Source organism: Centropristis striata, chromosome 13 (assembly GCF_030273125.1).
Source record: "Centropristis striata isolate RG_2023a ecotype Rhode Island chromosome 13, C.striata_1.0, whole genome shotgun sequence".
Classification (NCBI taxonomy): Eukaryota; Metazoa; Chordata; class Actinopteri; order Perciformes; family Serranidae; genus Centropristis; species Centropristis striata.
The window spans coordinates 29,508,630-29,652,808 of NC_081529.1; the positions used below are offsets into that span (position 1 = coordinate 29,508,630).

The 144,179-nt window shown below is 38.7% G+C and overlaps 4 protein-coding genes across 7 annotated transcripts; all 4 read right to left on the minus strand.

Annotated features, from left to right (window-relative positions):
- Positions 1-35,796: 35,796 nt before the first annotated feature.
- On the minus strand, positions 35,797-38,421 carry socs3a (suppressor of cytokine signaling 3a). The gene is made up of 2 exons (XM_059348207.1): positions 38,237-38,421; positions 35,797-37,667 (listed from the first exon to the last, which is right to left on the minus strand). The coding sequence occupies exon 2, from the start codon at positions 37,528-37,530 to the stop codon at positions 36,913-36,915; it is 618 nt and encodes a 205-aa protein (XP_059204190.1). The 5' UTR covers positions 37,531-37,667; positions 38,237-38,421; the 3' UTR covers positions 35,797-36,912.
- Positions 38,422-54,035: 15,614 nt separating this feature from the next.
- On the minus strand, positions 54,036-100,400 carry cyth1a (cytohesin 1a). Of its 4 annotated transcripts, XM_059347798.1 has the most exons (14): positions 100,223-100,399; positions 71,032-71,114; positions 68,187-68,251; positions 66,466-66,532; positions 66,250-66,368; positions 64,293-64,373; positions 63,971-64,083; positions 62,371-62,519; positions 62,144-62,255; positions 60,705-60,707; positions 57,759-57,835; positions 57,602-57,670; positions 57,048-57,202; positions 54,036-56,269 (listed from the first exon to the last, which is right to left on the minus strand). In XM_059347798.1, exons 1-14 carry the CDS (start codon positions 100,302-100,304, stop codon positions 56,191-56,193), a joined length of 1,254 nt encoding a protein of 417 aa, XP_059203781.1. In that variant the 5' UTR covers positions 100,305-100,399; the 3' UTR covers positions 54,036-56,190. The 4 variants fall into 4 exon arrangements, with proteins under 4 accessions (XP_059203781.1, XP_059203784.1, XP_059203782.1 ...); XM_059347801.1 differs by lacking the exons at positions 60,705-60,707; positions 100,223-100,399 and adding an exon at positions 85,710-85,950 and having other exon boundaries at positions 57,759-57,837; positions 62,143-62,255; XM_059347799.1 differs by lacking the exon at positions 60,705-60,707 and having other exon boundaries at positions 54,037-56,269; positions 100,223-100,398.
- Positions 100,401-108,428: 8,028 nt separating this feature from the next.
- Positions 108,429-129,561, minus strand: usp36 (ubiquitin specific peptidase 36). Its single transcript, XM_059348021.1, has 20 exons — positions 129,454-129,561; positions 125,006-125,271; positions 124,637-124,858; positions 123,559-123,669; positions 121,143-121,245; positions 120,215-120,282; positions 119,424-119,494; positions 119,247-119,329; positions 119,040-119,151; positions 118,792-118,932; positions 117,401-117,501; positions 117,172-117,310; positions 116,167-116,529; positions 114,854-115,078; positions 114,298-114,422; positions 113,521-114,183; positions 112,632-112,855; positions 112,180-112,368; positions 111,957-112,072; positions 108,429-110,640 (listed from the first exon to the last, which is right to left on the minus strand). The coding sequence occupies exons 2-20, from the start codon at positions 125,256-125,258 to the stop codon at positions 110,509-110,511; spliced, it is 3,441 nt and encodes a 1,146-aa protein (XP_059204004.1). The 5' UTR covers positions 125,259-125,271; positions 129,454-129,561; the 3' UTR covers positions 108,429-110,508.
- Positions 129,562-131,323: 1,762 nt separating this feature from the next.
- Positions 131,324-141,520, minus strand: timp2b (TIMP metallopeptidase inhibitor 2b). The gene is made up of 5 exons (XM_059348717.1): positions 141,156-141,520; positions 134,417-134,517; positions 134,228-134,330; positions 133,555-133,679; positions 131,324-132,766 (listed from the first exon to the last, which is right to left on the minus strand). Exons 1-5 carry the CDS (start codon positions 141,283-141,285, stop codon positions 132,569-132,571), a joined length of 657 nt encoding a protein of 218 aa, XP_059204700.1. The 5' UTR covers positions 141,286-141,520; the 3' UTR covers positions 131,324-132,568.
- Positions 141,521-144,179: the final 2,659 nt, after the last annotated feature.

Sequence of the window (144,179 nt, forward strand, 5' to 3'; positions counted from 1 at the left end):
GGAGTTACATGAACACAGTTTGCAATTGCAGCAAGTTTTTCTAACATATTTTTTCTAAAAAATAAAATAGAATACTCTCTAATAGCATACTTACTGTAAGCAGTCACATAAAAGATATGATTGTGTTTTCAAGAAACCTTAATTAAACTATTATGGGTTCATGCTAGGTTAAGTATTTCCCTGCCCTATGCAAGCACACTCTGTACCTTGTGTTTTTAAGACATTTATTACAAGCTATTGTCTCTTTTTGCCTGCCAGCCAATTACTTCTGGCTGGCATGTGGTGACACACATGTGTCAAGTAAGGAAATCCAGAAGGCAGCGCGCTTCCAGTAAGGCCCAACAGGGTGTGTGTGTGTCTTGGCACCGTTTCCTCCTATTCTCTCCTATTACTGTAAGGTCCTGTGCCCTGTCCTGTAGTTGGTGCAATTCAGTGTGAGTTTCCTGCAGCAAAAACTATGCAAACACTTCTTATCTTTGAATAAGTATTCTTTGCATTTCCTTTAGATTTTGCATGAAGAAAGTCACGGCAGCCAACCAGGCCTGCAACTGAGGATTTTGAATAGTATCTACAACCCGATCTCAACTCTTAATGAAGTTTTCACTTACAAATGTCCACACATTTGCTATTGTGTGTTTGTTGGCTTACACTCAAATGGCCCTGCAGACATTTCTACTTAAGAATTACCGTTGAATCTGTCACGTTGGAACATGGATATTTTGTTTTAAATATTTGGGTTCTGCAGAGGCAGAAAACTGACTGAGGGCCTTTATGTGGAAGCTGCCGACGCCCATGATATGTAGGAGGAAAACTCTTTTGTTTGGTGTTTGGAATGCCTTTTTGACCCATTTTTGATCTCTTCATGTGGGTGCAGAACAAAGGCCCACATTATGGTCTTTTTGCTGTGTATGGCGGTGAACAGCATCCCTCTCTGAAAGCTGCTCTGAGTCATTTACTTATATGGTAAACAAACAAACAACCATGCAGTGTTTCCAAGGATAGCACTCGTTTCCATTTACAAATATAACATCTGCTGACTGCTACGTCTGCCGAGTACTCATTCTGGATCAGGGGCTTTCAGTTTGGCTCAGCTGAGTTGTGTGTGTTAATAATTCCCATCGACATATGTCTGCTTCCAAAACAAACAGCGCTGTGGGATGATCGCTATGTGCCCTTTTGCCATCTTGATCCACTCTGACTGTGCTGTCCACTAGCAATTCAAAGTCCCTCCCACTGCAATTCAACAAAGGGGCCCTAAACACTTCACTGTACAGCACGTATTCCTGCGTGCCCCTAGGGGATGATGCAAAAGTCAGGCCAAGATGGGAACAGCCAATATGAGCTCATTGTTGCTGTTCCTGCCAACCCTCCTGCCCTCCTCCACACACACACACACACATCAACCTTTTTGCACCCCTCCTTCCCTCTGTTTCTGTTATCTTCCAATGAAAACAGACAAGGGCTTGGATTTAACTTAAAGAAGGTGGTTTCAGGTCTTATTCAAATGCACTGCATGCTGCAGCCAGGTGTCAGAGTAGAGAAATATTAAGGCCAAAACATTTATAGTTTGTGTTTCCACAGAACTCTCCAATTTTTTTTCTCTCTGCTCATATTTCTTCCCCTCTGAAACAGAGTAAGCCTGAACTGAATTTCTTTGTCTATGGAGCAACATTTCTTGGCACTGAAATGTAACAACAAGCGGGTAACAAGGAATTCAGAACATTAGAGACTGTGTTTTTGAATGGTAGCAGGCCGACACAACTGTTGAGAGTCCGGTTTGTTAGGTCAAAGTAACCTCAGGCTACACTTCCAATACTTCACTGACTCACACTTCTATCCAGTCAATGAACTGCTCTCAAAGATCGCAGTATTCATTTCCAAGTTAATGATTAACACTGACTTTCTGTGAAATTCATCCTGATAGGGTGGGAACTTCACATCTGCTGTTACATCTGCAGGTCAAACAGCAGACCTGTCTTCTTGCCAGGTTACTCGGAAAGAGGAAACTGTTAAGACAATCATTTTTATATTGTGTCACTTCAATTTCTCATGAACAATGGCTAAGAAACTCTTCCGTGGAATTTTTGGTCGAATAGGTTTTGTAAACTAACCACAAATGTACAGTTTTTCTGAAGAAATCAGTATGTAATAGTAGAGAGCCCTTAAATGACCCTGAATGTTGTTGAATTCTTGAGGAAAACTTTGTATTACTCACATGCCTCAACGGTGAACAGAGGATCTGAAAACGAAATACATTTTTGATAAGTTGAAGTACTTGGGGGCAACATTAAACAACAGCAAAACTATATAAAAACAATCATGAACCAACTTGCACACATCTTGATTGATTGATTGATTGATTGATTGATGGATTGATTGATTTTATTTGACCATTCTTGCTATAAAAAAAATATGAAACAGCAACCTGTGTTATACGTAATATAAATGGATAAAAAATAATCAGGGATGACACAATAAAGCCCTAAGGCTTATTTCCATTGTGGTCCCTATAAGGCAGGAGACAGGGGCAAGTAGCAGCATATCTTACATAAATCAAACAAGTATCATTCTTACATACATACATACATGCATCAATCATTCATAAGTCACATAAAAACATAAATTACAGTTTCAAATACATGCAACAGATACAGATTGCCAACATTCTAAGTGTTCTAGGTGTTTAAACCATTTTTTCAAGTTTTGTTTAAAACTGCATATGCTTCTGATTGATTTAAGTGGGCCAGGTAACCTGTTCCAAAGAATTGTTCCAGCATAAAGAAAGGACTTTTTACCCATGTTTGTCTTAACTCTAGGTGGTACAAAATCTGTTAAGCTTCCCCTAGTGGAATAGCGGTGAACTTCTTTTACTGTATTTCAATAATTTTTAAATCTTCTGTAGTATAATCCAGGTTTCATTTATTCATTGTTGTATGCTCAGTTCTCCAAATACATGCATTTTTTTTAAAACACTTCTGGCCTCTACCATCTCACACTTGTGGGGGTTACTTTCAGAATAACACCTTTCACAAAAAAACACATGATCTGTTATTTGATCCAAAATTGGCTTTGTTTCAGGGTTTTCCCCAAGGTGTTATTGATATGTTTGGTTAACTAAATGGTCAAATACCTTTCTTGTCCTGCTTTGAAACACATAATCCCTATTTTTTGATCTATTTGAAGTCCCCCAAATGTTTGTGAAAGAGACTAGTCATGCTCAAACTCATATGGCAACTCAATCACTTTGTCTTTGGTGAGGTTTGAACGAAAAAAAGCCATAATCCTGCCGAAACTGCTGCTTCATTGTGGACAGCCCAAAGTCATCTCCTCTGAATACAGATACAACCTGACCACACACACACACACACACACACACACACACACACACACACACAAAATAAATTTCCCTCTTAAGTTCTTCCCGCATAATGTGGAAAATGTTTGCCCTTTGATCTCCATTCACAGCGATGCAGTCAGACTTTGATTACTCTATACCTTAACAGTCATATTTCAAACAGCATGCCCGAATAGTATTTGTGTGTATCATGTGAAGTACTCAGGTGAGTGTGTGCTGAAAGAATCCCATCACCTAATCTGTTACGTGTCATCTGTCTGTGCCTTGAGGGGGCTTTATGTAACAGATTTCCTGACATCCAGAAGAACCTGTACAACCAATATTTACATTGTGCTGTAGTTTGACATTATACAGGCATGTGGTGGAAAAGTAAACCAGCTGTATGTTAACTGGTTTTGACACATGAAGTGTGAAGTTAACCCTCTGAAATCTTTGGCTATTATGTAAGTTAAAAATCTTCACCATGCCATGTTGGTATTAGTTTTTTCAGCGTTAACTCACCTATATGTCCTGATAATTAATTTTTAACTTTGACTTACTTGATCAAAATGTTGAACCCAAAAGAAACAAAGGAAAACATAAAATCTGATCTTGAAAATGGTAGGTAAAATGAGGATAATCTCTAGTTCTATATTTTATATTAAATATATTTGACAATATTGCCAGTTTTACTTGGCCGAATATCATCAAAAAAAATCTGGCATGTAGTTTCAAGCCAGAATTTTAGAGGGAAGCAGATGGCAAGACTCAATGTTGCTTCATTTTTATGTCTTCACGTTATGAAGAAGTAATGTGCAGGTGTTTCCATGGACTCCAGAGGGTTAAAGGATGGCTCAAATTTACTAACGTGTTGCTTTTATGTATCTATGCAGTTCTTTACAGTCGGTATAGCACCTATCATCAATGTAACTTTAATACAGTATGTGTTGAACTTCCATCCTGCACTTGATTTACTAATTCAGTAAATATTTTCCTGATGAGTTTATGGTCTCAGTCGATAGTTTTAAGTCTTCTTCAATACAGCATGTACAAGTACATCTCAATACATTAGAATATCATGAACAGGCCATTTCCAGTAGTTCAAGTCAAACAGCCCCAACCAAGTATTGAGTGCATAAAGATGGACATACTTTTCAGAGGCCAACATTCCATATTAAACATACTTTTTAAAATTGGTCTTTTTTTTGAGACACTGAATTTTAGTGCTTCATTAAATGTCAGCCATAATCATTATAATTAGAATAGATTAAACAAATTAAGACATAAAATGTTTCATTCTGTGTGTAATGGACCTATATAATGTTATTTCCACCTTTCGAATTGAATTACTGACATAAATAAACTTTTCTATGATATTCTAATTTATTGAGATGCACCTGTACATTTAGAGTAAGATAGTTGAATGCTAGTTAAATAACCGTCTTGTCTTCCTCCAAAAAACAAAGATGGCGACAGCTGAAAACCAAGATCAAAGACAAAATGCCAAACTCGAGGCTTCATTATAGTAAATCTGCAAATCAGCGAGTTCCATCACCGTGGCGATGTCCACTCCTCACATACAGTCTATGCTCATTCTTCAGTCTGTCAATTAAAAACTTTGGTCTGTGCAACAGCATAAAACTCTTCATGGAACTTTTGATGGCTGACACAAGTGAAACATATTTTTAAACTCCATTTTTCTTCAGGATTGAGCTGTCATCCTGACAAAGTAAAGAAGTTTGATCCACAGACCAGAACATCAGTTGACTGGACTTTATTGCTATTTTCAGCTCTTGGAAAGATAAAAAAAAAAACCAGTGTGTCAACATGAAAGACAGACAGAGAGAGAGAGAGTGAGGATGTGTGTGTCAGTGAGGTGATTGAAAATGGAAGCGCCTCTCCCTGGTCTCCCTGCCGTCATCTGATCCACTCCTGCAGCCGTCTGCACACAATATAGCATTACCTCAGACCAGAGGAGCTTAGGTTTCGCTCAGTGGACAGCAGGCAGGACAAATGGAGTCTGGCCCATTCATTTTGTAACAGCAGCTCTTTCTTCACAATCCACAGCTTCCCCAGATAGTGATTCAAACTGTTCTCAAAGAGTATCCTATCCAGCTTAACACATTCTTTATTTTATCTGGCTCTGAATAATTCCCTTTTTAGAAAAGCGTTATTTTAACCTTATCTACTGTTTAAATGTCATACTGCGCAACCTAAAAGTCAGCTTGCAGACTTCAACGTCAGCATTGAAGTTACGCACTTTAACTTCCATGTTTGTCACACGTCACATACCTGCGTAACTTCCCCTTACTTCCTTTTTTTCACTATCTTTTGTAATGGCTAAGCCCATTTTTTCCCTGAACTTAGGGAAGTTTTGTTGCCTAAACCTAACCAAACTGCGATAGTATTACATGTTTACAGTGTGTTCATAATGGCAACTGTTACATTTAGGTATGAGGGCGAGGGCTAATTTTGGAAACAATCCTGCGGTTCGAATTTGACGATCGGAAACAAACAAAACATGTGGTCCTATGGTTTGGAGGAACTGTTGGCTAATTAAAGCACAAAGAATATTCACTATGACAGAATAGCTGAAGTTAACACTTTTAAAGTGTAAAAAAAAGCACATCAAATATAACACCATACAGGTGTGCTTTGGGAAATAGCAATATATGTTATTTCCAGTCAATCCATTCACAGTCAGTTAATTGTCACAGCTGTGCTAGAACTGCACTTTTGAGACCATAAAAAAGAAACCTGACTGATTTGCTCATTGATTTACTGTCTATCAACCAACGCGCCTGACTGCATGGTTCCACGCTGCAGTCTAACTACTGCACAGACCTTCACCCTCATTGAAAAAGAGCACTGAGTCTGAATCACTTGAGCTGAGGGATTTCACTCCACTGTGCCAAACGTCTTCTCCTCCCTGCCAGCTCTGTGTGTGTGTATGTGTGTGTGTGTGTGTGTGCGTGTGTGTGTGTGTGTGTGTGTGTGTGTGTGTGTGTGTGTGTGTGTGTGTGTGTGTGTGTGAGAGGGCTTGTGTGCACTTATTTGTTAGTTTTTCTAATAGACATGTGTGTGCACGATTGTATCTGGAAATGCTGTAATGACTCAATAGAGGTGGATGGTTGGGCCCGGGCTGGCTCTGGCTGGCGTCACTGCCAATCTGCTTTGGTCAGGGTCAGCCACTGTGGTCTCCATACCATGTCAGCCTGCCTGACCGCTCTCCCTATTTGCTCAGCGAGTAAGGGCGCCGCATGCCATGTCACCTGGTTGCCATAGTAACAATGTGGTCAGGCTTTCCTGTAAAGAGTGGAATAACAGATCCATACCCTGCACTGCAAAGAGCCCTGGAGGGTTTGGCTGAGAGGAACTGCTTTCTTTTTATGTGCTTGTGTTTAGCCAGTTTTTCTTCCTCATCTGTTGTGTCTACCTCTCACTTTTCTTTTTGGCTTCTTACACTGTAAAACCCAATGCTGCTTGTTTGTTATCATAACTCATTTTTCCTTTTCTTGTGCAAAAGGTCATTTTAACTTAAAATACTGAGTCAAATAGCAAGATTAATTTGAGTTAACTCCATTGTCTTCGTTGTCTTGACATACAATTCTTTCGCAGCATGGTTAATATTTTAGTTGAAATAACAAGTTGGTTTTACAAGTGTATTCCCTTTTGTATTTATTTCTTTTCAGCAAGTTTTTATCCATTTACATCAATATGCTTCCTCTTGCTGTCCTGACGCACTGTGGTGACTCTAAATGCCACACCGTTTGACGGTTATTGACCCGCTAGGCATCCATGTGTGCCATCTGTTTCCTGATTAAGGGCTTTCAAAAACATTCCACACCATAACACACTGACTTTTGTGTTTAAAAAAAAGCCCACAATTACAAGTTTCCTCATATGGAAGTGTGTGCTGGGCGAAATCATTTAAAACTTTGACATGACGTCCAATAAAAGAAACACATTTCCAAAGCAGACCTGAGGAAGCCTGCACTTACTAGGAAATTCATAGTCACCGCATTATGTTATCATTCTCTGGTATAATGAAGCAATGCTTTGTTAGGTCAAGCAAATTAACTTGAACTGATAACAACGGTGACTTCTAAGTAAAAACAAACTTCTCGATTAGGAAGAAAGCAGTTTGACCACTTCACTGTTGGTTCACCAGAAGAATAAGCCGCATGCCGTGTTTGCATGTGTAGACTTTTCTCTGAGTTGCCAGCTGTCTTTTATTTATCCAATAATTTTAATCCAAAGCCAAATATGTTGTTACAGAATGACAAATGATTTCTTGTTTGCGTCAAATTAGCAACAAATTAGCAGCACTCCACTCATTACAACAGAAATTCCTCTTGATAGCCTCGTAATGTGCTGCAGCTGCTGTTGTATATTCTGTCCTGCGTCTGTCTGACCTCATGCTTCATAGCTAATGGAAAATCTTATGACTTAGGTAAGACCCTTTCCTGCATGTATCTTAAACAAATGTTTAGTTTTCTGTGTGAGCCTGATGTGGAAACAGAAGCCAGAGTTACTTTTAATTGTGAGTACAGTTTAGCTGTCGGATGTGTCATCCTGTATTCCCTAGTTTCCCTAATTTCGCAATGTATTTTGCAAGTCTCATCACTTTTGGGAATGTTTCTGTCATATGGGAATACAGTCAATGTGTTGGGTTATTTTAAAAAACTGGATGAGAGCAGAAACCACCAGACTAATGGTCCTGTGGGAAGAGGGCTTTGTGGAAAAAAGGGCTTATCTGCGATCTAAGATAAATATTAACTTTATTGTTCCCACATAGGGAAATAAAAAATCAGTCATAGTCATTACATGTCAAGAATTCAATATTTGGATAGCATTGCAGTATTTCTCAGCAACCAGTAAGAAACTAACTACAAATCTATACTTGCACTACAAGCCAAAACGGCGAGCAGGCACACAGATGGCCTGTTGTTCTGCTTCTGCACATGTGCAGACAATATTGCAGATGTAAAACTGTAATGTGCTTGTGCAGAGACAAAATTAGAGCTTTCTGACCCTTGCTTCCCAGTTGTTAAACATTTACATGTTGTTCTCCCCTTTTACACACTCCATTTACCAGTAGCTGCTCTATCTGTCCTCGAACCACTGGACAGTAAAACTGCCCAATAGGTGACTTTATGAACGTGATGAGGAGTCAATATAAAATGTGACAAATGTTTTCTCTTAATCTATAATTATTCTGTCCATACATGTATATATGTATGCATCTATATATATATATATATATATATATATATATATATACAGTACAGGCCAAAAGTTTGGACACACCTTCTCATTCAATGCGTTTCCTTTATTTTCATGACTATTGACATTGTAAATTCATCAAAACTATTAATGAACACATGTGGAATTATGTACTTAACAAAAAAGTGTGAAATAACTGAAAACATGTCTTATATTCTAATAAGCAAAGGGTGGTTACTTTGAGGAATCTAAAATACAAGACATGTTTTCAGTTATTTCACACTTTTTTTGTTAAGTACATAATTCCATATGTGTTCATTCATAGTTTTGATGCCTTCAGTGAGAATCTACAATGTAAATAGTCATGAAAATAAAGAAAAACGCATTGAATGAGAAGGTGTGTCCAAACTTTTGGCTTGTACTGTATATATATATATATATATATATATATATATTCTAGCTTTTTTTGTCTATAATAATGTGTTAATGATAATAAATAATGATGATAATGATAATGAATAATGTGTATTCTTGTGCATAAAGCTGATAAAAAAAGGGGAAGAGAGGTAAGTCATACCTACAGGGGGAAATTCAATCATCACAACAAGTAAATGACAGGAAAATCTGTACACAGGAACCTGAGTGTGATGCGCAGTGGAGTGAAGTGAGGCGTTCCCCTGTGTCTTATCTGAATTACTGGAAAAAATGGACATTTGAATGGTGCCTGTGTCATTTGGCTTCCAAATAAGGCTATTCATTTGATTTCCAGGAAGGCCAGATCAGATGAAGTAATTTTAAATTATTCAAATCTGAAAGTCTCATTAGACTAACTTGCCATAGTAATACATGTCACAACGTTTTTTTCGTTTTTTTTTTTTTTTATCCCTGCCTTGTTTCTCTTCGTGAGAGCCAAGTGGTTTTGTGATGTTGCAAGCCCATAGTTTATGGGAAGCTCTCTGGTTGTCTGATGTGTTAAGAAAAAGTCTTAGTTTTGCAACAGACCTTTTCCAGGAAGCAGGGAGAGAAAGAGAGAGCTGTACTTTGACGCAGCTCACCTGAGTCAGATTACCATAAAGATATGAGGTTGACTTTGATGTCCGAAGTGTTTCACTCTCACTTCGCACAATTTGCCGTGTGAATTTATCTTGCTGTATCTGCCTCTCAACTCTTGCCTTCTCCTTTTTGTCTTTCTCTGTGATCTCTGCCTCCCCCACCAAACACACACACACACACACACACACACACACCGGATGAAGAAGTAGCATACTTGAGAAAAACTATGCCAGACGTGGTGAGGTGAGTGCATCTGTTGTCCCCCTTAAAAAAAAATAAAAAAAATAAATAAAAATCTAACTTAGATTGCATGCAATTAGACTTAACTTGTTTGATTATGTATATAATAATAATAATAATAATAATAATAATAAAAGATGACATTTAATACATTTAAAAAAATAAAATAATATTTTAAATAATAAAAATAAAATAAAAATATAATTTGAAAAAGGTGGCATATTAAAACAAAAATCAGAAATGAACAGTAAAAAAACATCAAAGGTGTTAATACTGTAACAGTTTAAAGATGTTTCCATACTATCATTATAAGTCACTGTGTCTTTATTTAGTAATTTAGTCAGTCGTGGAAAGAATCTCGGTTTAGGTAAAAAAAAATTGTCAAACTCTTGAACAGCCATACCTGACTGTGAGTTCCTGTGTACGTCAACTCTAAACACCACCTCAGTGAAATTTTAGCAAACCTTACAGGAACTGTGGGGGTTTCATATGCCCACCCAACAACAAAGACATGGAATCATTCAATCTGACTGGATGCTGTTTTTTTTTTCTTATCTTTATCTGACTAAACATGACACTGGTACATTTGTGGTAAAGACGTAAGAGTTTAGAGGAAACCAATCATCTAGTAGTAGTGAGCCACCAGGTGTTATCATCACTGCTGTTGAAACTCAGGGGTCCCAAGAGTGTCACTTCCTATCAGTGCTGCGGGTAAAAGGAGGAGGGGAGGGGTTTCTGCTCCCCCGCACAACATGAAAAAGAGAGAGCGAAATCTGAGGGAGGTTTCTCTGTCTTTCAACACAGATGTTTTATTAGAAGAAGCCACATGTTTTAAGTTGCTCCATTTTCAATAAAGGGCATACAAGTCCAGAAACTTGGGAAAAGGCTTCAGATTACACTGTTCCTAAACACACATAGAAATTCCAGAAGGATGATTCAGATGTTGGCTGGAAATGCATGTCCTTATTCCTGATTCATTTATTCTTCGCAAACGCATTTTTTCGGTTGAGCAATCTTTTAAATTGCCTATGAGTCTAATGATTTACTTATCGGTTGTAACAAATATGCAAACTGTGGTATTTTTGTCTCTGTTTTGGGAAGTGAGGGTGAAGTTTTAGAACAAATGTAACTTGTCTGACGTGAGAAGCTTGTGCTGTGAGGCTTTGTTTCAGTGTCGCCACTTCCAATCACACATGTGTCAATATCCTGCTTTGGTTTTAGAGTAAAGCAAAACTGCAGTGGGGAGATCGCACGGGGACAGAAAGTGTTGCCTGCCATGCCCACACATAGATGGTGTAAGTTTTGAAAATGAATTTTTAAAAAAGAGAGCAAGAGAGAAGGAGTGAGGCTGGGAGGATAGTTTTGCATAAAATGTGGCCACATTTGCTTAAGGCACACAGGTTGTAACCAACATCTGAAGGGTTTCCTGACACGCACAGGATGAGTCACACTTCTCAGAGGCCACAATCAATTCCTTGAATTGTTACTAAGAGAGCAACTCCCCTCCCCTCCCCTTGCTCCCTCCCATTCTTCTATCTATGGTAGTCATTTTCTCATTCACACAAAGTGTGTCAGACCAGCTGTGCTGATAGCAGTTGAGCCTTTATGTTACCAAGAAAGGTTTCAGTGCATGTCTGTGACATTTCTAATACCTGTAACTATATGTATGTGTGTACTTTTTGTGGCTGGTATCATGTTTTTTTTCCAATTGATTTACCATAAAAAATAGTGAGTAAAAAAGAGAATAAATATTTACTTTCCCCTGCATTTCTCCAACAAAACTGATTAAAAAAAAGATTATGGGGTCTGACTCACAGACCAGCATTGGTGGTAGGTAAGGACATTTACTAAAATGCTGTATTTAAAGGTATAGTATGCAGGATAAAGCAATGCAATGTATAGAATAATGCAAAATGAATACAGAAATAAGCCTTCTAAATCATCAGTGATGACCAGAATGTGTCTGTGGCCTGTTCCATGATCGTCAAATATCTCAGCTTCACACCACTCTACATCTGAAACCTACACACTGTACACGAGGCACCCTTTAGTGTCCTATACGAAAGACGAACACTTTGCTACATTGCTTTGTGTTTTTTTTGTTTTTTTTTACGTGTCTGAGTTTTTCCGCTGCTCCTCATTTCTCACCTCCGCTGTGTGCAGTCAGTGTGCTGCTGTGTTGGTCGGTGTGTCATTCACACTAAATCCGGCAATGCAGAATCTTCCCACGGGGTTGTGTGGAGGTTCAAGTGTGTTTATTTGTGTTTAATAATGTTTCATTCCTCTGATCTTCTGCTATGTGCTCACTAAAGCCACTCCCTCTCTTCGTTCTCAGTCAAGCTCGCTCAGCCACAGCTAATCTTTACAAACCCACCCATAAATTTTACACTTTACACCTTTAAATAAAGTTTTTAGGTACTTTCAGTAATTACATTGTATGCTACTTTATACTTTCATACATGAGAATACACTCCACTTCATTTCAGAAGAAGATGTACTTTTTACCTGATTAAGTGCCCTCTAGGGTGGCCTTAAAATTGATAAAACATGATGCAGTGCTATATAGGCCACCCTAAATGTTCAAAAACTTTTCACTTATGCCCTACTTGCATGCAGCTGGTGCCCTTTTTATATTTTTGCCCACATAGTCTGAGTCCTCCACTGTCAAGTGGAAGACTTAGCGAAAATGCATTTACATTTACGTACATATATGTACATTAATGCATCACTAATTATGATCAAGTAATATAAATGTATTTTTCTTAAATGGGCCATTCTGCATAATGTGTAATTTTACATTTTCTTTATATTTTAATGTGAAAACTTTGACATTTAACATTTTTTATGTTTTTTTTTAACACTGTGTTATTGCTGCTTTTTTAAACAAAAGATCTGAGTACTTCTGTTACTATTGGAAACCAGTTTCTAAAGCATCATGCACGTATGAATCATGCTTGGATGAAATCAGATTACAGTGAGACAGACAGAAAAACACTATCTCATCAGGACACCCAGTTCCACAGAAAAGTATTAGGACACACGAGTTAGATACTATCTAATCAAAAACATTAAAAGCATCACACCATCTATTTTGCTCAAATTACCCAATTTCATCAGAAAGTGATGCACTGCAGGTTCAACGCAAGTGTAAATTTCCAGTTAAAAACAGCCACACCAACACTGAGTGATCATTACAGAATATTTTTGTACTGTACTGGTTTTCATCACATCAACAGTAAAAATGAACAACTTCCCTCTAACCTCATGGTGTCAAAAAGTAGCAAAAATGCACCATTAACCACACAACACACATATATTCAACATGTGTGTGTGCTTCACTGATAACGAACGTTTTTCACATGTCCACACACACATACACATACATACTTAATGCACAGAGCTATTTCAGTACTTCTGCTATGTAAATTGTGTAAGTGTATTTCTAGTTGGAGGCATTTTGCAAGAGTGTACTGTACATTTTAGCATCTCAGTGCCGGGATATACTGCAAAATGCTACATGTTGCAATATTTTTTTCTGTTTTGAGAAATTATTGCATTTATTTCATCAGTTCCACTCTTTCTGTAGTTGCACTTCCCGCATGGATATTCATAATGACCAAGGGTTATCATAGGAGACCGTGACCAGCTCAGAACATTTTTGTTAAGGCACTTATTTGGGTTTAAAGACAAGTTAACATGAAGTATCCAAGCAGGATGTATGTCTTTGTGTGTCAGAGGGAGTGAGCGCAGATGATGGGAATAGTGATCCATCCCTGTTTACAGTCACTGTGTGTACTCTGACTCAACATGCAGGGTTCTAATAATCCTCTTTATTCATTCAATGATTTTATGAGATACTCGCCACATTGCTTAAAACATTTCCTCAGACTGCGATAAATAATTGCCAATTATAGTCAGATACCCATTAGAATTCTTCATAATAATGTCCTTAGGGAGCAATTTATGAGCATACCTCACACTCAATTCACGGTGGTGTTTAGTGTGAGTTGATTCCAAAGCTAATGGCTGTTATTATGGTACAAGATGCAACGAAACATGGTTTTGTTTGTCTAAGAAACAGGAAGACTGTGTACTTTATTCTTGTGACATACTGGTAAACCAGCTGGAACAACCACCGATACCACAACACAAACCAGTGGTAAGAAGAGAAACACTATTGTGCAATTATGATAATAATAGTACAACAATAATGGCATGTAACGAATACAGGAAATGATCCAGTTACACTTTCCATGAAGACAAAATGTATAGAGCATTATGATCGTATTCATAGTATTTATAGTAAATTATAATGCTTCATGACTACACCTATATGCACACATTTATGATTAACTATAGTCATATAACATTGAAGATGTGACTTACAACCCTGATTCCAATAAAAAGGGAAGCGAAAATAAAAACAGAATGTATCAAATTCAGAACTGTATATTACAAAAACAAACATTTATCAGCTTGAACATGAAATATATTGTTTTGTACAGTACTCAATTGAATATATGTCACAAAGGATTAGCAAATTTCAGACAACATCCCAAACTTTTTCAGAATTGGGAATGTCCCGTTGCAAGAAGGTCTGCAGTTAGTTTAATATGAGGCCCGTTTTCCCCTCCAGAACAGTCCAAATTCCAAGAAGCTTACACTCAGCAAGGCCTTAAAATTGTTTTCACAGAAATCTCAGTCCACTTCATGCACAGTCATGCTGAAAATATCTCATTCCACCTCAGCCGCAATGCCTCTGCTGGACTGGTGAATTCACGGTCCCTTGGAGAAAAACAAAGCCAGTGACCATTTAGAAGAAAAGAAATGACAGTCTCTGTTAATGTTGATCAAATGATGAGACCTGCACCTGATGGCCAGCTGTAATGTTTAATTGAGCGAACACATTCTGGGGCCCCAGAAAGGGCCTAATACAGCCAGTGGCATAAAGACACTCCCTGCATCATTACCCCTCCACATTGAACCTGCACTGACACCTGGCACCACCTGAACTCTAGGTACAGAGAATGAATGCCCATAAGTTAGACTTATTTACATTGCAGCACACATAGAGTCCAGCGTTTGTGCGCTAGGGCTAATGGTGCGTTCAAGGTCTACACGAATGTCAGGATTTTCAACATTCGTGTAGTTGTTCCGAGCTACAAGTTCCGACTTACAAGTTCTGACTTTCAGTGTGATTTAAACACACCATAAGGCGTTACATTAGGAACGGGTTAGACCAGCCTTCGCAATAAAAATAAACACATGTAGCTTTCAAAATAAGAGCACATGGATGTGTTAGCAGAGTCCACCACAGAATTTACAAGAAAACTGTCAAAATATGATGCCTTAAATATGATGCCTTAAAAAATGCAATGATTAAGATGGAATAGTGGCATTAAAATGTGCAAGAGGTACCAAATTTAGGCTTTTAGGGCAAAACATTCTGACAAAAAACAATCCTGTGGGAAACACTGGTTCTAAAGGCTTGACAGACTGGACCGATAAGAAATTGCCCAGCAGTATGTTCAGGGTCAGCTTCAAGTCAGTAAATTTATCTGGCTGCACTGGGAATTTCATTTCCAAACTTCTTTTTATTCATGTTAGTATGTTGGTTGTTGTTTACACTACAGTTCATATAAAAATGTTTAAATAAAACATATTTTGGTTAAGGCATGGAGTGGAAAAATAACTCATTGAGTTTAAAAAAAATAATTTGCTGACAGCTTCGTCCCCCCCAGTTCAAAAATTCCATCTGCGCCCCTGCTTTAAAGAGTGTTTTCTTTTGCCCTTCAGTCATTCAGGTTTGGTATTATCATGTTTTACAGAAGTGCCGCAAAAAGTTCCACAGACCAGGTGTTTGTAGAGGACAGTACCATTCTTAATAAACCCTCGCCACAGCAGTGTACAAAAAAAATCCCACTTTACTTGACCTAGCACATCAGGCATCAATGTTCAAAGCAGCTTAAATCAAGCATCTACTTGTAAAGCTTAATTGGTAACTGAACCTCTAAGCCCCTGTCAGCATGCTTCACGCTGAATTAAAGTCACTAGCGTGCAGTGTATGCACTGTACACCAGGCTCTCTAAATTCATACAAGCATCAAAAATGCCCTTAAGGGCTAATGAACAATGATAGCATGGATCTTTACTCAAGCTGCACTTTTTATAAAGATCAAAGCAATGATGTGTCTCCTTCTCACCTCTCAAACAAAGACAAGTTGAAACTCACTCATTGTCCCTGCTGGCTGCATTAGTTCTTATCTCCCAACCATGTCCCACTAAAGTCCCGCCCTCATCTACTGTGATTGGCTAGTACTTATCACAGGTCTCAGCTGTGTCAAGATGGTGGTGAGGATTTAAAATAACAACAATTATTTCTTATTGTGCCTTACTTTAGTGAATCACAATATATCACGTCAAGATTAGAACTTTATTTTGAATGATGTCAGTGTTTGAAAGACAAAGTGAGGCATGCAACAGGTTATGTAAGCCTTGTTTTTATTTTGGCACGTGATATAGGGGCAACTTCCAGGTTTTAAATAACGTAGCCATTGTGGAAGCGCCTGTATAGAAGTCTATGAGAAAATTACCCCCCTTTGTAGTTGATTTATTAACTGCTAATTTATTTTTCTGATGAGTTTATGGTTGTTATTGCTAGTTTCAAGTCTTCTTCAGTACAGCACGATGTTCATTTTGTAAATTATGGTTAAATTAAGAGTAAATACGACACTAAAGCAGGCTACATGTGTGTTTTTTCATCTTCATCTCAAGTTAATTGTCTAATCAAAAAATATGTTGATTAGTGTTCCTTTGTATCTGAAGACACTCCAAGGAGTCAGCTGTTCATTTGAATCAGGGATGAACCCTTTTAACCAAGCTAGCTAGCTAGTGCTAGCGTTAGCTGATAACTTAGTGGCCTCCTCTGCAGCTCCACCCTCTCGTCTGAATATGGTCACTTCTGGCTCCAGAAAACCAAACAGGCCTCATGGCCAAAATACCAAACTTGAGCCTTCAAAACCCTGGACCACAAACCAATGTCCACAAACAATGGCCACGCCCCCCTCTTTTATACAGACTACGTATGTGATTTGTTTTTGATTGTTATGATTTGTTTTTGATCACCAAATTGCACAAAAAATATTAGGCTGATAGATCTTGTAGTATGAGAGGTTAGTCGTGGACAGACAGACACGCATACACGCGCCACCTCACACATGATCCACTCCAGGCTTAGGTCTGGCAGAGATAAAAACCACAACGTCCTGACTGTAAACTTTTCACAGCAAGTGTTTGAAGCGTAAGTGGAAACATTTGTGACCTTTTTTGAGTTATTGATGTTAAAATGTCTATTGCTGAACACACTTTTCATAGCAACGGAAAGCACCAGGACTGAAGCCCAGTTATAGTAGGGTTTTCCCATCAAGAAAACAGCAGAAAGACTAAAACGTTCTGTTTCCTCTTAATGCCAGTGGGCGCATAATGGTAGCTTTTATTGTCATGGCAGTGACATTTGAGGTTGAGGTTTGTTGTGTTGTGAGAGTCAGCGTGCGGCGAGACATGCTTTGGAGTTGGTGTGTGGCCTATGAGAGGCCTGCTGGGACACAGGGGACATTGTACAGTATCAGATTGTTTCCTGCTCGCTGCGTTTCCATGGATGTGTGCAGGAGCTGTTTCTGGATCACTCCCCAAGCCTTGTGGTTTCCTGTGACGCGAGAGATCTGAGTGTCTTCAGCAGACATCTCTATGGCAGCCGCTTGTTTTTTCCTGGGACACCTTTCATGTCCTCACAGGAATGTTCTACTAAAAACAGACTACAGGGGTCTGCCTGCGCTTTTTCCCCCTTCGTCTCGTGTTGGATTTTCCAAAAAGGATTAGAATCTTTAGAATCTTTCTTGTCTCTTTTGGATATGAAACCAGGGGGATTTATCTGCAGATCTCTCTAGTGAGACTAATTGTGTGGATCACAGTTTTTTCAAGGGAAAAGTATTAGTTTCTGTATTCATTCTCAGATATTTTCTGCAGAAAAACCCACAAGTCTCAGTTTGTGCATTCCCATTGGTCAGTGGGTAAAACTGAATCCTGAGCTGCATAGAATTTTAGAAAGAGTACAAGTGAGGACCTGCCATAACAAAGATAGGTCAGGGCAAGTGATAAACACAGAAAGAACAAATCACATACCAAATCCCAAATCCCACGCACTGCACGTCTCCAGTTGCTTGGCTCTAAATCACAATACACTAATGTTGAGCCACATGTTCAGGTTTCTTTAACAATATAATCATTTTTGAACGGACTACAGCACAACAGTGCTCATAACTACACGCAGGCAAGAGCTGGGAATAATTTAAACTAGATTTTTATGACCAACAGAATCTATTGTTCCTTTTAATGGCATATGACTTCCTCTGTGTTTCCATGTTTTGATTTGTGCAGTTGTTTTGCAGGCAAGCGGATCACTTAAAAAAAAAAAGCTGAGCTAGTAGGAAAAATAATTTGCTGTCCCAGCAGTGATATATTATCACTGTTTGGATATTTATTGTTCACTGGATTTTGGATGACACTGTATTCACAATGTCAATATAGGCAATAGGGTGTCCCCTTTCTCTTCTGCTGTAATTATAATTACATAAGTTATAATATAACATACTCTGCTTTTCTTATATTGTACCATTACCACTGAAAAATCTCAACAACTACACTGCAAACTATTTGTTTCTTACCAAGATAAAAAAAAACCCCTCAGATTTAGAACTGCTAGATAATTTATTTTGTTTTTTGTTTTAATTTCTTATTTTAAGCGTTCAACACACGTATTCCTAGATTTAAGATTCTTAATTTCAGAAATCTTGTCAAGTGAAATTATCTGTCCATGCAGCAAGATCATTTCCCTCAGATTTAGTGTTTTTATCTTCTTTTTAGACACTCCTTTAATTGCAGTTTACAGTATGACAGAGTGGTGTTTATTTGTAGTTCTGAATTAAATTGGCATTATTTAACTGGATATAAAGAAAATGCCTTCTCATCCTAACTCGACAAATACCAACACTTTTTCAAAGCCTCTGGCACGTGATAACGTCACACGAGGCTCCCCTTTGTTACTGTTTTGGAGCCATGAGGTAAGGTGCGTCATTTTCTGCCCTTTGTACGCATAGTGGATTTCATAATAAACTTTCAAAAGAACAGCGTCATGCTTGGAAACAACTTTATCTACCAGATGCTTTTACACAGGTTGACACCAAATAAAAACATCTAGTCCTGGTTTCACATGGCACACAAACACTCTTCTCCTGGGTCAAAGTCTGAGGTTTGTTTGATCCATCCAACTCCTTACATCTCTTACCTTAAGGGTCTAATTGTCATGGATTAATTTGCATTACAGTCATGGGAAAGCCTGGTGGGCCTCCATATATACAGTAGTGCTCAATATAATAGCAGTCCAATGTGACTAACCAGATTAATCCAGGTTTTTAGTATATTTTTATTGCTACATGGCTAACAAAGTACCAGTAGGTGCAGTAGATTCTCAGAAAACCAACAAGACCCAGCATTCGTGATATGCAGCTCTTAAGGCTGTTCAATTGGGCAATTAGTTGAAAGGGGTGTGTTCAAAAATATAGCAGTGTCTGCCGTTGACTTTACAAACACAAAACTATTGTGTACAAACTTTTTTGTTTCTAAGATTTAGCAATCCTGTGAATCGCTAAACTAATATTTAGTTGTATGACCACAGTTTTTTATAACTGCTTCACATCTGTGTGGCATGGAGTCAACCAACTTGTGGCTCCTTTCAGCTGTTATTCCACTCCAAGATTCTCTAACAACATTCATCAATTCATTTACATTTCTTGGTTTTGCTTCAGAAGTAGCATTTTTGATGTCACCCCACAAGTTCTCAATTGGATTAAGGTCCGGGGATTGGGCTGGCCACTCCATAACATCAATGTTGTTGGTTTGGAACCAAGATTTTGCTGGTTTACTAGTGTGTTTGGGGTCATTGTCTTGTTGAAACACCCATTTCAAGGGCATGTCCTCTTCAGCATGAGGTAACATGACCTCTTCAAGTATTTTGACATATGCAAACTGATCCATGATCCCTGGTATGTGATAAATAGGCCCAACACCATAGAAGAAGAAACATGCCCATATCATGATGCTTCACTGTCTTCACTGTGTACTGTGGCTTGAATTCAGAGTTTGGGGCTCGTCTCACAAACTGTCTGCGGCCCTTGGACCTTATATACAGTCTATGCCTTGGACCCAAAAAGAACAATTTTACTCTCATCAGTCCACAAAATGTTCCTCCATTTCTCTTTAGGCCGTTGATGTGTTCTTTGGCAAATTGTAACCTCTTCTGCACATGCCTTTTTTAACAGAGGGACTTTGTGGGGGATTCTTGTAAATAGATTAGCTTCACACAGACGTCTTCTAACTGTCACAGCTCTTATAGGTAACTCCAGACTGTCTGTTATCATCCTGGAGCTGATCATTGGCTGAGCCTTTGACATTCTGCTTATTCTTCCATCCATTTTGATGGTTGTCTTCCGTTTTCTGCCACGTGTCTCTGGTTTTGCTCTCCATTTGAAAGCATTGGAGATCATTTTAGCTGAACAGCCTATAATTGTTTGCACCTCCTTATAAGTGTTCCCCTCTCCAATCAACTTTTTAATCAAATTACGCTGTTCTTCTGAACAATGTCTTGAACGACCCATTTTCCTCAGGCTTTCAAAGAGAAATGCATGTTCAACAAGTGCTGGCTTCATCCTTAAATAGGGGCCACCTGATTCAACTAATTGCCCAATTGCACAGCCTTAAGAGCGTGCATATCACCAATGCTGGGTCTTGTTGGTTTTCTGAGAATCTACTGCATCTACTGGTACCTTGTTTGCCATGTAGCAATAAAAAATATACTAAAAACCTGGATTCATCTGGTTAGTCACATTGGACTGCTATTATATTGAACACTACTGTTTAATATAGTAATAATAATATTTTTTATTTATAGAGCACTTTTCAAAACGTATGTTACAAAGTGCTTTACAAAGACAAGTTAAAAATAGACATGAAACAACAGATAAAAATAATGTAAGAAAATGACATAGTTCTGTGCAATTAAAAGACAGTTCAAGGGATGGTAAAGTTCAGGTAAAATCAAGAAAGGCTATCCAATAAAAGTATGTTTTAAGAAAGATAGAAAGATTAATAAAGATATATTAGATAGCTTTAGAGCAACTTGGCAGATTCAGAATATTAACACAAACTATAATCAAAAAGTAGATTATGATGTTTTAGTATAGATTAAATTATCCAGGAGTTTATATTGTGATGCTTTTACACTGATGCATCCATAATTATAATCAATCAGTTAAATAAATCTGATATCAGGTATAACTAACAATATTCTACAATAGTTCATTCTGCATAACGAGTAATTTTCCTTTTGGTACTTTAACTATATTTTGATGTAAATATTTTTTTAATGCAGGACTTTTCCTCTTGTCACTAATAAAAGATTTTCTCTCATCACTGCTGTACATGTCTGTCATATTAAAATCGTGCAGCATAAATAGTTACATGCTGTATTAAATTGTATTGTATTTATATTACCACCATATATATCTTTATATACAGGTACATCTAAATAAATTAGAATATAATTTATTTATGTCAGTAATTACATTCAAAAAATGGAAATAACACATTATATAGATCCATTACACACAGAATGAAACATGTCTCATTCATGTCTTAATTTCTTCTTATTATAATGATTATGGCTTACATTTAATAAAGACCTAAAATACAGTATATTTATACCAGTACATCTATATCAGTGTGTGTGTGTGTGTGTGTGTGTGTGTGTGTGTGTGTGTGTGTATATATATATATATATATATATATATATTATACTAAATGTGCAAGACAATAGTGAATTATTTTGCATTGTATATTCTTTTACAAAATTTTGATGACGCCAGACTCAGGCGCTTTTTTTTGCCAGAGATCCAGTAATCTACTCTGCTCTTTGCTGACACACCATCCCGGCACTCACTGAGGTCATTCAGGGTCATTCCTAGTCACCCGACGACCTCTGTTACAGGAAAGACCTGTTTACACCTGACTGAGCTCTGGGTGCTGGTTTTGTTGTCTTATCATAAAGCCCTTGTCTAGTGCACACATGCATAGATGTAGAAGTCACACACGCACACACACACACACACACACACACACACACACACACACACACACACACACACACACACACACCAACAAGTCCTCTCTTTATCTCTCCCTCCCTTTCACACACACACACACACACACACACACACACAGCTGTCATTGTATACTAAGTAAGTGGCTTGATGTATTGAATGGCTCAACTGTGTGTCAGATGATTAGATGACTTCCAGTAAAGCTCCTGCTGCCGGCTTATGATCCACACATGATCCAAGAATGTGGCTTTGGAACATTATATTATATTTGATTTTTTTATTTTTGTGTTTCGTCACATCATGCATCTTTACATCAATTTCCACATTGGACAATCAGCAACTTTATCTGCTGAGAGTTGAGCTGATTCGTGGAAAAGAAGGGGAAAAAATGATTTCTGTGAGAAAATAAATGTATTTTGATATGATAACAGTTTTATGTAAATTTGAAGACATAAATCGTGACTGTCCCTGATCGCTCACTGTTATCATGAAGCTTGAGATCAAGATAGTGTTAACAGGAACACTCACTCACAAATACTGGGCAATCATTCACATAAAGTTCTGATGCTTCCTGAGAAGAATTATATAATGTGTCATTCACCAGATAAGAACATAGTCATGCAATAGGTGTAATTTTCAATTCAATGGCCTTTTCAATGTAGAAATGCAGCTTTATGACCTGTCATATAAAGAGATAGTGCCATGGAGTACCAGGAGCATGCAATGTTTAATCCAACAACCAGATATATTGTTAGGTCAGCATGAAAGCTGCTGGTTTCTAAGCATTGTCGTAGGAGGAAATATCGCTCAGCCTTTGTTCCCTGGGAAGCATATTTATTGACTGATGAAGGCCAGGACAGATGCAGCTTGCAAAAAAAAAAACTGTAGAAGCAAAGAAGAAACAAAAGACATATGCTCAGATCAATATTTCATGTTAAAGGAAAATGCTGGCTTTCTTTAATTCAGTTGTCATTGTTGAAATTCTGTGACTGAATTTTTAAATTTGCATTGTTTTTCCTTTTGTATGAAGCCTACCTTTGGAGGAATGGAAGCTTTATATTACCACCATATATATCTTTATATACAGGTGCATCTAAATACATTAGAATATAATTTATTTATGTCATTAATTAAATTCAAAGAGTGGAAATAACACATTATATAGATCCATTACACACAGAATGAAACATGTCTCATTCATGTCTTCGTGTCTTAATCTATTTAATTTCTTCTAATTATAATCATTATGGCTTACATTTAATAAAGACCTAAAATGCAGTATATTTATATCAGTACATCTATATCAGTGTGTGTGTGTGTGTGTGTATATATATATATATATATATATAGTCACCCGTAAAGTTGGACCACAATCCTCAGTTAATTGTGATTTCATTGTCACTGTGATATGTTTGGAAGTGATTGATTAAGTTTTAAGAAGATATCTCCAAAATGTATCCCAATATCGCAGATACATGCAACAGTTGTCACATGACACCAGCAAACATGACACACATGTTTGGTCCCCGTCTACAAGTTTACTGGACAGCTATTTTTAAACATCTTGCAGAAGCACTAAATAGGAAGTTGACACCTTGTGCAGAAACTGCCATATTTGGAGTACTATCAGACCCTCAAACAATTAGGAAGAAGTTTAAGGATAGTATCGCTTTTGCATCTTTGTTACCACGTAGAAGAATTTTGTTGGATTGGAAGTCGCCATTTGCCCCCAAAGTTTCCCTTTGGCTCAAGGACCGCATGCTGTGTTTAGACCTAGAGAAAATTAAATATAACCTGGGGGGAACACCTGAAAAATGTGTTTCTGTTTGGGGCTGTATGATCAGTTACATAGCTAAATTGAAGACACTACAGGATAAATTAAATGCTCACCTCTGGTAATTAACCTATCACCATATTTCATTTCCCTCTCTGCCTCATTTCAACCTATGGACAATGCTACTTCTCTGTATGTTGTTGTCTTCTGTGTACTCATTTGTTTATCTGCTTACGGTAAAAAGGAAGGATGTGAATTATTTCTCACTTTCTCTGATTTGTAACAAGACTATGTACTGGGAGGGGGAGGAGGGGATAAGGGGTTGTTGTTGTTGTTTTTGGAAAAAGAAAAAGTCCTTATTTCTCTATCTTACCTAAGAGGTAAAAAAAAGAAAAAAGTAATCCAACTTCATGAGCAACCGTGTATATATAGTTGTTATCTCAAATTACAATCGATTCATTTTTTTTGATGATTCGAACAATATTGATGCAAATATTTATTTATAACGTATTTTATTTATTTATATTCACTATGGTAATGCTGCTTTTACTATGTGAATACCATGTGTACATTTTTCTTGCCACTCCTTCAAAACTCAGTGCCTCATTTGGGCAGACAAAAAGGCTTGGACACACCACTGCTGTCAGGCGGGTGTGGGCGGGTGTGGATGGGTGGGTGTGTGTGGGTGGTGTAGGCCAAAGACCAAAGAGTGTGTGTCTGGTGATAAAAACTAAATGATACCCAAATAAAAGTCAGAGGAAATCCCAGAAACACCAACTGACGCACTATCAGGTTTTACAAGAACAAGGAAGTTCTAGTATAATTTTTTCCTCTATTTAATATGCAAAAGGGCTGAGCTCTCACTTCTCTCTTTTAACATTAGAGAAGAACTATATTATCTTATTCTTTATTATTATTATTATATTCTTACTTCTTCTGTACAGTGCCACTACTCCTGCATACTTACATCTACAGAAACTGTTGATATATCAACATGTTCATCTCATTCACAACAAGTAGGACATGCATTTTGGTATTCATAACTTTTATAATTTTTAATATATTAAGCTTTTTATGACATTTTTTTTACATTGTAAATGAATGGGAGTATATGCCAATCATACTAACACACACACACACACACACACACACACACACACACACACACACACACACACAGGTACATCTCAAAATATTAGAATATCATGAAAAAAGTTCACCATTTTTTGTAAATTATTTCAGAAAGTGAAACTAATACATTATATAGATTCATTACACATAGAGTGAAATATTTCAAGCCTGTATTTCTTGTCATTTTGATGATTCTGGCTGATAGATCGTAAAAAACCCAAAACTCAGTGTCTCAGAAAATTTGAATATTACCAAAGATCAATTTTAAAAAAGGATATTTTAAACACAAATGTCATGCTTCTGAAAAGTATCTTCATTTCTATACACTCAATACTTGGTTGGGCTCCTTTTGCATGAATTACTGCATTAATACTTGGTGGCATGGAGGAGATCAGCCTACAGCACCATGTTGTTTTATAGCAGCCTTCAGCTCATCTGGTGTCTCTCACCTTCCTCTTGACATGGATTCTCTACGGGGTTCAGGTCAGCCAAGTAGGTTTACCAGTCCAGCCCAGTAACACCATGGTCATTGAAGCAGCTTTTGGTATCTTTGCCAGTGTGGGCAGGTGCCAAGTCCTGCTGGAAAATGAAACCAGCATCTCCGAAGAGCTTGTGGAAGCATGAAGAGCTCTAAAAAGTCCTGCTAGAAAACACAGTGGACCAACACCAGCAGAGGACATGGCCCCAAACCACCACTGACCCAGGACTCACATATTGAACTTTTTCACAATACTATAATTTCCTGAGACACTGAGTTTTGGGTTTTCATTATCTCTAAGCCAGAATCATAAAAATTATAAGAAAAACAGGCTTGAAATATTTCGCTCTATGCGCAATGAATCTATATAATGTATGAGTTTTTACTGAGATGACAATATTGAACTATTTCATAATTTTCTAATTTTTTTTATATGTACCTGTACATACTGTACACATACTATACAAATTGTACATCCATACTACAAATACGATACTGTACATACAGTATACATACTGTACATTCATTCTGTATATACTATACAGACATTCTACACATACTGTATACACAACACAAATTATTGGTATCAATCAACCTCTTACCAATTAGACCCCTTCCTACCTTTCAACTAATCCTTTTACTTCTTCTTCACATCCATTTTCTGCAGAAAATGCATTTTCTCTTAAATTAAAATCAAATTCCTTCTCTGGTCAATGTGGGTGGTACATGTGTAGCCCTGACACAACGACTGCACGGATGGACACATCTCTACACTTCACACACAGCATTATTTGGTTCCCATGGCAACAACAACCTGTGCTGTAAGGAACAGTACTGACGCGACAGAGACACACCCTGATCTAATGAAAGACTCTCTTACACACAGAGTGGTGTCATATTACTATCCATATCCATTACAAAACCGTCATAATATTGCGCACATTATTTTTAGAACAAACTGTTCTACTTCTTTTGTCAACACACACAGAACGTGTATGCAAATAAACATGTTCATGACTCAGAGGAAAGTTATGGTTATATAATGCAACCAACTATCCCAGCATCCAGTGAAACAAAGAGAGAGAGGTGTCCCTGTAGTTATTGCTGCTCAGTGCTTTTAATGTATGAACCAAAGATATTCAACAAATGTTAATTGTGTGTTTGATGTTAATTAAGTGTTTTCCACTCAGTTGAGCAGAAGGTGAGTCGGGTTATCACCACTGCTGTGCACCTCGGCACATGATTTTTTATATAAACTTACACCTCTATTTAATGATATTCAACATCTAATTACATCTTACAAGCTGCACAACAAAAGCAATTATCTAAGGCTGTGTTTGCAGTGTTTTGAAGTATCTCATGCAGTAACCATCCACCAGAAATACGTCATTTCGCTATGTTCCAGCCTGCACCAGGCTGCTTTTTGCAGCAGTGACTCAGAGGGTGTTTCCCGGCAGTGCTGTTAGGGATTTCTCCACAGCTGACATTGTTTACATTTAGCCTGTTTGACAATTACAATAACTCCAACTGTAATTTTTACTTTCTGGAAATACAAAATAGAAAGGAAAACTATCAGTGAATAACCTGATAACTGATAACATGTAACTTCATGACCTTAATTAAATGAAAGCAAAACAAACAGTGTGATCCAGTCACACACCACTCTTTGGCACCTTATTTGCACAAGCTTAATGAATGTTTTGTAGCCAGCGTAAATCTGTAGTGTGACGACTATTGTTAGCTCACTGTGTAGGTGTGTGGAACCAAGTTGTGATGCGGCCTAATTGTGGCCGCTGTGTGACTCAAAGAAAGATATTTACGTCAAGCCCATCCTCAAAAAGAACAAATTGTGTACCATGGATCTAATCACCAAGGAAATCTAAATATTTAAAAGTGGCCTGTTTGTACTGTGTGGCTGGTTTCCAGTAAAACCGTGGGCAGGTTTCCACGCTACATTAGGAGCTATATAGTAGGAGTAACACTTTTATGACTCAAAATATTTCTGCACTATTGCACACTCAACTGACAACTTGTGAAAAAGCACTAAATTACCACTTGGTTAACACTGTCAGAGAGGTATTGACTTATGTATATTACTGAAGTTTGCAGTGGTGTTAAACTGGACTGCATTATAATGAGAAGTGTTTTACTTTAACGTTAAGGCTGGGCGATATATTGCATATATCGATATAGTTAATTTTTTTTCTTCCTTTATATATAAATGCTGCCCTTACTAAGGTTTTTCATATTTAGTTCTTTTGTAATGTTCGTTATTCTTTTCTCATATAAATATATTTATTTCAGAAAAAGACTGGCCTATTTTACTGCATAGGCTATTCTTATTGAAGATATTTTTTTATTTAAATGTGCACTTTATGGAGGTTTGATTTTTTTTAAAATACTCCTGTTGTTAAACAATATTTATATTGAATTTAAAAAAAATGGTTTAAAAACAACTACTTGTGACATGTCATATTTGGTTTTGACTTTGACTGAACATTTGCTCTCACTTTGCAATAAAAGATATCTTGATATATAGTAGCCTGAATATATCGGGATATGACTTTTGGTCCATATCGACCAGCCCTAATTAATGTAAGTGCAGAAAAATACCAAAACACATTTAAATATAATGCAGTCCAGTACAGCACAATCAGAAAGCACGACCACAGTAATACATATACATAAAGTTGATATAGCACCATTTCTTTGACCATGCTTTTTAAAGGAAGGCTAACAAAGAGACCAGGGAGGTTGTCACAATCCTTGTGAATATGACATATTGTAATGAATACCACTGGTGCAGCTGCAACTTCAAATAACTTCCAGAGAAGAAGAGATCTCCCAATGGGACCTTCCTGGATAAATAAAGGCTACATAAATGAATAAAAAAGGGCATCTTGCATAATCCTAACATTTTTGTGTATTGCTTCTGGGATCTGTGACCTAGGCCACAAAACTAAAATAACCAAGGTAATTTTGCCAGAAGAGCTCATGCACAATACCGTCAGTGGGTTCTAATTCTGTAGCATTAGGTCATATATATTCATGCTTCATATGTGTTTTTCTCTGCTTCTGCAGCGAGCAGTGATATAACAGTCCACACATGGAGCTGCTGAGGTGGCAGAGGACTCAGGCTAAAAGAATACCGTGAAGATGGAAGTGCAGATTTATAGTATTACAGTCAGGCGGAGTGGAGTGCAGCACAGGGAAGTGGATCGCTAACAGTAAATCTGAAAGGCCTAGAGGAGGATCAGGAGGAGCGTGCCCGGAGAAGAGTCTCAGAGGGTGGGACTTGCGGGCCATGGTGACTCACCGCTACTCCATGGCAACCAGCAGTTGTGGAATTGTAAACAGACTGAGAGACTGGAAAGACGAGCGGGAAGCAGGCTTTCGTTGTTTCTCCACCATACGCTCAAGAGCTCAAACAGTGCTGTCAGCTTACTGTGTGCGCGCGTGCTGAGGTCAAAGGGAGTAAATGAGGTGAAATGACCAGATAAAGGCCTTTCGCCCCCGTGCGACATTCTGCAGCATTGAGGATTCATGCTTACAGTATTTTTCATTTGTCACACATTGCACTCTTGGTTCCAGTTCCTGTGAGAATAAAGTTTTGAAATAATAACTGAGAAGTGAAAAACCAAAAAGATAACAGTTCTTTAAAGCCCCTTTTTACAATGCATTATAATGTGCTTATAGCACTGCATGATTATAGGTATAAACATATAACAGTAATCATAGCACATTATACATTATTGTAAAATTACTTATAGGGTCAAGTATCATGATACTTTATAATGCTGGTCACTTACAGACTGTTTTCGCAAACCTTTGTCTAAAATGTGTCACAAACATACTTGTGGTGCATTATAGGGTCAACCCATACCCTAACCCTATAACAACACTATAATGCATTATAACAGTGTTTATTTTGCATTATAAATCCTTGCAAAAAAAGCAGTCTGAGTGACAAGTAATTATGAAGTAACATGATACTGAATTAATCATAACATTCTTTATAATGTAATAACAATTATGTTCATACAGCAAAATAAACATTTATGAGTGCTTTAAACTAATTATACAGTGTTATGAGCGGATTATAATGCAGCATAAGTATGTTTATAATGAATTATAGGCTTCATAGAAAAGGTTACCATAAAGTATAGTATTCTCTGCTTTATTCTCTTGAGTTTAATCAAACTTTGCTGTGTGTGTTGCAATAAGTGGTTCAGCTTCTGTAACCTTGCTCATTGTTTTACATAATCCAAAAGTAATACTAAAAGTTGGAAGATTCACTTGACATTGATCGGTATTTCCTTAGGGAACTACCATTCAAACTTTTCCAGGAGTTCCCCTCCTCCCAGAAATACCAGTGAGTTCATATAAAACTACATCTGTTGGATTCTCAGACTAAACAACAGAACAAAACAAAAAAACACGGGTAGTATGACCTGAGAAATCCCAGGCATTTAGTAAGAGAGTGACATCACATCCGTTGATATTTCACTGGAAGTTCTATGGTACTCAGTCATTTCTGTAGAAAGGCCTAATATGTGAGCAAGAGGGTCAAAGTTAAAGGTGCAATGTCATGACAGGAATAATATGGAGCGTAACATTAGTCTTCCTGTTATAAACTGGGACATGGGAGCTGATGCAAAAGACTAGCTCAGCTCTGCAAGACGTAACGTCTATGGAAATTTTCCAATCTTATGTTCGGAATGAAAATGAAGCTGGAATTGTTTTGAATATAAATGGTTGATCGGACTATGCAAAACTTACTTCCAGTTGACGTCATGTCTGTCTGCATTTGTGTTATTTTTAACCATGCCTTCTGATGAATACATGGTCAATGTTCAGGCCAACCGTCCAACTGACCTTTGTACTTTATTGACCATTTGTGCCACATTGGGGAAAAAGTAGGTACATTTATTGCAAATACATCTAGGTAAGAGGGACTAGCAAAAATAAATCGGTAATGCTTTATAATAAGGTCCTCAATAACCATTAATTAACAAGTAATAAGGCATTGTTCTCGCTTTAGATCCAGTAGTTGCAAAAAGCATAGTTAACTTATAGTTAACTTATAATAGATGAGCAATAAAGTATATTTTAATATCAATAAGCAAACAAAATAAGATTAATAAAGGCATGGCAAAGACATAATGGGTGGGTCATGGGTGTTTGTAATGCCATTATTAACACTTATATAAGCTTATAAACACACAATAATGTTAATAAGCATCTTGTAAGGACTTGCAAGGGCCTTATTACTTGTTTATTAATGGTTATTACAAGGACCTTAATATAAAGCGTTACCCCAAAATCTAATCTTCTTCATGACTTTTCTATCTTATTACAACAACCACAAATTCCGCAGTCCGTGGCCTAGAGGTTAGGAATCGGGCTTGTAACTGGAGAGTTGCCGGTTTGAATCCCGGTACTGACAGGTCAAGGACTGAAGTGCCCTTGAGCAAGGCACCTAACCCCCGTGCACAGCTCCCCGGGCACAGTAACGTGCCCACTGCTCCTTGCATGGTGTGTTCACTTGTGTGTAATAAAGGATGGGTTAAATGCAGAGGTTGAATTTCCCCATTTTGGGATTAATAAAAGTAATTAATCGTTTAAATCTTAATCTATTCTTTTTTTCTATGTATTTTTATTTATATAAAAGTTTTAAAAAGCAATATAGCAGACATGACACTATTCACTGTTTACAAAGTGTTGATTACATTCGTGCAAGTATGTTTATGTATTACTCATCTTTCTGTTTGCCATCTGTTAAAGTGTACACTTCGGCAATTTGTGACGTCAACCTGGAGATATTGGTCCACAAATCCCACGTCCAGCTTGTGATGCATCCCAGAGGCTGACGTTAATGGATTTCCCAGTCTCCAGTTGTTTTTATCTTGAATACAGCATGGCATGAGGCATCTCATTGTACTATAGTACTTAATTATAAGTTCAGGAAAAAAACTTTCCTTAAAATGTTTTAAATACGCAAATAAGGTATTCTCTTAATTAATATAATTTGTACATATTTCCAGAACAGAAGCCTGAACATTGTACAAAGCCAGGTTCAAAATGCTTGTTTCATTTTGTTGACGTATTAGAGTCAAAGGTTTCTACCAGGGGGAATTTCTGATATCTATTTTTGTCACTCCATAAATCAGAAAACACTGTCAACAAGAAAAAAAAATTCAAGAATAAAAAGTTATATAAATCAGGCTATGAATGATATATGAACAAAACCTTCTGTAAAAAAAAAAACCTTCATAATATATAGATAGGAATGAAACTGGAAAGTTTGATGTAAGTAAGTGCTACTGAAGTGGCTCAGTATGAGAAAAAAAATCATCAACAGGTGAATTAGGATAAAATCAAATTAAAAGCTGTCACCATGAAACTTCCCTAGCTGATTACTTACATTAAGACAATTCTTTTTTGTATTACAAGTTTTCTAAAATAGTATGTTTAAATATGCAAATGAGACATTATCTAATGCAAACTTTTAGCAAACTTAGAAGAAAATATTCATAAGCAAATAGACAAAGTGTACACATTAATGTGTATTCTTGCGTGAAAGAAGACATGTTAAAATTTAACATTTTGTGCATTTATATAAAGCAATGTTTTTGCATGTAGTGTCTCTCACCTTCACTGTTCATGTACTTTATGAAAAAGTTCCCAGTCTTTACCTAAGAATTCTTAGAAAATGGAAACAAGAACAGCAACAGAAAAAAGTTTGACCTATGCTCATGTTATCTCTCCAACAATAAGTTCTGTGTTCTGTGTCAACTGTGTGGCAGGTTTGAGTGCAGCTGTGGATGAACTGCTGGTACTTCCTCAGAAAAACCTGATGTGGGAGCTGTGATTGTTTCAGAGGCAGCTGGGGGTGTAGCTATTATGACAAACACATTGCTTGTGTGAGCAGCGCTTTGACTGTTGAGCACTAGTTCTCTAGAATCACATGACTCGGGACTACCAGAGAATTTCTTCTGAGCGTCGCGCAGCTTTTAATAGGCCTCCACTGAAGGGGAGGCTGCTAGCAGCTGACTTTGTGGTGGAGGTGTTGTAGTCTGTCATGCATTTCTTCCTTTGAAAGCAGTAGTGGTATGTGACTAAGAACATTTACACAAGTCCTGTACACTACTTTTGTAATAGTTATTACAGTATTTCCATTTTATTTTAAGCCTGTACCTTTATTCCACTACATCTCAAATGTAAATATTCCATTTTACTCCACTATATGTTTAGAACAGCTTAAGTTATTACTTATTATATTATATATTATTATATTACAAGTTACCCAGCATTAAAAAAGTAAAAAATACTACTACCAAAAGTATAATGCACACAGAGGTGACCCACCTACTGTAACTGTAACTGCCCGTTTTTATGACTATTTATGACTATTTATTATCATCCATTCATCTACCTGCACTGCTGCTATACTGTACATTCTTTACTGTATATATTTCTATAACATATCATTCACTGTATATATCCTAATGCATATTCAGTTCATACCTGCACTATATTTATTTTATATACTCTGTTCATATGTACATACCCTTGCACTTTACTACTCTGCACTTCTGGTTAGATGCTAAACTGCATTTTGTTGTCCTAGTACTTGTACTCTGTTCAATGACAATAAAGTTGAATCTAATCTAAATCTAATAGTATATTATACTTTTTACAAAGGCATATTGCTACTTTAATTTAATTAAGATTTTGGGAAGTTATGTTTTGTTATACACTTTGCTTATAAACTTGATAGGAACATTAACCCTAATGACCATGCTAACCAAACAGGTAACATAGGGTCTGCAGGTTAATGAGTTCCTGTAATGTGGCTCCTGAAGACCCTCTTGATACCTTACAACTTTAACTAATTTGATGATATTTGCTTAGAAACATAATTTTACACTTATGATGTGTTTCAGATGGCCGTTACAGAAACTTATGCGTAAAACATTAATCTTCTCAAATCCCAAACAAGTCTGTTAAAAACAGTTTGTAACAGCCTAACAGGGAGTTCAACCTCCTTTTGAAAAAATATATTTAGTCACCTTCATCAAATGTGTAAACTCAATCTGTGGTAAAGGGAAGGACTACCACTTATATCTGGGCTTAATAAACTCAGAAGAAAGGGAAATTATTTATATTTGACTGAAAAATATACCTGTGGTCTGAGGAACCACAAACGATGATGAAGTTGAGGAATTGTCAAACAACAATCAATCTAATGATTAGGAATTCTTCGATGACTTATTAATAAACTACCACCTCAGAGTCAGCTTCTTTACCGCAACCCCTGTGAAAGCACAGATCCCTCGCGTCTCCTCTGTACATAACATTAAGAGCCGAGAACACACGCACATTTACGGCAAACCGCTAAAATGATGGATGAACGGGAAATCCGCAATAACCTCCATATCCAAGATAATTACGGGAATCAGCTCCTGCTCTACCTGCTTCAACAGCACTTTATTGTTTCCTCTCAGCCGAAGGGCTCAGTGGAGAGGTTTCAGGGAGATAAGGGGTCTCTGAGGTGATTTGTGCCATGTGAGTGGTCCAGAAAAAGTCTTGTTTTCTCAGTAATGTTGATATAAAACCAACAGGGTTCTGCTGAAATACAGAATAACAGGCCTCTATATAACGGCCTTCATGTCTCAGAGAACGCTGCAAGGCCATTTTTGGAAATTCTTTGCTTTCCTTGTAATACAATAAAATTCCTCATAATTACTCAGAAATAAATAATCCGGGGATTCTGGAAACAAATTACTGTTCTGCTTTACCTTGTTTTAAGAAGATGAGCTGGAAAGACTGTTTACTTCCCTGTCTGCGTAATAATTCCAAATAAGTGCAAAACTGCTGAGCATGAAAAAAACATAATTCTCAATTCCTAGTAAGCCTGAACTCCATCATAGGTGATTCTACACTTTATTATGCAAACATTTTCTTTGGAGCATCTGTCATTTAACTGTAGTTGTGTTGTTGGATCAAGTATTTAATGAGAATTATCGATTTTTTTAACTGTGGTGGAAGAAGTACTCAATGCCTTTACTTAAATTAAATCTCCTAACTTTCACAGCTGCTATTTGATTGCTTTTCCACAAGCTATCGAGCTGGCTCCCTTTTCATATCACTTATTGTGTACAGATACGGCTGGAGACTGTGTCTGCTATCTTAGCTTCCTCTCATTCTTTTATCTTCCGAGTTAGTTGTTCATTCCCATAAAAATAACATACTTCGATTTCTCTACAGATGTTTCCAACACCTCTAACTCACCTGTCTTGAGTTTAATTACCTGTTGTTATTTTTTGTAATATTCAAATTAATGATTTAGCAAGAAAAACCACAGTTAATAACCTGTTTTTTAGCCTGGGGAGATGAGAAAACAGCATTGATATTTCTGTGCTTTATTTTGATAAACAGTAATTAAAGGGGAGAGGGGGGAAAACCCAGGCTACAGCAAAAGGGACTGGAAAAACTGCCAAATTAAATCATGTCTTGTTTTATCAAATTAAACAAAGAAAAGTTTGGGGGATTTATAATGTGAAAGCACTGACAAACCATACCAGGCACTTTTCACAAAAGGAAGGAGGCCATGGAGTACAGGATGTGTCATTCTAAAAATAATCCTAACAATAAATCACCCTGGTTAGAGGGGGACTTGACATATTTCCTGATTAGCACTGTGGTAAAGTTGTCTGGGTTCAGGTGAACAGACAGTATGTCAGACTCAATGAGAACAAGTTGTTCCAGTAAGCTGGAAACGTTTAGCTTAATTACTGAATACGGTGAAACAATAAGCTCTCTTTAAATTCCTGGGTACTGAAGCACTCGTGTTGACATACTATAACCTGAGTGTGTATTTGTATACAGGGCAGGGCTTTTCTGAGAAGTTGTATACTTGTTCATGTTATGGGCTGGCATCATTATATAAGTGCATGTGAGAGCATGTTGGGTCACGCTGACACCTACAGAGAATTCAATGAGTCACGGCACAATAAAGGAATCAGCTCGTAATTCTCTAGAAGGCTGGATTCAAACTTTAGAGTTCCTTTGTATTTTGTCTGAAGCCGCTCTTGAGATGTGACTAACTGATATCATGTTGAGATATGTTTGTATCTCTTGTTTATCAAAATGCAATGTCACTGAGAGCTGTGGTATCCCACAGGCAGGTGAATGTGTGGCCTGTAACTATGTAACTACCAAATGTGCTCTTACCAAAAACTTAATCTTGAAAACCCATCTTTATGTGTGGTGTGTTTCACAATTAGTCAGTTTACTCTGCCAGTGGAAATAAATCATCATGAAACAAATCAAACAGTGAGATCTCATTTCATAGAAAAATAGTGCTCTTTTATTATAAATTAATGAAATGTTCATACAAATATAAATAAGTGCAAAGTCGTATCAGTCTGCTTGCTTCGTCAACAAATGTCTTCAAGCATCCAAAGCCAGTGGTTTTGGCTGGCAAAAGTACATCTTTATAAAAGACAGCACAAAAACATCTTCACTCATGTAAACTCATGACAATAAGATAAATTTTGACTCTTCTCCTTACTGGGGAAAAGACAATGTTTTATACATTCATTTGCAAGCGATGGCATCACTGTCTGTGCCACAAATACTACCACATTTTCCTCACCACTGACGCCATATTAAACAGTGGTCTATCAAGTAAGATCCTATATAATTCAGTCATGTTGGTGCTCCAACAAACTGTTGTCTAGTACAGGCAAGTTTGGCTTAAACCCCTTCTTCAAAACTAAATATCAGAAACTTGTCTTCTTTGCACATTTTCTGGTGCTTCAAAAATCTTTAAGTTCAATTTCCCCAACGTGGCTGCACCCAGAGGGCCATCAGTACTTATTTGTACTCTGATTTTCCATTGTCTGTGAATTTCCAGCATGGTCAGACATCCCAGGATGCTGCATGGACGTCTAATACATCCAAGATTATCATCCGAGGTCAGCAAAAAGCCAGCCTGACTGTAAAAGCCGGTTCAGCTTTAATGGATGGATGATTTTTTCTTTTTTTTTTTTTTTTTTCTGAGGCCAGTCGACGGCCTCAGAGCACAGTTGGTTAGCAGCAGCAGCAGCAGAGGGAACCTGTGCGTCATCAGACTGCAGACAGCTGACTGTGAGTTCAGTTTTCAGTAAGTTGCATGTCATCAGTGAGGTGGAGGAGGACAACCAGTTCTCTTTCGTTCAATCCACCAGATTACAGCAGTGCTCTCTTTCTCTTGGTGAACCCTAAAAACACAGAAGTCCACTTTAATGCGAGACCTGCTAACATCTTGTCAGTACAACAAACTGCTCCTTTTCTCAAGCGTGATCTCGGGCTTGACTCTGCTTCACCGTTACTCCTCAGACGCAGCACATGTCTTTGTGCTGAAGCTGTCCCATTTCCTTTCCAGTCTTTGCCCCTTCAAGAGCATCAGTCCAACGCCTCTAGATAGGAGCGTCATACTCCTGCATGAACTCCTTCAGAGGATGAGGAAGTTGGTCTCTTCTGGAAGAAATGTCCAAATGTCCATTGACTGTTTTCCTGCACAAGTGCTGCAAAGTCGACAAGCTACAGGAGAGAGGTTTAATGAGCTCCAGAGGGATCTTCTCCCCTCCAGAGTAAATGTAGTAGATATTCCCACTGCGAGTGTTCCCTTTGCTCTGCGGCATGTAGAAATGGACCAGCTTGAGGACACAGTCAAAGTGGGGTGCAGACTGAATGTTCTTAGGGTCTGTTTGCAGGTAAAAAGAGGAATTGTCACATTGAATACGCAGGTTCTTGGTGCCTGACGCCGTCTTGACACTGAGGGCGAACAGATGTCGGTTGTCGGAGCTGTCCCTGATGAGGAACGTGCCGGTGGTCTCGGCCGCCAGCATGGCGTTGGCCTCCTTCCCCGTGATGGAGCCCCAGTAGAAGCCACTCTCCTGGAGCTTGTGGAGCGTGGCGAGGACCATCTGGTACTGCGTCTTGGAGGCGAAGGTCTTGTAACGTTGAGGCAGCCGCATACTGGAGTCCAAGAGGCTGCTGCTCATTGCGGAGTCAAACTTGCTGTGAGTTACCATGGCGCTGTGCCCGATCTCTAGGCAGCCTGGGGAGCACTGGGCGCCACAGACAAGAGAAGAAGAGGTGAGGTCAAAGAGAGGTTCAGAGGGTTGTCGTGGAGGGCAGGAAGAGGTCACTCTGTCTGGAAGTGAAGCACCTGAGGAGACAAAGAGAGCGAGATGTCAGGAAAAGATGAACCAAGTTGACATACAGTAAAAAACCAGATGTGTTTTATCCACATTGAAGTCTAATTTAACACTCATCGAGTCCAGCAGCTCTACTGGAAACTATTTTTCCAGATGTGGAACCTCTGTGCATCGTGCGTTTAAACATCCCTGGTGATGATGGGGAAACTGCCCCAGAGCGCAATGACTTCTTTTTTTTTTAATCACTTAGAAATAAATTTAAAAAAATACCCCCAAACTGCATGACTCCTCTCCTCTATTTGAGAGCAGTTGTGGCTTTAACAGCGCATTTCACTACAATGCTTCCACTTAACTTCCAACCATTTCGGGGAAACTTTTTTTTCAGTGTGTGTAATCTGCCCTCGGGACGCGGTCAGTTCCAGTAAAGACATCGTGATCCAGATTGCGCAATTTACATGCCATGACCGGCTTTACTAAACCTCACTTAGACAAACAAGCTAAACATTAATTATCCTTTAAAGTCCAGGCTATAAAGAAAGATGAGAAGTATTACACGGAGAAAAAAAAAACAGATCCTCACCTTCAATGTCTCTCCAAACTCGCTCTTTCAAAAAAAATAAATCCAAATGTGCAGGACAGATGTCTGTTCACAGCTGTCAAGCGTCTGTCAGGATGATACGAATGTTTTAAAGTTCACTGGCACCAAACTTCGGACTTGTGAAGTAGTTTTCTCGGTGTGTTTGAGGCCGTGTGCTGCCCTGCTGAGCTGTGAGTTACTAGTGAAGCTTCAGATGCAGAGGAGTCATTATAAGAGCGAGCAGGAGACTCCGCCTCCCCTTTACAGGAAGCCTCTCTCTCTCTTGGCACATTGTCAGGAAGCAGAGTTATTTATTTTTTTAAAGGATCCTGCTATGAGAAGCGCCCTCCCCCTGCTGTTCCTCCAAAATGAAGTTAAGGAGGATTTCCAAGCAATACTTATTTACCTTTGGTAACCGAGTATCTCTCCCTTTAGTTTAGTCTTTTCCAAACACTTTAAATAAAACAATCTTGTTTGATCGTTTAGCTATAGAATAAGACATTTGATTATATGTCCCTTTTCTTTCTTTATTTAGAAGTTCCGCTTTAGCCTCAACTATGAGGTAATAGTTTTGTGTCGTGGGTTTCTGAGAAATACACAGTAACAGACGCTCACATGCAGTGCATCATTTCTCCAGAGGGGGCGTCAGATTTTGAGGGAACTTCATGCTTTATTTCCCAATAGCAACAGCTGGTTTCTACTGGCAGCGGGTTATTATTTATGTCTGTTTTTCCCTGCAGTCATTCTGATGATTTTTATGATCCATTTTAAGGGCACTGTTTACAACAATTTTTTTTTTTTTCCCCTACATGTACTCATGTACTGCTATTTATTAACTTTGATTGTTTTGGCTTTCAGGCCAAATAAGACATCAAACATGTTAGCACTGAAACATTTCTCGAACCAGAACACAACTTACATATAAAATGACATTGTTAAAATATATACATTTTCTTTCTTGTCCTAAGTTCTATGAATGACATACTTGTTAACAATATAGTTGTAATGATATGAAGTAGGTAATTACAGGAGAAATTACAATTGTTGACAAATACTGTGCATAATAAACACCTAAATATCATACATACATACATACATACATATGCATATATACATATATACATATATATATATACACACACATACATACATACATACATACATACATACATATACATATGTATATATACATATATATACTCACATATATATGCATACATATACATATATACATATACACATATATAAACACACATATATACACACACACACACACACACACACAATTATTTATAATTATTTTATTTACATGGTAAAATGGACCTCATACATAGTATTATACAGTGTACAAATTTATTTGGTTATTAAAAAACATATTTTTTTATGATAATATGACTAGAACTCCTTAAAAATTGTGGACATTTTAGTATAAAATAAACATTTGTTTGAAAAAAGGTATTAATTAACAGCTTTTTGGCAAAAATCCTATCTTATCTAAGATCCGTACATTTTAAATTTGAATTCTGATTCACTAACTATGTGGTGACATAATTTCCATCGTACTGCGCTGACCTTAACTGTTCCACTGACCTCACCCTTATAACGTATGATTTTCTTTGTAATCACTTTATATTTTTTAATATCCGCATTAGGCTTTTTTACAAGGAAGCAGACTCTAGAACTTCACTTCTTTTGCAACATGAGTGTGACTGATAGAGTGCTCATAGCATCCACATCACATCCCCCCCTCCCCGCTGACTCAGCCCCGACAGCCTCAGGTGGTTTTTGAGCTGGCGATTAACTCCAGGCCATGGCGTCATGTCAGTCTAAAACAACTCACTCTATGTACTCATCATGTAGAGGAGAAATCAGACACAAAACCGCTTTAACACTTCTCAGCAGAGACTACTCCTCAGGATAGAGATACATCTGTTTTGGCGTAAATTTTACCAAACGTCAGCTGGGAGCAGGACAGAGGGGAGGGGGGGTTGTAGGACTGACGCCACAGAGCCTGATGGGTTTTTGGTAAAAGCCAGCTGTGTCCACACAAAGGTGAGTCAGGTGTTGTCTGATTCAGACCACCAGCAGGATAAGGGGGAAGGGAAATCACTAGGATAGCCTCGTAACACTTCACTTGTTTCCAGAAAATCTATTGTGTCATCATGTGAGGCATGTATTTAGCATCCACAGGCTCCTCTGGGACCATAATGCGAGTCAATGAAAGGAAGAAGAAGAAAAAAACCCTCCCACCATGTTTTAGCTCACCCTCTCCATGGAAACCACTATGCACATTATTACAGTATGCTGACTTGGCTTTTACGTGTGTATACTGTAATTCCCCAAGTCAGTTTAACTTTTGACAGCGTAGAAAAGAAGGACCTCTTAGTAGAGTTTGGAGGACGACGTTAAAAAAAGATTTGTAAGAGCCCCCAGACGTCAAGACTTGTAAAAACACTAGAAATATAATAAACAAACCAAAGACGGTGTGTATTCAACCAGAGGTCAACCCTCAAATGGTTGGTCAGCCGAGGCGACTGACGAACCAAGTGACCTGGAGCTGAGAAAACAGTTCCTGCAGACTCTGGCCGAACATCTGAGGCTCAGGGTGTGAGGCTTGACTGCGGCAGGTTTGGCTCAGTAGGCGATGCGTGTGTCTTTTATTTCTAGAATGGGTTACAGAGTCTAAAAAGGACACCAAAAAAAGCTATTTCGACCATGTTTTCTCTGGTTTCTTATTGTGTATCCTCCTAATATCCTCGGCATGATTCCAAAAGTTTTAATGAAATGGGAGTCAGTGGTGGAAAAAGTGTTCAGATGTCATATTTAAGTAAAAGCACTGTGAAATTACTCCAGAATTCAAAACTTACTTTAGTTAAAGTACAAAAGTATCAGCATCAAATCAAGTCTCAAAAATAAAAGTACTCGTTATACAGAATGGACCCACTTAGATTGTTTTATATATTCTATATTATTGGATTATTATTTGTATTGATGCATTTATGTAAGCACCATTTTACTGCTGTCCAGGTAGGGCTAATTTTAATTACATAATATACTATTATTTAAAAAATAAAAGTAACTAAAGCTGGGAGCTAAAAATGTAGTCGAGTAAAAAGTACAATATTTGCCTCAAAATGTAGTAAAGTAGAAGTATAAAGTTACATAAAATGAAAATACTCCAGTAAAGTACACATACCTCAAAACTGCACATAAGTACAGTACTTGAGTAAATGTACTTAGTTACATTTCACCACTGAATCCAAGTTTAGTTCAGTGGATGAGACGAGGCCTCGCATGATAGCTTGTTGGTCTAAACCACTGTTTAGTGGAAAAGGCAGCTGTTTAGGTTTTCCCACACTGACTCAGAAATTTACTCTAGCTCATGGTTCCCGTAAACCCGCTGGGTTCGAGGGGGAAAAAAGCGGAGCTCTCGACTGGAAAGAGGGGTGAGAGGCAGAAAAATGTTATTCAACAAAATATTTTGGAGCTGCTTGGTCTAGCAGAATTTCACTGAACAGGGAGAGCTTTTAAAAGCTCTGTGTGTTTTGCCAGTTCTATGAAATTGTTTGTGGTGCTGGCAATTACAAAAGGCGCCTCTTATTGTTTGCACAGCTGAACGCAGCGAGCCCTGAATTCAACTTGAGTCAACAACATCATTTTTTAATATAATCTGCCATTATAAAGGGTTCAATTAAGAATAAAAATCTGTGTTTTACTGAAACCTTTAAAAGGATATTGGATGAATCAAAGGGCTGGAAGAGGAAACGCTGCTGCTATGAGATATAAACAATACTGTATGAATGAAATCAGATAACTGCCACTGATGATCTGAGAGATACAGGAAGGTTCCTGGCATATCAGCCAATCTAATTCCTGTTAGCACTATATCATTATGTTCAGTAGTTTCACTTCCTGTCTCTACCTGCATGCCTCCCTTAATGTCACTATTTGTCAGGGCTGGGTCACATTACTTTGATGTCAGTGTCAGTTACTGAAAACACATTACATGGGATTTTCTCTGTAATTAGCAAAACAATATATTCAATTATATTAAAAAAACATTAAAAAAGTTGCATCTTATACTAAAATGGATACAGCCACAGAAACTAGACTTCCAAAAATATTCTTTTTTCTTTTCTAATATCTGAAAACATTTTCAATACAAATTAAATGCATTTTGCATTTAAATTTGGCCAAATAATGGAACTGTTAAAAATACAGGACTAGACAAACTACCACTGATGAACAGCAGAACTATTGAGCATATGCATTCACAGCTGTATTATCGCCAACTTCCTTACTGGTTGAGCAAGAGCACTTCTGTGTGATTACCGATCAGCCAGTGACAATTTCCTGGTAACCCTCTCTCTCTCTCTCGCTCTCTCTCTCTCTGTGCTGCTGTCAATGCCGTCCTTTGTGTAATTTCTTTGAATTGTGGGAAGTGTTGTGTGTGACCACCACAGATGAGAAGTCACAAAAGCCCTCAGTGGCAACACATGCCTTACATAACTAATTTGTCTCAAAAAACATTCACAAACTCAAAATGTGTCCTTTTGATATCAGTATAAATGTGTTTTATGTATATTTTGTGTTAAGTAGAAAGCGTTTTACAGTTGTTTCCTTTTGGTATATGGAGGGCGGCTATGAATTCTCTAAAGAACTTGTTGTTTGTTCACTTGTCTTGAAACTGATTGTGCAACTCTACCATGGAACATTACTGCAAATTTACTGGGAAGAAGACTTTGTTATAACTCATTTCATGTCATGTACCACTTAGCAGGAAGCGACCACACTGTGTGAGGGTTTATTCTGTGTCTCTTTTACAAAAATAATTCCCCGATAATGTAATAAAGTTTATTTCCCAATAATGTTATACAATTTCTTACCAATAATGTAATAAAGAATAACATTAATAACATTATCAGGTTAGCCTTCATTTCACAAGTCCTGATAATGTAATAATTACCCAATATTGTAATAATTTAACAGCAGACCACCCATTACTTGGGTTCAAGTGGTGATACTGTGTATCAACTCTAGCTCAAGAGCTCTAGCGCCACCAACAGGTCAAAGTTGAATGTTTATTAACTTTTGACCCGTTCATCCGTTTTTCACAAACGAGGTATCCATGACACACAAATGCATTCAACAGCTTCTTGAAATCTAAAGGTGCTTGGTGTTATACTTTATTACATTATTGGTAAAAAGTGTATTACATTATTGGGAAATGCACTTTATTACATTATCGGGAAGTTATTACATTATCAGGTTTTATTACATTTTCAGTGGACTCAAGTGCGGATTTTTATTACATTATTGGCGTTATTACATTATCGGGAATTTATTATATTCAGGTTCTACAGTGGTCAAATCAAATATTGATTTGATATAGATTTGTCTTAATTGATAAAAAATAAACCATTAACATTTCTATTTTTGAAAGTATCTTATTTTGCAGTTTTTTTACACACCTGCCTAAGACTTTTGCACAGTACTGTATATATACATTTATTTTATTTTATTTTTTAAAAATATGCCTAAATATGCATGGTATATGAAAAATATAATTATATATATATATATATATATATATATATATATATATATATATATATATATATATATGTGTGTGTGTGTGTGTGTGTGTGTGTGTTTCATATACCATGCACAGTAATAGTGCACATGGGTGTATCTGAAGAGCTGATAAAACATTTCTTCACCTTCCTGCACCACATACAGGTGTTTGGCTAACACAAATAAACATGTCACTTGTAAGTGAAGCATTGGAATTTGGGGATTTGAAGAGGTGTGAAAACTGGCAAAGAAAGTCGTCCAGTGAACAAGGTTGTAACTTAATGAGCACATGCAGCACTGAGCATTCCTCCCTGCATACAGTTTTGCATGGAGTCTATTTATGGCTGACAGTATCATGACTGTAACAGCTGCCTTCTGGGAAGAGCTAAAAGCAGAACACAGGGCCATTAACTTACCTTTCACACCCACAAAACTACACACACAATGATGACTTGACAATCGCAGCTACTCTGGGTAAGTATGACAGGATGACAACCTGTATTTGCATTCTTATTTTGCGTATCCAACCAATATCTTTATACAAATAATTGACTTATAACTTCTTATAACTAACTGGTTATGACGCAGTCTGACTGAAATACTGATTCCTCTGTATGACTTACTATTTCTGTACAATTATTCTGAATTTTCCAAGGAGAAGTGGCAGTTAAAAAGGAAGCAGGAGGGGAATTTTAGATTATTTTATTTTTGAAGTTTATATTTTTGGTTATGGCTGGTACTGGAGCAAGATCAATGCAGAGAAAAAGTTTTGAAAGGGTTCAAAACCATTCATTGTTCATTGTGAGACGTGGTTTTGCATCAATATGTATAGTTATGTTGGTGGCTGCTTGGTTTCCACAGCAGCTTATTATAGTTTTTTATCTTACATGGCCTACATTACATTACCATATAACTATGAATCCATCAAAAATAGTTTAAAAAGGAAAAAAATAGCATTATAGGTTGCATCTTTCTTTCACTCACAACAAAAAATCATGTGTGCCAGATCAACATTTTACTACACACTATAAAAGTACTCGTACAAGTCCTATTACAATATTGAAATGTATTCAAGTAACAGAATGATCCTTATCACGTATTATACATAATTGGATTATTTTTAGTTTAGTTGAGTTTTTATTTTGTTTTCAGTTAGTAAGGGTGGATATGTAGCTATGTAACTATGTAACTATGTAGTGCTTATGTGATATATCATGATGATATGTTATGAGCTTACCATATATTTTGTGTGCAACTACAACCAATTTAGTGGCATAAAAAGTCTAATGTTTCTGTTTGAAATGTTGTATATAGGGTTAAAAAATAGAAACACTTATGTACAGTTGACATTCCTCAAATTTGTTGCTACTACTTGAATAAATGTACTTTCCACCCCAGGCATAGAGTTTTATCCCTGAAAATGTGTCCATTTATCTTTGAACAGCTGTGGAACTTCTTAACAGTTGCCTGTTCCACTGCCAACAATGCTCTTTGAAGACATTATGTGATTCCTGATTTTATGACGTACATTCTGGCATTGTCCGTCGTCCGCCGTGCCAGCAAATGACCAGCAAACTTCTCAACTCCGGGCACCACACCAATATTTACACCACACTGTGGCCCATCGACGGGACCAGTGCACATTCATCTGCTCTCAAGGTTAAGAGGAGAGGAGGAGGAAAGATTTTGATGCAACAACAGGAAAACTGTGATAAACTTACTGGCAACTGTCCAGAATCTGTTATTTTTCCTTCATTTTTAGTTTCCTGGCATAAGCCAATGAGACAATAATAGAATAGGACATCTGTTGTGATAAGGTGCAACTGGAAGAGTATGTGGATTAGTTATCAATATTTCAGCAATGTGACAATGGAACTTCAGCTTGGGCTATTATTTTGACCGACAGACTCCTGAAAGAGCTTCGCTGGAATTTCAAAACCCTGTCTTTCCAAATCACAAATAGCTGACACAGTTGGGGCAATGACTATTTTAACATTTTGGTGCTAACTTGTGAAAATCGATACAGGAAATGCACACTATGAGCTTGTGATTCAGTTCACTTTGAGTGCACAGTCATTGTGTCAAGGAAGAAGTTAAAGAAAGAAGTGAATGTCGCAGACGTCATCCAGGCCGGGGATCCAGTGTGTCATTATTTTCCACCACGAGCCACATTGTGATAGATGTGGCTGCTAAGCACATGGCACCTCAACATTTACTGGAAGGTTGAAGTTCAAATGTTTAAGATTATAGTGTGTAAATCAGCTGATGTGCACCACATCTCATTCCATTTCTGTCTAAAAAGATAGAAAATTATTAGTGTCAAATAGTCATCTTCATTTTTAATATTCTACTGGGTGCAAAACGTTATTTACTTTAATTGGAGATGCTAAAGGTAGTATAGCTAATACTTACTGATAGATATCACCATTAAACCTCTATATACCTATATATATAGAACAGAAATCATATACATATATAACAAAAATCGGATCTATCTAAAGCCAGGTTCAAAATTATTGTTTAATTTTGTTTAAGTATTAGAGTCAAAGGGTTTTTACAGATGGAATTTGGGGTTAGGGTTAGGGTCTTTTTTTTTTACTGTATCAATCCCAAAATACTGTGAACAACCATACAAACATACAAAACAAGCAAAAACATGTCCTTATGATTTCAGGGAATAAAATAAATAAATCAGGCTATGATAAATGAGCAAACCCCTCTTCGAAAAAACTTATAGATGGGAATAAAAGTGGAAAATGTGGTGTATGACAGTGCTACTGAAGTAGGTATTTAAGGATAGTATGAGAAAAAAAGTATTCTGAGAAAACAGCTTTTAAATATATACACTAATACACATACGCCCACAACCCTAGTAAAATAAACACCTAAATGGGCATTTTTGTTCTGTCTACTACAAGACTTGTTATGGAACAGGGTCATTGAACCATGAACTAGTTACATCACGGGCTGGGGGCGGGTTATCATGACCAACAAGACATACTACAACGTGTATCATTCATTTTATTTTATTTAAATGTTATTAATATTTTAATTAAAGACGTAATAAACTTCTATACGATCAGACTTCTTTTTATAACCAGTGGAGTCGCCCCCTGCTGGCCATTAGAAGGATTGTAGGTTAATGAGCTTCTGTATGGTCCTAAATTTTCAAGCCTGGAGATTTCCGCTTTGTCTCAACTAGTAAATAGTCGATACATAACACATGAGCAGGGCTTTGCGCATGCTCGTAGGTGAATTTTGTTAGCTTGGGACAGAGCTAGGCTTGCATTTTCCTCTATTTCCCACCTTTGTGCTAAGCTAAGCAGCTACAGTTTAATATTTAACATACAGGCACTAGAGTTAGTTAATGTTCTTACTCTCTGCAAAAAAAAAAAGAAGGATGTTTCCAACAATGTCAAACAACCCCTTTATGTATTTTACAGTGTATGAGTCATGTACAAACAAGAGGTAAAACTAATAAACACCCTGAAGGATTGCAATCGGCACGTTTGATCTCTGCACTTTCCGATTAAAATGAGCAGTGAGGTCATACCACCATGGAGGTACGAGCTGCATCTGGAAAATGCACATCTGCCACGTTCCCCGAAGCAGCCAGTGTCCAGATCATGATCAACTGCTGCTCCAAACATTCAGATTGCATCATGGCAGATAATATGATTGATCTGACGCTGCCCGCCTATCTCGGCTCGCCTGCCACTGCCGCCTCCATCCGTTTATCAGTATCAAATGCTTGGAGACAAAGGGAGCCAATGACATAATCGGGATCTTCAAAATGGACTTTGATTCCCACAAACCCCAGAAATAGCTGGCTGATGTCATTGGGCAGATGGTAATAAATCTGTCTACACTATAATAGCATGTTGGCTGAGAGATGCTGTTACACACACACCTTGGTTAAATCTACTCAATCGAGGGTGCATTTTGTCCAAACATACAGATATGAATCATGAATATGAATGTGTGCACAGAGCAGAAACCCATATGCATGACTGCAAATATGATAATATGCCTGTCATCCATGTGCGTCTGTGAACACATGCAAATACAGACACACACGCTTCCTCTTCAACACAGTAACTTGACCCCGAGCTGTGCCAGTAAGTCTGACGTTTCCGGATAGATTTGGTGTGTATGTGCAATGTTCATACACCAGTTTTGTGGTTACTGTTCAGATAAGGGTGCTGATAGCGGTCTGTGATACGTGCCAGGCAGAGGACAGGGATGTTTCAGAGAAGCAGAAGGGATTTACCTAGAAGCCGTCCTGTAATTGCAGAGAAGCTTGCAGAAGTTGTCTTTCAACGATAAGCCTTTTCCTTCACACTCCACACTGTCAAAAGGGCCTGACTCAGGCACAGATGTCTGAGGGAACTACCCAGGATGCACCAGAGAAAACCTTTGATCCTAGCTATCCCCTCAAGCGGTAAAATGGTTCCACATGTGTGTATGACTAGGCCTTCGATGACCTTGCACGAAATGTCTTCATGGCAGACACAATGAAGTCATATCAGAGGACTATAAACAGACTGCGAGCCATAGGGAGTGTTAAACAGAGTTTTTTGTTACTGGTGCAGGTGTGTTTCTGTTACAGGAGCGCACTTTCATCTACTCAGTCATCATCTGTGTGGTTTTAGCTTCTCATAAAATTGCAGCTGCATCATCGGTCATCATCTAAATTTAAGGTGTATATATACAGAAAGCGAGAGACAGAGAGAGAGAGAGCGAGAGAGAGAGAGAGAGAAAGAGAGAGGGAGAGTTGTTCTTTTTCTGCAGCTTGTTTTGGCTGTAATGCAACTCCTGCAATTTGAGGTTTGTGACTAAGGCAACAGCACTTGTCCACTAAGACTCGAGAGGGGCAAAAATGCAACAAAAGCCCCCTCTTGGATGCCGCCATGGCAGAAAAACATGATGGTGTGCCCTCTATGGTGGCCATAAATTGATAAAACGCATTTAAGTGCCCTCTCGGTTGACCTTCTAGTGGAGAAAATGTGAAGAAGTGACCACAAGGCCAAGGGTGGCCTTGAAATAAGGAGACACTGCAGTACCCCAGATGTGTATGTGGGGGAGGGAGGGGTGGGTTTTGTCATTTTTATTGTCTGTTTTTATTCTTATTTTTTGTAAAGCACTTTGTGTTGCATTTTGATGTATGAAAAGCGCTATATAAATAAAGTTTGATTTGATTTGATACTGTATAGGCTAAAACATGCCTCAACACACACCATATTTCAGATATGTATTCAGATTGCAATCTACACACAATTGAGCTTTATGAAAACTGTTTAATTTCACCCTAAAATGCCGTGTTAAGCAAGTTCTGTATCAGAGATCAGAAAGTAGTACTGAAGGCCTCTCTCATTCCTTTTCTTCTCAAGGCATTTCCTTTTGTCCCCTTCTAGCTAGGCACTCCCTGCAGACAGGAAATTCTTCTGGAGGCGTTCCAAACCACAGCCTCCTTTTCCCTCTTTTACTAGAAATCTTGGAACGAAGGTACAGTCTGTCCCAACCTCCGACCTGCACGTAAACAAACAATCTCTCGGTTCCAGAAATCGCTCCGGCCTATCCATCTACCAACAGTTGTCAGATTCTGAGATTTCTGCAATGCCTGCATCATATACTGCAATCAACATGAGATAATATACAGGATGCTCCATTAAGACATGAGATAAATCGTAAAAGTCCCACAGGAACAAATGTGCTTCTTTTCGCACCACATTGCTAAAGTTTCCCAGAATAAGAGCCACCCACAGTTCAGTGAATGTGCAGAAAAAAATCCCACAATACCATTTTCCCGCTGGGACAAACAACCTTCTGTCTTGTTCACACAGTTATTCTGCAGCTCTGCATCAGCAAGTTCACTACCAAAAATACCGAACACGAGAAAAAAAAAGTTTCTTTTCCAGTAAATCTAATTGTGTGGCACTCAGACGCTGATTTTATCAGCAAAATTCAATTCAGGAACTTAGATTTAAACTTAAAGTGGCTTTATCATTTTGCAGTTGTAATCCAAGAATGCCAGTAACTGTGGTTATTACATGGTCTTAAAAATCATTTCTAAAACTTTTTATTACTTACACATGACTGTAAGTGTTTAACTGGGTCATAAACGAGGACATGCTTCAATTTCAACCAGAAGGATTGTAACAGGAGGTGTGATACAACTGGTTTGTTTTCATAGTTCTTTTCTTATCTTAACACTCTCTCATATCTAGGTCACCATGTCACCTAAGGCATTGTCACAAAATGCAAATTTCTTGGTGACGTCACTGATAGCTCTAAGAAAACTTGCATTTGATACGAAGAGAGATGTCTCAGACCAGAAGTTATCATTTCACTGACACTATACTGGCTAACAAATATCACAAAATGTCCCATGGAAAGTTATTGACTTATTCTTAATAAATGTATTTATTTATTAGGCCTATGTCAAGTGTGTGACTTAAGCGGATTTATTATGCCTAAGTCAAAATAAAATGTGACTTAGGCAATTTTTTGAACATGCCTTTGTGACTTAAGCAAGATATGGTAACACTTTATTTTGAAGGTGTCTACATAAGAGTGACATCAGCGTGTCATAAACATGACACGGGATGTGTCATGAACATTAATTACTATGCCAATAGCCATCCTTTGTAACATCCTTTTTGAGTGAAATGATCAATAAATGTCATATGTTACACTTTTGGTGAAGTTTTTTGTGTTTCCTGCAAAACTTGAAAAAATGAGTTAGGCGATTATTTTAACAGGGTGACGACAACTAATATTGTTAGGGCTGCACCTTAATAATGAATATAATAGAGTAGGTTTATTGCAATAAATAATGCAGAGATTCTAGTTTAGACATTTGGAATGCAAAGTGAGGCCAGCTTAGTAGAAATGATTAATTACCTCATGGTAATAATTTATGATATGTGAACTGTGGCCTAGGCTATATGACAGTGATTGCAGTCGGAGGTATAAATGTTCGGAAATCATGTGTATTTCATTTAAATACCATCTATGCTTCAGAAAACATCCAAAAACACACTTTTGGGAAGAAAAGTCGTGGAGTGAAAGCCTTTTAGTTTTTAATAAAATGTTGTTTGCATTATAAAGGCATCCTGTCAGTTCTATTGCTAAAAAGTGAACATGCAAACAGCAGCTGCCCAATTTTTAGCCATTTCAATGTTCAGATGAACGATTCAATCACATCTTATAAATAAAGTGAGGGCCATAGATCTTAGATTTTATTTTCTGCTTCACATAGTTTTAATAATATGTTTTGCAAGATTTTGTATGCGGGCAATTTTCGAACTTACACAACTGCATGTTTGTGGGAAAATACTGAACCAAATCAGTAAATTATATATTCCACATCCCAGCAGTGTTTTACTTGCTGCACTAAACACAGTGCCAAAAGTAAAATTTTTACTGCTTTTCATTATCAGTGCAGAAACCTGACTCTAAGCTGGCAAAGATGCTATCAAGTATTGTAAATATGCTATGCATGGTTATATGAGTATGCATGTGTGTGTGTGTATGTGTGTGTGTGTGTGTGTGTGTGTGTGTGTGTGTGTCTGTGCAGAGAGTGAGAGAGAGATATATGGAGAGAGATAGTGGAAGACTGGAAGGGGGAGGGGAGGGAGAGACTTTGTTGTGGTTGTTTTATAACTCCCTTTCTCAGAAATCCTGCCCCGAGGATGAATTCAGTGTCCCTCAGCAGAGAAGGAGATTCCTGAAGTGATTTGAGCAAGGATTTATTCTTCCAGTAAAGCAGCAATGCATCTATCAACACATCACCTGAAGTGTACATGCAGCTTAAACACTGCTATATACAACATCTCAAAAGATCTTTGAGTACGAGCTGCACTTGGCTCCAGTCTGTCTATGCGTAGTGTTGTTTTGTATTTCTGTAAACATGACAGTAGTGTTAAGGGAGATTTCATGGGATGCTGTTTACTGAATTGGGCTTGACAGCTTGTTATTGTCTTAGAACAATGATGAGTCACATGATTGACAGCTTTTAATGCTAAAATCGTACGCTTCAAAGCCTCGCCCTTCCTAAATTAACTTGGTAATTATATGCAAAACTGAAAACCAAGAAACCTGTTGAAACAATTTTTATGCAGCTGTGAACTGGTTTCAAAACGTTACCCGCTGCTGTGTTGCATTTACGTTTGCGTGACAGCGTTAGTGTGTGCCAGCCTGTGTGTAACATTCTTTGCCTGTGTGAGCCCCATACGAGAAAGGGCCCTTCTCATGCCAGCTGAGGTCAGGTCCGGACACCGTGGGGTGCACCCTTCTCCTGCCGCGGTGGGCTGAGAGGCAGGGGGAGGCCTCCAGCGCTTCTGGGAAATAGTCTGGGCCTAATTGGAGCCTGACTGGTCTCACATGTCTCCACTTACTGGAGGAGACGGAGGATCCCGCTGCCTGGCCTATGAGAGCTGCTGTAGGCGCAGGCCTTTCCCCCTTCATCAGCATAACCACACAGAAGTGAATTCACCAAGCAGGCCTGACATGACAGCATGACTGAGTGGTGTGGTCTGGGGGGGGTTTCGGTTCAGTGAGGTCAGGTACCGAGCTCCATATGTCTTCTTTAACAATATTTGACCTTCATACAGCCCTTTCAGTACAGTTTGTTCCAAGCATCTCCTTTCTGTGCAGTACGTGCACCCTCCTTCTCTTATTGTTCTCTTAACTCATTCTGGGTCACACTCAGGACAGATGAAACCTTCCCCTCTAAATGTACAGTATATCACGTTCCCCGTGTCTCACACACAAGCCACAATCTTAGAAAAAAGTCGTGCAAGTACAAGGTCTCTTCATGTGCCTGCGTATCCACACTGCAGTGAGAAATACGAGAAGTGAAGTGGTGAAAAACAAAGACTTCCCTGCTGCTGCTGCTGCTGCCTCACCACCACGCCACACATTCTCAAACTTTTTTTCACTGTTTTTTTTTTTTTTCTCACCGTGGCAACATGCCTCTCATTTCCCATCATTCACGGTCACCTCCTTGGCCCTGCTCTGTAATTCTAAAAAAAAAAAAAACCTCATTATCATCCTGTTTTACAGCAGCAGTGCAAAATATTGGTTTAATGCAGTTGTGCAAAAATGAGTACGGGCAATTTCCAATCCATCAAAACTCTATTTATTTATTATCAGAATGCACAGATTCAGAGCAGGAATCTCATTTTGCAAATGTTTCGTTATGTCTTGCAATGCACATCTGGAACAAATTGTTTTATAATTTGTACCCATATTCCCCCAAAATCACTGCAGGCTATGGTCCACAGGCAAGTACACAAATAAGTATCTATTCATTTAGCCTTGAATTTGGGGCATAATTTAGTTTTGTTGAAGAAAAAATATTTTAATCTTTCACAGATCAAAAGGCTTTTGAAAGCAATTCTCTCTGCTCTGATAAACACGTCTCAACTTGACTAAACTCAGGTATTCACATGATAGAACTGTTGTAGGTTTTACTTTATAACTGTACCTACTACCTGCATAAAATCATACAACCATGTGTGCGTCAGTACAGTTTAGCATTGACTGTTAATGTTCAACAGGGACTGAAGCTGATTTGTGTTACTACAAAGTATTTTTGTAGCTGAAATGTTTACCCAAGCTTCTTGGAATGCCTCTGTCTCAAAGTTACACAGTTAAGATGCTGAAAAGCAGATGTGTTTATCAGTCAATTTGTGCAGATTAGTCACATTTTTTACTGAGATATGGGAAGCTGAGCCAATCTTACTAGTCACTAATAAAAATCCAAAGATGCATATGTATCTTCAACTGCATTTTAGTCTGTTTCCTGCATGCCTGTTCCATTGAGAAAAAGTCATTTCTATTGATTGCTTTTTCCAGGCATCATTTAATATGATACATATTCACTTGTAAATATCGACCTTTCCCTGCTGCCCCGACATTTGTGCCATAAATACTTTAAAAGCAAGCCTATGAAAATGTATATATGAAATGTTATGAAGCTGTAAATAAAGGCTGAGTTGAAACAGTCATAGAAGATTGGGGTTTTATTTTATTTTATAAAGGGTAAATGTGGTTGGAGTGATGGAAACTTTAGAAGTTGTGCGCTCAGTCAAAACAGAGAGGGACAGATTCAATTTCAAGGCTGCCCTCAAGTGGAAGTAGTATTTAGTATTCATGGCCATAGAGCAGGTTGGCCTCACTTAACCCATAATTTCATTTGAGTTTGATTTGATCGATTGTTCATTAGCTGTAATTAATAAGATAAAATTCACATAAAAATCAGCATTATTTTTTCTTGCTCTTACTTGCTGCAGTAGTTGGAGTGTCTCTGCAGTAGACAGCCTCTGCAGTACAGTACTGCCACCTGCTGGACATACTTTACTGTAACATGAGCTGATGTTGACATGCAGTTGCGTAAAACACATTCACAGCCAGCCTTGTGACAAACTTGTCTTTATTTCAGCTTGATTAAATGGCAATGATACAAACCTCAAATCAAACTTTTTTTTTTTAAACAGAATACCAAATGAAAATGGCACAACTAATAAGAAACAAAATGAAGACAAAATACCCACTATACATTTAAGTATGTACAACTTTGATAAATAAACCAATACTGTCTAGAATTATGATTGTTTTGCATTATTCCTTATTTCTCTAGGATTAGTGCGCAGAGAGGAGCAGAGAGAGGAAGAGAACCAGGAAACAGAACAGGCAGGAGTGAGGTTAATGACCAGCAGGCACAGATGAGAGAGGAGACGACTGGAGACAAGAGTAGAAAAGACAACTGCTTGATGCACAACTCAGACTGCGTTTGCAAAATTGTACCTCAATGCAATTTTTGCTGTTCGACAAAGTGGCGTGTCACTGCGTCAGCGTGGCGAATCAGCATCCCTGACCTCCATCTTTTGGTTCGCCACAGCACATTCCTCCTACAACTAGCAGTTTTGTATTGTTTCACATCACACTTTGGATCCTGAGACGGGGACAGCCCATTCTTTTCCAGGCATAGCTTCAAAGAACCACATGTTTATTTAAAGCCTCTACAACAATATGTCATATATTATGTTCTATACATAAACAACCTGAAGCACACAGTATTGTACAAAGATCAGTGAGGTCGGGCTGGCGCCTGAAAATGATTTGTTTTACCATCAAATAGGTACAGAGGAAAAAGCATATTATAAAGGCAGAAAACAAATAGTAAATCCGACTGGGTGAAGAAAACTGTGAATTACTGTCGCTAACCAGCAGCTTTTCTCATCACATTTCATCTAGAGCGCCAGGCACTGTGCAGCAGTAAAGTAACTTTCCTAACAATAAAAATAAGAAATAGAAAGTGGTGGTTTAGACAAAAATGTATGGGGGAAAAATTTTGAAATAAGGGGCCACCTGTTCTGATTTCCATACAACCTTAGACCTCAAAAAGAAGCCCAGGGTGATAATAATCACTCGTCCCTTTAAAAGACACTAATCCCCAGAATGCATCTCCAGGACCTTCAGGAAATGAACAGCGAGATCCAAAGCTGAGACCCGTCCAGACAAGCAGACACCCTCCTCTGGGTGTCTGCTTCACTTTTACAAAAAACAGTTCAGTCTGGGACACAGATGAGGCTTTCATTCCTCACATGGCTGTCGTGTTGTGAACAGGATCCATGTCAACGCCGCCATGGAAAGTTTCCGAACATCGTAACAATCTCCTGAGTGGCAACTTTTTTTTTTGTTTTGTTTTCTTTTTTTTCTATAAAATCACTAACAGTTGGCAAATCATACCATCCCTCCCAAACCCAACCCGCCTGCAGTTTCTGTTGCAAGACCCTTTTAGTTGTTGTTGTTTTTTTACAAAAGCAAACAAAAAGAAGACTGAAGAGGAATTGACATTTAAAGCTGTAAAAATAGACACCTATAACCTTAACATATTAAAGCACATCAGAAAAGGTCTCTTCTTTTCTTTCAGAAAGCGAGGAATATTTTGGTTGGAGTGCCACACTTGGTCAGACCTGCTGAGTTTCAAACAATGTGTGCTACGGGGGGGGCTGCATGAGTGTATGCATGTTGTGTATGTGTGCAATGTATATGGGAAATTGTGTTTTTTTTTAAAGCATTTTGCTGAGTTATACAGCAAGATTTCCTTTCGGCCTCGTAGACAGAGAGCACACACAAAGCTGAGAGAGAAAGAGAGACAGGAGGTTAGAGGACGCTTTGGCCCCGACTCTTATCTAAAAACCCCAGCATGCTTCCTGTTTTTCTGGTCTATAGAGTCCCAAAGCCAGGCCTAGTATGTATCCTAGAGAAATCCCCTGGAGAGGTCTCGCGGTCTCTGCACCGACTCAGACAGGCCGAGCAGACACCAGGACCCCTTGCTCTGTCAAGTGCAACATCTGGATCGCTGAGCGGCCCTAGTGCCTCTTCATGGACGACACCTTCTTCTTCCTGGCTGCCAGCATCTCATAAAAGGGGTCCCTGCTAATGGCAGCTCTATGGGCAGAGAGGCAGAGGAAAATGACAGTGAGAGAAGCATAATGGCATAAGTGTGCAAATTGCTGCACTTACACAATACTGTTAGACATTGGTTCATTATTTCAGAAATTCTTAGGTGTATGGATGTGTGATTAAAGACAAATGTGATGCGTGTAATATTAACCTTTTTAAATAAAAACCTACTAAGAAGGAACTGCTCAGCATAGTCAGCAAGTGCTATTATGCTATTAGCCCCCATTTTTCTCTTTATGGTCTATGACTGAAAGAGCTTCTTAACTTTGATGAAACAACTTGTGAATGTTTATGGGCATAAAAGGAAAGAGAAAATCAGTAATCTGCTCCAACTGAAACAGTTAAATCCTACAACAGTGGAGAAGAGTTGACAAGAGGAGGCAAAGAGGGAGGAACATGAGGCAAAGATAATTTATTTGTGCAGTGAATAACCGCAATTTGCGTCAGTCGTACTCATTTATCTGAGTCAAAGCTGAACAAACAGACATGAAACACATTTTTAGACTCAGTATGACTTGCACTTTCTGAGCATATTGCTATCTCAGATGTCCTTCGCAAAAAATGTTAACACCCATAAATCCACTTGGAAATAGTATGCGGAAGGAAACGCTCCTTATGACTCGGAAACTCGCTTAGAAATCATGTTTTTTAGCAGTCTGGCTTTAAAGATGTGCAGTTATGAGTCATCTGTATATCCATGGGTACATTGGGTGCAAACATGAAGAGAAGGTGCTTAAAAAGAGAAGAAAAAAAAAACATTTACTTGATGCTGTTCATCCATTCCTCTTTTTCCTCAGCAGTGGGGGCGGAGATACGGTAGAAGGTGTGGTTGCCCTCGACAACGCGTCCGTCAGCCTCCGTCTTGCACGCTTTAATCACCTGGTCCTTGTTGTCAGGAATGAAAAGCTCAAAGCAGTTCTAGAGAAATGAAGTGCATGAAGGTTAGAAATGATAGAAAGTAGGCTCATGAACCTACAGTTCGATATGTGTAGACTGCCTGGATATACTGTTCGACTCTACATTCAGCATCGTATAATGTTGAGCTCGTCTATATAAATGTAACTACCGGTCAAGCAGTAATTGTCAAATAAAAGTCTATTTATTTCATAGATCAGTGATTGTCTAAGCGCTGCATGGAGGAAAATCAAAGCTATTGAAATTCAGCAAAAATAATCCTGGTGGTCAATTTTCTAAATGGGCATCACTGATGTGAGTCCTTATTTATTGCCCATTTATAAAATGGGTTGTAGTAGAAATTAAAATCCCAGTCCTGACTGTGTAATGACAGAATGAGCCAGTAGAGGGCGCTGCACTCACAGGCTTCTTATCCTCCACCTCCTTGATGCTCAGGTTCTCCAGTGGGATGATTCCTCTGGGCTCTTTGTCCTGGATGAACACAAAATATGTGAGTGAAGAAGAAGAGAAGAGAGGGAACAGATTATCCACTGTGACTTAGAAACTGAGCTGTACTCACTGTGGTGTACTCAAAGTAGTAGAGACAGTTGTCTGTGAGGATGAACCACCTCCTCTTCCAGGTTTTAACTCGTCCCCCTGTGGAGCAAACAGCCAGGGTCAGAGAGGCTCAGAGAGAAGAGAGAGAGAGAGAGAAACGAGCACCGAAGCACCGGGTCGAGCAGCAGACAGGCAGACAGATGTATGGGCAGACAGACAGATGACGGCTCCACAGGACTCCTTTTACCCAGAAAATCCCAATATTCACCCCGAGCCACTATTGCACCATGCACTCACCATCACCACAACTGCATAGCCTCCAGCTCTCTAGAATTTACAACTACTTATCATTTTCCCCTTTTTTAGCTTAACTTTTAGCTATGTTCACACCTACATTTTAATATCAGGTACTGGTCAGTTAAATCATTATTTAATGCTCTTCTAAAAGCCACTGATTTTACCTCACAGAACACAAGAGTTGCAGGTCTTCCTCTGCTTTGAATGCTTAGTTTGTTTTTGTGTGACATTGGTGTTTCGAAGGCATTAGCTCGGCTTTACATGAGTCACACAATAACACAAACAAACTTAGCAATCAAGGTGGCAGTAGACCAGCAACTCCTGTGTTCTGCAAGGTAAAATTACTGATTTTTTTTCCAAAGGATAAAGTTCCCTGTCGGAAAGGGCAGTCTGGTGTAAAAATAAAAAAGAGAAAAGGTTCTACATATATAATTCACTTAAACTGATAAAGATTTTTTTTTTTTTTTTTTAGGTGGGTCTTTTTTAATGTTGCTAAAATATGTTTTTCACCGTTTATCTTTCGTACCAGTACTCCTGCCTGCTTCTCCAGACTGGGGGTTTGCTAGTTGTCATCAACTGAAGATAATACACCGACCATGGATAAGTACATCATGCTACCTCGCCTCAATAAATCAGAATGAACCCTTTAAGGCTAATTGGAGTCAATGTCAAGATGCGATAAAGCTACATGAAAGTCTTGGTGTGTCTGGAAGCTCTCCTCACTTGGCCCCGTTTCTCTTGCTGACTCAGAGGAATGAGTGTGGAAAGCCAGGATCAATAAACAGGATACAGATCTATGTGCTTTTGCACTCACTGAACTTAATGAACTTCTACCCAAATGAAGTAACCTGAAGACAGTTATAAATGTGGAAAGCACTCCAGTGACTACATAAAGGCTGGATGTGGAAAGTAAGGAGTGACTGAGGATTAAGTTCTCTTTCACGTCCAGCGGGGGCTCTCTGGTTAACTGTGCGCCTGCTGATCTGTAGCTGACCTCTGACCCCCCCCTTTGTCACCCATACTTCCTGTGAGGGGAAACCTGATCACATTAGCAGATGGCACGCTCAGTCTGGGAGGATGGGATGCCAACAGAGTGCCTGGAGCTATGCTTGGGTTCTCTACAGGCATCTTAGACTTGAATTTCCTGTTTTGGCTTTGTGAAGTAACTTCTCAGTCATATAGGAGCAGTGTCCAGTTCTGAACACGACATAAAGATCTAAGCCTTGTCTAGACTAGCCTATCCCACCACCAAGGTTAGTAAAAAGCTGCATTATGAAACCCATCTTCCAGGATAGAGGAGGCTTTGAGGATGTTTATATACAGACATGTAGAACACACGAGTATTATCATATAGCAGCAGTAGCGCTGTATATGATATCCCATCATTTCACAAACATCATGATAGGTCAAACACTTCAGTCTATGCTTGTTATAATCTACAGACGCCATCGACACACGCTTCACTCGACAGGCAGAGATGGAGAGCCCCTTCGCCACATCTCCACTCGTCAGCGTGTTGCAACAAAAAAGCAGACAGACAGAAAACACAGACGCGATGGCGGAATAAATCACACAGCTGACGGCCTGAGAGTTGATTTGGTTTCATGGTCATGTCAGTTCCTGTCACTCCCGAGTAAAGAGAGGTGACCCCGTCCCGTGCAAGAATGTCTGGGACGAGGCGGGACGTCCCAGCAGATTGTTGCAGAGATGTGTGGATGGTGCTGGGCCGGAGTGGAGCTGAGTGGAGGGGGGCACCCATGCAAGACGGGACTGTGGGAGGCTGGGCGAGTAGAGGTTAAGCGGGAACAGGTTTCCTTGTAAATCATATTGAGTTGTTGATAGGTAATTTTTCTTACTGAGATAAAACTACCTATTGGAGTCTTTTTTCTTTTTTCTATTTTTGTAATTTAGAGGGAATAAATTACAAAAAAATGCACAGCAGACCTCCTGACCGTGCACACTTAAAGTGTATAAGAATGCATAAATCATTTGAACCATGCCTGAATCCCTTCTGGCACTCCTCTGCCCACGCTTCTCTCCCACAGTTTAGTCCAGTCCGGTCGAGCCCCACGCCGGGCCACAGCCACACTGTTATCCTTCAGATCCATTTATAGCATAAGATAAGGAGAGCAGAGCCACGTTGTGGAAAAAGGTGCAGTATTCCCTTTCCATGCAGCCACAGAGCAACCAACAATAAGCCAATGTTTTAAAAAATGGGTTCATGATCAATTTGGAGAGTCAAGAAAAAATCCTTTGTTGTGCTCGCTGTATGGAAAAAAGGTATAATGCAGCTTCCAAAAAAACAGAGATCAAAGAGAATGACCACCACAGCGAACAGAGAAAAGAGGGTCAAACTGCTCAGTAGAGTGGTCACAAAGCATCAGCTCCCTGAGCCGAGCCCACGGGGTGGCAACCGCCCGGCAACCACCCACAGAGATAAAAGAGTGGACAAACCACCAGCTCGATGAGAGACTGAACAGACAAACATCTGAAGTTCGAATGAGTCAATGGAGAGACAATAAATTAAAGTAAAAAAAACGACAGACAAAAAAAAAAAAAACCTGCGACAACGCTTTAAAAAATGAGGAAAAGAACAAAAGCATGGCGGACCACCAAAAGCACCCGAGAGCTGAGAGATGGACTAGCGTTTGGGAAGAGCAGGTGTACATACCTCCTGAGGAAAGACAACAGCCAAAATCATGGGAACAAACAAACAAACGAAGAGGAAAAGAAAACAAAAAAAATCAAATTAAATGATAAGGAATTATTGCACCACAGTCCTGTTAATCTGGCTCCAGGGAGGCTTTGATGCAATGCTTTACAGCTTTAATTTTCTATATTCGGCAATGAGAGACAACAGATTTTACACATCTGCTGTTACTGTATCAGCTCACAAGAGGGAGTTCTACTCAATGCCACATCTACTGTAAAGCACCACATTAAATATCACCTCCGCTTGGGTCCATTTCTGTTATATCCAGTAATTTACCTTACACCATGATTGTTTTACTCAAATCTGCCAACTTTGAGTCATTGGAGACGGAGTAATTCTTCACTTTCTTGGTGTTGTCAATTGTAAAGATTCACAGCAATAGGAAGATTCAAATTCACTTGGAACATTCATGCTTTTTTATTATTATTATTTTTTTATATACATTGTGAATCTGTACAACAGACAGAGATCTCAGAGGAAACAGAGGATGAAGAGTGTTGCGCTCTTCGGTTTGTAGAGTGAGTGTGAGCAGTGAAAGTAACAGCTGACATCCTGTGAAACATTTGTAACGATACAGGTACGTGTTTGTGCATGTGTTTTTGTGTCCGGATATGTTAAAGGATTTATTGAAGTGGGGTTGTATGAGGTACTTCTCCATAGTCAGTGTATAGGTGCTTCATACAACCCCACTTCAAAAATTCTGAACTATCCCTTTAAAGTCAGAAATTGGCAAAAGACAAGTACAGAAAGGTTCTTTAAACATCACAAAACACTGTTAAAGTTTAATTAAGATAAGAAAAAGTAATTATTAACACTAAAACAAGTGTCAACAAGAGTCCTGCTGGGAGTTTCCACAATGGGACAAAGAATGAACAATGTCAAAAAACAACAACAATCTGATCAAGATAATTTCAAAAAAGCTGTTCAAGTAAAATGTTCTAAACTTTGTGCATGTTTGTGCATGCACTTGATTTAAAAGCTAAAAAAAACCCAGTATATATGTGTGTGTGTGTGTGTGCTCGTGTGTGTGTGTGTGCATGTCAGTGTATGAGTATGCCCTGTCTTTAATAATTAACAGGGCACCACATGTGGTGGTCTGATCTCAAGGCCACATTCATAATACATGAAAGCGAGTCTTCAGATGTCTCGGGTCGAGTGTGTACAAACCTATCCACTCACACACACCTTAACGCACTCACACATACACACGCAGGTTATTGACCTCAAGGGAATACATTGGTTATCACTTCACGCTGCCTTGAGATAATCTACCAATATCTGCTGCTATGAAAACACAACACAAAGTAACATATCGGCTCGGCCGCATTGATGAGATTATTTGGTCAGTTTATCATGTGCACATATAACTGTGAACATGTATTTTCAGTGTCACTCACCCAGTTTTAGCAGCCAGCCCTCTCTGTCTGGGTTGAAGAAAGTGTGTGTGAGGTCGTTGCCGTCATCCTCTGGGATTTTGAAAGGCTCATTCTTGATGCTGTCATACAGATTCTACAACAAAGATGATTGACTATGAATATAGAGCAGGTTTGAGATTAAAAGGTGGAGAAAACACTCACAAGGAGGGAAGTAACTTGAGCACGGTGAGTTTTAAAGGCATACTGACCCTGAGCAGGTCTTCAGGTAAGTCTCCTCCATCATTGATTCCTCTGTTCATGGAGATAAACCGTTCCACAGTCGGCTTATCCTTCACATTCGGGTTGTGGAGGCTGGTGTTTAGCATGATGATGGCAAATGACAGGATGTAACAGGTGTCTGTAACACACACACATACACACAAGATCGCACCATGAGAGAGGGATTAGAAAAAGGTTGCTGTTTATCATAAAAATGCTGCCAGTGTTTAATTTCGTGCTTAAATATGAATGTAAATTAGCTGAGAGCTGAAAGAGCTGCACTTAGGGGACCACAGTCAAAGAGAGAGGAACAGATAGGCGAAGCTTCGTTAGCGAGGAGAGTGGGTGGGAGTGAAAGGCTGCGAGTGGGCAGCTAAGTATTCATGTGTGTTTCTGGATGTGCACACTAATGTGTATGTGTGTGTTTGCTGAAAGACAACGGGGCCAGCACGCGGCTGACGCAGCAGCACTTTATCTGGCCCGTTAGGCTGTTGAGAAGTCCCATGCATTATTCACATCCATCTGCATCCATGTTAGAGGCAGGCGGCTGTCTGCTATGGGCATTATTTCCCAAAAGCCAGACACTCTTCAACAGCACAGTTCACCTCAGCAGACTTTGTGTCTGCTAAACAAAGCAGTTTAGATAGAAGTTCCACTGACGTGCCGTTAGATCTCAGTGCAATAAGGAAAACTAAGTGCTTCAGGGAGACAAAAGTTCCTTTAAAATACAGAAAATTTAGAGTTGCAATTAGTTATCATTAATAAATAAAAAAGTCTAATTAGAAATTAGAGGAACTATATTTGTCAGTATTATGAACGAAAATGTTTTAAACTAAATCAACCAAAAATTAAAATTGTCCTCAACGTGTAATATATTTATGAACACTGTATAGTTTATATCTGCTTCTGGCAAATTGAATTGAAGACTGTGCACCTTACCTCCCTTTCTTGCCTAATTTTACATTATATCTTATATATTTTTCTTTACATTTACTTGCCTATGTATGTTAATGTTTATATTGTATATTTTTATATTCTATATATATTTTATTTATTGTCGCACTGCTTTTTGGAGTCAGCTCTCAATCAGCTCTCAAATCTCATTGTACATGTGTATAGTGACAATAAAGGCATTCTATTCTATTCTATATTAAAGCTGAATAATGCATCATCTTTCCCTTCCTTTTTCCTTAACATATCCTGGGTAACTGGGAATATGCACTCAGGGATCTTTTAAAATAGTTAAAAGAGAGTAGTTGTTTTTTATGCATTTCATGTTGAGTTCAAATGTTCAATTTCCTTAATTACTGTTTTAATTCAGCAAGCATTTTTTTGTATTTTGGAAGTATACTGAAAAAGCAAAAAGGGAGCACTGAGTAAACATTAGTCTTGGTTTAGTTATCAGCTTTAGGTATTCAGCTTTATGTCGTCACATTGCAATCATCACATTTGCATATTTTCCTCATATCAGGCAGCCCTGCAGGACACAAGTCATTCTGTCCTTAGTTTCACTATGCACACATTCACAGCTCAGTGGCTTTTTGTGACACCGCTGAAAGCCAGTCTGTCTGTATGGCATGACGGCGCTACCTGTGGACTGGAAAACGCCTGGGTTGCACTGGCAGTAGCGCTGAGCGAAGGCCTCCATCATGCGGTCGATCTTCTGAGCTTCTCCCGGTAGCCGAAAACTCCACAGGAACTGTCTGTCGGGGGACACAGCTCAGTAGTCAGCGACAGGTTCACTTCTACTGTGAAAAGGCTGAATGAGCACTCTTAAGGCACAAGACTGAAACTGACAGCTGCATCTTTTTCAACTTGCAAATAAGGAGACTGTTTTAAAACAAATGGACTGTATCAGAGATGATTTACATTAAAAATGGGGGCAAAGATGGATGAGGAGGTGCTGTCTTACCTTAGAGCCTGAACCAGGTTGAGATCTGTGAACTCGTGAAGCTCCACAAAGGCATGAAGGACTTGGATATTGAAATCATCTCTACAGGAGACAAAACATGGCAAAATGTGTTACTGGTAAACAATTCAAAAGTGCCTTTCTGCATCACCAAGACAAAATTAATATACATAAGATTAGGGCTCCAACTAATGGAAGTATTTATTATTGCTTTATCTGCTTATTATTTTGATCAAATAATCAACTAATTGCTTGGTTTATAAAATGTCAGAAAATGAACAAACATAATTTCTATTTCTGTCCGATGCCAGTTCAAATACCAAAAATATTTATAAGACAAAGACAAGCAGCAAATCCTCAGAATGAGAAGCTGGAACCAAGGAAGGTTGGAAAATTGACTTTAAGAGTTAAATTTCACATTTCACTCCAATAAGATTGCCATGCTCACAAAAGAGAGTTAAAAAGTATCCATAAAAATACACAACAATGCTCTCAACTAACTGTAAAGATGTGTAAAATCAGAAAAGTTCCCCTTTAAAACTAGTTAACTGAACAAAAATATTTGCGAAAGTGAATTTTAAGTAATGATGTCATGGATGCTGAGGAATTCTTAGTCTAAACAATGCTTGTATTGTAGTGCTTGGATCAAAGCGCTTAGTAGATGTCCAATTGCTGCCTCATTTAAAAAGTAGTCCCCATCAGTAGCGTGTCTGAGGACTCAGCTGAGGGTGTGATTTGGCTCACATGGCTTTAAGACGTACGTGATGCGCTACATACTCCAATTAAAGCCAACAGAAGAGGAAAAACATCCACCACCTCCCTGTCATTTATCATACAGTCTCTATCATGACATCATTCATGACCTTCATGCCCTCCAGAGTAATTTATCTGCCCTGTGGGATCATGGGAAGGCTCTAAGGAGCTCTCGCTGACACAGTCATACCCAGTCACTACTATTCCCAGCGGACGAGTGACCAATCGTGTCTCAAGGCTCTCACGTTGCTCCGGCCCCTCCTTACAGAATCAGAAACACTTGATAACAATCTAACTAAGAGCATCCATCAACGGCCTGAGCTCCATTTCCTGGTTTGACCTCAACAACCACACCCTGACTGTAACCCTGCCGGCCCTGTAGTCCCTGAGCAGCATACTGTACATCAGGCTGATTTCCTGTATTATGTGTTCACTGTAACGAGGACGGTCTCAGCTCTCGAGTTAAATCTTTGATTTGATTTTTGATTTGATTTATTTGGCACAGTTTTAAAAGAAAGAAAATAGCATAATAACAACAATAATACAGTTTAGATATTCCATATACATATTAGAAATAAAATAAAGACATGCCAGGAAAGCACAAAAAACCTTCATGGGGCTTGAATAGTGGGATTCCCTAATATAACAGGAAAATAAAAAAGAACAAGGAACATAGAATCATACAGAGCAAGAAACTAGAAAAACAAAACAAAGGCACATCATGGCAATGAAACAAGAATTATAATAGGTTATTGAAATAGTAATTTTTCAGGTTTTTCAAAGATTTTTTAAATGATAAACGAGAAAGGTTGACTAAGGAGGACTCTATATGTAATGTTAAACTGTGATGAAGTGGTTAGTGATTTGGGAGGCCGAAGTTTTAAAGCTTTTCTTCTTCTTTAATTTTCCCGTGAATTTCTGTGTCGTCTCTTGATGTCGTAACTTATGAATGAGTAAGATAATCAAAGACAGATGTAGGCTTTTGAATAACGGACATCGTCTTGAGATGACGGTCTAAATGTGGAACCAATAACTAGAAGGGATGGGTGTGTGCCTGACCAAGAGGAAACACAGTAATAGAGAAAATATTCACTTGCTATTTGATGCTTTTATCAACCACATGGTTGGGTGTGAGTGAGTCATAATAGAGCATGAGAGGAAGATGGTTAGATAGAGAGGGAAAAAGCAATAAGTCGATGATCCTGACCTCTCTCCGAGGTAATCTCCGATGGCTGTTTTGTTGAGGCCCTCGCCCTTGTAGAGGAATTGAGCGATGTCGTCACTGGTATTCTTTAGCAAATCATTCTCAATCAAGAACTGGATCCCCTAAGAAAGAGACAGGGCCCCGGGTTACTTCCTGCTAATGAGAACATGTGGGACAATTCATATTTCTGGAGAATCACAGAAAGTTTCTTTCACCTACCTTTTTGGGGTCCATGTTAAATTTCTTCCGGCCCATGGCCACCTGTTTGTTCCTCTGCATATTTTTCCTGGAACATAAGAGTTGAGGTTTTTAGTTATTCTAGATTCAAACATAATGTGGTACATAAAAATGGATGCACTCTCAGAAGCCTTCAGCTAATGGTCTGATGAAAATTAAGACTCTGGGCAATGGCCAATATTTCAAGGGTTGTGGTGTCGCCAGCGGATATTCATATAAAAGATATCCAGGCCAAGACTTCTGCTTCTGTGTGCCAGTCATTTTTTACACTCATTAGCAACTTGACACTTGAGAATGGACTTGGAGCAGTGAGACGGCGTCTACGACCGCATTGTTTATCTCAATATGAATGCAGATACATTTTAAAAAGCCAATAAAAAGCATGATCGATGTAAGATGATAGCCAATGGGTTCCAAGATTGCATTTCCTCGAAAATGTTCCGACTTTTTTGCCCCTAACAGACTGTTTATCTGCATGCAACCAAAGGCAGCTGAAACATAATTGATCAATACTACTTCAACTTACAACAGAAACCAGAGCAAAAACCCAAATATTGTCCTGTTGCCTTCAGATTCTGCATTGAAATGCAGTTATGTATGTAAAGAGATTAAAAGGGCTGCATTTTTTGATGAACCATTTGGTCTCTACAATGTCTGAAAATAGTAAAACAATACAAATCGCAGTTTCCCCTTAACTCAACATAGTCTTGAGTTAGGAGGAAAGTTGCTCGGTCCAACCAACAGTCCTAAAACCCAAATATATTAACCTCAATATAACAGAAGACACAGGAAAACAGAAAATATTCACATCTGAGAAGCTGGAACCAGTGATTTTAGGCAATTTTTCTTGCTCTATCGTGAATACATTCAGATTTTTTTTGCCTTTTAGGTATGCAAATTCAACAAATTGATTCTAAAAGGCTCAGTCCATTCCAATAAATGTATTCACCTCATTTCCTGAAAGTGTCTTTCCTTTTAACATTTTATATTTGTTTGGCCAAGGTGGACCTTTCCTCCCCCTCCACCGTGATGACAAAGCACTGATAAAGCTTTTAAACATCATGCATATGGGAACGTCTCATTTCTCAGGCCTTGAGTTATTCAGGGGGTCAAAGTGCACTCAAAGAGTCTGCTGTCGCCATGGTTACATCTCCATCTCCAGCTGGTGAGAGGTCACCACTTCTTCCCACTGATTCACTCGCTCCGGCATTCCTTCGGCTCTTGTCTGCCAAAGTCCAATACACAACTAAACAGCTGCTTCATGTTTCTTCCTCCGATAAACTGATTGAAGGAAACTTTGATCCCAATTAGGCACTGTAACCCTTAATGGGTTTTAGATCCCAGAAAGAGTGCTTTAGGATCGCTATGTAGCTGATGGGATCCCTATCCACTTGAGTAGACCAAACCTAAGCAGTTACTCCCCTGGGATATCCATTGTCTGCCTCTGCCCGTACACCCACTGCATTATTCAATGAGGCCTCCCATCACGGGGGTGTGCCTGATGAAACATTTAAACTGCCTTAAAAGCATAGCCAATTTGGGCATATTTGGTGTGACGGGATTGCCTGACCTGCCCATCAAACATTAATAATTGACAGCTTCATTTGCTAAGTTAATAGAAGGCAAACAAGAAGCAGACTTAGGCAAAACAGAGGGAGGAATGTGTGCGCGGGGAAGGGAAGGGTGAGATCTCTTCCTCTTACCTCTCCTCGGTGGAACCCAGGTTCTCGATCTCACTCGTCACTTCTGCTATCTCATCCTTCAGCCGCTGCAGAAAAGACACAAATGTTGGTCTTAAAATGAGTATCACAGGAGGATGAATTCATAATCAGCCTACTAATTTCCCTGACACCAGGAGGTGTGGACGGGTGTGACCGACACAAACAACATGCAAAGTATTTGTGTGACTCTATTAAACAGTGCTGAGGGAGAGGCCATCATCTCTGAATCACCTCTGTTTGTCTATATGCCAGGTGGCCTTTTATCACATCCAGTAAATAGTCACATCACAACCATCAGCTCAACAAAGAGAGCAGAGTCACCGCTAATAATCTTTCAGTTCCTTTAACCCTCTGAATCCCAAAACATGAAAAGCATCTTTAAAAAAAATAATTTATTATATAACTGAAGTTTAAAATAGTGTTATTTCTTTAAAATGACTTTGTTCTTCATGTACATTTCAAATTTAAAACCAACCAGATCCTGTAAAAAAAAAACATTAAATTCTGCGCTCCTCGTTGAAACTCGAAAACTATTAAATAACTTGGCTGACATTTACAGTCACAATGACAAAAATTCTGTGAAACTTCAACAGAACTGCAGGTTGATTACACTGGGCAGTGAGGAGAAGACAAGAGAGTTTGTACAACCCAAAGTCCGAAATCCCAACATTCAACTGAAAACAGTACACAGACTAGAATATTTGTTTTAGATCAGGGATCTAAGTAGTGTTTGTAAAAATGTGAGAACCTGTGTTTTCATTACTGGTCAAACTACAAAAATGTAGTATATGTAGTCCATTTCATTCCCTTTTCACTCTTTCTAAGTTATCAAAGAACTTAATTTTTTTATTTTTAATGATTTATACCATTATAACTGTGTTACACTGTGCAAGACATTCAGGCTCTGAAACTGCTTGGGGGTTTAGAGGGTTAAACTAAAAATTGAAACTGAGCAACTGTTTATATTTCATCGATGCATGTGTTTGTGTGTGTGCGTGCGGTCCTAAACAATCCTCTCATTCTGAATTCGATTAGGTGGAGAACATTCGGGGATAATCTCAATACAAATAGAGTAAGAAAGCGTAAAAGTGGATTATATTTTGTGCAGCGTTTTAGTGATTAATGGCCTTAGAGGCAGATTTAGTCGATGAAGCTGGGACTGCTGGTGCCAGACTGGCGCACTAAGGGCATTACAGAGGGTAAAGGATGGAGAGGGTGATGTCAGCTTGTTGAAAATGTGGAAAATAATAGACTGTAGAGCATAAGAGAAGTCCTGTATACAGGCGGAGCTCGGGAGGCTGCAACTCTACAAACACCGAGCGTCTCCATTCACATTCAGCAGCAGTGTTAGTTTATCATATCTCATGCATAATACCAACTCACTATAGGCCAAACCACAAAGAGAACATCTGTGTTTTCAAGGCCTGCGCAATCACAACACATTCCTCAGATGCTTGCCTCCGCAAACAAAGGCTGAGCTCTTACAGGAAAGTGGGTGGTTGTGGTGGTGGTGGGGGCCTTGAAATGCAGGACCAGCAGAGGAGGGTGCGGGAGGTTAGAAGGAGAAGAGGGGTCATTCTCCACACTACAGAGGAGGTGAGGAGGAGAGGAGAGGAGAGGGTGGAGGGGGAAGCAGTGGTGGCCAGAGAGGGGGGAGGGGCTCCGATGCTCATAAAAGAGAAGGTGTTGGATGGTGCCTCCAGTGTCTGTCTGTCTGTCAGGGCCGGTGGAAGTTGAGTCGTCCACCGGGACATCTGGAGGCCAACTCTCCGTCAGGCTCGACAGCTCTGTCACCCCTGCGTGTCATTTGCTTGTGAAGCTGGTTATTGAGTGACAGAACTGACGGCTTCAATAATCAGCTCTGCTCTTGGGTCGAGGCCACAGCCAAAAAAAATATCATGGGCTATGGACAGGAATCAAACAAACCACTTTAGGGAAATTCAGCCAAGCTGATTTGAATCCTGGCTCTTTTTTTGGAAATCAGAGAGGCCATGAGGGATATTTGACAGGCTGCAGGAGCACGGTCCTTGTAAGAGCATTAGTCCTATTCTGTATGCTTATTTTATTTTTATACTTGCATTATAATCAAAACCCCATTTCAATAAAAGTAACCATAAGAAATAACTTGTATCCATAAATAGAGGTCCTTTTTTTTGACAAAGTACATCTGAAAAACACAAATTGCTTAACAGTAAACAGAAATGTTTAACGAAGGAAGTGAATACTTGGCAGGAAATACCTCACATTCCACTCGGGGTGAAATGTTTTAAAGACTCCTTGGAAAAGGAACATTTGTACAACTGGACAGGAGGTAAATTTTTAACCAAAAAGCAGAAGAGTTGTAGCTGAAGGCAGTGGAAGTGAGACGAATGTCTGAATCTCAAAAGTAGAAAAATTCAAGATCCTCTTGCCCTTTGAGCATCTACATCTTAAGACTGGACGTTTTAATGATTACATCACTTAAATATTTTATTAAGATTAGCCCAACTGCGATAGAAAATTTAACTGGGTCCAAGCAGCCTTGTTTACATTAAATATACAAGCTTTTACAGCCAGCCACAGTTACAGCACCCTGAAATGTGTTGCAGTTGGGAAAAATACTTGATTTACGTTGAAATCTTTTCATCTTTTGATTTAAGTTTATTTTCTGCAGTGACCTTTTTTTTTTTATTGACAACTCCCAAAACAAGTGAAATTATATTTGAAAAGATGTGTAATTGTCTATTTTTTTCTTCAAAAGATAATCAAACTTGAAAATTTGAGTAAATACACTTAAAACATCTCTTCATCGATCTACTCTTTCTGTGTTTTAGGGTTCCAGTTATACCTGAATGTCCTCCAGCAGCTCCTGCTTGCGCCGGCGGATATTCTCCAGCTCCTGCTGCTCCTCTGGGGTGAGGTCGTCCGGCACTGCGGAGAGATGAAAGAGAGGGTGAAGGGTTAGGACAGACTCGGCCAAAATATAATGCACCTTAATCCTTCTCTATGCATATCTGTCCCTTGAGGCGTTTCCCAGAGGGCATCTCAGTGCACAAAAATAACATTGAAATTTTCCTTGTTATCAGAAGGTGATTGAATGCCCATGGCAAGGGGTGTGGAGTCTGCCACATGAAATGTGACTGTGGCAGTAAAGAAAGATGTTTTGCAGCAGCAACCGATATGTGGTCCTAAAGGAGAAGAGAAGAGAAGAGAAGAGAAGAGAAGAGAAGAGAAGAGAAGAGAAGAGAAGAGAAGAGAAGAGAAGAGAAGAGAAGAGAAGAGAAGAGAAGAGAAGAGAAGAGAAGAGAAGAGAAGAGCACTTTTGTGTGTATCCTGTCCGACTAAATGAAACATTTCAGGTCAGCCAAGTAGCGCTGAGCATTGGCGCCAGAGTAGCACAAACGTGACAGGTTTCAAAGCGCTGCCAGTCCTCCTGTCACTCACACTACAGGCTGCTATAATTAGCTTTGTCTGTGCCGAAGGCTGAGGGGTAAGAAATGTGTCCTGATTGATAGACAATGCATTTGTGTGTCTGTGTGTGTGCAACCCCTACCTGCACTACAAGCATAAAGGGACACCACTAGTATTAGCACTCAAATCATAACAGCAGTCCAAGCACAATATGTTTCCTTTACAGCACTGCGCTGGAAGCACTTTCACTTTATTCTTGACGCGATTTTTGACAAAAATCAGTCTTTATTTTAAATGGAGTTGTTCTTGCATCAGAAGTACTTGTTCCCCCTAAAAGTAGGCTTTAGTTGCTTGCTTTAATAACAATCTCTTTTTGCAGCCAAGTTTAAAGTGATACAGTTAGAATACAACTTGATGTGCATTTCTAAAACATTTGTTATGCCTAGAGGGAAATTATTTAATCTTCTTCTTATTAACAAAAACTTGTTTTCACTTGTTAAAGAAATGCATTATTCAATGTGCAACAGCTATGATCTCCTTTAGTGAAATCTACATTTCATTTGCACTTCCCGTGACATAAAATGAAAAGCTGCTGTGGCTGAAGTGTTGTTTGGAAGACACTTGCAAAAAAAAAAATTGTTGCACCATCACAAGACTAAAGGGACGTCACAAGAACTGAAAAAGAGATGTTTAGCATGAGTGGCAATCTAGCGTGGTGGCCCCTGACAGTGCCATGAGCTGCTGAAGTCATAGAGGTTATGTTGGAACAGTGACTCTGTCTCCGATTCCCCCAGCGGCCTAGCACAAGCCTCCCCCTGTGACCTCTCCTCCTCCCCTCATTACCTCAGCAGCAGGGTTCAAAGGTTAAAGGGGTCGAGGCTATGGGTTTGACTCTTTGGATCTCTGCAAACGGTTAACAAGGTAATGGTTATAGAGTGATGGAAGCGGAGTACAGAGGAATCTTTAACACAAGGTTTTAGATTACCTATTTAACAATTCCCTATGATAAGAATAATGACCTGAAAAACAATCTCCTTTTGCCTCAGACTTTTTCTGGACCCTTTTAATTCAATATTGGCTCTACGTACCCGTGATAAAACCACAAAAATTCACAAACAAATGTGAGTGGCTAAACTGTGGACACAGTGAAACTGTAGTAAGAGGTCAGCGGAATGAAGATTACAAAAAAGCTAAACAAAATCTAGCACAGCAATCAATAAAGCAAGGACGAGGCCAGCCATCCAGAAATTATGGGCTTCATTGCACTTTGGGAAAACACACACACACACACGCACAATTTCACAATAAACAAACAAGATCAGGTCAGATTTAATCCAAGCATATGATTCTAAATAAATGATATCCTAAAGAGAAAATATATGCTGCATTGTGGAGAGCAATTATTTTAATAACGTAAGCACCTTGAGGCAAATTATACCCATGACTTTCACTGGAATGTGTTAATATTTAACACAGGGATAATAGACAATGGGAATCCAAAACAAGAGCCTTATAGCGGGCTGTTAAGGAGCTCCAAAACAAAGCCATGTTGTCTTCACCTCTTGTTTTCAGGCGACTGGGGGAGCACGCCAGTCCACTCGAGGTTGACCTTTCACACATACCTCACAGCCTACAGTATCCCTGGTGAACTGACCGTATCCATCCAAAATGTTCAGGGTAACCATGGAAACTGTTCTCACTTACAAGCGGAGCCAACACCAAAATAAATAGTTGTTTATTTTGGTAAGACAGTTCCCTCGAGAGCAGCTCATATTGGGGAATACATGAATGGTTTGATGCAGAGTTAAAAAAAACTGACATAAAAACCAAAGTGCTGACAGGTTTGAGAATGTGTGTTCTCGCATTTAATGACCTTGTCTCCCGATCGGCTACACGAGTTAATGTCACGCTGAGTAAACCCAGAGCAGAGCGTGCATTCAACAGCACAAACAAGAGCGATGGGGAGGACGAGTCTAAAGCAGGAAGCTCATTCCTCTTTCTGGAAATATGATGTCAGGTTGGGCAGCTGGCGGACGCCGAAGGGAGCCACAAGACAGCCAGAGCCAACACAACACAACACAACCACCGCATTCCTGTCTTAACGCAGGGCCACAAAGTGAAGGACCTGCAGAAAAACACTACAATTAAAAAGAAACTGACCAAAGGAATGTTATCATTTGAGGATGGAAATCATCCGCTCACTTGTCACCTTCAAGAGCACAAACAAGGAGGAAGTATCTTAGCAGGGCAGATGCATGATGACACCCTAGTCTTGGATTAAAGGGCAGGACTTCTACCCTGCTATCCCGCATGTCATTTGTTGTAACCCACATGATCTGACTTACTCACGGAGCCAATCGGGTACCTTCCCGACTCCACCCAAAATAATCAAGACCACATCAGGGAAGGGAAAGGCCCAACCCACGCATGTGCCCGAGGTGGGCACCAAGTGGGTGTCATTTCCAGGAACACAGCCGATGAGGGGGGAACCCATCCACTTAAGTAAATGCTGAGCGCTGTTGGTTTCCCTCCTGTCTGCGAGTGCTGCTTGGCTGTCATTCAGCAAGCCTCTGCACTGGTAAGGCAAATAAAACTGGGCTGTCATCAGAAACAGACAGGAAATGACAAAGACAGAAAGGGCAAACAAGGTAAAGGGAGAGTGATGGAGCGAGTCGGTTTCTGAAAGATAATAATGTTGATATGACAGATTAAAGAGTTTGAAGAGGAAATGATACGAGAGAAAAAATGTTGTTTTTCCCTCTATGTCAACACGCACCGATCCTCACCTGCCCTTTCTATATCTGACTTCAGGTGCCTCTTGGAAGCAGAGGGCCCCTACAGCAATCTGACTGGGGCGACCCTGTATGTAGTGATTTCCACAGGCTGCAAGAGAAACACGGGCCGCCCACACCCCTTCAGGGACTCACGCTGCCTGGAAAGCAGGCCATTCACGGGAATCACATGCACACGGAGGCGTGCATGCAACAAGTGCAGGCGTGCACGTAGACAGTGCACAGTCACGTGCACCCGTATAGGCACACATGCTTAACACCCACACACACCCTGACGCTCAGGGGCTGACACTGTGCGTCTCCCACTGTGCCTGGCGCTGTGACAGCGTTCAGCAACTTGCTTTTTGTTTCAATATTCAACACAAACAACATTTCACGGAAACTGTCGAAGCTGTGAAATTCACTGCAAACATGTTTCAAACAGAGAGATAATTAACCAAAGTCAGTATCGGGAAACAAGGCAGGACATATTTTGTAGCAAGATAATGATACAGAAATTACCTCTTCACATTAGGCTTGCTGAGTTAACATGATAATGTGTTAACATGACATTCAGGCATAGTTGCACACCACCCACACTGTTGTTTTGCTTTTTATTTTTGTAGAAATAACGTGTTCATTTTTAATGTTTCAGTGCCCACGTTCATTAATAAAAAAAACTCAAATTTGTAAAATACTAAGTGGTTTGTCAATATAAAACAGAAGTAAATTTTGAAATTATAAACTGAATGTGTCCGCTCCATAGAGCTCTGCCAGAAGCAAGCCAGGAGCTAAATGTTGAGGAGGCCAAGAGGATGACTGCTCAGAAATCACCATGAGAGAAGAGGGAGATGAAGACACTTAGTCCAAGAAGCAGCCCAGAAGAAGAAAAAAATTAAGCAGGTTTATTAAAAAGAAAAGCAGGCACATCCACTGTACCTATTTTGTTTTGTTCAAACTAAGGGGAAGATGTAAAGGTTTCTTCACCATGGCTTACTGCCCATCACATTTTTTGAAAGAATAAGAAACTAAACTTTCCTGGATTGAGTAACTAGCTAACACCAATGTGGTGCAAAGTTATTTGGAAATGTGCGAGTGGAGCACAGATACGTTAAGGTACAGACACAAGTGGCCCGTTGCCAAATCTGGGACAGTATAATCTGAGCTTTGGCCTGCAGTGCCCTGTTCCTCATTACTACTGAGTGCTGTTTAACCTAAATTTATGGCTCCAATCACTCAACATGTACCCTTTGAGTGTAGCCTTCATAACAATCATGGTGCCCACTCTTTAACTGGTGCATCCCTATCTCCTACTAGAGATACATTTTGTTTGACATGAACCCTTGCGAAACTTTTGTGTCTTTAGCATTTTTAACTACCCACAATGCTTCATTTTAACCCTAAATCCTCTGTAACAGTTCGACAGTGTATGTCCTTATCCTCTGCAGAGTTCCTGGATGGGCAAAGTAGTTTTTAGTGAGGGCTGGGTCAGCAAGAACGCTGGGGAGGTGACATCAAGGGAGATCCCAATTATAGCTCGCTCTCCCACAGCGGCGGAGCCCACTAATACCCATCCTGATTGCCATCCTGGCAGAAGAGGCAGACGTCTCATTTCCACCCAGATCACTGAAGAACTCTCCTTGGAAAATAAGGAAATTAGAATTCTTGAGTGCTTTTAGGATCTCAGCCCCCCCCTTCCCTGCAGATGTGACCCAATTTAGGGAGCTCCTTTCAGCTCACGAGGACTCAAAAAAACGTATTAACCAAATAAGCTCCTCACCTAGGCTCCCCCTAGTGACACAGCTACCGGACAGGGTCATAAGATAAAACACATATGTGAACTTAAAAGGACATGTCTATGCTCCATATAGATCTGAATGGTGGAATTACACAGGTTAGTGCGAACCTGGATATTTTCTCTCTATATGGACCAGATGGAGACATCAATGAATACATTAGCGCTACAATGCTGCCTGTGATCTGCTGACTGAGGCAATATGCAAAGATATATCCATTTCTGCAGCCACGTGTATGTGCGCCTGTAGATAATTAAGTTTTGATGAAGTGCATGCACTGATGGACACAGATGTATGACACTGATAGCAAAAATCGCTCCATGCATGCGATCCTTCATCTGTTCTGTGTCTCTACAGCTTTTTCATATCTTTGCAGAAGAAACAGCATCTATTTGCTTCTCACACATTTTACATAAGGCTTGATTTCCCTTACTCTTCTTCCTCAATCACCTTTATCTCCTCCTCCTCCTCAGCTACTCCATTGTACCCTCCTCTGTTTTCATTCCTCGTCTTATATCTTACATCAAAATGCAACCAAGATCATCATTTGTCTCCGGCCCTCCCCCTCTTCTATAAGGCTGCTGAAAGCCTTTGTCTTTACAGTTACATGGGTACTTGCCTTTAAACCTAAACATGGACCCTCCACCCCCCAAAGGTCCCTGTAGGCTCCAATCAATCGACCCCTAGCCTAAACCAATAAGAGGGCCAGCTATAAGAAGAAGCAGTCTACTTCATGATGAGGTTTAATGCATTCACACAAAACACATGCACACAAACAATCGATTATGTGAGCTGTATGGAAGAGGCAAAAACACACACGAGAGTCCACCATGGTCTATTGAAATGGATCTAAGCTTTCTGATCTTTCTGTCTGTTGTTGCTTGAACAACAAAGGGTGATTTAATGTCTCAACCGCTGATCTCTGATCGGAGACTGAATCTCATTACTACAGTGAACCTCAAGGGGACTCTCCCTCATATATATTTGAAACCACACACACACACACACATACACCTTTATCTTCTGAACCAGACAGTTTGTAACAAAGCGGAGCAGGGGCTGTGAAGGAATGCCAGTCTTTAATATGAGCACCAGCGCAAAAGAACTTTGTCACCTCTGACCTGTCCAGATCTACTGCTGCCACACACAAAAACACAACACAAGAAAAGGCAGAAATGGACCACCAGTTATGTATCAAACAGCCACAAAGCATCCAACCTGACCTGGCCTGGTGGTAGGAGGAGGTGAGGGGGGGGGGGGGGGGAGAGAAAGGAGGGATACCAGGAGAAGGAGCACTGTGTTTGGCCGGGGAGGCGTGGGATGGCGAATGGCAGGAGAACACAGAGACAGTGGGAAGAGCAGTGGGACGATTACAGCTTTCCCTTTGTGTCTGCAAGTGGCCTCTCAAGACATTCCTCAACAAGGCCCAGGCAGGGGGACTGATGGCTTCAGCATCCTTGGCAATTAATTGTTGGTCATCCTAGCTTCCTTCTGTGCCACTCAGTTTAATAATAAAGTGAAATTGCTGTCTGACTACTGCAGCTGTTGTCATAAAGCCCTCGCCTCCGGATGCACTTTTATTGCTCTGATATATGATTCTGAGAGTCAAACGCATATATGCCTTAATACAATCGCTGCAGATTCTTACAGGACACCTCATCCATACTGACAACAGCACACTCGCCCAGTCACTGGCCTGCTGCACCAGTACTCAATCATCTAAAGTGTCAATCAGTGGAGCTCCATTCACCGGCCTTAACTACAACACAACAAACCAGGCGAGAGAGAGACAGCACAGCCAAGCTTTGATGGAAAGTAAAACACTTTAAACTGTTCTCTTCCTTCTGTATAGCATGGAATCACTGATGTAATCTTCAATACTGTGACACCGACAGAGTCAATGAAAACTGAGCAAAGTCCCGCATGACAGCAAAGTACCAGAGAGAACTAGCTACACAAACAGACCTGTGGAAAACAACACAGCATCAATTGAACAAATAGTCACATGCTAACCTGTGAGAAAAATCCTCCAAAGTGTCAATTTTGGTGTCTTTCCAGTGAGCTCCTCTTCTTTCTCTACTCCACCTTATCGCTCTTTCTTGAAATATAAAAAAAAAGACCCAGCAGTCCCTTTTTCTGTCAGCTCCTGTGGCTCAACACAGGCGAGCCGGATGTCCACATGACAAGTGGCAGAGAGAAGGAGCCTGCTCCTCCAGTCAGGGAGACAGATACTGCCGGGTTTCCTCAACTGTACAGCACAGCTATCAGCTCCCAGCATGCTCACAGCACACTGACATAGTCCATTTGGGAAAGGAGCCTTACTCACTACCTCACTCCCTCCTCTCCCTCCCTCTCTCTCTACTATCTCTCTCTCTCTCTCTTGTGTTTTGCTGTCACTACCATTAACATGGAGGCTCCACCCAGTGGTCATTCCTTTCCTTGCCTCCTCCTCACAGACACGTGCTCACACATCACAATAACCATGACATTCTTTCAATGCAGAATATGATTAAATAGGTCGAGGTCACTTGCTACTCAAAAAATACTGATGTGCAACCGCAGCCCTAATGATAAGGTTACAATACGTTAAATACATACACAAACAGTGATTTATATGATACGACCCAAAGGTAATTTCTGTCAGCTCAGGACTCATTTTTACAATTATTTCAACACCACATGAATGCAGCACAAATGCCCTATTTCACAATGTTAACAACAGTGAAAAATACTTTGTGTATCCATCCATTCATTCATTCATTCGGATCCACTCCAAATTTAAATTGGTTCTTGCTTGGCCCATGATAAAACTTTCTACCACGATTAGTTTACGGCTGAAACTATTGATTGTTTTCATTATTAATTAATATGCCAATTATTTTCTTGATTAATCATTTCAATTTTTGAAAATTGTCCATTCCAGTTTCTCAAAGTCAAAATTGTTTTGTTAGTTTCCAGTTGGTTTGGGTTTTTGCCCAAACCCAAATAGATTCACTATAATATAATATAAAACAGATAACAGCATGACATCTTCATATTTGAGAGGCCGAAAAACAGCATTTTCCACCATTTTTGCATGAAAAACTACTTATTAACAAAATTAAATAACTATGAATCGCTTATCAAATTAATCGGCCGTTATGTTTCTGTCGATCGACTAAGTCAAATTTCACATGTAGCCAATATTAAAGCTTTTCCCAGTGACTCCTGATAGAAAATATCAACTTGATGGTGAATTTTTTATTTGATTATCTCTTCTTTTTCACACATCCGGTCACCACAGTGAGGAGGTCATGAGCAATTGTCATGAGTCAGCACTTTGAGCCAAGTCTTTTTCCTCCTGATAAGTCATGCGGCCAGTCATGCCGTCATTATCACCTCCAAACTCCAGTTAAACAATGGAGTCTGTCCCGAAGACAATTGTGTATTTTTTGTTAAGATGAGTGCATGAGTATTATCCCAAAGCTAATGATGCATGCCAGAAAATTACACCAGACTACCAGCATTCCTCCTCGCTGTCTCCCAAACGGCATGTTTTTACAGCATGAGTCTGCACTTGCCCTGGGTACATCTGCATCACAGAGCAGATGTGAGCGCTTGCCTAATGTCTGTATGTCTTTATGTCTGTATGAGTCAACCTGGAGCCCTCTGCTGTGCCGGATGCACTCTGCAGTCCCACAGTGACAGAGCTTTCTCTGACTGGTGTCGGTCTGGGATCCATGTGTTAGCAGGGTTAGAGCCAGTTCTGAAATCAAGCTTGGGATTGATGATTTACATGCATCCTGCATTAGAGGTCTAAAAAAAGACTATAATGCAGTGCAACAGGAAAAACGCATTCACTTGTTCATGCAATTACTGTCGGTATCTTTATTTCTCTTTGTTTATTTTTTATTGCAGATCAAGATCTGGCACTTTGTCTCTGGGTTTCCAGAGAAAAATGAAGTAACATTTATGGAGCCCACATTCACTACTCTAGTGGTTCCCAACCGATTTGGCTCATGACCCTTTTACAATGAAGCAGTGTGTTCTCATTACCCCTCATTACAGATTACAGCCTCAGACTGAACATGAGTTGTAAGCGGTACAACCAAAGAGGAATTTCTCTTCCTCAGGCTGTTTAATTTGATTAATTTTAAGAAGGCCTTAAGAACTACATTTAAATATTAAAATTAGTGTTGGGCCGTCCATCACCAAAGGCTGACCACTGAGCCCCGCATTGTGATTTAAAAGCCCCGTCTCACTCCTCGGTCCTGACAACTGTGCTACTATAATGCAAATGTGCAAAAAAAATGGAAAAACAGCTGTAGCTTCTTTGCTCAAATTAAACAAAAATAGTGCTATAATGTTGGATGTTACAGACTGTGACTGTTCTCATTTCATTTAACAAATTAAACCTTTCATTATTATAATTTTTAATTGTAATATATCACATTGCTTACAGTATCGAAATGTATCTCAATATAATGAATTATAACTCCTCTATTAAGTCAAGTCAAGTCAAAGTTTATTTATAGAGCACATTTAAAAAACAACTTCAGTTGACCAAAGTGCTGTACAGTTATTAAAATAGAATACATCATACAAAAATAGGTATAAATAAAAACAATGAAAAACAATAAAATACTAAAAACAGTAAAACAATAAAATTAAATTGAATAAAATAGTAATAAAAGCTCAATCCAAAACAGAGTTAGAGATAAAAAAGACAAATAAAAGGGTAAAAGTAGAAAAGAAAGCCAAGGATTCTGCCTAGCTGGGACTGAACGCCAAGGAGAATAAATAGGTTTTTAATAATGTTTTAATTAAGATAGGTATTGTATTATCAGATCCAATACACTGCCCTACTCCTGAGCCCCAAGTTGTGAACCACTGCACTGAACACTTAAAACCATATTTTGGAGCCTTGTCCATCCCACATAAACAACCTGGTGGTACTGTTGTATTTACAGTAATCAGGTCAGGTCATACCACACTATCGGGTCACAGGATGCAAAGGACTGTTGCTGCCCCAAGAGAACATTAAAGTCCCATAAGCTGTTCACAGTTAGTCAGCTGGCTGTGCTGAGGGGGCTATGAAGGAAAGCTGGGACCAGAGAATGTATTGCAGGGTCTTTCACCATGCACACAGCTTTGGTGTAAAGCAAACATACAGACGACCCTACAACCTAAACATCCTGCAGACCCACACGTACAATGCATCACTATGAACAGACAAGATCAGCTTTCTTAAATAATTATTATTTTATTGGCATTTATCAACATTAGTTGTTTTGATAGGCCAATGTGGAGCCTTCTCGATGTTTTTCCTCAAAAGCGGAAGTGCTATTTCTACCCACAATGCATGCCTTTGTCCTCCAATGCTGCTGGCCTTGATTCTTATCGGGGCTGTCCTACTATCAACATCCTCCCTCGCCAGTAAAACACACACACATATTTCCAGAAAACACATCATGGGAAAACTGGAAGAGCCGCCCATCTTTTTTGTCCTTTTATTTCTGTCTCTGTGTTGCTTTTTCTGTTGCAAAGAAGTGTAGAAATTAGCCCACACGCAAAGTGTGGGATGTCATTTCCTGTCGAGCATATTGTCAAACCCTCCACTTCCTGTTTGTGAGATGTTCTCATAGTTCAGGGGAGGAGTGAAAGCTGAGGCTAAACCCACCCATCCTGTGGGAAATGTAATAAAAGAGCCATTCTTCATAACTTTAATCCTTCAGGTGTATGACAACGTGATGCCGTGCGTGTTCAACTGTGGTCTGAACAGTGCACAAAAACAAAAGAGCAGGTAAACAATTCCGCATGCATCGCTTAACCCTTTGAAAAAGCTTTGCATGCCAAATCTTTTAAATGCTACCTATCCTAACTCATTTGTAAACTCAACAAGTGATCTGACAAGCAATTCTAAAAACCTGCTTTTCCACGGTTAGAGTAAAGCGTGTAATGTAATGGCTGAATGCTTTTAGTTCAGGATCACTTTCAAGCGGAGCAAACAAATTATACACAAATAATGCTGAGTAAACCATACAAGTACAAGCAAACTATGTGCTGTGCCAGAACTATGTTTGCAAGGCAAATCTGCACACTCCTTCAAAACGCTTTCTCTATGGCGTTTCTACCAGGCGTCGTTTAGAAAATCGTGGCCCTATCAGCAGGGCTGATCAGAGTTTTGTCCTGTATGAAGAAAACTACTCCAGGCTTGTCTATACCTGCTGCGGACTAACCTGCAAGCCACTCAAATCAGTGCAGAGAGAGAAAGAACTGCAAGTTAAACGCTGCACGATAGAAAGAAAAAGGCAGAAGTAAAAGTGAAAAAGTGTGGTGCAATTTACATTTCTGGAGAAAGAAAAGTTGTGTGGGTGACTTGCATGATTCAGACTGACAGACAGAGTAGTTCTTATTACAAAAATGAAGCCTATAGGCACAGAAGGGCTGGTAAACTGCTGCCACACTTACTGTAACTACAGCGTCTCCTCACATTTTAAAGTGTAGGAACAGTTGATCTATTTGTGGAACATTGAATATATGGCTTCTCACAGGCCTGCGTGATGAAAGGCTTAAGACAGCAATTATGGCTCCCATGCAAATAAGCGATAACTGTCAACTGTTTGAACAGCAAAATATAGCGACTTTATGAGCTCGTCTGGAAAATTATTCTGTTATATTTACAGGAAGCAGTGTGACAGACAACAGCCAGTTTATCAACTTAAAACATAGTGAAAACTAAATGTTTTCTCTGACTTACACTTCAAATTCCAACACATCAAACTCACAATTACATAAAAGAAAGTAGAACATCAACTGATCATATTTGAGAGGCTTGACCCAGAAAATATGTGGAATTTGTCCTTGATAAATGCATTAAATGATGACTAATGGCTAATCAATTCATTGTCTATGGCTTACGTTTAGACATGTATACTAGAGCTGCATAAATTGTGCCTGAAACATATTTTGCTTTTTATTACAACAAACCATCATCTGGCTCCATAATTTGTGAATATATATGACATTGTTCTTTGTGGCTTTGATCTTGACAAGAATAATAGATCAACTTGTTTATTTGTATTAGAATGGTCAATAACTAACTTTTAAAAATAATGTATCAATAAAAAAATTTCAGTTTTTTTTCTTTTTATATTGTTTTATAACGAATTATGCAGCCCATAAAGTTTTATCTAATTTACTAATATCAATATCTATTTTTATTCTAATAGTATTACTGGGAAATTGCAATAAAAATACATATTGATTTAATTTTTTTATTGAAACTTTTATTTAACCAGGAAGTCCCATTGAGATTCAGAATCTCTTTTTCAAGAGACCTGACTAAAATAGCAGCCAAAACTCAAAAGTGCCAAAAAAATAACATTTACAATAAAACAAGTGCAATATAACACAATATTAAAACATAATGAACCTTATTAAGAAAAACAAGCACATGTCTCTATCACCACAGTCTTGATGGTAGCTTTAAATTCATTAATTGATATCAGACTTTATAGTTTAAGCTTTTTCTGATTACCGCAACAGGTTGCAGTAGTTAAAACACAGTACACCATTGTTTGTCTGGCCCTTTCATTGACTGGTGATACTACCCTAAAATATTTCAGCAATGCAGCTTACTGCTGAGCTAACAAACATGAGACTCACAACAACACCTCACTGCCCTGTACAGTAAATACACATTCGCTCATTGCATTATAGCAGTAAGTAATGCAGAATGGACACTGGCCTAAGAGGAAAGAAGTGCTGCAACTCATGCAGAAAGAAGGCTAAAATATGATTATAGGGAGATGATGATGATTATCAAACCACCGGGGCATTAGTGCCAGGCAGGGCACACTGTTCTGGAGGGCCCATTAGAGCTCTCAGCACCCCTCATTAGGGTACCATTAGTGACAACTACTTTAACTTCCCAGACCACCCACCTCTAAGTGGCAGAGACAAATGGACTGGAAGCGAATCGAACGTTCCCCTCTATCATCCCTGTAAACACAATGCAACTGTGTGCCAGCCAGGCTCAGGCCCCAGCCCCCAGCCGTGGGGGCCACTGAGTGCTGAAGAGTGTGCAAGTTCTCCCTCTCCAACAAAAGAGCAGCAGCGTATAACAGGATCAGTCGGTCAGATGTTCACTGTTCTCTAACATGATTAATGGTGACGCAAGTCGAGGTGCTAATTAATGCTCCCAGCCAAACCGAGCCAAAGGCATGAAAGCGTCATGCTCAGCAACAAAGGATTTCTGTCTGACTTCAAAGGCTGCACACTCATTTAATTCTATATAGTAGTACCCTCTGTGGTAAATAATAAAAAACAAAAACCGCATGTAAAGGAATTACAACCATGCTTTCATACTCTTTAAAGCAATAGGAAAGATGTTGGCTACTATGTGGATAATATAGAGATTTTAAACTTACTCAAAGCAGGAATAATAGTTAAAAAACACTTAAATATAACTGTTTTGCTGCCATGCTGACACTGGAGGGTAACTCTGCTCTCACACCTGTTGCTGCTGATAGCTCAGCAGTCACTGTAAAATGACACTGAGGATGTTCTCTCCAAGGCAAATTCTGATAAATTGTGTTCAAGAGCCAGAAGATTAAATGTGTTACGAAGTGTTTATACGTGTGGTTACAAAATAACAGCCACAGTGCTCAAATTACTACCCGCAAACACAGCAGAAACTGATGTATGATTTAACAAACTTTACATGGCATAGTGAACCGATAGGGTTTTTTAATGTGATTTTTTTGATTTTCTAATCTCCTACTTCAGACTGATTTATAGATGGCAGTGTATGTGCTTTTCATACGTTGTATTTCATTACCTTGTGGTTTTAGAGAGGTAAAGTTTAGACCTTTTTTTTTTTAGAAAGCCACACAGGTTGATCAAATGAGCACAAAGTTGACACATTAACCCTCTGGAGTTCATCTATTTATTGAAAATACACGTTTTATGTAGCTACAGTAATAACTTTATTTATATATGATATGTAGACAAGCTGAGAAAGCCAGTTGAAAATGCAATCAAAGGAGCTTTCACAGTGTGTCATTTATGTTTCTAGACCATTTTTAAATTGTGAATTTTCTTTCTACAATGAAAACTATTACTATTTTTAATTTACATGCAAAACATCTAGTTTTATTATTTATTATTTTTTCTGCTGTTTTGGTGAATGAAATGGTAAAAAAAAAAAAAGTACATTTCCATAGACACCTGTGTCTTTTGTATGTATTTTCGGTTCCTGGCAGCTTTATACTTTAAAAAAAAAAAAAATGCATAGGAAGTTGACAAATTTGAACCCAAATCTCCTGAACTTCAGAGGTTTAAATATGTTGGTGTTGGTACAAATGGCAGAGTAAACACTGTCAACAAGGCCAGACACTCCGATACCCACTTCACACATTTGGTTTATGAGATCAACCATAACAATGTAACCCTCAAATACAGTTTAAACTTCCCATAAACGTGTTTTAACATAAGCACAGTCCCGTGGAGGACAATGAAGGATATTTAGACGGAGAAAAACGTATTTCCTTGACTGTTTCACTCACCTACGCCGTCTTCGGATTTTAACACCATGCTGTCTCCGCCTGGCAGCTCCGACTTTAAAAAGTTTCAAGTGGTTTTCCGAGCGTCAAAACTTTGACCAGGTAAAGTCTCGATGAATATATTGTTGGCTTTTGTTTTTATTAGGTAAGCTTTTCTGCCGAGTTACCACAGACACTTGTGAAATGGTTTCTTCGGTAGGTGAAGGGTGGCTCTGTCGACAACTCAAGGGAGTGGTTTACGAGACGAAGGACTTTAACCAGCCGAGAGATCCTCCGTCAACACCAGCTGAATAAAACACACCAGCTTCCGGTCGTGACTTCCAAAATAAAATCCCTCATGAACGAAGCAAAAGGCAGATAAAACCATAGACATAATAAAGATTTTATATTAAATGAATGATTATTATTATCATTATTATTATTATTATTATTATTAATTATAATAAAGATTTTCATAATGTCTATGCAGGTCCATATTAACCCTTTGCTCTACCCTGGGCAACAATATTCAAGGGCCCCATCATCACGACCCCAGAATCACCATAATCTGGCAAAAATACAGAATAAATTACAGTAATATACAGTTAATATACTCAATACATCAATAACTGTCATCAAGTGCATTTTCATGTACCGATGTGGAAACGCTCATAGAACTACAAATGCACCACTATGTCCTCTTGTCAAGGCCACTCACTCACATTTGACAAAGCACATCGGCATCAGTATAATCTGGCAAAATTGACCCACTACATAGATAATAATAATAATAATAATAATAATAATAATAATAATAATAATAATAATAATAATACATTTTATTTGGAAGGCGCCTTTCTTGGTAGTCAAGGACACCGTACAAAAAGATAGATAAAGATAGGGAAGGAAGTGTCCTCAATTTTCACAAAAAAATAAATAAGCAACCACTTTCAAAGCATCCAATATTTATTTAACAACACCTTTTCCCAGCAGCACAAATGTGTTGAATTGATAACACCATCACAGAGGAAGACAATACACAAACAAAAATCAAGAATCTACAATCAAGTAGCATTTTGGTCCTGAGCTCATTTTAAACAGAAATCCCCGTCACCTCAAAATTCATTTTTGAGCAACGGCTCCGATGGACATGAAGCTTATTACATTGATTTAAGACATTGTAAGTATTGAAATTGTGCCTGCATCTTCAGAAAGTAGGTGACTAAAATAAACAAATAAATATTATAAATCTTGGAGCATTGAATTTCGCCACACAGTCATGGAGAATGGCACCTACGCAATAAGCTAGCTGACTAATGGACTTTGTCATGGAGTTGGATTGCCATTAGAGCTGTTAGTTAAACAACTTTACCCTACCGCACTTTAAGGATTTTTGATATTATCCATCAAAATAAGTATTCAAATAAAATACTCAAATGGACCACAATTCGTCTTTTATTGCCATAGAGTTGGATTGAGATTATAAAATAAAATAATATAATCCTTTATAAATTCCACAGTGCGGTATTACACCAGCAACAGGGCTAGTGTATCAGTGAAATGCAATGCATATTAAAAAATATAATTAAAAAAAATATATATTAAAAAAAAATAAAGTTAAAAAAAGCAGAAGACAGAAAAAAAACAAGTAAACAGTAAATATAACACAAAAGATAGCAAATACATAGAAGAATCGAAATCAAGATTTTAAAAAATACATGTAAATGTATTTGTTACAACAAGAAAAGTTCATGTATTATAGGCCTACGCATTTATTATAATAATTTTAGACTCTTATTTTTAAGGGAGAGCTGCTCCCTATCCGGTGACAGTATCATATCTGGTAATTTGACTTCGCCGCCTGCTGAAGGTGCAGCAAATGGGCCAGATGACGCGTCTGGCGGTTGTGTTTGCACCCTGTTGCCTAGGGCAGTCTCTCTCTTTCTCTCTCTCTCTCTCTCACTCTCTCACTCCTCACGCACACACACACTCACACCAAACTGTTGCTAGGACAGGGTTGAGTGGGGGCAGGGAGAAAAACGTGATTGACACACACAGACACAGTTCACTGCTGCTGATTTTGCGCTTGTTGCTGCGTTTGATTCACCACATCCGCTGAAAACAGACGTGTGTTTGCAGTCCGACTTTTACTTAGGAAAAAAATGCAAACCACCCTTTAGAAAATAGCAACAACACCTGTTTGTGTGACGATTATGGTTTGAAATACTTTCATACACCTGTTGAACAGGCCATTCAGATGAAATCACAGTATTTCTCTGATATCAGTACAGAAAATCTAGGCTGGCCTCATCACACTGTTGGTATTTTTGCATACTATTTATTTCAACTTGAAATTGCATACTAACACTTTGACAGCCACCCTCTTAAAAGCTATAATAGAAATACTGCAGCACTTTTTTTTTTTTATCATTGGGAATGTTTCAGTGGTTCCTTGTCTTTACATTTGCATGTATTTTTTAAAATCTTGATTTCCAATCTTCTATGTATTTGCCATCTTTTGTGTTATATTTACGGTTTACTTGTTTTTTCTGTCTTCTGCTTTTAAACACGTTTTCAACTTTATTTTTTTAATATATTTTTATTTTTTATTATATTTTTAAATATGCATTGCATTCTACTGATACACTAGCTCTGTTGCTGGTGTAATACTGCACATTTGCCCACTGTGGGACGAATAAAGGATTATTATAACGCCATTAAAGACGAATTGTGGTACATTTGAGTATTTGAATACTTATTTTGATGGATAATATCAAAAATCCTTAAAAGCTATAATTGAAATACTGCAGCACTTTTTTTTTTTTATCATTGGGAATGTTTCGGTGGTTCCTTGTCATTATTACACAACTTAACGTGTCAAATCACTGGTGAAACCGGTTCACCCAAATCCTGGTGAAACTATTTCAATGTCTAATTCAACTCGCCAGATACCAACCTCTGCTCAGAAATAAAAACCTCATCTTTTTTTCCTTTTTTTTTTGGGATGTACAGTAATACTTTCATGTTTCATCCCGGCTCATCAACACACAGTACATTCACATTTTATGCTGCCTGTGATCAAAGGTGCATCTGGTCGTTCCTCTGGTAGGGAGACGTTTCTTGGCTGCATATTTTAGGGGAAGCTGTAAGGGCGAACGGCGGAGCTACCTAGCTTTCCATCGTCTTGTTAAAAGTGAATAAATCAGCCTGCAGTTTGTACAACACCTGCTCGAATGTGCTGCTGTCAGATAGGAAAGGGCCGAGCCTGTCCCTGCCTGTTGATACACACAGGAGGAATGCTGCGCTCACAGCCAATAAAAGAGGCCAGGAGATAACACCTCCTCCTTGTTTTTCTTTTCACCTCCTATCTGATGCACTAGGAGAAAAAATGTGGTTGGATATCTGGCTGCATTTTAATTGTGCTGGGTAACCTCAAACGCACACCAAAGACCAAAGACTCATCAAATTATCTCCCAAATCACTGAGAAATAAACTCAATCCGTAGGGCACTTCTCTGCATGGCCACTTCACTGGAGGGGCTCGGCTTCAAGCTGTGGCTCATGAATGCCTCAGTTGTGCTGCCCAAACTCAACAACAACTGACAATGTAGTCTGTGTGAAGTGAACCCTGTTCACACAAAGTTTCAATTCATTGTCAAGAGTTCATCCATTCCCCCCAGCTCTGCTATAAATCAGTCTAATGAACCCAGAACAAGTGAAACCAGAGAACAGTTTGACCTTTTAATGAAAAGATCATCCGTTGATATCAACACATTGTTGCCTGCAACTTCCTGATCTGCACAAAGACATGTCGAACTGATCCCCGAACGTCAAAGCAGCGTCATACTAGATTGTGGAGCGTAAAGAGGGTTTTGTTCTTGCATGTTAAATGATGCAGCTGATTATTAGTTCTTATGATATGGGTGAAATGGACAAAGTTTCTTCTTCGATTGTTAATTATGTTTTAGCTTATTTTCACTGTCCTTCAGTTTGAGAAAATACATTCAAGGAAAAATTAAAAAAAAACATCAATTTACAATCCTCAAAGAGTATAAAAATGCATCATGTCTCAACACTTTTCTGCTAAGTTTGAACACAAATTATTAGACTGGGTCAGGTAATAGAGGCCTATTCTTTCGGCTGTATCTGTGCTACTGTGACTCAAGGACATGAATCTGCTCTGTCTGCAATAAAGGAACGGGAGATTTGGTTAAACAATCAAGACAGAGCTTCTTTTGAACACATTCCAGCAGCTAAATCTGTTTAAGCTGAAAGCAGCCCACAGACACCCAGGAACATTTTAACCTCACGCAGGCCCTGGTCGTATTATGAAATACTAGCGGTTGTTCGGCTTTAGCGTACTATGTTAAGCCCTTGGATTACAGTGCTGTTGCAGGTGATAGAGCCAATTCTCTGGCTCTCGTGTTTGAAATGTGCCTCCCATCTTCTGTCTCCTGGCTGACCTGCACTGAGAGTGTGTGCTATGTTTTCTACATGCAGGTCAGTGGGGTTCTCCTCTATTGTATCTACGGAAAGTTTAGTGGTCAGGTATAAAATATTGAAAGATTAGTCTAAAAGAAGACATCTACGGAAGCTAGATAACCCCCCATTTCATTAACCCTTTGGAGTTTGTGGCTATTTTGTTGGTTTTTGACTCTTTTTTATTCTGCCTGTATCTGCAACTTAAATAATGATCACCATGCCATGCTGGTATCATCTTTTTCAGCTCAACCTCACCTGATTATTATTTTGTCATTTTGACTTACTGGATCAACATTTCAAAACACAAAAAAACACATAAACAAACACAAAATTACAAAAAACATAAATAAAAAAGACACAAAAACATACATTAAAAAACCACAAGAAACACACCAAAAATTTTCAAAAAAAACTTAAAAAACACAAAACAAACAAAAAACACAAAAAATTACAAATAAACACAAAACAATGAAAAAATTACAAAAAACACAGATAAAAACACACACACACACAAAAAAACCCCATAAAAATACCCAAAAATCACACAAAAAAACAATAAACACAAAATTTGCATTAAAAATGTTGAAACGCACACTGCAAAATTAGAAAAATCTCTTCAAAAATAGTAATATCATTGCACTTGGTCATGGTGATTTTTGCCTTTGCTGAAAAAGAGTTGACACACTAAATTGGACATGGAAACTTCTGGAAAAGCCAGAACTTTAGAGGGAAGCTGACAGCAGGGCTCCATGCTGTTCTGTTTTTACCTCATGAAGAAGTCATGCTCCGGTGCTTTTGTGGACTCCAGAGGGTTAAAAACCTTGCAGTCCAAATTTGTACTCCATTTAAGCATAGCTGTCTTTTACACTGGGGACAGTGGGAATCTGGGGACATGTCCTCACCACTTTTTGAAAAGGTTGCATCACTAAAAGCATGATTTGTTAAAAATGTTTTTTAAGAATTATTTGCTTATAAGAAAACATGCAATACGATTTAAATATAGAAGAAACACGTGCATTCACAGAATTTTCAGACTCTCTAGTAGTGTAGGATATGTCCCTTTGATGCGTCATTTTTTCAATTTTTTCCCCAGCTCGTTTATCTACAATGACCTCATACTGATCCCCCATTACATTGCCTTAAATGGCATCTGTTGAGACCGTTTAATAAAATGCTTTTTCATCTGAGCCCTTATGCCCCTGCCACTATTCAACACAAAATGACACTCTACTATCCAAGAGTAAATTCAATTCTAAGTGAGAGAAAACATTATAATACAAGTGAGCTGGGTTCAGTGTGTCCCAGCTGTATCTGCCTGGGGCAATGCAGTGGTCAACTCTATATATACAACTAAAACTATTGCTGTAACTGCACACAGGGTCATTCCTGATGCTCTGTTAGTATCCATTCAGCCATAACAACACAATGAACAGTGCCTGAAGTTACAATAGTAAATCTATGAGGTTTAAATGAGTGAGAAAATAATCTTTAACCATTCAATGATGATGCCAAGAGTGACCCCTGCTGATAATGAGCAGACATTACAGCTCAAACTCCAGAAAAATAAAGCTTGTGAGGCTACTTAGTATAACTGAGTTCCATAACTGATGTAATTTTATTCAATAAATCAGAAAACAATCCCTAAGATCCAGGCATCATTACATAATGAACCACGCAAGCAACTTAATAGTCTCTGAATATTAACTCCTGCTTGTTGAGAAATAGGTGGTTAGTTTCTGCACACCTGTGTTAAAGAAAACAAACACTAAGAATGAAACCAGAATGTTACCATTTAGATTACTACATGCATTGCAGACATTCTTTGGCTTAGGTTGTGGCTGGAGTTTAGTTGCTCCATCCATCATGACTCATTGCACAAACCTATTCTGAAACCACCTTAGGTGCAGTCAGAGGTAATGAGACCTCTGGATCAATCCATCCTATAATTTTCTGAGTAAGAGGGCGGGCAGACCCGAGCAATTAATTACTGACATCAGTCATACTATAAATACAAGAATATAGCTCTTGTGTCAATCTCCTTGGGGGAAAATATTCACTCAATCACTGGAATAACAAACACGAAGCTCTATTTTAGCTCACAACATGCTCTCTGGTCATTAGCAAGATTATGTACTTTCCATTGTAGCAGCCTACAGCACAACCCACCTACACTCACATAGACATGCATGCAGAAATACTGCTGTAAGTCGATGCGACTTTAGGAAGAGGGTGTGAAATGCAGAAAGCTCCTGCTGAAGTAGGACAGCCTGTCTAGAAGTCACTCTTCCTCAGGCTAGGCTCACAGCATTCTGCACTGCATACATTTCTGCAGTTGACATCACCCCAACAAGCACAGGCTGACAAAGCATTTGTTCATCTCTAATCCATTATGCATCAACAAGCAATCTTGGGGAATGACAGCATAAACCCCCTTCTGTTCAAAGACTGGTTGTGTCTGTAGGCATGAAAGCTTGATGAGTTGGAGGCCTGCATGTATACAAATTTACAGCACGACAAAAGGAGTTACAGTATGTCAGAAATGCCCGAGATGGGACCAAAACACAATCGAAAACATTGTTTTCCAGCAGTGGCGGTTCTACACAGGGGCCTCCAGGGGCCCCTGCCCCTGTGAAGAAGCCTTTGGCCCCCTGCTGTGGCCCCTGTGTCAAATTAATAATAAAATTATCAATTTATAACGATGAACGACGAAACAATTCTTACCTATTTTTTGTTCAAACAATATCTCATTGTACACAAAAGGAACCCATAATGTGTACATTGTATAATAGTCTTATTGTGCATTAAAAGCTAAATATAAAGATCATTCTCACTGTTCTGCACTTTCAAAATAAAAAAAAAAGTAATTGTGCACAAAAATGAGAAATGTCATTGTCGTACAAAAATAACTGTTAATGTTGGTAAGTTTCATTGCTTCAATCAATGTAGTTCTTCCAAATATGAGACTTTTAGCTAAAATAAAGGTTTTGAATGCTTAAATATAATTTTTGACGATTTTTAATGTGCCCCTCTGATTAAACACTGGCCCCTCCTTGGCCCCCACAGTAAAATTGGTCTAGAACCGCCACTGTTTTCCAGTTCACCAGAAAACCTGCTACCGCACCTGTTCATTCGATGCCATTTCATCAAGTTAAAAACCAGAGAAAAACAAATCCTCCCATGCAACCAGAAGGATCTTATTTGGCTTCCAGAGCTGTGTGGATTTCATCTGCCTCTGTTTTGATTCCCACACACGCCTCTTTGAAGCAGCTCGCTGGCAGAGTCTGTCTCGCTCAGCATCCAAAACACGTCAAACTGTGTTCTACCAGTGGAATGCACTGCACGTGAAGTCTATCTCACGAGATATCAACATTATGATCTTCTTTTTATGTAAATGTACACAGGAGCTCACTGATCAAGTAGGCCTTATCATCAGCATGCATTACTTTATCATCAGACAAAGTTAGCTCCAAACTTTAGGATCGGGATCTTTCATTCCTTCATCCACCTTCTTGAAAATTACATTACATGTCATTTAGCTGACGCTTTTGTCCAAAGCGACTAACAATAAGTGCATTCAGCCTGATGGCACTAGACACAGACCATAGGAATCGAGTAAGTACATAACTTTAAGAGCTAACTGTCATTGCTAAAGGAGTGCTATATGTTAAAGAAGAAAAGAAGAGAAAAGAATAAGAGTTTTTTTTTTTTTTATATATATCTGTTAGGTGACCATGACTTAACCGAGGTATTGTTGGAAGAGATAGGTCTTCAGCCTGCATGTTAAGTAACATCAGTACTCCAGTACTTTTCAGGTCAAGATTTAACATAAAAAACATAACCAATAAAATGATCAATCTTTTTTTATTTTTTATTAAATCTAACAGTATATTAAGTTGTTAAAATAAGTCCTATCTTTACAAAATTAAAATTTGCATGAAAAAATGTTTCAATATTTATAATCCAGTAATATATTTGGAATATATAAAAACAATCTGAGGGGGCCGTTCTGCATAACCAGTACTTTTACTTTTTTGATACTTTAAGTACATTTTAATGCTGATACTTTTGTACTTTTACTTAATTAAGTTTTGAATGTAGGACTTTTACTTGTAGGGGAGTCATTTCACAGTGTGGTATTAGTACTTTTACTGAAGTAAGGGATCTGAATATTTCTTCCACTGCATATTCCACCTCTTGATTTGAAAATTCTACATTCAAAATAAGGCCCAATGTGAAATATCCATATGCTATGTACATGATCTGTATCAAAGTGATTATTGTCATATTTAGGATAATACACTGTAAAAAAAAAAAAAAAAAATCAGTTAAATTTATGGTGAAATACCAGCAGCCGTGGTAAAATACAGTGAGTGGGTTTTCTACTGTAAATTTAAATGTAAATATCAGCAAAAACTGTAATTCAGATTGAATATTCCCGTTACTTTTAGGGTAATTATGTCATTGTGACATCATGGTATTTCTCCATTAACTTTTCATAAAAATGTTATATTTTTTACAGCAAAACTGTTTGTTTCCTACAGTTTATGACAAGGTTGTTGCTATTCTCTGATCTACAGTAATTGTCTACACAATTTTTAATTTTACGCCCTATTTCTGATGTAATTTGACAGTGTTTTACTGTGATTTCTACAAACATTTTTTACAGACTAGTGAAATATTATTGTGCGTGTAAACATATTCACTGCTCCTCAGTTGCCTTTAATGAAACGTTTTCTGTAGGTTTTCCTTTTATTACAGTTGTTTTGTTACTTTATGATTTAGTAGAATGAAGCTGTCTAAGAGTAATGTTGCTAATGCCACATTCTACCCTGATACTTGGTTTCAACGGTTTCCAGTGTCCAGTTCTGCTTTCACAGTTACACAATAACTGCAGCCTTCAGCCTAAATTGAAAGTATATTTTGCTCGCTGCACAGCTGGGCACCTACGCACATATGACAGAAGATATCAGTTATATGGGCGCTACATGAACAAATATATATTAATTCTTTACCAAAACGCAATTCAATGTCGAGAAATTAACATGATGTAATGCTACACAGGAGAGGCCAAACTCCCTGCTGTAAAACTCTGATAAGAGAAATGCATATAACCTTACTGGGATTTTGGAGAGGTATTGTTGCACAAAAAAGTATATTTTCAACATAAAAATTACAATGACCATATTATGAAAATCTCTTGAATTGAACCATGTTATACAGCTGAACTTTGTAAGACACTAAACAGAGGTAATGTGAATTTTTTTATGGACTTTTTCAACATATATTACACCTATTTTAAAATCTCTGCATTGGCTGCCGATTTTAAGATTCTTTTACTGGTTTATAAATCTCTTAATGGTCTTAATAGACCCTCAGGTCTTCTGGGAGCCTTTTAATAATACTAAAAGTTAATATAAAAACACACGGTGAGACGTCATTTTCTCACTGTGGTCCACCTCTGTGGAACAGCCTCCCTGAAGACCTGAGGTCATTAGAGACGCTTCATATTTTTAAGAGCAAACTTAAGACTTATCTTTTTAATTTGGCTTTTACTTGAAACATTTAAAAAAAAAAATTCTGCTCATGCATCTTAGTGTTATGACATATTCACTTTTATTTATTTATTTATTTGCTATTATTAATATATATATTATATTATATATATATATATATTATATTATATATATATATATATATATATATAATCATGCTTTACTTCTTAATTATTTATTCATTATTTTCATCTTTTTATCTAGCTTTATTACTTTTTATTATTATTATTTATTATTATTATTTACTTTTGTTTTTATTTTATAATAATAATATAATAATAAACTTTATTTATAGAGCACTTTTCAAAACAAAATGTTACAAGCAAGTAAAACAAGCATACAAAACAGAAACAAGCACATACAAAAAGAATATTCCCTTCTGTACTGTCAGAAGACCTCTGCCTGAGGATCTGAGGCTGCGCTCTGGCTCATATGGCAGCAACAGCTCGCATATATAGGGGGTGCTGAGCCATTTATCTTACCCCACTTTATTTTTATTTATTTTATCTAATTAATTTCTAACTTGCCTCCAGTGTTTCCTCACTGCTCGACGTTGATTATAATGGGATGGGTGGAGCGTGTTTGCTTGTTTCTATGTTTTATTTTTTATTTTTTTATGTGAAGCACTTTGTGTTACATCTCTCTTGTATGGAAAGTGCTATACAAATAAAGCCTGATTGATTGATTGATATTATCCCTCCAATACATGTTTATATGCAATAATTCTAAAATGAGAACAAGTAATTTAATATTAAACCAACAAAGAATTCAAGGATCTCCAGGATGTTCACAATCCTAACAGGTCGGGAGCCTCTCCCATGATTACATCACCACCCACTACTGCTGACAGGTCTGTTTGTGCTCCCAGAGAGATCACTTTGTCCCCAGCTGCCCCTGGAGCCCACATAGAGTAATATATCCATGACAGAAAATCAAGGCAAAGCCCAGACACACCTGCTTCACAGCACAGACGGCCCTCCTAACAGCGCTGATATTAATCAGCTCAATTACTATCACGTCTGCTTTGGGTGATACACTGCCTGCTATCAGTCTCAGCCTGTGCCCTGTGAAGATTAATTGGGGCATGTTGAGTCACACTCACAGTGACTGTGAAAGTTAGACTCACAGTAACATTTACAGTCTGAAAGGGCACTGACATAACACTGTACATGCGCTTTATTCATTTAAAGAGTGACTGAGACTCCATCCACGGACAAACATTCAGACTTTGAGAAACTCGCTTCAACTAAGTGACTTTTTAAACTTCTAACTCATGTTTGAACTTGTTTTTTTATTTTATTTCATTTCAAACAGTATTTGGCTATATTTCAAGAGTGATTTAATAGTGCTGCTGATACAATGTGAACTGGATGAGTCACACATGAATCACTTGCATGATTCACGATTAAAAACAGAAACACCAACACTCACAGAGCACGGGCCAATCTCTTCCCACCACCAGGGGTCCAAAATGTGATGGCTGCCATCACGACATGAACCTTTTTTCTTTAAACAAAAAAAAAAACACATTAAAGGAATTTTTATCTCTTAATGAAACGGTTTCATTTCCATGCCTCTGTATTATATCTATCTATATATATTCTACATGGGGCAAACATGACCATCAGCAGAAGATTGGCTGTTTCTATATAGTGCTTCTTAATGACTGTCGCTGGTGACATCAGATGAAATGATTCATGGGACACAGACTGGAAGTATTAGTATTATTATATGTATTATAATTTGAAATTAGCACGTGTGTAGCTATGCCATGTCTACACATACATAGATACATCCATTTAATTTACTTTTTTAAAACTATCTTTTCCTAAACTTAATTTTTTTTGTTGCCAAACAACAAATGTATGAGGACAACTCCTGCAAGTGATGATGCAAGTGAATTGTTGTAAATTGGCCCTCTTCCTCCTAGAGAGGTATGTTTTATTCATTAAATATATTGTGAGATGTGATTTTACATAAATATATGAATATATGTTGGTGGCCAAAAGTTTACTTTGTTTCATCGCATCATCACATCACAGTCATTCATTTTACATGGTCACAAATACATACATTTCCTCATCATCACTATCGCTATGAAACCTGCAAACAGCTCTTCATTTATTTACAAATTAATACACTTTTTAGCCAGATGAAGATCTTTGGGACAGAAGTGGTTCTCATGAAAACACTACCACTTATGTCCACAGGGGCCGCCAAAATCAACGCAAAATAAAAGGTAGTTAAGCAAAAGAAACGTACACTTGCAGGCATGTGACAGTTATGATTAAGCCTTAGTGAATATATTGCTTTCACTGGATATTCAAATCAAGACCAACCAGTGTCATATCTAACTAAAACCTATTCTACCAAATATCTTATCTATAAAAGCAAGAAGTGTGTGTTTGTGTGTGTGTGTGTGTGTGTGTGTGTGTGTGTGTGTGTGTGTGTGTGTGTGCGTGTGTGTGTGTGTCTAGGGCATATTTCTCTGACCGTTAATCAGACTGACCTAAGATTTTGTATGTGGCTTGCGCATGGCACGAAGGTGTGAATCCTCGATTTTGAAGATTTTTGTATTCATTTTTAAAAATATCATTATTTACGTAGGACGTGTTGTGGCATTGTACTGTTTCCGATTGGACGCCTTTTAGGGGAGCTCCGCCCCATTGTGTGATAGGCCTACACCTGGTCAGTAACACAATTCACTCTGGATTTCCATGCCTGACTCATCTCATCTGTAAGGTTCGATTTTCCAATAATATTTGAATAGGTTCCAGCGAATATCAATGTTCAATGTGTATGTGCTGGATGGTGTGCGTACCTTATGAAAAGTAAGTATGTCTCTTTTTCTTGAAATAACTATTTCTGTGTCTCTTTATATCTCAATGTACAACCATGTATTACCCAATATACACTTTGTATATTAACACTACGCAAGAGTATTACACCTCATTGTACATCCCATTTTCACACACAACCTCATTTGGCAATAACTGAAAAATCTACTTAATCTCCCACTATATGAATCCATACTTCCTACAGGCACTGCACTAGTACCTAAAAAGTAATTTTCCTTAGCGTGACAGAAATCTGTGAAACTCTGCTGTCACAATGTACTTGATACCAGAACAATCCAGATCACTTCCCCCTTGAATATCCAAAACTCTCTTCTTCATGCCAGTCCGCGGTGCTGATTCAGGTGTTTTGAAATGACTGAGACAGCAGCGTTTCCCCTTGCTATGCACTCAGTCAGCTGATTCACCGCCACCCAGCGAAGCTGCTTTAGTCATGTCAACACTGACCGCCAACACAGTTTCAAACACTCCCAAATGGAGCCTGTGCCACCTCCCTGCAGTATAGTATAATGCAGTTTCAACACTTAACAACCATCCTAAACAAACACACTATACACACATTTGCTCCATTACAACTCAGATCCTGTTATTAGTACAGTGTGAAAGGATAAATCTGGGACCAGATGGTGTGTATAAAAAAACTCCTAAAGAGGCCAACGTCTTAGCCAGCTCTCCTCCGTCTGTAATTGAAGCACTGAGAGTTGTTTATCCAGGTTTAGGAGGTGCTCTCCAGTAAACACAACCCTGCCGTCCCCGTTAACCAAAGACACAGCGACTAGTAACAGAGACAAGAAGAGACATTTTCATGCTCAGCCAAGCGGGGCAGGACATGTCACCGTGTTGTCAACCTGAGATTTCAATGTTGCCATACAGTGCATGGATCTGTTACATGTGTGAACAAGGATTTTAAAGTCACCACGAGCAGTTTGGCAGTGGATAGTGTGTGAGACCTGCCGGAGATTAGATCTGCTGAGTAAGTAATAACATTAGCTCTCTCTCAGTGTGTGTGCACAGAGGTTTAAGTTGCTGCGCTTAATGAGAGAGCCTCCTTAGCTACAAGAAGCTCCCTCTATTTCCGTCCAACTATTATCATCTGTGGTGGAGCCATGTGTTCCTGGCAGTAGTCACACAAATATGTCAATCAACAGGAGTGTGAGAAGTTTTTGACAAAGTGATGGTAATGATGGTTTAAAATAGTCGAATTTACCCAGACAGTTCAATCATAAAGCATTATAATAATCCTACAACACATTAGGGGTGTAATGATGTCAGTTTTACAATGAAAATCAATCAAAATTTCAATTATCAGAAGTAAAACAGGATCAGCAAAATCTTTCAAGATTTGAGCATGTGGCAATTATATATCCCATTTCATACTCTGTAGCTGATCTTTTTCAAGAAAATGTGAGTGTAACTGACAGTTGTCAAGCCATTAAATAATAATAAATTAAAAAATCTGTAAATATTTATGTTTCAAGAAGACTCCATACCCTAATGAAGGCAAAGCCTTAAAAAAAAAGTTAGGCTAAAATCTAAAATTTTATTGAAACTTGACCTAAAAATCAAAACCCCAATCGAATCGTGACACCCCACCAACAAAAAACACTCCAACACTGTATGCATTATAAGGCCCACAGCTGTGGATTTACCTGGAGCTTGCTGGAGCGGCTTCACAGCTGGACACAAGAAGGTCTGAAGGCTGGACACGCAAAGTTCACTCACTGACCCCATGGTCTTCAGCGTGTAATATCTGAATCTGTATCTCCGTTAGATTTGCTGTGTGAGTGCTCCCTCCTGACGATTCAGATTGAAACGGAGGAAAAAGGGAAGTTGCAGAGGCCCGGGCTCCCCCGCTGTGGCTGCTGAGAGTCACTCCCAGCTCCCAGCCGCTCAGTCCATGAAGTGACTCCAACTGTAAGGTCCTGCTCCCTGTCACTCTGCTTCACCTAATCCCCCCCCCTCAGCTGGGTCAATTCTCCTCCAATCTCTCACACTCACCTACTTTCTCTTCCTCGATTAGAATGTGCAACTTACCAGGGCGCTGAAATCACTTCTGCTTTCTCCCAGTTCCCCTTTTGTGCTCGTGTCTCAGCCTCCCTCTATCCTCCTCTGCTCCCTCTCTCTTTCTCTCTCTCTCTCTCTTCCTCTCCCACTTGCACTCCCTTGCTACTTTCCATACTAATTCAAGCAGATATTCTTAGACATAACAGATTGCAGGCACAATAGGAAAAGACAAGTTGTATTTTAACGCTTATATTAATACAGCTCTCTGTTTTCTACTACTTTTTGCCGCAACCAAGTTTGCCTGATAAAATGTAGAAACAAAGAGGAATTCAATTAAAGTACCAATTAAGGAGAAAGTTTTACTGTGTATTAGAATCCGAGCGAACTATCAGCAACACATTGCTTTGTTTTGTGTGCTGCAGTGTTTGAGTTACATCTCTACCCTCTGTTGCTTTTCAGCTTCTAGTCACTCATCATTTTTGGCTTCAAAAGCCTTGTACATAAAATCAAGATTTCATTGTTGCTTGGCAACAGGGTGGAAGAAATGATTTGCTCCCCGGCAAAACACTGTGAGCCATTTGTTTTGATTAGATTATATCTTCACACCTATTGAGGTTATTCACAGCGACACAGTCACATTTTGGGGGTCCGGGAGCCACATGACAGCAAAAACAAAATAAACTGGTCCGGCTCTGTCACAGATGGGCTCATAATCGACGCACGTTGATTTCATTCTGGATTTTTTTCAGTTCCTCTTGTGGAGCAAAGTGCTAAATGTTTACCTCCAATCTTGAACCCCTGCCACTCTGAATTAGCCTGCCTGTCAATCACACAAACAGTCTCTCAGCATCTCTCATTCAGTGTCATTAATTAATTCTTCAGCTCTGCCCTCACTGTCAATCACGCTGCCATCCATGGCAAGCATGCCAGCAAGGTGGCAATTACACAAAGCCACAAGGTAGATCTCACTGTATTTGTACAGTGTGCATGGCTATGACATCATCTCAAATCTAGCAATCATTGCCCAGTTCATTGCCAGAGGGCAGGCTGCTGCAGAGCGACCCCTGCATGAACTGCAAAGTCAGTCCTGACCACCTTATAATGCTGTAGCTGCACATCACCCAGAGGAGCAGCTCTGTCACAAGAGGAACAGCGACACAGCACACGGTGAAGTCAGCACAAATTTTTCTCTTCTCTTTTTTAGTATGCATATTCCTACGCTTCCACTCGGCTCCACGCTACCTCTCTATGAACAAGAGTGTGTTGTCAGCACCTCACGGAGCACCTGCACGGAGTATAAATAAGTAAACAGCTGGATAGATGAGAATAAAATGATAGATAGATAGATGGATGGATAGATAGACAGACAGACAGACAGACAGACAGACAGACAGACAGACAGACAGACAGACAGACAGACAGACAGACAGACAGACAGACAGATAGATAGATAGATAGATAGATAGATAGATAGATAGATAGATAGATAGATAGATAGATAGATAGATACAGGGTTTGTACACTTTAGCAGTGGGCAAATTCAAGCATTTTTCAAGGACTTTCGAGGTAAATTTTCAAGCTTTTCCAGTAGCTTACACCTGTTGTAAATTGCATGTTTTAGATGAGTACTTACATACTAAAAGGGGGAGATTTCACTCAACCATACCAACAGCGTTCTTCATTTCATTATTTTTACATTGAACATGTGATTATCTATAGTCTATAGATGGATATAGTCAGATTGCAAGAGAAATACAGTAAGAATTTCAAGCATTTACAAGCACCTTATCCAAAATCCAAGCACTTTTTAAACCATTTTTTCAAGCATTTTCAAGGATTTCAAGCACCCGTACAAACCCTGTAGATAGATAGATAGATAGATAGATAGATAGATAGATAGATAGATAGATAGATAGATAGATAGATAGATAGATAGATAGATAGATAGATAGATAGATAGATAGATAGATAGATAGATAGATAGATAGATAGATAGATAGATAGGGAGTAGGTGTGTAGAGTACACTTGCAGCATAGTACCTGGTTTTCCCTGCTGGCAAGGTTAAAAAATACACCAGTTCATTGCTGTAAATGGAATAACATCAGTGTTTTACACTGAAGTGTCAAGTGCCCATGCCTGAGTCCACACTGCAAACTCTTAGTGCCCTAATGAAAGCCATAAAGGCAGATTAGTTAGTTATTACAACAGTAACAGTACAATTAAATTAATTATGCTCAATATTGCCCCATTAGGTCTTGCAGGTTATATTAGGTGGAATACAGTGTACCAATTGCAGTCACTGACAGCATGGACAGGTCAAGGTTCAAAACTAACCCCTTAACACGCCATAGTAACACAATAACACAAGTAAACTGATAAACTGATTGAGGTAGATGTGGACCAGAAACTCCAGTATTCTGGGAGGTAAAATGACTGTTTTTGTCAGTGGAGTCTGGCAAAGAAAGGCTTCAGCTTCCCCCATGTAGACTTAAACAGTTATGTTAACATAAAAAATATCTAAAATATGTTTTTCCACTGCCACCATCCACAGCAGTACATCTGTTGAGCTTCACTGCTTCTCCAAACTGAGGGGGCGTGCTGACCGGCAATCTAATGCAGATATTACACTGACTATGCATAAGCACCTCATACAACCCCACTAAAAAATCTCTTTCATATTTAGCTTTTAAAGATAAAGACTCATTTTGGTGCATAAATGTTCACAGACATTCTTATTTCAATTAACTGTTAATATTCAACAGTCTAATGTCCCACTAATAGAGCATGGATCATGTATAAGCAAAATGTCTTGCTGTTCTGCAGCTGATACCGCAATTTCTACCTCCAGGTGGAGTGCATTAATTAAAAAAAAAAACTTCCTGGAGCAATCAATACATTTTCTCATTATAAAATATCTGGTTCAGCCACATGCAAGTGGTTTAATATGCATCATGAGGCAAACATCTTGACATCTGCTGGGAGTGATTTCCTCTGCACAGTGCTGCAGCCTTGAACTGGACCAACACTTTATTGAGCTGTAATGCATACATGCCACCAGGTGGACATAGCGTGGAACAACACTTTTGTTATTAGTTGACAAAACAGGCCAGAAGGCTTTAGTCACACACCATGGTGAAGTTTACCATACAGCAGATTAAACTTCTTTATTAAATCTACATATTTGAACAACTCATGTGCAAACATTGTAGGCAGAAAGCTGCCTCAGCAGACAGTCTACTGAGAGATTCTGATGAAAATCTGATTCTGTTTGTCTTCAAACAGTCACGTAGGTAGAGACAAGTCTTCTGCGTGATGAAAGCTATTCCCTATTTGGTTATAAAACCTACAGAGAGTTCGCTCTTCTGTGTTGGTGGAACTCCTACATAGCTGCACACGGTTAGCATCACCTCCAGTGACTAACAACTGGCTGGATGGGAGCAGAACAAGCACCTCTGCTGGAAACTGAATAAAGCTTAACAGGCTAAATATGGATTGAATCATCCGGCACCTATAGCCCACTTTTCATTTCAGCATTAATATCCTCCGTTTGTGTGCTTATTTTTATCTAATCTCTTTGTTGTTGGTGTAGATTTAATGATGGAAAACAAAAGGATAATGTTTTTATCTTGTGTCAGCTTCCTTTTAATACAATAATTATTAGTAGAAAGGCGTCTTACATGGTTGAGTAAGTAGAACAACGGAAGTGCAAGAGCAGAATTGACTTTGAAGTGACAGATTTCAACATCTCCTTTTTATCTTTTGAATTTCATGTCATGCTTTTTTTAACAGGAATAGGATAAGTCTGCATAAGTCCACTGAGATTTGACTGCTTCTGCTTTGACAGTTCACTTTGAACGACCTGGAGTAAACCTGAGAGTGACAGTTTACAGTAGAAAAACATTATTTTTCAGGGCCAGTCTTAGCAACTATGTTTCAAACTAAGTGGAGAGATGACACCCATAACCACAGCAACCACACGTACCTGCCGCTATAGTGCACCACGCCTGTAAAACAGCACACTGTTTCCTTTGTGTGCACAAATTTCATAATGCAAAAGGGAGCTAAGCTGCACTGACAGGTGCAGGTAGATGGCAAAAGAGCATGAAAAGAGGAAAAAAAAGATATAACAAAGTGATCTTGACAACGTGCAGCCTTTGAAGTGAGTCTGAGCAACACCCAATGAATCCCAAGATAGCAGGTTTGGGGCAGCAACACCTAGCAACATCACAGGAGTGCAAAAAAAACAAAAAAAACAGTAAGGTATAATCCTGTCTTGAATTTAAGAAGGTGGTGCTACATATGCCACCGCAAGACTGTAAAAATACACAGATTATCCTCACGAACATAACATGCTTTTGTTGCATAAGTCCACATTAATAATAAAATAGAGGAAACACAGCTGTGCCAAAATAAAAGTCCCGTCGAGTCAAGTCTTGACAGATTATTTTCTATCCTCTCCCCCTCTCAGACTTCAATTATGCTGAACAGTCACGGTGCTCAGGGACGGAAGAGATGATATGTCTTATACTTACTCATTCAGATCCACAAGCCGCTGATTTGACTAAAGAGGTGTCAGGGACAGTGAGGGTGTTATTTGAATGCGCTGGGAGCTTCGGCATGTCTCTTCTCTTATGCTTCACACTTTAACACATAATTACATAATCATGGAGTGATTCTTTGGCTAAACTGCAACTAGACTGGCAAGAGAAGGTGACTGCAAATAAATGTGATTATCCTGCTTGGGTGACCTAAGCAAACAACAACAATATTAGTTCAATTGTATGATTACACATCTTTTATTTCGATTTTAACTTTTTTTTAAAAATCTCTTATATGTGACTCACAGTGTGGGGTAGCAGCCCTCCCTTCACTCCACAGAGCATCAGTTTTGCAATGAGGCCATTGCTGCTGGTTCTATTTTGAGATGCATTAAGCTCACAGAAAAACTAAACTGCTAAATAATTGAGATGAAGCTTCTATAATAGCCTAAGCTGAGCCATCAGCCAGCTCATCATAGCCTGACATCACTGGGTCACCCTATGCATGATGTCAGGACATTGGACTTCCTGTAAGGATGGTTTTATAGCAACGAGGACACTTTTATATGAAGGCATTTTGTGAAACTGTGTCATCTGAGGAGCCTCAGACGAGATGCCAGCATGGTATAAATAAATCAGTTTGCGTGTTAGTTCCCACCAGAACTGGAACTTTTTCTATCATTCTCATAATTTATTCTACTGTGTAAATTTGTGGATGTCTACAGTGTCCAGCATGCTGTCATAGCTGCAGTGCAATGCTGAATAATTCATCATAAGGATCATTTTTATATTCTATGGCAGTGAATACTACAGGGTACACCTGTTTTTAGGATATAAAAAAAAACAACCGTTACCTAAGAATGCATTTCAATTCAATCAAAATGAGTAATCAGTCCCTTTAGCAAATTATAAATGTGCACATTGCAGTCAGTCATGCTGTCATTCTGACAGTCCCACCAGGCAGTCAGACTGGCAGCAGTATGAACATCTAGGCTTAGTAGAGCTGTCTGTCATTTCTGTACACTTGGCACAGCAGAGCACGAACACTGTAGACAGCAATGCTAAAGGAAAAAAAACACATACATTCATGGTACTGTCAGAGACTCGGCTCAAAGCGTGCAAAAAAAAACAGTCACTATAAGAGTTGAAAGAAGACAAACCTTGATTCTCCCCCTCCATCCTGGTGGTCCTGATGCTGCTGCAGGCGTCACAGCCCGGGGTTGTCTCACGCCAAGCGCCCGCAGCAATCCGGATACCTTCTTCCTTTCCTTTCCGGTCTCTTCTTCCTTCTACCGCCTTTGCTCACCTCCCAGGTTTCTACTTGATGACAGGCTCTCAGAGTATTCTCGTAGCTTACACTCTATGGGGGTACTTTTCAGCTTGTTGCTGTTTTGTTTGTCCCCAGTTGCCGTTTAAAATGTGTGTGTCGATGTTGGCTGGCTGCTGATATGCACCCAGAGAAGCCGGTGCACATGTTAGCCCCGCCCATCCCAGATGTGATGTCACGCTCTAACTTCTTTCTATCCAACAACTTTGCCTAAATAATCCTTTGCAAAGTTTTACATCCATAAATGTAAATTTGCCAAAGTGAAACCGTTCTCTTGTGTTTTTATGTCAATATCTAATGCTAAAAACAAGAAAGCTATCAAAACTGTGAGATTATGCTCCCACTGTGTGACTTACTATGTGAGTTTTTCAGTGCAAGAACAGCAGACCAACATTAATTGCAAGAAGTAATTTTGTGCATTTTTACACTGCACTTTTAAGATTTCATACTCAAATGCATGTAGTTGTACTGAGGGCCACTTTAAGTGAGGGTGCGGGCCGTATGTGGCCATATGTTTGCTTAAGACTGGTGTGGTTTATGCAATTTGCTGTGTCACTGCTCATGAGACACTGCTCATGAAAGCACGTATACCGGTTCATTACATTAAGACAAAAAAATGCATTTTGTAGTTTTGTTAAAGGTGGGAAATATGTGTTCTACAAATCAACTTTTCACACTTATTATTCACTAAATGAAGGTATGTCCAATATTTATGTTTAAATTAAAAATTAAAAACATCAAATCCCCGATATTTTTTGCATAAAGTTCACGTCAAATAAAAAAAAAGCAGAAAATATCTGCTGCATTGCTCTTTAGACCTGCAATTACTAATAATGTTTTTGGCCACTTGGAGGCAGCAGAAGCAAGTTGTGCAAACAAATCACCTTTCTGATGTATTGTCAGAAACTGAATATAATATTCAGAATAGCATGTGGTCATTGTGTATAATCTCCTGAAATTAAGAACTGCCTCTTCAGGCTGTGTCTAGATGGTAACCCTGGATTTGTGAAAACCCTTGTTGACTGATGACTTAGGCTGAATTTAACCATTCAAAGTGAGTACCTCACCATAAGTATTGTAAGTCAATGGCTAACCTTAACCATATTGCTACCATATTTGGCAGATCTAGGTAACCATCTAGACTCAACCCTCTTCCACTGAGCCCACCATGTTTCTACAGGAGCCAGAACATACAACACAGGCTTACATACATTGTTCTTATACAAATCTAAATTATAGCTACTTTTAGCTTCTGGCTTATCAATCACAGTAGGTATTTGGCCTCAGCTTTCAAAGGTAAAATACCTGTTATGACATCACTGAATGGGGCGTGGCCTGAAGAGTATAAGCCCTGACATTTCAACCCATAGACACCAGTGCAGCAACTTCTGTTTTTATCATTTAAATGTAACACAAGCCCACAACAGCACAACTGACCCAATACATTTCTATAGATCAATGGATTTACCCTTCTCTTACAGTATCAATTAACAAATGTGATTTAGCTGATCGTTATAGAATAAAACTGCACATCTGGAGGATATCTTACCTTCCTTTTTATGGTGCTAACTACGGAAGCCCATTTCTGTGAATATGTTGAAAAAGAAAAAGATTCTGCAAGTCATAATGAGAAACTTTCTGGAAATTATTTAGCATCAATAATCATAGGATTGCATATAATGTCAAAATAAATAATTTTATGATACTAAAAAATTTTGCCATGTTTTTTTCAATATTGAGGTAGCATCCACTTAGTCATTTTTCTAGGTGTCCATTTTGAGACACTGTCCTAAGTTTGATAAAGTTTCTCATGACCTAATTTTTTCATCAATTTCAATTTTTCATATTTTGTTCTTACTAGAGAAAATGGGCATCCATAGCGAACTGAAGACGGGATTATAGGATGTCATAACTTTATACCAAAATACAACAAAAAAAAAATTCACTCAAAGCAGGAGACAGAAAAAAAAAAATACACAATCCGCTCACAAAAGTCACAACTTTATTGCACCTTTATAGTTAACTATAGTGTGGTAAGAGCCACTTTCATTATGAAAGGACTCTTCCCTGGTCAGAAAAGGTGGTGCAAAATATAGAGCCATCAATGCAAACATGTGGACCGTCCATTCACGCTGGTAAATGTTCCTCGGTGTCAGTTTGAGAGTCACACCCTCTACGTCGATTTCACAGCCGACAAACACGTCCTATGGAAATTAGACTGCTGTAGTCTCTCTTGTACTGTACACACTACAGTGACATAGGGAAGGTCTTGCATGAAGACAGAAAACTCATCTTACACATAAATGAGCTATCACATTTGCAGAGTTATTCTTTAACATCCACCAACTGACCCAAGTATTAGTAGCACATTAAAGATCTGTGTCTTTTCTTTAAATTATGTATTTATAACATTAAATCCTATACTCTTTTTTTTAAATAGCCAATTCAAGGCAACATCTCTAGAATGAAAAGAAATGCATGGGCAAATCTTTACAGCGTTGGAGGGAAACGGGTAGCACAAGATGGACTGTACAGGCTTCTACGCTGGCAAAGCATTTTGTTACAACGTTAGTTTCTCTACACATCTGTGCCCGGGTTGGTGCAAGATGATCCCATGGTTTTCACACCTGAAATACTTTGTATAAAACAGTTTCTACAGGATGTACAGGATGCAAAATGGCGGTCCCGGGAGGGGGACTACTTCAATATGAAACAGGGGGAATCTGATCAGAGATGAAGACGGGATACAGGATGTCTGGGTTCCTGAGTCTTCGCCCAGTTTCTAGGTGACCAGCATGAGCATCAGAAAAATTGCATAGAGATACAAGATACAAGGGGAAAAGAAATTATTAGCATGTGGCAGTCCCATTCTAACACAGTGCCTGAAGTATAAAACGTGACCCCTTTATTTCAGTACATTAGTGAAGTGAACAGTTTGTGAAAGGTCAAATCTCCAGACTGAGAGCTTCTGAACGCTGGACTGATGAAATGAGCTACATAGTTAAACAGGTGCATGGTAGAAAACAACTACTCACGTCCAAGTTCCTCCCAACAACCCCAACTTCTACTCTGGAAAATGCACATTGCACTATGAGTTTTCAGAAAACGATAAATTCCAGGTAAATGCAGAGATACAGTATGATGAAACTGATACTGTCCAATGTCAACACTTTCACAAACAGTTAAACTCTTTTGTGGTCTAAAATTAATCCACATTAAATCTGTAATAAACTGAACTTGTCAAGGAACAAAAAAGGGTACACCACCAAAAAAAAAAAAAAAAAAAAAAAAAGCAGAACTAAGAACAAAATTCACCTTAGAAATCATCTAACCAATTTAGACATGCATATTAAGAAAATTGTGGCAATTTTAAAGTTAAATTTTACCAACAATATGCAGGCAAAATTTGGTCCTTAAAAACGAGCCACATGGCACAGACACTGCAGCAAAAAATAAAAGGTCGGCGGATAAAGATATAAAATAGGAAAATCATACAGAAATCTAAAATAATATATGTTAAAGAGTTTTGGATCTTTTTCATTTGGTATTGAATTATTTCAGGAGAATGTTTTATGTTTTTGATGTCCAACTGAGCCCTTATCTCTGCAGAATTATGCTCTGAGAGTGTGTACAGTTTCAAAGAGCCAAAGAGTTGCAGATATACTTTCTCATTCTTAGTCTACTCAGCTCAAATATAGTAGGTTGTAATTAATTTTCAAACTCATGGGGCAATAACCAAGGCTCAAAGGAGGCCAACATACAGTTATCCATTTGATACGGAGGTGTCGGGATTCTGTTAGTATTGCATGCATAGAAAAGCTTGAACCACTTCCTGTGGTTTTCAGATTAAAAGGGGATAGAATTGGTCAGTACTGAAGCCTGAAGACAAAATTTCATTTAAAATTGAGATTGAAGGGATTTAACTCCTATCTAATTCATTTGAATTTGGCTCTTAACACAAGACAGAGGTTAAAAATTAAAATTAAAAAAAGAGTGCAGAAGTTTGGTGTACAGTATTGTTGTCTCGATTTCCAGTCAGCATGACCTCAACAGGAATCTGGACTCTCAGCGACGGACTCCAAAAACCCTCTTCCCTCCAGGTGTTACAGACCACTTGCTCCGCCTGTCCTGGATCTTCTGGAAGATGTTGCTGCCACTTCTCCACTTCTCTCTTTTATAGTTTTTCATTTTCTTCACCTGTTAATTCGTATAAAAAAAAAAGGGGGAGAAGTTGAAGCGAGAACAACAATGGGCCTCATGCTGGGTTCAGACTACACAGTATTAGGTGTGCCCCGATTGTTAACACTGTTCAGCAAAAACTTGCAATTGGTAGATCAGCATTAATTCTTTCCAATCACCAGTAGGGCCAGTTTGACAGCTGGGAATACAGTACCAAGGTGATTTAGCTTTACTTGTTGCTAAAGTAACCGCTAGCAACCTGCTGCTTAATGCAACTGTTGTTAGCTAGTTAGCCAAGTTAGTTAGTCATACCCCTTTTAGACCGAAGCAGTTTCAGGGCCTATTCGGAGCCGGTACTAGTGCTGGTTCACAGTTGGTTCAACTTGCAAACCAGCTCTGAACCCGTTTGCTTTTCCACAGGCTCTAGAGCCACGTCATTACGTCACTGTTTACATCTGTATATGTCTCTGCCCTCTCGGCAAGTATAATAAAAACGGCAGACTACATGTCTCTACAACACATCTGCTCATTTTAATCACTCTGGACGCCAAATACATTCTTATTAATACTGAACGTAAGATGTTAATGTTGGACTTTGCTGTAAGCTAACGCTAGCGTTCGCCGGCTAATGTTAGCACGCTAGCGATCACCCGCCAACACGGCAGCTCACCCATATCAATCACATTGCAGTTAAACAAATCAAATAAATGAATGATACATGTATTAGTTGGTCTCTCTAACGGCACCGAGTTGGTCTTGTTGGTCAGATAACCCGCCCCCAGCCCCTGACATAAGACCAGCAGAGAGTTGGTGCCGCTGTCGAACCAGTTTTCCCAGCCGGTCTTTGGCGGTGGAAACCAAAGAACTGGTTCGCAATTGGGCACTGGCCGGGAACAGGCTTGGTCGAAAGAGGTGCCAAGAACAGATATTTAGAAAGAAGAATGTAAACAGACAATAGTGATGTGCATGATGCTGGCTTGTGTTTGGAAAAGCCCAAAACAAGAAAGAAAAAAGTCTGACTATTCCTCGGTTTCACAGTTCCACCTCACAGCGTCTACATTATGTTTATCTCTTGCATAATTCCTTTTTTACTTCGCCATATCGGTCAAAGTCACAGTTGAACCAAACTTCTAACCTTCTGGTTTTTCTGTCGGGTTAAGATAAAAAATAATCTATTGACTTGGCCGACGCCCATTTTCATTCCACTACGAGCCAAGAGCCTACGATCACGGGGCCGGGCTATAATCGGGCTGATAGTTTGTAGTCTGAACCAGGCATTAAGACCAGCAGAAGTAAAACTGAAGATGACCTTATACTGCTTGTGTTTTTTTTACCTTTCCCCTGTCAAACTCTTCATCCCACTCGTCGATCACAGTGTCAAACTTGGCTTGGCGGACATCTTCAACAGCATCTCTACTAATAGCAGAGACCTCTCCATCCCAACTGAGGACTAGATAAGACAAACAAAACCTATAAAATGCATATAAAAACATATTTTGCTATAAATTATCAAAGTACTGCCATAAAAAGGAACCACTTTTACGCGCTGTGTCTCACCGTTGGCTCCATAGGCCTTATCAGTGGCGTTCCTGAGCAGCTCCTCTACGACCCCGCTCGTCTTCTTCCCGTCCCAGGATACAGGAGCAGCACGAGTCGAGGTGTCTTCTAACTCACTTACTTCAGCTGCAGGCGCCTGGCTGCGTTTGTAGCCGTCCTTAACTTTGCTGTCCCACACTACCACTCTGGCTGGAAAAAAAAATGTTTGATAAAAAATAGATTAAATCTGGCATTCTCAAAATGTAGTGAGTCATGCTCTCTTTGTGAAATGCTTTGGCATAAATGAGGCTGTAGTAATGCAGTGATTTCCAGCAAATGACTAATCAATACAGAGTGCTATTGTATGTTCGGTGTTGGCATGGGAACAAGATCGCATTTTTCTCTCCTTGCAGTTTGTTAGTATGAATGCATACTTATTTTTATGTCCGTACACCATGTGCACGCCCACTTACCGGTGCTTTTGTTACTGATTTTGCCGTTCTCTGTGGCGTTCTTTTTGGAAGGGGGTTCCACTGCTTCGGGCTCATTGTTCTGCCTGTCTGAGCATCGCCTGCTCTCCTCCCACAGGCTCACCTCTTCTTTTAGCCTCTTCTTCTTCTTCACTTTTAATTTCTTTTTCAATATTTTCAAATTTCCTGTATCATTCTCAACAACTGTGGCCTTTATCTCAGAAGTGCTGTTGGGAGGGAAAGTACGTTCAGTAAGTTTAGTGTGCACTCAGTGCATTGTGGGGGTTTCTGCAAGTCAACTTGAGCTGAATCCAAATGTCTACCCTCCGGACTTGAAGGCTTGTTTTACGTTCTGTGATGCAATGAAGTGATAACTACAATCATACATACGGCGTTCACTGCAGCCAGGGTTCCAACACATTTTCCAAACTCAAATTCAAGCCCTTTTTAAGTCCTTTTCAAACCTCAAAAAAACCCACACTGAAATTTTCATGAATTTCCAGAACCCTGTGCAGGACTCACAACATGATATTCCGACATTTCTATACAACATATAGGCTACACAAATTCAAATACAGAAGTGTTTGTAAATAAGGACCCAGCAATGACTAAATAAACTGGGTATTACTTTTTTTTTTTGACTGGATAAATTGTGGATTCAGAGGTCAGAGAGCTCTCAGCAGTCTGCAAGTGTGAAGTTCAAACATTTGGATTCAGCCTCGATGTTACAGTAACGTGATCTGCCTCTTCTTCAAAATTATGAGCTCAAACTTAACTTCCAGCAGCAGTTTTTGAATAGAAATTCATTTCTATTCAAAAACTGCTGCTGGAAGTTAAGTTTTGGGAAACAAAAACACACGTATACCTAAAATAACCCAACACTTCTACCCACCTTTCTGATGCAGAGGGCACTGAAGTCTTGTCCTGCTGAGCCTCCAACAGCTGCATCTTCTTTTTCTTCTTCTTTTTCTTCTTCAGCTTTACAGAGTCCCTCTCCTGTTCTCCGGCTATCTGAAGCTTTTGCTTGGACTGTTCTGTATCTGTATTGGATGCAAGACTCCACATGCCGCCCTGACACCATTCCTCTTCCTGGTTTGATGTGTCCAGGTGAGACAGGACGCACTCCCTCTCCTTAACTTCCTCTCCATTTTCATGCTCCTTCTTTCGCTTTTTCTTTTTCTTCTTCCTCTTCTTCTCACTGGCTGACTCCTCGGGGTTGGCCTGCGTCGCTGTAGCTGGGGACGTCACTGGCTCTGGGTCGGCCTCCACCTCGGAATGCCGACGCTTCTTTTTCTTCTTCTTCTTTTGGTTGAGCTTTTGACCTGGAGCGCTGCTGAGGTCTGGTTCTTGGACCGAGGAGGAGCTGAGGTTCTTGGAAGACTTGGGGCTCTTTGGGACGGCACTGTGAAGCCCGTTGGTTTTAAGAGAAAGGCTGGCGTTTGGTTTTTGCAGTGTGGAGAGAAGGGACTGTTTCTGAGGGCTCTGCTGTTTGATGGATCCACTTGAGTGGGCAAAAGGCGATGACTGGACTTTTGTTGAATGGAATGGACTAGCTCTGGGAAAAGAACATGAGGTCATATCTGATCTTACTCAGCCGTTTTCATTTGAGATGGACAAATCTGCATTTTCTTGTGCGTTTCCTATCTGATGTGGGGTTCTGAGTTCATACCTGTGAGTGTGAGGAGGTGAGGCAAAGGTGAGGGGGTTAAGTTGATTTTGATGCGTGGGGTCACTGGACAGCTGGCGTGGCAAAGGGCGCAGAGCATCAATGCTGCTCGGACTCCAGCTGCGAGCCTGCAGTTATCGACATAAATAAAAACTTGGTGGTCTAAAAAAAATAGCCATGAGTGTGACAAAAATAAGGAAGAGAATCAAATGAGGAAGAGGAAGATTAAAAAGGGATGTCAGGAAAAAGATGGAGGGAGGAAAACAAAGAGGAAAGGGTATGGCAGAGAAGAATTAGAAATGGTTAGAAAAAAAAGAACAAACTGAAGGAAAAGAAGACAAACTCTAAACAAGTGTTGCCATGTGGTTGATTAGACGGAGAAATAACACATTACATACAGCAGAAAATAAACTAGAAAAGGAGTTTACTTGCCTTATTAAAACTACTTAATGAAATCAATGGTCAAATTTGGGATAGCAGTGTAGAGTGAGGCAACAAGGTATCATGAGCTTTCACTAAGAGAGGAGGTGCTGTTGCTCTGGATGGGAATGAAGTTCACCTTCTTGGCTGACAGGGCCAGTTTCTTGGCAGGTGGAGGTGACATGGTGCTGGTGGCTTCAGTCGTGATGTTGTTGAGGGCCGGGGGTTTTATTTTTGCCGTCTTCTGCTCCTCCGTGCTGTGAGAGCGCTCCACGCTCTTGGCTGGAGAAGCCAGGCCGTTAGAGCCTTTCCGTGGGGTGGAGGGGGTTTCTCCTACTGGCGCACTTTTGGTACCCACGGAGTCCTAGCCCAAACAAGCAAGGCAATCATGTAGTTAGCTTTCTGTGCAGCTACTTTTGAATTAAAAAGACAGATTAATCACCCTAAACGTCATAATAAAAACCTGTGTAATGTCTGTGCCATACATACATACACATACAGTTTATAAAATACATCATGTATACAGAAAAACATACATTCAAGGCGGCTACATCACACACACACACACACACACACACACACACACACTTCTACATAATATATTACATTTGCATCAGAGTTGAAACAATTCATTAATCAGTTAGTAAATGGTCATCAATAATTATGGAGGTATTTTCTCGAGAACAGAACAATTCCATACCTTCTCAAAACCCCTTTTCTCTGTTTCATTTTGAACTGATTATCTTTGAGTTTTGGAATATTTTCAAAATTCCTTGGGCAAAGGACCATTTCAAGACTGCACCTTTCATATTATAAAATTATTTGATTTTTTTTTTTTTTTTTTTTTAGACAAAAGAATCAACCAGTTGTGTAAAAAAAAAAATTGTGAGCAATACAGATTTCAATTCCCTCTGTTGTTAAATTGCTATGATTAATTAATGTCATAGATGGCTATAGTTATTATGTATGTTTAATAATTGTGCTGTATACATTTTAATAAGATACTTTTCTAACATTCTTGAAAAAAAATCATATTTACTTTGTTTTAATCGATTTCACTACTGCTGAAGTTCTTCTTACAGTGTTTTTGGGTTTGATCTCTTCTAAATCTTGGGCATGTGCCAGAGTATTTGCTCACAGCACAACACCTGCCTGTATGTAGAGTTTATGGGGCGTTACCAATACTGATAAACAATGCGATCAAGTGGAACTCATGTTTTAGCACATCTGGGTTGTTGACTTCTCTTTTTTCCCCTCTTATGAGAAAAGTAAGAGAATGTTGCTGCATGAGGCCCAATGAGACTATTAATACCTTCACATCTAATTCCTCTACTCCAATACTCTTTTTCACAATGTGTGCACATCTAAATGAGATGAAAGGCAGAATCTGCAGTAATCCTGCCTTTGAACTAAGATTTGTGTCTCTCTGCGCGTTTCTAGTGCAAATATTACCTTTGAGTCAGTGGTGTCGGCAGAGGAAGAGTCAGACAAAGACTTAAATGAGGTAGACGCTGACATGCCTCTGCCCTCGCCACCTTGCTTTTTATCTCCCTCCGTCCTGCTGAGCCCGTTGTTGGAGGGGGTCGGAGTGCTGCTGCGGGACTGCGCTTGGCTCTGGGGAGAGGGCTTCTTCAGCTTCTTGAAAGGCTCCTCGATAACCGTGGGTCCACCTGGCAGCTTCGGGGGGCCATTGGTGGATGACGACCAGTTGGAAAGTCTGGGCTGTGGCTGAGAGCTCACACCGTTCCTGGAAATGGGAAGGCCCAGACCACCATCCATGGACTGGATCTTACGCAGTTGTGCAGGCTCAAGTTTCTGAAAAAGAGTATCGTATTTCGAACTAAAAATCTAGGCATGTACTTTCAGTTAGGGCTGGCAGATATATCAATATCAAAAATATATCGATATATTTTAAAATTTGATATGGAATTAGACCATATCGCATATGTCGATATAGTTCAAATTTGCGCTTTGCTCCTTGCTCCAGGCAAGCTGCTTTATATATAAATGCTGCCCTTACTAGGGTTTGTCATAGTTAGTTATTTTGTAATGTTTGTTATTCTTTTCTTAAATAAATCATGAATCATAAATATATTTAGTTCAGAAAAAGATTGGCCTATTTTATTTCATAAGCTTATTTTTATTTAAGATATTTTTTATTTAAATGTGCACTTTATGGAGTTTTGATTTAAAACATTTTTTTTTAAAAAGGTACTCCTGTTGTTATACAGTATTTATGTTCGCTTAAATAAATGGTTTCAATAAAACTACTTGTGACATGTCATATTTGGCTTTGACTCAACATTTGCTCTCACTTTGCGATAAAAAATATCGGGATAAATATCGTATATCGATATTCAGACTAAATATATTGGGAGATGACTTTTGGTCCATATAGCCCAGCCCTACTTTCAGTCCACATGTCCAGCAGTGGATGCATGTCCTCTTGTCTCATACCTTTGTGACCTGCGGGGAGGAGAGAGGCCCGTTCAGGTTGGCCCTTTTTATCTGTTCAGATGACGCACTGTTCTTCCCAGAATGCAACATCCCCTGCTTGGTGGTCTGTCCATCTGCGTTCTTCTTGGTTTCAGGGATCCTTTAACACACACATAAATACTCTGGTTTATTTGATTATATATCCGACAACACTTTGTTTGATCTCTTACAGCCCTTCACAGTGTCTTACCTCAGGTAGAAAAGCACGTAAGCCTGCTGGTTCAACACCACTTTGATGTTACTAGAGTGCACCATTGAATCATTCATTTGGTACCATTGACCGTTGCTTGCCTGAGACGAAACAATGAAGAGACAAAACTTTGAAATGAAGCAGGCTTTGAAATCTGTGAATTGGACATTTATTTAGCTATATCAAGGCAAACAGCTTGTTTCATTGAAGATCCGATTAGACTTTATATGTCCACCAAAGGTAAAAAAAAATCAATAGACACTACAGCTGTTGACAGGACAATATACAGGTGCATCTCGATACATTAGAAAATAATGGAAAAGTCCACAAACAGCCCCAACCAAGTACTACATGCATATAGGTGGACATACTTCTCAGAGGCCAACAATTCCATATTAAACATACTTTTTAAAATTGGTCTTTTGTAATGTTCAATTTCTGAGACACTGAATTTTAGGTCCTCATTAAATGTAAGGCATAATCATTATAATTAGAAGAAATTAAATAAATTAAGACATGAAATGTTTCATTATGTAATGTATCATGTAATGGATCTATATAATGTGTTCTTTCCACTTTTTGAATTGAATTACTGACAAAAAATTAGAATATCATAGAAAAGTTAATTTGAGATGCACCTGTACACTATGAGACCACAGGAATTTGTTAATCTTAAGATTTTTCTATATAGTTAATACTGAGGTCACTATCTTTTTAATTTATCTGGATTTATTGGGCCATTTTGGGCAATGTTGCACATCAATAAGAAGAACTGCTCTATGACATATTGGATTAATAGGACTGTTGCAACTGTGATTTTTAAATCATTTAATTGGCTTGGAGAAAAAAACACTGCTTATTATAACGGTCTAACAATTAAGTTTTGAAGAAATATATTATATTTTTGTTATATCATACTATTGTGGTAGAAAGTAAATGATAAAACATTACATACAACACAACAAAAACTGTTACAAGTTATGCAACTAAAGATACAATATTAGAATGCTTAGAAATAGTAATGTTACAAATAAATGTAAGCAGTGTAGTGCAATAATAAACACAATACGTTGCTTATACATTAACATTTTTGGCTAATAGCTATAATAGCTAATAGCTATATATTCTATTCATCATTTTGCATGTTTTTTTTTCTAATAATCCACCAGGTATGATAGAATTACACTATAGGAAACTTCTTGGCAAAGATATTAAGCTCTTAAGCTTAATGTTTAATTTTACTTTATGTTCATTTATCTTTTACTTTGACATCTGTTAATGTCATGTGTCTGACTCTTGAAAACAAGGCGGCTCATGTCAGGATGCTTAAAATCAGATTTTGACATAAATAATAATAATAATAAAAAAGGATGTGCATCCACTCATCTCACCTTGACATAGCAGTAGTAGTGGCCAGCGTGACAACTGTAGCCAGAGTGCACCAGAACGGCATAGAGGCCGTACATAACAGGATCACCTGAGCTCTGAGACATGTATGGGCGGATGTTCAGAAATTCTGGGTAACCAACATCCTAAAAACAAGAGAGGCAGACAGAAACATTAGATCACAGTAAAAAAAAAAGAGAAAAGCAGACAGCTCTTTTAAAAACAGCCAATAGTGTGAGAGTTCCTTGTTGACCTTTGTTATTTTTCCTCCGCTGAAGTTGGCGAACCTCTTCAGTGAAAGAGTCAGTACGTTAGATGTTCGATGGACCGTGAAGCGCTTGGTTGCTGGCACTTTCTTTTTGCACCTGCAGAAAAAAAAAGAAGAAGGATGTCTTATGTGAATAAACAAAGAGAAAAAAATAAATGTGCTGCAGATATAAAAAAAAATCTGCGTGCTTACTTGGCACACATGTAGGCATTCTCTCCACTTAGCACGTCTGGTTTAACAAACAGTTCCAGGGCTCGCACAATGTTTGCTGCTTGCTGCCAGACAAAAGCAGAGAAATACATGTAAATAAAAAATAAAAAAGTGGAATATTTCCATGAAAATGAAAGGTTATACTGAGATCTTAAGTACCCGAATCTCCACAGCGATGTCCAAGTAAGGGTCATATGTGTCTGACACGCTTTTACAAATAGAGCACTTCACTGAAAGACAAAATTAAAAAAACAAATGTGACTCTCTTGGTGCTAGTTTTATAGAAATACAATCTGATAATGTAACAGACTGGGATATTTTACACAGACAGATTGAGCACTCTTTTCAATATATACATTTCAGAACTGACTTATTATTTACTCGACCAAACTGAGACTTGCAACTAGAAGGAAACAGTAAGTAATTCAGTAGTGGAGAGACTTGCTGCTTTTTAATATTTATAGATGTGATTTAAATAAGAAACATATGAAATTAACTTGTCCTCTTGCAAAGTACTTTCTTTGGAGCAGTGTGAACATACATTTAGTAAGTGATTAGCAGAGATTTCTAGAAAAAGGAAAAATTGGCATTTAATTTTGCTCTGTCAGGAGGTTCAAAATAAGTTTCATCAGAAAAACTAATGACAACAGAATATGTGGTTTGATAGCAGTACACTAAACCTGCAGGTTTTTTTCCTACAAAGCATTAGTTACACAGGCTAGAGCTTGCTGACTACTTTGCATCTGCATGTGTGAACGCAGCGTTAAGAGTATTGAACTACAGCAAGCTGTTTTAGCAAACTATAAATTTGTTGACACTGGCATTAGTCTAGTCTGCTGGGTAATGAATCAATATGCAATATCAAAAACAACAAATGTGGAAATTCATAAAAGTGGACTTCTCTAGAGACAGTGGTTTTCTACATTTCTGATGTGGAAAAAAGTCAATACCTCGTGACCTGAGGTAACCTCCAAAGATCTGGTGAACCAGCGTTGTGGCCTGGGTCTGCCTGTCAAGCCTACGGACAGGAAGAAAAAAAATGATCAAAATAACTTTCACATAAAAACAGGCATCCATCTATTTTTATTACTTTACTATTACTTTCTGCAGGTTTTTCTGGCTGAGCCGCATAAGCAAGGTAGTCAAGATGTCTCCTATCGAGCAATGTTTTCCAGTTCCTCCTGGGGGAGGTGTTCCTAAACCAGATTATATATCCATCTCCCCAGTGTGTTCTAGGTCTACTCCAGGGTCTTCTATCCGTTTAAAAAAAGGCCATGAGGTAGGGGTGGGCGATATGGCCCTAAAAGAATATCACGATATTTCAGGGTATTTTTGCGATAATGATATTCTTGACGATATTACAAAATACTGAAAAATGTATAGAAAGTGTGATTTTTTTAAAAGTCTGTATAAATAAATAAAAATCATACAACAAAATAAAAATATAAAATGTTGTGTAAAGTGCAAATCTCAACAGTTGCCAAATACAATAAATTCAGTCTTGACTCTTAAGTATTAGCAAGTAATAAGAATAACCATCTAGGGGGTCGGGGGGCAAAATAACTTTATATGATGAATAGTGTAAATATACTTTCAGTAGCTTGAAATGTAACGTTAGCTCAACAAATGAGACTCTGGCGGGCAGCCACAGTCTAGGTAATTAATGGGAAACCCTTAAACCACTATGTCAAGAAGTAGGAATGTTGCCAATATCATGCTATGTATATTTTTTCTAACCATTAATAAAATATACCGGTAATATCGTGAACAATACAATGTGGCACACCCCTACCATGAGGTGGCTCCAGTAAAACCAGGCAGTTTAAAAAGAAAGAAAATCATACTTTTAATAATTAAGAAACAATAATAAAGCCTTACTTAGGGTAGCCATTGAGACAGGCTTTCTGCATGGCATCGATGGTGTACCGCAAAAATTCATGGGCGTCCTCTTGGCTTCCAAAGCGAAAGTGTCTGGCAATTTCTGTGGGAGACAAAAGAGCTTGTTAGCTTTGTGCTAATTGAATTTTTCCAACCCCGAGTGCATTAACAAAATTAGGGGCTTTGTAACAATTATGCACATTTTAGCCACACCACTTACTGAAACGGAATAGTTCAAGTATATGTATCATTTTTACTGAGCAAGTAAAGACCATTGCTTTAACATTAAAGGGGTTTTCACTGCACAGAATCTAATGTGCACTGCATCAACAAACAATGAAAGCCCACATTTTTAATATTTGCATTATGCCAGAGACAATCCACTGACATACTGACAACAAAGGGACAGCAGAGCAGCTGGAGGAAGCATTAACAACCCTTTGTTCCACCAACATTTGTATTCTCTAAAAATAAGTTTCTGCTAAACAGAGAAGAGGCTCAATAAAAGACAAGTGCTCTACTTCATAACCTGACATCTTCCTGACAGAATTAAAGGATACAAAAAACTGTGTTTGTTCTTATACACAATTCTGACAACTAGACAGTTTGTATTTAAAAAAAATCATTCATAGGATTACAGCATAGCAAATTATAATGTAGTTTTTAACTATTCAAGATGTGCATGCATAGCAAATAGGCACATTTACATACAAATGTCATACAAAGCAGTGAAGATTATGTAAGATGTTGTAAAATATAAAGAGTACACTTTACTGCAGCTGCTGTAAGTTAGTTGCTCATGTATCTCTGACATGTCACAGTTCAATGACCTCATAAGCAGCTTACGGTCACTTAGTGATGTCAGCACACTGACGGCTCATCTAAAAGTCTCACATTCCAGATAATGCAGCTCTAAACCCTTTGCCTCGACTGTTATTTGCTAATGGGGGAAAAAGGGAAAGTGTGAGATGGTAGAATTATGTGGTCATACCACATTCCCAGCATAGCATCCCTGCGCATTTATGACAGTGAGTCACCTCTGAGTGGGAAAGAGAAATAATACACCAGGCTCTAATGACGTGTGCAGGGCACTTCTCAGGGATGGGGAGAGACAACATCTTGAAGATATCTTCTCTGCAGTCATACTGTATCACTGGATGGTTGCGGTTTAATTTTGGTTGTGAAGGACCGGCTGTGAGCGGGGTTCGTACAGCTTTTGAAGAGTAAAATTCAATTTCAAGCACTATTAAGGTGCATAAAGTAAATATTCAAATCAAATCTAAATTGGTACTATAAATGCAATTGCAAAAAATAGAGTTTGCAAAAATCCTTTTTATCCACAGCAATCAACATGCAGAGGTCATCCTGATCATTTTAACAGCTCATGTTTGCTTTGTTTGTTTTGATCATGATTATTTAATGTTTGCTAATTTCCAGAGTAAGGGGTCGACAGAGGACATAACCAGCTAGAAATGATGAGTGAACACAAGAATAACTGCTTTTTCAAACAAATATTGAAGACAGGATTGTTACATTTTGGTTTACATAAGGCATTATTATGTAGGTGAAATGCAAGTTTATGTTGGAAAATTAGGCCTTTTTCCAAGACAATATTTCAATTCAAGCATATCCCTAACCGAGAAAACATAACCTTTAAATATAAGCATTTTCCCACCTTTAACACTTTGTAAGAACCCTGAGTAAGCTCTTTATTTTAGTGTGATGACATTGCGCTGCATTTGTATTTTGGGGGGGCCATGCTGAGCAAAAGGCACTGATGTTAAATTTTCCATTGAATGAATTTTCATTGTTGTAGCAGTGGAGGGGCATTTGTAACAGTGGGGGTTGCCACTAGCTAGATGAATGTAAAGAGAAACCAAACAAACGCCACATACAGTCACATATCTAAGTCCTGGTTGAAAGGGAGGGAAAAGGGTGGACTGTACATTTTTGTGCTAAAGCTGCTCCTCTCAGCCCGCAGTCACAAGGAGACAGAGAGGGCATTGGGGAAGGAGGGGGATGAAGGGGGGAGGGAGAGATAGAAAAAGAGGCGCAGGAGGTGGAGACATGATTGCAGCAGCACATAAGGAAGTAGCAGGCAGGCAGGTAGGGAGGGGACGGGTGCTCCTGTGAGACTACAGCACAGTACGTCGCCATGTCAAGGTGCAACTCACACCTCATCTCCGCTCTCTACATGGTGTTCATTCACAGCCTGCAGTGTCACCGCTCCACTTTTCCACTGCAGTCACTGGCTGTTGTCACAAGGGACACTGTGGCCAGTGTTGCGTCATAACGCCTCCGGTAGTATTCAACCAAAAATCAGGTGTCTGTGACTCCTGACACAACCTACATTTAAACTAGCGAGCACAAACTGTTCACACAATCGCACAGTGTTGGAGGAAGCTGGGGGTCTTACTTTTCAGGTCTCTGATGAAGGAGACAGGCTTGATGGCGTTGCCCGTGTTGGCAAAGGCTTGGATGATATGGTTCTGCATTATACAGATCATACAAAAGCCTGACTGGTGACCTAAAAACACAGACAACAACAAAGAAAATCAGAGTCATTCACAAAATTAGAATACAGAAATGTGTTATTGTGACAGTATTTGGATTCAGAAAAACTTTGTGTTCATAGCAAATGCAATGGAAAACAATGTAATTTAAAACTCTCAGAGGTTATCAGTCGCTTTGATGTGCCTCCACATAGTGAAAAGGAAAAACACATTTAAACACAAGCAACGTGCTGATTATTTTCTGATTTAATTTTTAAAACAAATGTTTTTTTAAACATATTACAGGTGAAAATTGGATGAGGAAAAAAATAATGAATTTGGAATATTGTTTAATTAAGCTGCTCCAGGTAGTTTTGAGTGCACATTGGTAAAAAGTCAAAAGAATTAGCCCCACATTCTGTACCATGTAAATCTGACAATGCAATGGTTGTGGCATCTTTATCAAACAGGTTTTGACCTTCATACCAAATATGGTCGATTAAATTGTGGTGTTTTAAAGGCTTAATCGTGGCATTTCAATGCCTTCATTGCCAATAATACAATATCACAAATTTCAATGAAATGAAAACATACTCAAAGCTATGCATCCGCTACTTGGTTTTGCTGGTTCAGACCATTACAGGTACGATTTACAATTTAACCTACAGCACTGAAACTTCCAGGTCAGCAAGTCTTTGTTTCTTGGCTTGTTAAAAAGGTTAAGTGAGTAAATCATAGACCACCGAATGTCTCAGAGCCTGAATGAAGCTTAGTGTGAGCAAACTGCCCGACTGAAGCAGCCGTTTTTGTTTTTGTTCTTCAGCTGCTTTGGCTTACATTCCACAGTGACATTCAGCCACATGTGTTGGCATGCGAGGTAGCAGTAGCAGGGGTTAGAGTCACTTCAAAAACGTAGAACCACGTGGGTGTAAATATATTTGAATAGAGAGTGGAAATGCTGCGAGTCTGGCAGCATAATAAGAGCGCAATTCAAATACTCACAGGCACGGCTGTGCTCCTTTGAGAGTAAGTAGTTGGCGAGCGGCGGGGTGTAGGTGAGACACTGCACTGTGGAGTTGAGGAAGCAGGTGTTTCCTAGGTTGTGGAGACCGGCTCCCACCCTGTACACACGCTCCCATTTAAGGGTGAGCTTGTTCCCTGGAAAGAGCATCTTCTGTGGGGCAGGGATGCCATCGCTCTGGCCCCCAACGACGTTCTCTGAGACTGAGGGGAGGAGTGCAGTCAATTTTGTGGCATCATCGGAACAATAAAACAGAAACTGAGCTTTTATGGCAGCAAAGCACACAAGGTGAATATATAAATTACGTCAAACTATTATAATTAATTTTTCACTTCAACTTGAGGGCTTACCTTGCCTCTTTATTTGGGCGGGCTCTGTGGCCTTCTGGCCTGTAGCGCCCTCATTCCTGGGATTGAGGATCACATACTTGTTCTTCAGGCTGTCCAGTTGATAGGAAAACCCCTTGCTGGCAGGCTCAAACTCTATCTTCTGCAAGAGCACCTTCTTGGCAGAAGAGGCCAACAGTTTGTTAAGATCACCCTCATCACCCGTCTCCTTTCGACCAGGTTTTAATGCCTCCTTGAGTTTATCCACTATCGGCATTGTTGGAACATCACTGCAGAGAAAGTAGGGACTGAGTGTTAGTGTCTATGAAGACATGAATCTGCACAAAACAAATAACGCTCATTTTCCCCAATCAATCAAATGTCATCGTATTAGGTCTACATCCTGTTTAAAAAAGCACCTCAAAGTGTCTTGGCTGCCTTTTTCTATTACATGATCACGGTGTTGGGACTTGAGCTGTCATCATGACTGTGTTAATAGTCCTCTGAGCTCAACGGGACCAAAAGTAAACCTTCAGTTAATCAAATAAATGTTAAATTTATCTCTCAGATAATGACTTAAATGGCAAATAACACCCTCTCCAGGCCACATATCCTGACGTGGCTTCACAAAAGATATAAGCACTGTATGCATCTGAGGAGCCAGCTGGGCCTTGGCAGCTGTCCCCACAGTTATGCAAGACAGCAGACGTTGGTAACACAGGGTGGCGGAGAGTGTATGAGATAGGAGAGGACAAGCATTTAGAGCACATGAGGTGCAAACAGTCACTGTTAACTGCCAGGTCAAATTGTAATCATGTATTTTGCCTGTATCAATGGTTTTATTGTCATTTTCATCAGTAAATATGTGGATAATTTACTGTTATCTGGACTATCAGTGATATGAGAGCTTTAAAAAAAAAAAAAGACTAAAAGACAACAAAAATTAAAACATTGGCAATGGTGGTTGCAATGTTGTCACTTTAAATACAGTGTAGCTGAGTGCACTAAAAGGACCATTTCAGTGTAGATAACAACAACCGTCTGCCAGAGTCAGCCCACTGAATGACTTCTGACGTGTTATTTTCTACAAAAGGCAGCAGGCTGGCAAAATGTGTTCAAAGCTGACCGAGGAGTGAGTAAACAAATCATTCAGTCTCCTCCTGCCTCAGTTTACTCCGGATGTAGCTGAGGTGCCCTAAACCTAACAAGCCCTCCTGAAAGTGAAGGCATTACATCATGTGGATGGTACAGTGCGACACTAAAACACTAAAGGCAGGGAGCACCACGAGAGTTGTGCTCATCAGAGTGGGCAGTGACGTCATGAGGAGGGAAGGAGGGCTCAACATGCATTGTATGCACAAGGGCACCATGACCTTCACGTGCAGCTAATACAACTAAAAACGACTCAGCCCACAGGGACACGGCTAACTGCAGTGATGCAACTGCAAGGCCAGACGGTAATGTTGATACACTGACCATAACACAGTGTTTAATCAGATTATTGCATCACAGCAATCTAATAAGTATATTAGTAAACTGTTTATGTTTGCATTTTGAATGTTTTAGCAGCAACAATGAGAACATTATCTGAAACATTTTCATTTCAGGGATAGGTGGGATTTTTTTGATGTTGTAAGATGATATAAGCCATTCACCAGTAGTAGGGCTGGGCAATATATCAATATTATATTGATAAAGGTATAAAACTGGATATTGTGTTGGATTTTGGATAACATAATATTGTCAGTGGTGTCTTTTTTCCGTTCCTTCTTTTATCTTAATATACACATTAATTATGTTTGGGGTTTTTTTTTTTAATATTTTATTGTGCAAATATTCTGTAATACACCAATAGTCAACCCTACAATACCAATAAAACTATTTGTTAAACATTTTTTTGTGAGATTTGTATTTTTTCCCCCATACATTGCCCACACCAAACCAATAATGATATCTATGTATGGATATTATCTGAGGCTACAGGTGCGAATATCCATGCATTATCTATGAAGTATTTGGTCCTGCAGTACACAACTGTCAACTGCAGCTTATATACAGTATAAAATTACATCAGGTAACGTGAGACACCTTTTTATGTTAAAAAATGGCTAGCAATCTATATATAAATACCACCTTTAAATACATATTTGCATTCAGATATATCCCCTCTCTCAAGTTCAACTGTTCAAAGCAATGTCTGTGTGTTAAATATGCAATGACCTCTCAAGATGAATATAAAAGGAGCCTCACTTTTATGTCCTCTAACAACCTATACACTGGCTATAAATGCTATGATCTGCTTGCCTCATATTTTGGGGGTACTCCTCACACTGACATCAGTGGAGGTGTCACTGCTTTTTTTTAACTTGTAGAAGTACATCTGCGCAAACCTTGCTACATGCCTAGGTTTATGACTAAATACAGATAATATTGATATGTCAACAGCGCATAACATAAGGGCCAGTACACACAAATGGTAAAAACAAAAATCAATTAAGTGGACTTAGAGTCTAAATGAGAGATAGGCTTGTTTGTTGCAAAATTTGCGGGATTCTTTTTAAATAAGAGATATCAATATGTACATTGTCCAATCCTAAAATGAATTCAGTGTTAACAGCTGCGTTGTACACTTGTGTTTCCACAAGTTTAATATATTAGTGGAGCCTGAGATTCAAAAAGATTTTTTTCTATTTTGTATTATTTTTTTGTAATATTTGTTTCTTCTTTCATTTAATTCTAAATTTCATTCAAAAATGCAATTGAAAGTGTGGGCTATGTGAAAAGTCTGCCAGCACAGGGCATTTTAGTTAGTTTTAGTTTGCAAACCTATAGACTAGAAAAAAGAATTGCTAATTAGAAGTTATCTTCTAAATACAGCGCTGTGTTGCAGCAACTACAGGGGCCGAGCAACACAAACAATCTGTCAACATCAATCATCGTAGATACTTTCACCTCTGGATGACAGAGTGAGACATGTTATTGTAATCACAACAGACAAAAACAAAGTGGACCATGTGAGGCAAGATGTCACAATTTTAAGATGTCCATTCATAGAGAGCAGATAGATTATTAATGAAGTATGGTTGATTTATAAAAAGATACAACTTTAAACGCAATTGTGGTGCTGGCACACATAAAGGTGCTTCATAGAGCTGCACAATCATGGAAATTTCATCAAAATTACAAACAAATGCATTATACAAAGTGCAGGAGGTAATATTTGTTAAAGGCGTAATAAATGTAATACCATCTGAATCAAGTATTGTGATGATCCATGATGTCCTGGCCTACAAATGATATTCTACAAGCCTGGGAAAAATATTTGCTTTGTAAAAAAACAAAACATAAATAAATAAAAGCAATCACACCATGATAATAAAACTTTAAATTATAATGCAAACATATTAATTCCCTCCAATAGAGTGAATCATGTCATAATTGCAGTATTTTTAACACCAGGTAGAGTGTTGATTTTATGTTTTTATATTTATTTTATTTTTATTTATTTGTATACATCCATATTTTAATTGTGCGGGCAGTACATTTTACATTTTATTTCTTTTATTCTATTTTTAATTTATTTTATCTTATTGTATTTTACTGTTCTATTGTTTTCTACATCCCTTTGTATTGTGTTATCTATTTAATGTTGTGCAGCACTTTGGAAACCTTGTGCTTGCTAAAATTGCGCTATATAAATAAAGTGGATTGGATTGGATAGGATATTTGTTAAAATAGTCGTCATAACTTAGATTTTTTTTCAAATCATGCAGCCTTAATGCTGGACCAGTTAATGTTTAAAGGACAACGACAGGAAACAATAAAGAAAGGCTTTTTAATGTTACATAATAACCAATAAGCACCTCAAATCACAAGCGTCCACTCGTGGACTTAACATGCGAACGATGGATTTTATAGAGAGCACCTGAAGGCAGCACAGATTGCTGTCACTTCTAAAATCCCTCGCTTGTTATTGTTGTATTAGACAAAAACTTTGCCGCCAGACAGTTACGGGTTTTTCAGTTCTCCTTGTTCGTTATTATCGATGTCGACTCTACTCAGCCGGGCAGCCTCTGCACACCAGCTAGAGTCAACTCTTCGGGCCACTCATCATAGCTTAAATGCTAGGTCGCTACATCGACCACAGCTAACGGTAATGTCGACTCTAACGGTGTCAGGTTTGGATAGAAACATTGTCATTTCTTCGATAGAAACATCCATGCTCCTATGTTTCATTATTGGTAATTTCCCGCTGCCCATTGTGTCGTTTTCTGCCCTTTTACGCTTGACAGTAGCAGCAGCAAACTAGCCAGCGAGCTAACTTAACGTGGCGAGAGCCTCCCTCAATGTTGCAATGTGGGTTAGCATCTCAGCGTCCAACCGCCGCAACCCGGCTGTTTGTTTAACTACATCTTCCTGGAAATATATGCTAACAAATACTATGTGTATCCAAAAGGCGTCTGTTCGCTCACCTTTCGTTCAATCGTCCAAAAACGTTAACAGTACAAGGCTCTGCTTCCTCAGCTGTAGCTCTTCGCTCTGGTATTTTCGCCCATGCTGCATTATCAGAGGGCGGCGACAACAATGATTGACAGGGTTGAAAGGCCAATCAGAGGACAGGCTATGTCGTAGCTGAACGGCTCGGCCAATCAGCGCTTGGCCTGCCTGACACAGCGTTGCCGACAGAGAATCACACGTGACTTCCAGCCAGCGCTGTTTACCGTCGACGCTATCGGCGCGATACATGTTAATCATTTTTAATATAACAACAAAGAGGGCCGACAAAGCACCGATTGTATGCGACACTTGTGTTGGGCTTGAATCACTGGGATGAAGCGAAGCTGTTTCCCGCTCACATGAAAATCTCTTGAGGAATTAAATCGCTTCGTGTCAATTTCCCTATTGATTTCACCAAATATTTCATTATCGTATAATAGCCTACCAGCAGAGCCAGATTAACCCTTTGCTCTACCCTGGGCAACAATATTCAAGGGCCCCATCATCACGATCCCAGAATCACCATAGTCTGGCAAAATATAGAATAAATTACAGTAATATACAGTTAATATACTCAATACATCAATAACTAACTGTCATCAAGTGCATTTTCATGTACAGATGTGCAAACGCTCATAGAACTACAAATGCACTACTATGTCCTCTTGTCAAGGCCACTCACTCACATATGATGTTATGAAAACAAAATAACACATCAGCATCAGTATAATCTGGCAAAATTGACCCACTACATAGATAATAATAATAATAATAATAATAATAATAATAATAATAATACATTTTATTTGGGTGGCACCTTTCTTGGCACTCAAGGACACCGTACAAAAAGATAGATAAAGATAGGGAAGGAAGTGTCCTCAATTTTCACAAAAAAATAAGTAAGCAACCACTTTCAAAGCATCCAATATTTATTTAACAACACTTATTCCCTGCACAAATGTATTGAATTGATAGAGCCATAAATACAAGACACAAACAAAAATCAAGAATCTAGAATCAAGTAGCATTTTGGTCCTCAGCTCATTTTAAACAGAAATCCCCCATGTCACCTCAAAATTCATTTTTGAGCAACGGCTCCGATGGACAGTTTAACATATAAGCGAGAGATAACCAGATATTGAGCTTGTGCCCACACTGCCCTGGGCCCTTTAGAGGGCGTGGGCCTCTGGGCAATTGCCCAGTTGCCCATATGGTTAATCTGGCCTTGCCTACCAGCAGATTTAATACATTTTAGTTATGCAGACTTGTGATCTAACAGTCCTCTTATAATTGCAATTCATCCTTCAACATATTTAAATAAATGCAGTGTCTAACTGAACTGTGCTATATACTCTAATTAACTCCAAACATTTCCACATCGTGAAATCCTGACAGTAGCCTATTATTTTGAGAGCTGCACAATTGTGCACATGGATAGGCTCGTGAAGGAATGTCTATGCATGTCACATGTTAGGCCCCACTGTCTCCACTAAGTGGCAGCAGATTGCTGTAATAATGCAGTAGGCCTATTCCAGCTGCTCCTGCCTCCATTAAGTCTTTTAAATACTGATTTAAGAAACTGAAAATTATAGCCTGCGTGCTACTGAAGTTTATTATGTTTTTTTCTGTTGCCTGATGTAAGAACAAAAGTCAAGCCCTGTTCTGTCTGTTTGGACTATGAGTTAGGTTGTCTGTGTATATCAATATACTAGCAAACAAAACCACCCATATTCTTTCATTAATTGAAATCCTTTGGAATTAGAGATCCTATTAAAATGCTGGAGTCTTGTCAATCTGCACACATTCACCATTGATGTAAAAAATAACCAGTGCAAAGCATCAAAACAGGGTTTGGCATTTAATATAATAGTCAAAATGTACAGTATTGTTTCAGCTGGACATGCATGCAAAAATCACCTCAAATGTCTCATGTGAAACCAGCACAAGACATCATACTTGACTACAGCTCAAATGAAGAATCTTTTTACACACTCATATTAATTATCAAAGTCACATGACATTTGCTCAACACTTGTATGGTCATATCAAAGGCTCTGCAAGTAAATTTATGATTAGTTACAATATGTTCTTTCACCCACTGCCCTAAAGGACGAGCCAGTCAGGCAGTTAACATTTAGGCCTACAATATGACCTTTAATGCACATAAAATGTTTGTATTTTGCTAATACTGTTAAAATATTTGGTCTTCTCTTTACACAATACCAATGGTGTCACAAAAAGTATCAAAATGTGGGTTTTTTTAATAGAATATGATGAATCATACAACCTCCTTAAATAAAATATGCTCTTACACTAAAGCATTACAAAGAGAAGAGCTGTAATATAAAAAAATACAAGGAAGGATTCAATCCTCTTTTTCAGACATTTTTAATAAAAGACAATATGACTACTGTGGCAATTGTGTTCAAAGTGCATTCTTGTCTATTCAGGATTATTTAAAGAAAAAAAACAATTAGCAAAAACACAATGTGCTCACTCGAAACAGGTTTACCACACCATTAAAAAAAAAAAAAATCAGAGGGTAAGAGTTTTGCATACTCAGCACAAAAAAGAATCTGAAGCAGGACAGGCAAGTCGGGCCCGGTCCTTGTGATAGCTCTGCTGTCGCAAATCAGAGCGCCGATTGCCAGCTAATGTTACTGAACACACAGATTCACAGAATTGTTACACTTTGAGTTATAGGTGTACGTTTTGCATTATAGAATTATAGTTTACTTTAAACAATACCTTTGGTTAAATTAAGAGTTCAAGAACAAAAATGCTATGAACAGTAATACTGAACTGTGATGATTATCCCTTTATTTCAGCCGAGGGACAAGTGGTTTATGAGGAAGTGCTTTGGATTTAGGGGTAGAAGTGTCTGAAAGTGCTGAATTCATAAGACTAAATTAAAAAATAATGAGTCCTGCAAATAAAAACAACCTCACATAGAGCACACACCCTTTTCTTAACAAAAAAAAAGAAAAAAAAAAAAAGAATTTGACTTGTGTATTTATTTGTGTTTTTGGTATTATTGTATTAGTATCTTAGACATCGTAGACATCCTCAGACTATTGGACAGCGGTGGAGTTAAGGGTCTTCGATGTCCAGGAAGTCCTTTTTGGGTAGCGCTGCCCCTCTGTACCAGGCACAAGAGTCATCACTCCTCTTGATACAAGCAAAGTGTTTGGCATGATTTCCATTCACTACCTTCTCGATCACCCAGTCCAACCACAGACACTCGGCCGGGCCGCTGATCATGCAGGGGATGGAGGTGCAGCGGGTGATCTGAGGATTGGAAAAGATACCAAGATCAGGGTTTAATATACAGCAAACAGGACTTGACAGTAATCGACAATAATTTCTTGGCCTTGAAGGGAAATCCTTCTTTTTTACATTTAAAAAATAGGGACAACAAGCAGCTAAATGTGCACCCCAAAATTAATATATTTAAAAAAATATATTTGTTGTCTTCAGTCACATTTTATTTTATTTTTTCCAAAATATTTTTATTGAAAAATACACGAAATTTCCAATTACAGGAATACAATTGTCCTTTTCTTATTTTTTTTATACATATGTGTATATGTAAACAGTCACATATACACATACACAAACGAAAATGAACTGACAAAATTGTAGGTTCATTCACATTTTATAGTATTTCAAGTATGCTTTTATTTAACACACTTTTCCAATATAAATGGTAAAGCAAAATACCATCTACTCTTCCAAATTCACTGATAAATTCTGGATCTAGCCTTCAACACAACCATTATCGGCACATTTTTTTAGAGAAGGACGGCTTTAAATAATGTTGTTTTACAGTCAGAACCGGGACCTGGATGGACAATTACACTGCAAAGCTTGTACAACATACACTTCAACAAGTGACGGCTCAAGTTCACTAGTAAGATTTAGTTCTTTAATGTCACATTCTTATTATTAAACTCAGGTATATCTTAATTGCTTAAAATATAAGTGACTAAAAATGGCCACCATATTTTTAGTTTCGGTAACCACAAGTTAGTGTTCAGCATCTTTCAAGTGTATTTTAGTGTGTGGTCATTTTCTACCTTGCAATCACAGCCCATTTCATAGCGCTGAGTCAGGCTCTTCTTCTGGGTGGCACTCAGGTCGTCCCAGGGCTCGATGAAGTCACACAATGTGATATGCATTGTCCCGTCAGTCTCCAGTTTGCCTGTGGAGGAAGGAAAGTGTAAAAAATCACATGGGAATGGGGGAAATATTCAGATCATTTGTTTCAGTAAAAGTATGGAAATTATACTGTCCTGCATTTGAAACCTCACTGAAGTATGCAAGTATTATCAGAAAAAAATAACTAATGTGTATTATATAGTATTGGGTAGTTTAATCTATGGCAATGTGTCATATTCTTTGTAGTGTCGCTGTCCTGCAAGAACCACATTTCTCTAAAAAGTCAACTTTTCATGGTGTCAGAAAAACAGCTCCGTTGTCAGCTTTGTGATGATGCATTTTCCAGCTGATAGAAGAGGGTTTTTAAAGAGTTCATTTAGCTTAATAAGCAGGGGAATTTTCCCAGCACATAAAGGAAAACTTCATCCTGGACAGAAAGGGGATGAAATGCTGTAATCTGGAAAGTAACTTAAGCTGGCAGACAAATGTAGCAGTAAAAGGAGTAAAAAGTGAAAACATTTCCATCTGATATGTAGCGGATTAAAATAAAGTACATATAATGTATGATTTGTAATGTAGTAAAAGTGTCACCTGTGATAAGATACTCCTTGCCGTTCTCCAGAGTCACTCCACACACTGCAGAGGTGGGAGCTGTGTAGATAGCAGCAGTATCCTGGGTGGGACCTTTGAACATCTGACAATAAAAACATAGAAAAGAACATTTAGATTCATATTGAAATGTATACCCCAACATGAAAATGATAGCTTTATCCCTCATACCTTGATCTGTTTGATGTCGTACTTGATACGCTTGATGGGGTTTCCATAGATGTCATTGCCAACGTCAACGTCCTGCTCTCCGACTACCTTCGCTCTGATTACTGGAAAGAGACAAAAACAACCCACATTTATATTCATTGTATTCAAAGACAAGAGTTTCAAAGTCAAGCGTTATTGTCATGTTATAACTCAGCTGGATCTGGGTTTGTCTGTATCTGATCTAAGCCCTGCCCAGGTTTGGCATGCTGGAGTCGGCCACAACACATTGCTGTGGCTTGGATCTGAGGAGTTTGCATGTGCCAGGTGCTGGGAAGACAGAGGCAACATGAGTGTTTCATCAGCTGCAATCAGGGGGAGGAATGTGTGCTGCCTGCTCCCAGGCTCCTGAGCCGACACAGGAGGAAGCCAGTCAGCAATCTTTGAAAAGCTGAACTAGAATGCTCCCCTTCGCCCCCCCCAGGCCTCACTGCCGGCCTGCCTCTCTGTCTGGATAGAGGTGCTGACATGCAAATCAACCTCTCTTCTTTGCTTTCGTATGCAGCCTTTCCCTCTCTCCCTCTCTCTCTCTCTAGCACTCAGAAGGTTTGGCTGGGGAAAAATATAACAGTTCAAGTGGAAAAATATCATCAGAGCCATACGGATGAGCCTTTGAGCTGGAATACTGAGTATTCAACAAAAAAATATGACTCATGTGTTTCACAATCACGGCTTCTGCCATACCAATCCAAGTATTTAAGTGCAGTATGACATTAAGCATATGCCGGACATAGATAAATACCTGCGGATTACTGGCATCACGCAGTGATTGCTGCACATTCCCATGACTACTGCTCTTTTCAAAAATCATATTCAAAATCAAGCTTTTAAGCAGAGAAGACTAGCAACAGAGTTAATGTTAACCAGATGTTTTCTCTGAAGTTCCAGTTCAAGTCCTTGCTGTCTCTCGGTGGCAGCTCCTGACTGCCCCGGATCATCGCTATCCTGCTTCCTTACCAAATAAGATCAAGCCTTTTCATTTGCTTTTTATATGACGAAGGTATGAAGCTGCGAGCCATATGTGCCCTAATTCGATGACAATAGAGGCTTAGAGAACATCTCCTTTTAAGGGTCTAAAGTCGACCCTTAAAAAAAAAAAGAAAAACAGGGAAAAAAGGAGAGTGTGTGCACAGATGGAGAGAGTGATGGAGGGATGAGGATGGTTGCAAGCAGGGGGATAGAGGGGAGATAGGACAGGAATAGCAGTCACATTGCAGAGGTAGCATAACAGTATCTTGTGTTTACAGGGAGAAGACAGCCCTCTACAGTAATACTCTCACAAACATACATGTTGACAGGGAGAAGAGGAGGTAGAGAGAGCGGGGGATTTAGTTTGTAGCCAGGAAAATGTGCAAAATACTGAGTGGTGCAAGCTGTGTGCTTCTCTGCACAAATGCAGTGAAGTAGCCAATATACTGACAAACTCTGTAGACACTAGAATGACAAAAAGCAATGACACATAATCTAAAAAAGTGAAGATGCTTTTGCTTTACAAATCATAAACTTCACTTTGAGCGAGTAGTGCTGAGAAACTCTCCAACTTCTCAGGCTACAAAGTGGATTAGTGGTAATCCCCTTCGCCTGAGTGTGCAGAATCACACACAGATCACTTCTCCTTCTACTACTGTAAAGTAGGGCAGGTGAATATATACACAGTATGTAAAAAACACTGGGATTTTGGGCTTATGTGAATGGTATACATATATATATATAATATGAGCCCTTGGGCTTTAAAAACAACTTTGTGAGGGTAATATTTAGCTATTTAAACTGCATCCAACATGCAAAAAAACAAACAAAAAGTTTTCTCCTATTCATTATTTCAAAACCATTACTAAACCATGATCTGTTTTTACAAACCAAACCAAGTACTTGTGTTGCTTAAACCTAGTCTGACTCACTGAATACAGACTGTTTGGATGAGCCTGCCATTGGCTGCCTGTTTACGCTACCTTCCACTATCTATTTTGCAGGAGCACCATCACTGTATCCTGCACTTAGCACCGCCCGAGGTAATGGTGATTGGTTAAAAGAAATACAAACAAGCCAGAACGTTTTTCTCCTTATGCCAGAATGAAAATGTGTGCAGCCAAACCTTTCTCCAGCATGAAAACAGTGCTGTGAAGATAGGTCTGGCTTTGTGAGACTAGCCTTAAAAACCGAAAATGATTTATTTATTTTCTTTTTTAACTGACTGGATTGTCTTATTTCACAGTTTGTGGGTTGGTAGGCACCCCAGATACCCAAATGCATGTGCACAAGAACAGAGAAAGTGATTTTTTTCCTAATCTGCCCCATTTAAGTCATAAACAATAATCACTGCTGCACTGAAGCACGAATACATAAGTTACTGCTTGAGGTGGTGCAGTGTGTTTTACTGCTGAATTTAAAGTCACTTTGGGCTATTTTCCTGTACTAATAGCCAGCGTATGCCTAATTCTCACAGGACATGATGATGTTTTCTGAAACAGGCTGACCCAGCCCTATAAAAAAAAAAATCACAAGTTTCAGAAAACTGGGGACTCGGGACAACCATCTAATTTTCTAGTTACTCAAACAATAAACACATTATTTTGTATGTAGTATTGTGGTCATGGGAGCGCTTTAGAAAACAAAGACAGAAAGAAGAAAGCAAATGCATGTCATGTAATTGCAGGGCCTGTACATGCATTTTCCTCTCTGAGAAGCCACAAAGTGGTCAGACTTTGAACGAGAAAAACTAAACTAGAAATTCAAACTGACTTCTGTGCTCGACCTTTCCAAGGATACATCGCGTTATAATCCGCCATTATTTATTTGTTTACTTTAAAAAATAAACCCTCTGCCAGCATTCCATCAGAGCCAAAAACAGTTTGTCTTCCTGGCACCACATTTTTACTGTTTACTTGACCTTTTAATGTTTTCTTCTTCTTCTTCTTCCTTCCATGTGTGGATTGTGCATGATGGATGTTGATGTACAAATGTTTACTTGAGCTTTCTAAAAGCTGCGTTGCCCTGCATGAAATTATGAAATCAAAGTGTTTCTTGCTTGACTGAGCACATCAAATGAACCTGCCAGACGGATCGATGCAATGCATTATCTGCGGTGATGCTGGAGTTCAGGAACAGCTGCTGAGACAGCGCGCACACATTCAATCTGGTTTTAATGGCAGCTCTGTTTACACAGCTTGAAGCTCAGGGCCTTGTTTATACCGGAAGTCACGTTACAAAACTGGCCTTCTTTCAGGTTCTCAAATGATTCGCTTTGCTTGTTCACAAAAGCAGCACAGGTAGGATCAGAGAGAATTGTGAAATAAGCTGCGGATGCATAATGAGCGCAGCATATGACCGCTCAGCATTCCTCTGCTGCAGCCAGGGACCCAAGGGATGGATTTCAATTTATGAGGAAAGATTTTTGTTCCTGCTCTGTCTGTTTTCACAAGTCAAATGGAACTACATGTTTACAACTAGAGCTGACCTGTTTTTTTGTTTGTTTGTTGGTTTAGTCCAGTATATAAAGAGAGGCTCTGGTAAAAATCCTGCAAGCTGAGGTCAGCCAGGGGCAGAGGTGGAAACCAACCAGTTAAAACTACAGCCTGCAACCATCAGACATTTAGATTGATGGGTTTACTCTGCAACCTACTACATTTTACCTCTGTTGTTTACTTAATGTGGACTTTGCCTCCCACAGTGAAAATACTACGTGCATTACAACAGATCATCTTCAAAACTGATGTTGCAAAGGACCTAATGATGACATTTCCTCACACAAATGTGTAGATTCTGCAAAATTTGACTGTTCTTCCCCATTTTAGGAGTTTCACTTTGGACACTGTAACTAAGTTTGCAAGCTAATCATGTTCTTGAGTAATTTTCCATAGACTCCTAGACACTAACTGACTCTACGTCTGTGCAACTTAAGTAATGCTTTCACTTCAGTAAACTGTCTGACAGTAAGTAGGGGTTCCTCAAGGCAATGTCTTACTGTGCAGTATCAGCATGGAAATACCATCAAACCAAATTGTTTTCTACGTACTAATACTGTATTTAACCCAAATAGTTGATGTTTATTGGAACAAATATGCAAATCAGCTTCAGTTTATGGGATTGTAGACCAGAAACTAAAATGAAATTGAAAACTGGAGGGGAAAAAGCCTGCAGATAAAAGGTAGAGGTGGAGAAAAATGGCGGATAATGACCTTCATTTTGAATGTGTCAACGTAGCATCCAATAATTTTGCAAAGTCGGCCACCCATTCATTTACAATGTAGCAGCCAGTGACTTGCATGCCAATGCGCCGCAACCTTTTGGCCGATCTTGAAAAAAATGTCATGGTAGGACCTGATTTTCATAATAAAATGAATCAGTCTGGAAGGCCAGATGAATATTAGAACCTTGGTTTTAGGTTAAAACAATCCACAGACTGGATTTCACTAGTTCACAAGTTCCTTATCAGCTGTGGAACAGGGGAATTACACAAATATTAATAACTATAATGACAAAAGTAATTATCATTACCATTACTACTATACTGTTTCATTATAAATAGAATATGTTTATTCTTTTTAGCAGGTTTTAGAAGTGCACTACAAAATATTGACCGAGTTTATTTTGGTGTATTTCTTTTTTATTATTATTTTGTATATATATACAGTAGAATATATGTTTAGCAGGTTGTGTAAGTGCACTTATGTTACATTATAGTTTATCTTGTTTATATTAATCTAATCTATTAAATACTTCATCATGATCATGATTCTGTTTTTTGTCATATTAGTAGTAGCCTACCATACTGCCTTTGATACTGTAGTATTTGCAATGAGAAATAGTTAAAATTGAGTCAGCTTACTAATTTAACTACTTGGCTGCTTTTGAAAGGTGATAAGTTTTAAAATTATCTCAATGAAAAAAAAATGTCAAAGGAACTTCTGAGAAATAAAGACTTTTCTTAAGGTTTACAGTAAACTCTCCAGCGGGATGATGTGGTTTCTTCACCCTCCAGAGCCATGGAATCCAATGGTAAAGAGAAGCTTTTGAATAAGTAAGCTTCTGTATACATACCACACACTCAGCCAGCTCACAACCAAGAAAAAAGACCCTCAGCAAACCACCAATTTAAATAGCTGCACAAGCTGGTCACTGTTGGGACTCTCGTTAGCTTAAGGCCTGTGTTGAAGGCAGCAACAAGCACTTTTTTGTAATAGGTCGAAAATATGAGGGAAAAGATCCACATGACCTTTGGGAAAGAGTCAATTAAATTGGCATCTAGTAAGAAAGTGGACCATAAATCTCTCAACCATTGAGTTAGGGATTGTAGGATCACTTCTTCTTTTGCACGGTCCTGATGAGTATTACTTCCTCCACAGTTTACTCACCACCAGTGGTGGAAAAAGTATTCAGATCCCTACTTCAGTAAAAGTACTAATATCACAGAGTGAAATTACTCCACTACAAGTAAAAGTCTTGCATTCAAAACTTATAGAACAGTACAAAAGTACCAGCATCAAAATGGACTTAACATATCAAAAGTAATAGGCCCACTTAGATATTTTTATTTATATATCTTCCAAATAGATTATTGGATATTTGTATTGATTAATATATGTAAGCAGCATTTAATGTTGTAAAGATATGGCTCATTAACTACTTAATATACTGTTATTAGGTCTAATTTTTAAAAAAGTTTAATCATATTCAATTTATGTTTTAATGTTAAATCTCAACCTGAAAAGCAACTAAAGCTGGCAGCTAATTGTAGGGGAGTACAAAGTAACAAAGTACAATATTTGCTTCTTAAATGCATTATTTTAGAAAATAAAAGTTATGGGTCAATGTTGGATATAATCCAGTGTCAGTTGGTGTAACCAGGTACTTTTTTCCCATAAAAATCTGATTATATACAGGAAAATAAATGTGAACTAAAATGAGAAAAAAAATACAATCCACGATTACTTTGCAACATTATGGTATATAACAAATTTTACATAATTTGTCAAAACTTTTGAAAAAAATGGTTGTTTTAGAATATGTTCTGCTCAATATTGCCGAAATGCGTAAATGTAGAAATACTATAAACAATGCCATTTGATATCATGTTATGATGATTACTACATGTATAAGTCCACTTAAATACACTGTAGGTGGATAAAGTATTTAATATTTATCATTCTTTTGTGGTTACACCATTTGACATCTTGCCAACCCTTATGTGTCACTGACCCTTATACAAAACGTAAATTTTCCAGTAAAGTCCATGAACCCTTTAAAATCCACCACAGCTCACCATAATGAAATATAACCATGTCAAAAATGGGAGAGAAAAAAATCTAACTCAATAAAATGATAGGCATTTGGCCCAAAAATGCATTTGAAAGCTGATAAAATGCTTCTGTTGGCTTAAAAAGTAGGCTAAGCAAATGGCAAATGGGATGGAGAACATTTCTGACGAAAGCATATCAACAGATGATTAGAGAGAGAGAGAGAGAGAGAGAGAGAGAGAGAGAAGGGGGGAAAGAGAGGAGGGCAGTGGAAATAAAGATTGAAAGACAGAAAATTCCATCCTCCTCCCCCTGTAATTGTAAACACAAGAGTAGGGGAAGTTTCCCTCTCAGCATTTTCTTTGTCAGGGATAAATGAAAAGGATCCTCGACACCATGTACTCAAACACATAAAAACTTAATGCTGCTTTCTATTCATTCATTGTTTACTCAGTGAATCAACTTACCGATGTCTGAGTTGCAAAACGCCTGCTGAGGATGCACTGGGGAGCAGCTGCAGGCTTCTGCTATTTCTTCCACTCGCCACAGAAACAGGATGGCCAGGGTGACCAAACAACTGTTCGCCGTCCAGGTCATCTTAGAAAACTGTTTAATTTAAAGAGGTGGAGGTAAAAAAAAAAAAAATGAAAAAACGGGATGCAACAGCTGAGCAGTCCGGCAAAGCCTAAAGGAGATGAACAGGAAATGTCCCCAGCTTTAAGTGAATTGTCAGAGTACGAGATGCACAAGGCGTGAGAGGGAGTTCATTCCTGTTGAACACTGCACTCAAGCACTGAGACTTCCTCCTCCAAATCTGTTTTCCACTACCGTCAAGAGCAGCCGCTTTTTATTACTGCAGCCAGGCGGCAGACTCCTCCCTTTGCTGGGGCTTCAGCCAGTGAGCTGCGGCGGCCCTGTGGAGGTCAGGGGGCTCCCGAAGTTATCAAACCCCCGTCACCTCCTTCTGTCATACGGAAGTGGATTAGGGCCACACCTGAAAAAAAAAAAAGAGTTCTGACCTTATACAGTCTATGCCTTATTCTCGGAATTATGACCTTAAACTCTTAAAGCATGGGTCTCAAACTCGCTTGTGGCCCCCACCTTGATATAAAAGTTTAATGTGAGTTTTATATGAATGGCACTTTACCGTTTACTGACTATTTTTTGGTATTTTTGTGTCTTTTTGGGGGGTAATTTTGCGTCTTTTTTTTAAATAATTTTGTGTCTGTTTTATTTATATAATTTTGTGTCTGTTTTATTTATATAATTTTGTGTCTTTTTTGGTAATTCTGTGTCTTTTTTTTTTTTTTTAGAATTTTGTGTCGTGTTTTAGTAATTGTGTGTCTTTTTTGGTAATTTTGTCTTTTTTAAATAATCTTGTGTCTTTTTTAATAATTTTGTCTTTTTTGGTTATTTTTATTATATTTTTGGCTATATAGTCTTTTTGTAATAATTTTGTGTCTTATTTAGTAATTTTGTGTCTTTTTGTAATAATTTTGTGTCTTATTTAGTAATTTTGTGTCTTTTTGTAATAATTTTGTCTTTTTTTAGTAATTTTGTATATTTCTTTGGTCATTTTGTGTCTTTTTTGGGTCATTTTGTGTCTTTTTTAAATAATGTTGTGTCTTTTTTTGGTAATTCTGTGTCCTTTTTTTGGTCATTTTGTGTCTTTTTTTAAGTAATTTAGTTTTTTTTCTGTCATTTTGTGTCTTTTTTGTGTCATTTTGATATTGCCTCTAGCGGCCCCCAGGTAATTTGAGTTTGAGACCCCTGAGTCAAATTTTCCAATAGTCTTAGAAATGTGATGTTATTTAACACATTGGTAAAATGTATATCATTTGAAATGAAGATACTATTACTTTTGTCATTATAATTATTAATATTTGTGTTATTTCCCTATTCCACAGTTGATAAGGAACTTGTGAACTAGTGAAATCCAGCCTGTGGATTGTTTTAAACCTAAAACCAGGGTTCTAATATTCATCTGGCCTTCCAGACTAATTAATTTTATTATGAAAGTCAGGTCCTACCATGACCTGCTCCTGCGTTAGCACCCTGGCCCCCTACTTTACTACTTTTTTACTTTTCAAGATCAGCCAAAAGGTTCTTCATACAAAAAGATTCTGATTTTAAAATCAGAAATCTGATTTTAAAATCAAATAAAGAATAAAGTAATAAAGTCAGAACTCCAATATTTTTTTCTTGTATGGCTCTAATCCTCTTCCGTAATGTCACAATACTGTCGCATGAGTAGGTGAAATATGACACATGCATCTGTTACCACACACTCAACCGCACAAACGTGCATTTGTAGGTTACTTCTCTCTTTGTGTTTCTTTAAGCCAGAAGTTCACCTTATTACCTTTTAACCTTTGACAAATGTTAACCTGGAATCACCCCAACATTTAGCAACATTTAAATTTCACATTTTAATCTATAACTTCCAATCCTAACTACCAGCTTGTTTTTTTTTAAATGGGGAAATTATGTAATTATGTCCGAGAATTTTGTCCATCTTACTACCCTATCATGTGCTCAGTTAAATTAATTGGGTCATGGATGTAGATTTGTTTAAGCTTAGCCTGATAATGGAGCTTGAAGGACCAGTATGTAGGATTTGGAGGGATCTATTTGCAGAAATAGAATATAATATTCAAAAATATGTTTTCATTAGTGTTTAATCACCTGAAAGTAAGAAATGTTTGTTTTTTGTTATCTTAACTCTTTGGAGTCTTAGGTTGTTTTGTCCATTTTTGAATTCTTTTCATGTCTTTTCATGTCTTTTTAAGTTATTTTGTGTCTTTTTTGGTAATTTGTGTCTTTTTTGGTAATTTTGTGTCTTTTTTTTAGTCATTTTGTCTCTTTTTGTGTCTTTTTTTAGTCCTTTAGTCCAACATAAAATGTGATTTTGAACCTTTTTTTTTTACTTTCAAAACACTATCATGCTCAATAAAGAATTGTAAATGTTTCAAATGTGAACAAAGGTTGCAAATATAACATATAAGAGGGTTCCATCCAGTTCTATCATTTTATACTAAATATATTTGACCTTGTCTCCAGTTTTACTTGGTATATCATCATCAAACTGAAACTGGCCTCATGGAGTTTACAGCCAGAACTTTAGAGGTAAATTGACAGTAGGGCTCCACGCTGCTTTGTTTTCTAGTCTGGATGTGATGAAGAAGTCATGCTTTGGTGCTTTTGGAGACTCCAGAGGGTTAAAGCAAGCCCTTCATATCTACATGAGGAGTGGGTGCTTTTCCAAAGAGTCCATTATGTTCTTACAGTAACCCAAGAGAGACAAACCTAAAACTGTCTCTTGAGAGTGCCTTTCACATTTTTACGTTGAAGTTGGTTGCAATCTGTAACCTCATCACAAGATGCCACTAAATCCTACAAACTGCTCCCTTAAGGAAAGGCCAGCAGCTCACCAGAATCCATTTTTCTGGAACCAAGTGGCAACCTCCGGACCTGTAAAGTGAAGCCAAGTG

Coding starts and splice junctions, on each gene's coding strand:
- usp36 (XM_059348021.1), bottom strand. CDS start 125,258: ATGCCGATAGTGGATAAACTCAAGGAGGCATTAAAACCTGGTCGAAAG. Junction 123,670..124,636: donor AAAGGAGCACAGCCGTGCCT/GTGAGTATTTGA, acceptor CTGTGTTTTTAG/GTCACCAGTCAGGCTTTTGT. Junction 119,495..120,214: donor AGGTTACCTCAGGTCACGAG/GTATTGACTTTT, acceptor TTTGTCTTTCAG/TGAAGTGCTCTATTTGTAAA.
- cyth1a (XM_059347798.1), bottom strand. CDS start 100,304: ATGGGGTCAGTGAGTGAACTTTGCGTGTCCAGCCTTCAGACCTTCTTG. Junction 64,374..66,249: donor GGAGATTACCTCGGAGAGAG/GTCAGGATCATC, acceptor TGTCTCCTGTAG/AGATGATTTCAATATCCAAG. Junction 57,203..57,601: donor AGGTGGAGGATAAGAAGCCT/GTGAGTGCAGCG, acceptor TCATTTCTCTAG/AACTGCTTTGAGCTTTTCAT.
- socs3a (XM_059348207.1), bottom strand. CDS start 37,530: ATGGTAACTCACAGCAAGTTTGACTCCGCAATGAGCAGCAGCCTCTTG.
- timp2b (XM_059348717.1), bottom strand. CDS start 141,285: ATGACCTGGACGGCGAACAGTTGTTTGGTCACCCTGGCCATCCTGTTT. Junction 134,331..134,416: donor ACGACATCAAACAGATCAAG/GTATGAGGGATA, acceptor TTTTATTGTCAG/ATGTTCAAAGGTCCCACCCA. Junction 132,767..133,554: donor AAATGGGCTGTGATTGCAAG/GTAGAAAATGAC, acceptor TCCAATCCTCAG/ATCACCCGCTGCACCTCCAT.